The sequence below is a fragment of the Bos indicus x Bos taurus genome, chromosome 26 (genome assembly GCF_003369695.1).
Source record: "Bos indicus x Bos taurus breed Angus x Brahman F1 hybrid chromosome 26, Bos_hybrid_MaternalHap_v2.0, whole genome shotgun sequence".
Classification (NCBI taxonomy): Eukaryota; Metazoa; Chordata; class Mammalia; order Artiodactyla; family Bovidae; genus Bos; species Bos indicus x Bos taurus.
The window spans coordinates 11,059,773-11,203,951 of record NC_040101.1 but is presented as its reverse complement, the minus strand read 5'-3'; the positions used below and the strand labels follow the sequence as shown (position 1 = coordinate 11,203,951).

The window sequence follows — 144,179 nt, the reverse complement described above, 5'->3', positions numbered from 1 at the left end:
GATGAGACCCTGCTTTCCTGGTCACAGATGATGGAGCAGGCGTGGACGCCCGACCCACGCTGGACCACTCAGCTCCTCTCTCTCGAGAACCGAAACCGAGAAATAGCACACATGGGAAAGACAGCTGAGAGATGCGGACAACGAGGCTCCAGCAGGGAAGCCCACGAACTGGGGGCTGAGAGAGTCTTCCTTTTCTCCTCCCTCCTGACCTCTGTGTCGCTTGGCCTCTTCTTTGATTTCAGAGGTTACTACCTCAGTGTCTTCAAGGAAATCCCACCCTGTACTTTAGCTCATTCAAAGTCAGTTTCTGATATTTGCCACCAAGTATCTTAACAAAACTGTGAGAGGCCCAGGAAAATGATAAACACACACTCTCTCCTGATGCTCTTATTTGATAGAGTAAGTTAATTAAGTGCTGGTTGATCCCAGGAAATCAGTTTAAAAAACAAATGATCAATTTATGCAGGTACCCATCATAAGCTGAAATGCTTATTAAAAGGTGATCTCTTTTCTTGAGGTAAAGAGTTTGAAAGCTCTTAAATGCAGCTACTAGAAAATATACTTTTTATGCTTTCAAACAATATACATGTGTGTGTATATACATATGTACATTGGACATGAGTTTGAGCAAACCCTGGGAGATAGTGAAGGACAGGGAAGCCCGGTGTGCTGCAGTCCATGGGGTCACAAAGAGTTAGATACAGCTTAGTAACTGAACAGCAACTGTTGGGACACATACACACAGACCCATTCATTGAATTGTCAATTGTGGAAAAATTGAAGAAATTTTAAAATAAAAGTTTGCATATCAGATCAGATCAGATCAGTCGCTCAGTCGTGTCCGACTCTTTGCGACCCCATGAATCGCAGCACGCCAGGCCTCCCTGTCCATCACCAACTCCTGGAGTTCACTCAGACTCACGTCCATCGAGTCAGTGATGCCATCCAGCCATCTTATCCTCTGTCGTCCCCTTCTCCTCCTGCCCCCAATCCCTCCCAGCATCAGAGTCTTTTCCAGTGAGTCAACTCTTCGCATGAAGTGGCCAAAGTACTGGAGTTTCAGCTTCAGCATCATTCCTTCCAAAGAAATCCCAGGGCTGATCTTCAGAATGGACTGGTTGGATCTCCTTGCAGTCCAAGGGACTTTCAAGAGTCTTCTCCAACACCACAGTTCAAAAGCATCAATTCTTCGGCACTCAGCCTTCTTCACAGTCCAACTCTCACATCAGTACATGACCACTGAAAAAACCATAGCCTTGACTAGATGAACCTTTGTTGGCAAAGTAACGTCTCTGCTTTTGAATATGCTATCTAGGTTGGTCATAACTTTCCTTCCAAGGAGTAAGCATCTTTTAATTTCATGGCTGCAGTCACCATCTGTAGTGATTTTGGAGCCCAGAAAAATAAAGTCTGACACTGTTTCCACTGTTTCCCCATCTATTTCCCATGAAGTGGTGGGACCGGATGCCATGATCTTCATTTTCTGAATGTTGAGCTTTAAGCCAACTTTTTCACTCTCCTCTTTCACTTTCATCAAGAGGCCCTTTAGTTCCTCTTCACTTTCTGCCATAAGGGTGGTGTCATCTGCATATCTGAGGTTATTGATACTTCTGCCGGCAATCTTGATTCCAGCTTGTGTTTCTTCCAGTCCAGCGTTTCTCATGATGTACTCTGCATATAAGTTAAATAAACAGGGTGACAATATACAGCCTTGATAAACTCCTTTTCCTATTTGGAACCAGTCTGTTGTTCCATGTCCAGTTCTAACTGTTGCTTCCTGACCTGCATACAAATTTCTCAAGAGGCAGATCAGGTGTTCTGGTGTTCCCATCTCTTTCAGAATTTCCCACAGTTCATTGCTGTCAATTATGAAATACTATTTAGCAGCCGTAGAACATCTGGAATCGTGTAACAATCATGTGCCAGACATTGTGCCAGAGAATCTTATCTCTTTTTTTTCACATCCTACCCACTCTTTGTAATTATTATTCCTGTTTAAATATGAGAAACTCTGTGTATGTACGTGTGTATATGTGTGTGCGTGTCCAAACCGTTAAACCCAACCAAAGTTTGCAGTGTGGACTAAGCATAAAAAAATGAGGAAAACTGTAATGGTTACTGTAAAGCATTCACAACACTTACAGAGCAAATGCATGCAGGAAAAGGAAAGCTTACTTTGGAGAAATCTATTTAGATTCATGAAGCCAATGTAAACATGAAAAAGATTTTAAACATTTCCGCCATATTTGGCAAAAATGGGTAAAAGAGAGAAAGTCCTTTAATACACTTGCATTATACTTGCTACTCTCTCAGGCAGGCAGGAAGTAACATGGCATCATGGAAAACAAGAATTCTCAGGCAGCTCTGATATGGACGTGATTTGCATTGTTTGAGGAGGTATGCGCTTGTCAACAACTCCCCAGCTGTGCTGTCAACAGGCAGGTCTTTTGTAAAAATATTAAGTGTGTACTTATCTCCCCTAAGACATGATTAGACACTATGTTTTATATGCCCAAATGGAAATGAGTAGGGACAGGCTAGGGGCTCCCTCAGTTATTAAATTGACATTTCTGAGCCACCTTTTAAAATTAAACATTTTTTTATTTCACAAGTAATCCATGTTCATTAGAAAAATGTGAATTTATAACTAACAAAAAATAACAACAAAAATCTTCCATTGATATCTGGATGAATTTTCTTCCATACTTTTCTGCATAGCTATATACACAAATTTAAACATTTTACAAAAATGAGGTTACGCTGTTCTCTGACTTCTTCTTCAACAATATATTGTCAGTGTTTTCATCGCTGGGAAATAACTCCCCATGAATCTCTCACGTTCCTGCTCATCTTGGGAACAGGGGCACTTTGCTCTTTTGTCCCAGATAATTTTTTCAAGGACATTTATACATCAAACAACCTTGGAGGACAGAGATAGTGTCTCTCCTCAGAGCAAAGATCAGGTTTGCTTACAACCTTGGAGGATAGAGGTGGTTCCTCTCCCTGGAGCAAAGAGCAGGGGTTTCCTAAGCTCAGAATTGTCCTCGGAAAATGCAGCCCACCGTTGCTGGCAGTGCAGGCATCACCTCTGCTCTTTATGCCACCCTTTGGGAATTAGGGCTCAGGAAGTTGGCAGGAAAACAAATCCTGATATTCTGGCTATTGCTACTGCTGTGAATAATAAAGTCCCTTGTCTCTGACCCAGGGGTATATATCTTCTGCCTACAACCCTTGAAAGATGGAGACTTGTTAATTTACAAGGGGAGAAAAATCTTGGCTCCTCACAGTTCTTGACAGTCATGTTGCTAAGCCATTGCTCAAGATCATCACATTTGATAGTTGCATTTTAATGGAGGCACACGTTATCTTGGACTTCCTGGTGGCTCAGTGATAAAGAATATACCTGTCAATGCAGGAGATGTGGGTTTGATCCCTGGTCTGAGAAGATCCCCTGGAGAAGGAAATGGCAACCCACTCCAGTATTCTTGCCAGGGAAATCCCATGGATAGAGGAGCTTGATGGGGGACAGTCTATGGGGTCACAAAAGAGTCGGACACGATGACATGATTTAGCAACTAAACAACAATATGGTGTCTTAACCCAGGGGGCGCTAGTGGTAAAGAACCCACCTTCCAATGCAGAAGGTGTAGGAGACGCAGGTTCGATCCCTGGGTCGGGAAGATCCTTCTCCCCTGGAGAAGGGAATGGCAACCCACTCCAGTATTCTTGCTTGGAGAATCCCATGGACAGAGGAGCCTGGCAGGCTACAGTCAATAGGGTTGCAAAGAGTCAGACATGACTGAAGCAACTTAGTACACACACACATCTTAATCTAGCTCCCTATTTTGCTATTCCTCTTCTACAGAGGGCAGCAGAACTTTTCTCTTATGGTTAAGAGTAACTGTCAGTCCCTAACTTCTCCCCAGAACTGTATAGGGCTCATAGGAGTTGGAGGTAGTGGACAATAAACTGGAAATAAACTTCCCAGGTTTGCTGCTATGATGACCCCTTCTTCTCCCACCCACTGCATCACCCCCTGCCACTAGCCGTGCGGCAGCATACCGCACCTGGGGGCTCTGCAGAGACGACGTGGCATAGAGATCTGGCACTCAGGGCTTTGGGTTTGGGCAGATGTGGTTATGAGTCTCAACTGCTCTTCTGCGGCAGCTTTGGTAACCTTGGGCAAGTGACTTTGCCTGTCAGAGCCCCCACGTTCTCAGGAACAAATGGGGATAATAAGGAGGAGTGTACCATCAGCTGATGAGATGAAATTAATGAAGCAGCATATGTAAAGAGCTTATTAACATGTGGCACGTAGCAGGAAATCATTATAGCCACTCTCATTATTGTTATTAAAGCTGTGATCCACAACTACACACAGCTAATACCAGGCAGGCTGTGCTGACTTCTACGATGGAAGTATAAATGCAGCTATTATTATTGGGCAGGCTTCTTGCTTGGGGGCCCCAGCTGGTACTCACATCTCCTCCAGCATTTAGAAGGCAATTGCTGTGACAAAGAGCAGTAATCCTGAGAACCTTATTTTCATGCCCCCAAATCCTCTTAAAAATATACAGTTGTCCTATATCTCTAGCAATAAACCTTAAAGATAAATGAGCTAAAGCTATGGACCAAAGAATGAGAACTCTGTCTCCAAGTGTAACCTGTCCAGGGATGATGCCAGACTCCTGGATCTAAGCCCTAAGCTCACACAGAGATGACTAGTTATTAGGTAATGGCCATGGACAGACCCACTGATGATAACATTCCATAAAGCCACAGTCCTGGTACATTCACGAATCATTTTCCTCTGATCTTCAGAAGCCAGTGCTGCTTCAAATTCAGAGATTGTACTCCAGGCATCATATTGATTTTGCTCCCTTCCACCTCACTCACATACCCTAAAACTGTAAGATTAATTGAACTGCTAAGATGAATAGAGTTATATACACCAGCTAATTTTCCAATGGTCAGCATGACCTTTTGTAAAAATGTCTGTTCAGCATTTCAAAGGGTATGTTTTCCAGCCTCTCACAATGAAATACATATCAGGATGCGAAGCTTTACAACGATTTTCTTTTGTGCTGACAAACTGAGAAGTATGAGACGTTCATTTGCCCCAGAGTCAGAAAAAGTACAGCCGATTACGAAGTCTGAAAATATCAGAATTGACTTATAATGGCAAATGGTCATGCCTTTGTAATTCCACTTAACTGGTTACTCAGCTCTTTTAAAAAGGCATTATTAACTTGTTAGAGAATCTCAAAGGGAATCTCTTTCATTAAGCAACTAAATAGTTAGGCTTTGGAGTATTTAAAAAGATTACAGGCAGATGAAATACAGTGCTACAGAGGGACCCTGAAATGCATCTAGAACTCAATAGAAATAAAGATTTATAAAATTCCTTTCTCATATTGTATTATTTTTCCTAATTGTTATTATTTTTCCAATGTAAGATAGTCACTTCACAAATATATATATATGTAAAATTTTATCTATATCCATATATATGGATTATATATTTTTATAGATTTTAATAGTCACACACAGACACACACACATTATATATAAAACAGATAAGCTTAAAAAAGAAAATGACCCATTTCAATAAATAACCACTATTAATCTTGCCTTAAACTTTCAGGAGGTTTATATATCTATATAGCCTGGTAGCTAAGAGCATAGGGGTCCAGAGTAAGAGCTCATCACTTACAGATTCTGTGATCTGGAGAATTCACTTAAACTTTGATTCAATTTTCTCACCTATATAATTGGGATTAAAAACAGTATCTTCCTTGCAGTATTCTAGGAAGATCAAATGAGATAACATGAGTAAAATCTTAAATTAGTGCCTGGTACCTTGTAAGTGTTCAGTAAATATTAGCTGTTTACATCCTAAACACAATATACAATTAAAGTGAGACTTTGTTTTATATACTGTTTTATAGCCTGCTTTTTATTTAATAGTGTGTTGTACATATTTTTGTGCATAAATGCGTGCATACCACTTCATCTTACTTAATTGCTGTATAATATTCCATCACTGAGTTTTTGATAAATTATTAGGTAGGACTGAGCGTGGTGGCACTACCTGCCAAGCTTCAGGTGAGTCTGAGTGATGTCTTTCTACATCTCTGTGCATTGATGCAATTAATTGTATTTTAAAATTGTTATACAGAAATCAGTGGAAACAATCTAAATGTCTATTGACAGATGAATGGATAAAGAAGATGTGGTACATACATACAAGAAAAACTACTCAACCATAAAAAAGAAAAAGAATGCCATTTGCAGCACAATGGATGGATCTAGAGATTATCATACTAAGGGAAGTAAGTCAAGCAGAGAAAGACAAGTACCATATGATATCGTTTATATGTGGAATCTACAATGCAACACAAATGAACTTACAGACTAAGCAAAAACAGACTCACAGATATAGAGAAGAGACTTGTGGTTGCCCAGGGAAAGAGGGGTTTGGAGACGGATGGATTGGGAGTTTGGGATTAGAAGGTGCAAACTATTACGTATAGGCTGGATAAACAAGGTCCTACTGTACAGCACAGGGAACCATAGTTGGTATGCTGCGATAAACCCTAATGGAAAAGAATGTGAAAAAGAATATATGTATTTATATTTATATATCTTAATCACTTAGCTCTCCAGCAGAAATTAACAAAATATTATAAATCAACCACCTGCCAGGCTCCTCTGTCCATGCGATTCTCCAGGCAAGAATACTGGAGTGGGTTGCCATTTCCTCCTCCAGGGGATCTTCCTGACCCAGGGATTGAACCTGCATCTCTTGAGTCTCCTGCATTGGCGTGGATTCTTTACCACTAGCGCCACCTGGGAAGCTCTATAAATCAACTAAATCTCAATAAAATAAATTTTTGAAAAAATTAGTAGAAATGAAAAACTAAAGGTCTGATTATTAATGGTAAGAATTATTGATCTTATAAGTGTGTTGCACTTGAGACAAAGATAAAGCAATATATATATGATTTTGAAAAGCATGTATAAAATGGAAGAAAAATAATTGCCTATTTTTTTCATGCCCAAAGTGCAGGGCTAAGTAGAAATTTCCTACTTTATCTCTCAGCAAAGAGAAGCCTGCTTCCAAAATATATTATTTATTTTCAGGTCTCACTCATTTGACTAATGGCCAAATGGAAAGTCCTGACTGTAAGCATCTCTTGACAGCTTTAGGAAGAAACATGAGTAAGTGCAGATGGCCAGGCTCATAAGAGACAGATGGAAAGTCAAAGCTGTGTGGAATTCTGCAGACTTTCCTGGCGCCCAGATTCTATAGTTCTGAATATTTCAGTGACCCCCAAATCTCTCTTATTAACAAGCACCAAAGGTCTGCTCCCTGAGCACTGACAGACTGGGCACACAGTAGGGGGCTTGGTGTGCAATCAGGGAAGAGATGCAGACTGAGTTTGGGAAAGACCCCTCATGGAGCCAATAACATGGTCTTGGATGGAAATAGTTTTTGCTTTCATTCTGTGGTGGAGTGCAGGGAGGAAGTGTGAAAAAAGCTCTACAGAACAAGACCGAAAAAAAGAAAAAAAAAAAAAAAAAAAACGAGACCGAAACCCCTACTGTGGGTCTAGCATGCCTAGCACTTAGTGAGTGATATTTGAACATTGGGCTGATGAATGAATGGACTCCATTTTGTCAAGTAAAGGAATCAGAAGAATATCACTTATTGCTTTAATACATCTCTTCTGGTTGTTTAGTTATAAAGTTGCCCTGGCTCTTCTCTATAATCTTTTCACTCAATCTTTACTCTGATTTAGAAGAAAGAAGATGAAGGCAACTAATATTTGGGGGCAAGGCTGTAGCAAATGGTGATGTGAAAACTGTGTAAGTGACACCCTTGGCATTGCACAGTGTACAACCTGTGCAGCTGTACAGAACGGACCTGGCTGTTCAGTGCCTCCTAGGTTTGCAGTATATAGCATTGTATCATCACGTAATATTATAACAAATCTCCTTAAGATCTCTGTGAGGTGAGAATCACCCCTATTTTGCAATTAAAAAATATTGGTTTAGAAAATTTGGAGAGTGTCCCAAGATGGTGCAATTAGATGGAAAGAGGTCATGGGACAAGAACGGGAATTCTAATCTGAGTTTGACTCAGCTCAGCTCCCCACTGAGCTCTTTCAGCCATCCCAAAGAGTTTGGAGATGAATATATTTGAACACAAACTGACCATTCCCTGCCATTACAAAACATATGCAATACACAAGAGTCCTGCATTTCTGCTTTCAATAATGCTTTTTGTGCCTCATTCGAGTGCCAGAGCTGGGCTCTTCTGGAGTTTAGGACAGAATCATGGCTTGGCAGGAGACTGAGTTCTTAAAAAAAAAATTATATCTTTTTGGCTGTGCTGGGTCCTCGCTGCTGCATGCGGGCTTTCTCTAGTTGCAGTGAGCGGGGCTACGCTCTAGTTGCGGTGAATGGGCTTCTCATTGCGGTGGCTTCCCCTCTTGCCTAGCATAGGCTCTAGAGCGTGGGCTCATTAGCTGTGACGCATGCACTCACTTGCCCCACAGCATGTGGGATCTTCCCAGACCAGGGATTGAACTGTGCCTTGCATTGCAAGGTGGATTCTTAACCACTGGACCACCTGGGAAGCCCGAGCCTGAGTTCTTCGATATGGAATTTGTGCACTAAATCATGCGCCCTTGTTTGAATTTCATTTCCTGGGTTAGCTCCAAAATCTTTTCCTTCCTTGCTGGGTCTCTTCATCTTTCAGTGAGAGGCCTGGGAGTCCCTGTATTACTTGGTGCTCAGTGTCCTACACAGTTGGGGCTGAAATTCTAAAACTGAGCTAGTACAGCTTCAGAACAGAAAAGGAGAGTCTGATCAAAGAACAAGACTCCATGAGAATCTTTAAGACATGGTACAGAGCTGGAAGGAATTGGCAGAGGAGCCAGCTGCCAGCCCACCCTGCCCTCTTGCAGAAAGACATGTTCAGGATTGAGAAGGTTGCTCATGGGTGCCATCTGCAAGGTCCAGGCTGGGGCTGGAGCAATGAAGCACCCTCCTTCCAGCCCTGGGCCTTAGAAACCTGAGCTAGGAGACTCAGACCCAGAGAAAGCTTCTCGAGACAGAGGCACAGGAGTGGGTCGTCATTACTTCCGAGGCCCCCTGTTTGTCTCTTTCAAGAATGCCTCTTTTCCCCTTGGAGAGCCCCCACCTCAAGATGTGGTCCTCTGTCTCCTGCCGATCTGCGTGATGGTTTTGTCCTCAGCACCTTCTCTAGCAGGGCACTCCCAAGCTGTTTATAGTCCCTGGGGCTCCAGACTTTCTCTGATGGTGCTTCTAGCATCTCAGCTTGGAGGTTTTATCCTTTCCTGCCTTCTGCATTTCCTGCTCTGGAACTGCTATTCTCCTCGCTGGGGAACCTTCTTACCTCATCTACCGGGAGAAGGCTTAGCACTTAGGGCTGGAGGCCTGGCATGGAATGAGAGGCCGAGCAGTGGAGGTGGGAAGCCCTGGGTGGGCGGTGGGAGGCCCCAGGATGCTTTAGACGAGGAGGAAGAGGAGGAGGGAAGGAGGAGGTGTTGTCCTTCTCAGGAACGACAAGAAAATCACAATGATAATAGTAAAACTTGTATTAGTACTGGATGTAAAAGTTGTTCCATTGGATGTAGAGGAGGTCATCTGTGATGTCCAGGGAGTAATTCAGTAAAGTAATTCAGAAATCCAAGACAGAACAAAAGAAGCTGGGGAGTGAGTGAGTAGTGAAAAGGCAGATGCAGCGGGTATAAATCCCTATTTTCAAACGTTGACCACGCTGCTGAGAATACTAAGATTCTATTCCATCCCCACGGTGTCACTGGTTGCAGCGGGTACTTTCAATTAGTCCCACACTCAGACCTGACACTGGGAAAAAGCTGAAGCTCTTGGACTTTGGCAGTCTGAACAACCCGCAGGTCACTCGGCCTACAGCTGGGATGGATTTTGGAACACCAGCTGGAGCCATTGGAATCACTCTGCTGCACTGTAGTATTTTCAATAAACCTTGGACACCCCCCCCCAAAAAAAACACCTCATTATTCTAAGCTCAGGTGTTTTTGCGTGTGTGCACGTGTGCATGCTAAGTCGCTTCAGTTGAGTCTGATTCTTTGCGACCCTATGGACTATAGCCCATCAGGCTCCTCTGTCCATGGGATTCTCCAGGCAAGAATACTGGAGTGGGCTGCCATGCCCCTCTCCCAAGGATCCTCCCCACCCCTGGATCGAACCCATGTCTCTTATGTCTCCTGCATTGGCAGGAGGGCCCTTTATCACTAGCACCACCTGAGAAGCTCTCAGGTATGGTTTAAAGGGGCTTATTAGGAGTAAGACTCTCCTCTCACCCTTAACACTTAGGAAATCTAAGAATTTTAGCTCTGTGCCAGGAACTGGGCGCAAAGATCAAATTCTTATCCAAGGAACTAAAACACACTTTTTTTGGGGGGGAGGTCAGAAACCAGGTTGAATTAACATGCTTAAGAGAATATATTCTGTGCATAAATTCTCTCCCTACTGTTGTAAAATGAAATGAGGAAATATATCTACCAATGCAAGAGTTAGAGGAGAAAGACTTGGCACATAGTACCTCATCCTTAACCTCTATATTTCCTACACACACACATCTTCTTGCACAAACAATAACTGCTAATATACTCTATTCAAGATGGACCACTTTCTACCTTCTTGTACTGTTTCATACTATCCAAGAGTCTTGACTAGACCTTGACTTGTCTCATCCCATAGTTTTCTATTTTCTTTCCAACATATCTTTTCATTGCTCTGTGTTCAGTAAAACTGACTTGTGGTAGAGTTGGAAAAGAGTTACTCTTGGGATGAAGGTGCTCTAATCACCAGTATCCACAGGACATTTTCCTGAGATCCACAAGCGGGTTGGTGAGACAAAGGCCTGGGGAGGTGAATAGTGTGTGAAGACTCCTGACATGTGTCACTTCGTGGAGGTAAAACTGGCTAAGCTGTTAACACTTGGCAGCTTCTCTGTGATCACAGAAGATGTTCTGTGTCCGCCTCTAGAGTCTTCAGCCTAGAAGTCTCTAGAGTCTTCAACCTCTATACACATCCCAACAACTCACTGCTTGCTGCCCTCTTTTTCCTCTTGTTTCAGCCTCCACCCAAGGCTAATTAATAGCCCAGTGTCCTGTTTTAACCTTACTTGTAACAATCATTAGCGAGGTGTGTTCTGTTACTGTCATTACAAACTACTCTTATGCATTGCTATCAATAGTTATACACATCCCCAAATATTTGCCAACCATCTACTGTGTTCCTGGTATTGGGATGGCCACAGGGACAGAGAAATAAATGAGATCAATAGATTATCCCAGCAATCAGAGAACTATTGATTGATTCTGGAAATGAAACTTAACACATAAGAATAGAAAGACTGCTGAATGCTGCATGTGACTTTGGGGGAAGTTCACACAGGGAGCTATGAGGATGTAGAGAAGAGGGAGCCCTCTGAATACAGGCTTGAGGCAGGAGACCATAAAAGTTAAACTGCTTCCTTAAGGTCATGTGTCAGTGTCCTGGGGTTGCTGTAACAAATCACCACCAACTGCTTGGCTTAATGCAACAAAAATTTATTCTCTGACAGCTGAGGAGGTCAGAAGTTTGAAATCAAGGTGTCAGCAGGGCTGTGCTCCCTCTGAAGCCTCTAGAGAAGGATCCTCCCTGGCCTCTTCATAGCTCTTGGTGATGGCCAGCAATCCTTGGCTTGCATCGCTCCAATCTTTGCCTCCATCATCACATGGCCTTTATCTCTGTGTGTGTCCCTGACTCCAAATCTCCCTCTCCTTATAAGGACACCAGCCTGGATTTAGGGCCAACTTCAATCTTGCATGATCTCATCTTATCTTGATTATATCTGTAAAGACCCTGTTTTCTAATAAATCTGATTCAAAGGTACCAGGGGTTAAGGCATAAACATTATCTTTCCCAGAGGAGGATACAGCTGAACCTGCAAGAGGTCAAAAAGTCAACTAGTGCAGAGCCACAGTTGTTATCAAAGATTTGGGGCTGGACTTGTGGCTCAGACAGTAAAGAATCTGCCTGCAATGCAGGAGACCAGAGTTTGATCCCTGGGTCGGAAAGATTCCCTGGAGAAAGCAATGGCTACCCACTCCAGTATTCTTACCTGAAGAATTCCATGGACAGAGGAGCCTGGTGGGCATAGTCCATGGGGTCACAAAGAGTTGGACACGACTGAGTGACTAACACTTTCATAGTCAGAGTCTTTCACAAGAACAAAAATGGACCACTACCAACAATGTGACTGTTAAAATATTAATCCTGGGACTTCCCTAGTGATCCACTAGTTAAGACTCTGGATTTCCACTGCAGGGGGTGAGTATTCAAACCCTGGTGGGAACTAAGATACTGCAGCTGCACGACATGGCACGCAAAAATTAATCCCATCTCCCTTGCCCCTTAGACTATCGCTCTCCTAGTTTAACATTTTGATGGAGTAAAACTTTACTCAACCGAGCACTTGTAACATGCTTAGTTATAATGCTGTTTAGGCTGATGCGAAGAGCCAACTCATTGGAAAAGCCCCTGCTGATGGGAAAGATTGAGGGTGGGAGGAGAAGGGGGCAGCAGAGGATGACGTGGTTGGATGGCATCACTGACTCAATGGACATGAGTTTGAGCAAACTCTGGTAGAAGGTGAAGGACAGGGAAGCCTGGTGTGTGCAGTCCATGGGGTCGCAGAGAGTCGGACACAACTGGGCGGCTGAACAGCAACCACAAGGGGCTCTAGGCGCATGCGCTGCCCGAGCTGTCACCTTACATCTGGCTAACTAGTCCTCAGTGTCCAAAGGGCAGTGCAGTCACCTCAACCTGGCAAGCCCCTGGCCATTCCTTTTCTTTCCAGGCTCTTTCTTTGTCTCACCACGGTGATCACCTACCATCCTTTCTCACCTAGGTGTCCTGGTTGCAAATCCCAGATGTGTAAGTTGAGTTCTCAGGGTCTGCGCATCACCCAAGGCTCCATTCTGCAGAGGAGGTGGCAGGCACTTAGCAGTGGGAAGCTTAGACTCCTTTTGATTTTTCAGACCAGAGCTTTTAGAGAACAAAGGAGCCGACCTGGTTAATTCTAATGTGCTTTTATGCGGCCCGCCCCACCTCCAGCAAAGCAAGTTTTCCATCTTTTTATTCATCTTGCCAAAGACTCCCAGGCACTCCGTCAGTGGTGATGGAGGTAGGCAGAAACAGGGCAGAGAAGGAAGCTAACCGATCTTGCCACACATTTAAAATTCTTAAGCTTTGGTAGATAATGACCTGGGGCTTCCCAGAAGGTGCAGTGGTAAAGAATCCTTCTGCCAACGCAAGAGATGCAAGAACAAGATTCCCTGGAGAAGGAAATGGCAACCCACTCCAGTCCTCTTGCCTGGAAAATTCCATGGACAGAGGAGCCTGGCAGGGTCCAGGCGGGTTGCAAAGAGTCAGACATGACTGAACACAGCACAGCACAGATAATGAACTAAAGTTATAGAAGTATTTAAACATTCCTCCATCTGAGAGAGAGCTTAAAGAGCCTTATCTGAACTACGCAGAGGGGGGTGAGGAAAAAGATGTTCTGATTTAATTCTTACATTATAATGATAGCAGTATCCTGTGTGTGTCATTATTTTTCCATTACCTTAATGCCTCAGTTAATGAAGACTTTCAAAGCCCACTCACGCCACTACGGGAGCTGAGCAGTTAGATTCCATCTCGGTCCCTGTGGATACAGACGCAGCCTCTCTGCACACGTAGTTGTCTTATGCACACGTAGATGGCCTCATCAGTGCTACCATCCATTGAGCTGCAGAGGCCAGCCTCAGGGTGAAAAGCCACTTCCATTTCACCCACGTGGGCACCTCACCCCCTTTCCTTTCCATTGGTATTATCACTGCAGAGGCAGCCTGTTTGGAAGGTCCCTGCTGTGCTGATGATGGCAGGTTGGCAGCTCCGAGGTACCACAGGCACTCAGGGGCACTGGACAGTTCTTACAGGACACAGACCACGGAGACAATACCTTCCTTTGTGTGAGAGGACACATAAGTTTTAACGTGTGGGGATTTTCAGATTTTATCTTTCTCCTGCCTGCGTGCATGCTCAGCTGCTTCAGTCATGTCTGACTCTGTGACCCCATGGACTGTAGCCTGCCAGGCTCCTCTGTCCCTGGGATTATCCAGGCAGTAATCTAGAGTGGGTTGCCGTGCCCTCCTCCAGGGGATCTTCCAGACCCAGGGATCGAATGTGCATCTCCTGTATTGCAGGCAGATTTTTTTTTTTTTTCACTGCTGAGCCACAAGGGAAGCTCCATCTTTCTCCAGCCTATAACAATTTCAGAATTGCCCATGTGGCTTTGTCTGTCCTCACCCCTCTCGCTGACTTCTAAGAGTAGAAAGGGCAAAATCTATGCAGAGCCTTCTGAGAAAGGAGATCAGACAGGACAGAGCCCTCGGATAGCTTCACGGGAAAGGAAGAGGCGTGACTGGTCAAATGGATCAGGACAGGGGGACAAGCAGGTGGACGTACAGACAGGATGGCATGGATGGGGGCAGGGAAAGGGCTCATTGGCGTAGGAGGGTGAGAAAGCCCTGAGCATTTGGGGGTGGCAGAGGTGAGCAGGAAGCAAGAGCAGTTGGAAAAAGGTGTGGACTTTGCCCTTGGAGCCCCAGGAGTGCTTGTTTTTCATTGCGCTGTGCGCATGCTCAGTTGTGTCCGACTCTGCGACCCCATGGACTGTAACCCCCCAGGCTTTTTGTCCATGGGACTTTCCAGGAAAGAATACTGGAGTGGGTTGCCATTTCCTTCTCCAGGGAATCTTCCCAACCCAGGGATCGAACCTGTGTTTTCTGCAAGTCTCCTGCATTGCAGGTGGACTTTTTACCACTGTGCCACTGGGGAAAGGCCTAAACAAACTCAAATCTCTTCTAAGGTTGCAGTATCTTCCTCTGAAACTGGTCCACATGGGCCCCAGTTTTGTGAGCAGAACATCTTGTTTGCCGAGTGTTCGGTGCTCACCTATCATCCCGCACTGGCACTAATTAGAAGGGGTGAGAACATAAAATTACAGGCTTTCAGAGGATGAAGGCCCATTAGAGATAATCTGGTCTAGCCTCCCACTGAGTTCAGGACACCTCCTACTGCCTCCTCACCTCACCTCTGCTGCAAAGTTTCCAAGAACGAGGACCTCAGGTCTGGTTGAGAACCCCCCTAACAATTGTAAAGGCTATGCCTCGGGGTCCAAAGACATGGCCCCCGAACATTCATTGAGTGTTCAAGTCTTGCTCCCTGAGTCTCAGGTTCCTCTTCTGGAAAAAGGTCACAGCAGTCCCGGGCTCTGAGAGTCTGTGAAAGGACGGAATGACATGACGGAACTGTGTGTGCTTCAGAAGGAACAACGCAGACTCGAGTCATCAGTGCAGACTTGAGACCCCGTGCGCTTGGATTGAGTCGACATGCTGACCGAGGATCCACTCGGTTCAGTGTAGGGGAAAGAGGCCTAGTGTTGAAACACCAATATGATCAGTGATCCCATAGGGTTTGGGTTTTAAAATGAGTCCTGCTGACATGCTAATACCCAACTATGTTAATTGATTTGGGGAAAGCATTTTCAAAAGTCTATGTATACCAGGTGGAGAGAGAACCTTGGGAACCCAACACAATTCCAATCAAAATCATTCCATTTATAGATAATCAACAAGGGCCTACTGGATAGCGCAGGGAACTCGACTCAATATTCTATAATAACCTACATGGGAAAAGAATCTGAAACAGAATGGATATATGTATATGTATAACGGAACCACTTTGCTGCACATCTGAAACTAACACAACCTTGTAAATCAACTATACTCCAACATAAAATAAAAATTAAATTTTAAAAGTCATTCCACTTATAGTACCTTTTAGTAGCTTTACATACTTCACATATTCTTTTATTTAATGATCCTGGCATCTAAATAAGAATATATCATAGAAATTAGAGGTCTTGGAAAACCTGACAGTAAAAATAGAAAAAAAAAAAAAAAAAAAGATTACAAGAAAAACATCCCAAATAATTACTAAGAGTGATATAACTAAAGATGAGTTTATTTTTCTTGTTTCTGCATATTAAAATTTTCCACAGTGAGGTTATAATATATTGGTGATAAACAATTTTGTTTTGAGAATCCTCAGGACAATTTAAGTACTAGATTTGTGTAAGCTTTTATGGTAATTTTTCACCTTCACTGCTTTAGTGTCTTCAGCTTCAAAGCAATGGAATTCAAATATGTGCTATAGAGGACCTTTCTTAGAACAACCCCATTATTCTAGAAAGTGACATTTTCACTTACAAGCCATAGCGTGTCACCCATTCCAAACAGCTTTTACCTTCCCAGCCAGATGACTTTCCATACAAAAATCATATATTTTGTTAACAACTATATGCATCTTGCTTCAGAAATAATAAACAAAAGAGTGACAGCTGGATATTTTGAGTATCGAAAATTTGGGACAAATAGAAGAGCTCTCAAACTGTGACTCTGGCCATGAGCAGGTGGGTATTATTATCCAGTGCATTTATGCCTGGTCTATCAAGTGAAAATTGGCACCTTTCAGATGAGTTAGCATCCTTTGAGCCCATCCCCTTTCTGGTGGGTAATGACGAGTACTTTTCTGTCCCAAGGTAGCTTTGGTGACTTGAGCCTGACTGAACAGTCCAGTAAGCCATTATGCAGACTGAGATGTAGATTCCATGCCCTGAAATGCCTTGTCATTCGCATACTTCAGAAATATCAAGCATCTCACATGCAAAAATGAAAAAATAAAAATAATGGTGGATGTTACTGGGTCTAATTTTCAAATATAATTTATATAAAATAGAACATTCACTATACACTTCAGAAACTTAAAGAAAATCTCTATTAATTCTTAAGGTGTTGAGTTTTTGTTGGGTTTTCTTTCAAACATATTTTCTTTCAAACATCTTCTGACCCGTGTGATATTAACTCTTCTCCACGTTAAGCTGGATTCCTTGCCTAATGGCAAAAGGAACTGGAAAGAGATGCTAGGGTTTCTCATCACTGTGGTTACCAATTTGCCAAAGTATTTAAATTAGTAGCAGATCCCAGGTCCAAATCCTCTGATTCAACAAAAGGATAAAAGTATTTATATTCTACCACTAGTTATGGATGCTATTTTGTTGCTTCCTTGAAACTGAGGCTAATTCTTGTACATATATATATAAAGCACATCTGACATGGAATTTTCATACCTGTGCACACAGAGATGTACTGCATGATTTAATACATATTGTCCCTAATGAGAGGATAGGAGGAAAGATAGGTAGGCATTTGCAAGCACTTTCTTCTTAGATCATATTGAGGCCAAGGGGCAAAAATATGATGCCATCACTCAGACCTCACCAATGACAGTGTCCAGTCCATTGCTGTTTGTCACTTCTACAGGCACCACCCCCTACTGTATTTCCTTTCTGGTGGGGGCTGGATCAATGATAAATTGACACTAATATGTCAGAAAGTCACTTTTAAGCCGCTCTTGATCTGCTGGCAGTCATAGAACCTAATTTGGTCTAGAGACTTTCTTGTCATTGCTGTTCAGTTGCTTAGTCCTGTCTGACTCTTTACCACCCCATGGACTGCAGCATGCCTGCCTTCCCTGTCCGTCACCACCTCCTGGAGCTTGCTCAAACTCATGTCCATTGAGTCAGTGATGCCATCCAACCATCTCATCCTCTGTCTCCCCCTTCTTCTCCTGCCCTCAGTCTTTCTCAGCATCAGGGTCTTTTCCAATAAGTCAGCTCTTCACATCAGGTGGCCAAAGAGTTAGAGCTTCAGCTTCAGTCCTTCCAATAAATATTCAGGATTGATTTCCTTTAGGATTGACTGGTTTGATCTCCATGCAGTCTAAGGGACTCTCAAGAGTCTTCTACAACAACAAGGTTCAAAAGCATCAATTTTTTTGGCACTCAGCCTTCTTTTTGGTCCAAATCTCATCCTTGTGGCTCAGCTGGTAAAGAATCCGCCTGCAATGTGGGAGACCTGGGTTTGTTCCCTGGGTTGGGAAGATCCCCTGGAGAAGGTTACCCACTCCATTATTCTGGCCTGGAGAATTCCATGGACTGTATACTCCATGGGGTCGCAATGAATTGGGCATGACTGAGCGACTTTGAGTTTCACTCACATCCATACATGACTACTGGAAAAACCACAGCTTTGACTATATGGACCTTTGCTGGCAAGGTAATGTCTCTACTTTTTAATGTGCTGTCTAGGTTGGACATAGTTTTTCCTCCAAGGAGCAAGTGTCTTTTCATTTCATGGCTGCAGTCACCATCTGCAGGGATTTTGGAGCCCAAGAAGATAAAATCTCTCACTGTTTCCAGTTTCCCCATCTATTTGCCATGAAGTGATGGGATCAGATGGTATCTGCCTTACGGCAGAAAGTGGAGAAGAACTAAAGAACCTCTTGATGAAAGTGAAAGAAGAGAGTGAAAAAGTTGGCTTAAAGTGCAACATTCAGAAAACTAAGATCATGGCGTCCAGTCCCATCACTTCATGGGAAATAGATGGGGAAACAGTGGAAAAAGTGGCTGACTTTATTTTTCTGGGCTCCAAAATCACTGCAGATGGTGATTGCAGCCATGAAATTAAAAGACGCTTGCTCCTTGGAAGGAAAATTATGACCAAACTAGACAGCATATTAAAAAGCAGAGATATTACTTTGCAAACAAAGGTCCATCTAGTCAAGGCTATGGTTTTTCCAGTGGTCATGTATGGATGTGAGAGTTGGACTATAAAGAAAGCTGAGCGCCAAAGAATTGATGCTTTTGAACTGTGGTGTTGGAGAAGACTCTTGAGAGTCCCTTGGACTGCAAGGAGATCCAACCAGTCCATCCTAAAGGAGATCAGTCCTAGGTGTTCATTGGAGGGAATGATGTTGAAGCTGAAACTCCAATACTTTGGCCACCTGATGCAAAGAGCTGACTCATTTGAAAAGACCCTGATGCTGGGAAATATTGAGGGCAGGAGGAGACGTGGACGACAGAGGATGAGATGGTTGGATGGCATCACTGACACAATGGACATGGGTTTGGGTGGACTCCAGGAGTTGGTAATGGACAGGGAGGCCTGGCATACTGTGGTTCATGGGGTCGCAAAGAGTCGAACACAATTGAGCGACTGAGCTGAACTGAACTGATGGGATTTGATGCCATGATCTTTGTTTTTTGAAAATTAAGTTTTAAGCCAGCTTTTTCACTCTCCTCTTTCGCCTTCATCAAGAGGCTTTTTAGTTCCTCTTTGCTTTCTGCCATAAGGGTAGTGTCATCTGCATATCTGAGGTTACTGATATTTCCCCCAGCAATCTTGATTGCAGCTTGAGCTTCATCCAGCCTGGCATTTTGTATGATGTACTCTGCATATAAGTTAAATAAGCAGGGTGACAATATACAGCCTTGGCATACTACTTTCCCAATTTTGAACCAGTCTGTTGTTGAACCAGTCCAGAGACTTTAGAGGAAATATACTGAGAGTCTCTTTAGAAAGATTTCCCTCCCTGAGAGATATAGGATGAAGCTTCACCCTACTCTTACTTTTGGACTTAGAAAAGAACAGGGACACCAACTAAGTGTCCAGATACCACTGAGTTGCTGGGCCAGCCTCCCAACTCCCACAGATCAGCTCCTTCTGGATTTCTTATTATGGGAGGAAAAAAACCTTTACTATATAAACTGTGTCTAGTCTGTTTTCAGGAGGTCTATTCCTTGCAATCAAAAGCATCATCCTAGGGACCCTCCCAGCTCCCTCTCTCGCTCTGGTCTTCCTGTTTCTCACCCTCGGTCCTAATGTAATCTCCAGCACACACAAACAGACTGCCAAAAAAAAAGATAAAAAGTTGACTTGTTCTCCATCTCCTCAAATTCACTGCTCCCAGTGACCTGTCAAAGTACATGAGGGCCAGAATTCAAATTCCCTTAGGAGCCCCCAGGGGTGGGGTAAGGGGATGAACAGAGAAAGGATGTCTTAACCACATCAGTGAGGCTTCAGGGCAGAGCTAGAAGAACTGGCAGGAAGAGCTGTGTTGACGACTCTGCATTGCTGCCTAGGAGGCTGTACCTGGTCCCTTGAAGGAGCTGTAAGGCTCCAGAGCTACCCCCGGACCCTCAGCAGGACATGTGTCGTGAGCTGGGAACTGCAGCCCCTCTAGCCGCAGAGGTGGCCTCTGCGGAGTATGGCTGAGTTGTCTGAACCCTGAGACTTGGTAGCAGAGAGAAGTGCCAACTGCTGTTCACAGAGGTCTTCCTGGGATGGTGGGGGCCACTGTGGGGAGCGAGCCACGCAGCGGGGAGAAGGAGGTCTGCAGTCTTTGCTTTGATAAATGATGCCCTGTGGGGCCCCGCTGTAACACTGCACAGGCTCCACGCAGGACCCAGCAAAGAAGAACTGCTGAGTTGCCAGCTGGAGAACCCCATGGCTTTAATGTCCCCAGCTCTCCACACTCCCCTTTCATGATTCGTCCCAACATCGACATCTGTGCATAAGAAAAGGAATGTGTTTCTCTGCTTTATTCACCCCTTACTGTGGAAGCAAAATAGCTTTCTCTCACTGGGGGACCAGGAGAGAGTGAAGCCCTAAAAATCTAGAGCTGGTCCAAATGTAAAGGACCACGATTCCCATCCAGCCTTCAGATTGGCAAGCAGCTCAGGCTGCCCGGGCAAAGCTGTTTCCCCTGCATTGATCAGCGGGTGGACATTGGTCCTGCAAATCACCAACTGGCTTCTATTGCCCAGAAGTAAAACTCTTCAGATCATGGGCATCAGAGCAGGATGCTTAATTTGTGAATATTGGAAATCATTAAGTTTTCTGAAAGGCTTGGAACAGCTTGTGGACATTAGCGAATTATAGCATCTCTAATTCTTTTTGCTTAAGTGTATCTACCTGGCATGGAATGAAGTGGAAATTTGGCAAGAGATAATCACATTGATTATCCTCAGTGATAAATGCAAAGAAATAGAGGAAAACAACAGACTGGGAAAGACTAGAGATATCTTCAAGAAAATTAGAGATACCAAGGGAACATTTCATGCAAAGATGGGCTCGATAAAGGACAGAAATGGTATGGACCTAACAGAAGCAGAAGATATCAAGAAGATGTGGCAAGAATACACAGAAAAACTGTACAAAAAAGATCTTCATGACCCAGATAATCACGATGGTGTGATCACTCACCTAGAGCCAGACATCCTGGAATGTGAAGTCAAGTGGGCCTTAGAAAGCATCACTACGAACAAAGCTAGTGGAGGTGATGGAATTCCAGTTGAGCTATTTCAAACCCTGAAAGATGATGCTGTGAAAGTGCTGCACTCAATATGCCAGCAAATTTGGAAAACTCAGCAGTGGCCACAGGACTGGAAAAGGTCAGTTTTCATTCCAATCCCAAAGAAAGGCGATGCCAAAGAATGCTCAAACTACAGCACAATTGCACTCATCTCACACGCTAGTAAAGTCATGCTCAAAATTCTCCAAGCCAGGCTTCAGCAATATGTGAACGTGAACTTCCTGATGTTCAAACTGGTTTTAAAAAAGGCAGAGGAACTAGAGATCAAAATGCCAACATCCACTGGATCATGGAAAAAGCAAGAGAGTTCCAGAAAAACATCTATTTCTGCTTTATTGACTATGCCAAAGCCTTTGACTGTGTGGATCACAAGAAACTGTGGAAAATTCTGAAAGAGATGGGAATACCAGACCACCTGATCTGCCTTTTGAGAATTCTTTATGCAGGTCAGGAAGCAACAGTTAGAACTGGACATGGAACAAAAGACTGGTTCCAAATAGGAAAAGGAGTATGTCAAGGCTGTATATTGTCACCCTGTTTATTTAACTTATATGCAGAGTACATCATGAGAAACACTGGACTGGAAGAAACACAAGCTGGAATCAAGATTGCCGGGAGAAATCTCAATAACGTCAGATATGCAGATGACACCACCCTTATGGCAGAAAGTGAAGAGGAACTCAAAAGCCTCTTGATGAAAGTGAAAGTGGAGAGTGAAAAAGTTGGCTTAAAGCTCAGCACTCAGAAAACGAAGATCATGGCATCTGGTCCCACCACTTCATGGGAAATAGATGGGGAAACAGTGGAAACAGTGTCAGACTTTATTTTTCTGGGCTCCAAAATCACTGCAGATGGTGACTGCAGCCATAAAATTAAAAGACGCTTACTCCTTGGAAGAAAAGTTATGTCCAACCTAGATAGCATATTCAAAAGCAGAGACATTACTTTGCCAACAAAGATCTGTCTAGTCAAGGCTATGGTTTTTCCTGTGGTCATGTATGGATGTGAGAGTTGGACTGTGAAGAAGGCTGAGCGCCGAAGAATTGATGCTTTTGAACTGTGGTGTTAGAGACGACTCTTGAGAGTCCCTTGGACTGCAAGGAGATCCAACCAGTCCATTCTGAAGAAGATCAGCCCTGGGATTTCTTTGGAAGGAATGATGCTAAAGCTGAAACTCCAGTACTTTGGCCACCTCATGTGAAGAGTTGACTCATTGGAAAAGAGTCTGATGCTGGGAGGGATTGGGGGCAGGAGGAGAAGGGGACGACAGAGGATGAGATGGCTGGATGGCATCACTGACTCGATGGACATGAGTCTGAGTGAACTCCGGGAGTTGGTGATGGACAGGGAGGCCTGGCGTGTTGAGATTCATGGGGTCGCAAAGAGTCAGACACGACTGAGCGACTGAACTGAACTGAATCACGTTGATCACAAACTGGTTGATTTCACTGCCTTGTCTATTGATGTTGCTAACATCAAATGATGGCTAAGTTTCCACAGAGCAGTGCCCTTCGAAAGAGCACAGTACTAAAGCCACATCACTGAGTGTACCAGACACTAATATGGTGGCATTTAACCCTCATTACTTCATGCAGCAGATATTTATTATCTGTGTGGCTTTGGATGAGTTTCTTAATCCCTCCAAAGTGGTCCTAGTCCAGAGGCGTGGGTTTGAGATCACCATTCTGTTCTGTTATTCTTGAACCTGCCTTGGGAAACTCTATCTTTCACCTACCCATCCCTACACAATCCCTCCCAAAACATGTGACCTTTATGGAAGTGGCTGATTGATAAACTCATTTTTTTTCCTGGGGACTTGAGAGGACAAGTGCAAACAGATTAAAAGTCAGGAAGTTCATGGAAGCTGGAGATCCTGAAAGGGCACCAGAAAGGATGCAATATCAAAGCATCCACCTAGCTCAGCCCCAGGGCCCAACACCCAGACTGTGGTTCCCACCACTCCCCCCGCCTCGCTACTGCAAGTCAGACTGAATTATGTTTGCCAAGAAAGGGAGTTCCTGATTAAATATCCCAACATTTTAGTGTGTGTGTATTCAGTGATGCTATGGCATAAAATAATTTATATAATATAAATGAGAAGAAAGGGAATATCATTACTTTTATGAACACAGCAATTCTTTATGGCTATCCTATTACTGGGCAGATTTATGCTTTAAGGTCTAATCTGTACTTTATAACTCAATAAAGTCATGTAAATTAAGCCTATATCACAAAGATGTTTTTGCTGATACCAATTCTCAAGGCTGGCCATAAATCAGATTCTAGTTAATGGGACACTTAAAATCTATGTCAGAGACATTCCCAGAAAGGAAAACTGATAGAAGAATAAAATAATCAATGGTGAATACTTTTCATAGGTAAATCAAAATATCCAAAGACCTAAGGTTCACCATTTGGCCCTCACTGGGGCAACCTTTTCAAGCTACCAAAGAACTTGACAGCATTTTCAAAATAATCTTGGAATCAAATCTCACTTTCTGGGTTTTCTAAGCTCTTAAGAGTGTCTGTGTGTGTGTGTGTGTCTGTGTGTACATGTGTGTTGGTGAAGATAAAGCGAACAGGCTATTATGGCAGAAAATTATTTTTAATGAATTTAATTTTCATTCTTGTGCTGCCTTGAAGAAAATAGTCATGTAAATTAAACATTCTGAAAGCCCAAGTACCTTAAAAACAAAGCAAAGCAAAAAAAAGAAAAAGAAAAAAACCTCTAAAAGATCCTGCAAGACTAAATTTTGTGTGTGTTAGTTGCTCAGCTGCGTCCGACTCTTTGCGACCCCATGGACTATAGCCCACCAGGCTCCTCTGTCCATGGAATTCTCCAGGCAAGAATACTAAAGTGGGTTGCCGTTCCCTTCTCCAGGGGATCTTCCCGATCCAGGGATCAAACCCGGTCTCCCGCATTGCAAATAGATCCTTTACTGTCTGAGCCACCAGGGAAGGCTAAATTTTAGTAACTCAATAATTTTGCACAGCTCTTCTGCATTTGAACACCACAAGTGAATGATTCATTATAAGATTTCCCAGGTTGTCAGCAATGTAAAAGTTGAAAGAACGTGTTCAAAACGCACATGTGCACCCCAAACCTTTTTTTTTAAAGGTCACTTTATTCTGCCTTTCTTTTTGGTTGAATATCATCAGAATGATTTTCTTTTATTTAATTTAAGATAAAAGACTTGAAAATTCCATGTACTAAGCAGGGGAATGATCTGCCTTAAATCATTAGTAATTACAAAGAGTACAAATATTTCATTATGCAAGATTGGCTATAAATTCATTTTTTAGCCCATCCATTAATGAGATATATTGGCTGCAGATAATAGCGGCTGTGTTCAACAAATGATTCATATTTAAAAACTCATTTTCGCTTCTCAGAAGCACTTTAGTACTGAGTGGTTTGTTTATGCTGGAAATAGTTGCTGGTTTGTTTCTATGAATGCTTCAGACAGACTCACTAGGCTGAGCAGGCATATTGAACCATGTGTTATGTGCACTTAAAGGAGTCCAGATTTTCCTGCCAAGGCAATAAATTAAAAAAAGTCACTGGAACCTCTTTTTGCTCTGTATCAATAGAAGCAGAATGGAAAACAGAACTCAGTAATTATGAGCTGACTGTATATACCCACCCACCCTCCAATTCATTTGCTGAAGCCCTAACTTCCAGGACCTCAGCACTGTATTGGGAGATAGGGTCCTTAAAGAAGTTATTAAACTAAAATGAGGCCATTACCATGGGCTCTGGTCCAATCCTACTGATGTTTTTATGAGAAGAGATTAGGATATGGACATACACATACACAAGAAAGACCACAGTGAGAAGGCAGCCATACACAAGTCAGAGAGACCTCAGGAGAAATAAACCTGCCAACATCTTGATCTTAAATTTCCAGCCTCCAGAACTATGAGAAAATAAATTTCTGTGGTTTAGGTCACCCAGTTTGTGGTATTTTATTCTTCTTCTTGGCAAACTAAGACATCAAATAGATCTAGAGTTAAGCTGATGACCCTCAAAACATGGCAAAAATGTCAGTGTCAGCTAAGTCCCCATCCCCCTAATGGAGAGCCATCTTCTGTGAGTAATGATTTCACCAAGAACATTCCTTAATGTTTTTGAGAGATGATATGGGACCCATATGTAACATATTAAGCACTTGATGAATAATGATGGCAGTAGTCATCACCAGCCCTTATTGGGAGTTTATTATGGCCCACACTCTGTACTGCACGCCCCATATGCCATCACCACAATCATACTAGGGCTTCCCTGGTGGCTCAGATGGTAAAGAAACCACCTGCACGGATTCATATTGATATATGGCAAAACCAATACAATATTGTAAAGTTAAAAAATAAAATAAAATAAAAATAAATATACACTTGAAATTAAAAAAAAAAAGAAACCACCTGCAATGCAGAAGAGCTGGGTTCAGTTCCTGGGTTGGAAAGATCCCCTGGAGAAGGGCATGTCAACCCACTTCAGTATTCTTGCCTGGAGAATTCCATAAACAGAGAAGCCTGGCAGGCTACACCCCATGGGGTCACAAAGAGTCAGACACGATTACATTAATCAGATTTTGTTGTTATTGTGATTCCAGTTTTATAGACAAAGACTCTGTCTTACTCATGGTTCCACAACCAGAAGCCCAGACTTAGACCTAGGTAGTTCATCTCAGGAGTTTATGTTCTTAGTTTCTAAGTTATAGTCACTGGTAATGTCAGTGACCTTAAAATATAAGAGTCTGAAAATGAAGTGACACCCACATTTTTTCCTCCAAATGAGTTTCTGTAATGATGGGAAAACCCATTCTCTTCTGAGCAGGACCTTACTTCTCCTATCCATACCACCTCTTCCAGGAAGACTTCTAAGCCCACCCCAGCCCTAAGGAATCCATTGTGCTTCATTTCTATATTGTTTATTGTCTATCTCACCATTTTGGTTATATTTTCATGAGCACTTGTCATATTTTACTGACTTTTATTCAAGACACATGTGTGACACATTTTGGCTATTAGGCTATTAGGTAACAGGCACCCACAGTGACCTTTAGTTCTTCCTACAAGACAGTGTGGAGTGACAAGTTCATTTGTCTGAGAATGACCACAGTAGCTCACTTGGAGTTGGCTAGATAAAGAGCCAGAGAAGGCAATGGCACCCCACTCCAGTACTCTTGCCTGGAAAATCCCATGGACAGAGGAGCCTGGTAGGCTGCAGTCCATGGGGTTGCTGAGAGTCAGACATGACTGAGTGACTTCCCTTTCACTTTTCACTTTCATGCATTGGAGAAGGAAATGGCAACCCACTCCAGTGTTCTTGCCTGGAGAATCCCAGGGATGGGGGAGCCTGGTGGGCTGTTGTCTACAGGGTCGCACAGAGTCGGACACGACTGAAGCTACTTAGCAGGAGCAGCAGCAGATAAAGAGCCAGCTGGACCCAGAACTTCCTCCCCACTTTTCTGAGGGAAGGATTCTGGGCAGCCTACAAAGAGCTGGTATCTCAAAACAGGGTGCCTGGTCCTCACCCATGAGCTTGTCCTTCACTGGCAAGGCTGCTCTCATATGGTTCTATTCGAAGGGAGCCACCTTGCATGTCAGTTGGGCAAATCACTTATCTTGTGTATGTCAATTAGGTTGGCTGCCTATAGTTTTGCACCGAGAAACTTAAAAGCCTAACCTGGAATCTATGGATAAAAAGTATCCAGAATCACATGGAAGCACTTTTTAGGCCTTCATTCCAGATTGATTGAAAAATAACTCTTGGGGGATGAGATGCTGGAATTGTTGTTTTAAAAGCTGCCCAGTGATTCTAACATATAGGCAGGAGACTAGCTGAAGAACAGGAGAGAAGCACACCCACTCCCCTCCCCATGGGGGTAACACCTGGGTGAATCCATTGATTCTGTGAATCACTGGGCCTTAGAGTGTTTGTCAACAATGTCAGTTACCATCCCCCTTCTTTCAACACCCCGCTCAATGCTCTACTAGACTTGAAAGAGGGCTCAGCAAATCATGACATGACACTTGGAACATGTCAGCCCAAGTGAAAGGTAAGGACTCCACCACCAGGGACCAACAGAGGGTCCCCTGGAGTAGACTGGCCAACTTGCCCTAGTTTTAAAACTGAAAGTGAAACCGAATCTGACCTCTGTACCCTGACACAGAAATTAAATCTTGGGTGTAGTAGAAGAGAATAGCTTTATTGCTTTGCCACACAGAGGGGGCCACAGTGGACTAATGCCCCCAAAACCATGTGTCCCAACCTGGAGTGGGTAGTGAAGAGTTTTGAAGAGGGTGTGATCAGCTCAATGACGTTCTTCTCATTGGTGGTGAGATAGGTAAGAGTCAGCATCATCAACCTTCTGGTTCCCTCTGGTCTGGAGAACCAGGCATTGCTTGTGGGCAGCTCACAGTTAACGTCTCCCACCTGTTGGGGGTTTCAGTATCTGTAAATCAGCTCAAAGATATTGTTATGTGTGTCCCTCGAGGGCCAACGAGGACCCTGCCCTGAGGCTGCACTATTGTCTCTTGACTGCTCCTCCCTCGTCTTAGCTCCCTTGGTTCTTGTTGTTGTTCAGTCGTTCGATCATGTCTGACTCTCTGCAACCCCATGGACTGCAGCATGTCAGTCTTGCCTGTCCTTTGCCACCTCCCAGAGCTTGCTCAAACTCATGTCCATTGAGTCAGTGATGCCATCCAGCCATCTCGTCCTCTGTTGTCCACTTCTCCTCCTGCCTTCAGTCTTTCCCAGCATCAGGGTCTTTCCTAACATCAGAACCTTTTCTAGCATCCCTTCCCTTCCAGAATTAGCAACTGTTTGAACCTGCCCTTTGGATCCCAGGGAAGGTCATGGAGGCTGAATGAAGCCTATTTCCTGTAACTAAGAAATGGGGGGCGAACAGAAAGGCTTTTGTGCCCAGAAGTCCCAAAGGGGCCCGCTTGGTTTTAAAAGTCCCATGTCCATTCAACCTCAGGGACACCAGATGCTGGTCACTCTGCTGGTGGGGTGGTTGTGGTGGGTAGGGTGGACAGACGAGGTTTTGCAGAATCTATACCTGCCTACCTAGAGCACTGAGATTCAATTTGAACTTCTCCCTGCAGGCAGTCAGAGCTGGGAGGGGGCTGTTCCCTTTCTAGTTGACACCTCACTGTGACCTTGAGTGTCCACCAGAGGGGAAGATGCCTCATGCTTCCAGCAGCCGGAGTGGTTAGACATTTCAGCACCAGTTACAACAGGTAACAAGCCCAGGGAAAACCCTACTGAGTTCAGAATACTAAATTTAACTTGTACATGACACTGCCCAATTACAGGTGCATCTCCCATCTGGCCACGAGGTCTGGTTTTGCTGTGTTTCAACGAGCTGCTTTCATCGGGGTCACCCAAGCCTCTTCTGACCTCCCCCTTCATGGGGGCATGCCTCTAAATGCCAGTTTTCAGACAAGATCAGCTGTTTTTCCCCACAGGCAAGAATTTCAAAAGAGAATTTGACCAACTATAGAAAGACATAGCTGGGATAACTTGGGAAATTTGAATATATAGACAGACTATAAGTTGACATTCACTTTGTTAGCTTTGATTATGGTGGTATGGTTAGATAGGAAAGTGTCCTTATTTTTAGAGGTATATACTGAAGTATTTAAGGGTAATACATCATATTGTCTGTAGTGCATTTCACAATAATTCAGCAAAAATTGATAAAGAAAATATAAAGGCAAAAGTATTCCAAATCATAGCAACTGGGGCCTTGTGTATAGAAGAAATGGCTGCCTATGAGCTGAGATGATGATTAATAATCTTGGATCATGAAGAAATGGTTCATGTTTGCCCTACTTACTATTGCAGGATAGGAAAGTGTGTGATTTTTAATTTTTCAAATCTTCTGTTCAAAAATGGGCTTAAACATCAAAGATCTTACAATTTTCAAAATCCAAAGATAGAGAAAGCCTGGCATATTGCACAGTATACATTTGAGGGAACAAGCCATCAGGCAGGGAGCTGGGACCCTAACACCACCTTTCACTAGCTGCGTGACCTTGAACAGATCATAGAAACACGTGGAGACTCAGGCTTCTCCTCCACGAAATGGGGCTAATAATGCTTTCCTCACAAGGCTGTGATGGGGAGCATACCCAATACTAGGGATAAAGAGCTTGCCTGGTTCACGTTAGACAATCAACAAATAGTCTCTTATGGGGAAGGAGGAAGGATATTTAATTCATTTTTCAGCATACAAAAAAAAAAATCTTAAAAAAGAGTCCCCCAGAGAGATCTGATTACCAAGTTTAGTACTAAACTTTCCTGCCAATGGATGAATGCACTGATACATTGGACTAATAGTTATGGAAACCCAAAGTCGTCCTGGGAACTGTGTCTTAAGAAATAGCCCTAAGACATTATTTTATAAAAGTGATTTTTAAAGGAAAATGGATATAAGCAGGTTTGCATTTTTAGTTAGTCCAACCTGTATTTACATACAAAGGAAATTAACATTGAAATTCATGGTTCTCCCATCCCTAATCCTTAGCTTAATAAAATGGCTCCATTTTTCAAATGGAAACTATGGGCCAAGCATCAGTAGATGTGATTCATTTTCATCTTCAGCACAACCTAATGAAATAGATATTATTGTCAAATTATTTCCCCATGTAACAGAAGTAATGGATGTCAGAGGTGAAGTCTCATGCCAGGAGGTTGTAGCTGGAAAGATAATACAGCCTTGACAAGAGAGTCAGACACGACTGAGCAACTGGACTGAACTGAACTGCAACCTTGCCATGACCTAACTCGAGCACCATCCTGGCTCCATTGCCTACAAGCCGTAGAACAGAAAGATGGACTAAGTGCTCCTGGTCCAGTGTCTTCCAGATAACATGAGCATGATGATGCGGACAAGTCCATCGGATCCTCAGGATTAAATGAGGTAATGTGCAAAGCATTTAGAACAGCTTGGGCACATAATCAATGCTGTGTGACATAGGTTAGCTTATGTAATAGGTTCAGGCTAGCTGGCTGGTCTTTTATACTGCCTCACTAGTAGATAAACTCGGCTGGTGTCATCTATCATCGCTCACCCGATGACACTATCAAGAGAGGGTGGAGATGGGCTTCTGGCCCCAAAGACCATTTCTCAGCCCCAGCACACCCTCAGACTGACTTCACTGAAGCCTTCTCTGCATACCAGGTGGTCAAGACCCATTGTGTTCTTTCTGTTGTCCTTTAGAAGTGCTGTCTATGGCTATAAGGATATCAAATCCATAAAGCTGGTCAGGGAAGGCATTCAAAATGGCTGTGTATAACGAGGGAATTTCTGTGGATGAGAATATCTTGAAAGATAGAGTTCTAGTCAGAAACTCCTGAGGAAAAGTTTAGTTTAGTTCCATCGCTCAGTCATGTCTGACTCTTTGCAAACCCATGGACTGCAGCATGTCAGGCCTCCCTGTCCATCATCAACTCCCAGAGCTTACTCAAACTCATGTCCATTGAGTCAGTGATGCCATCCAACCATCTCATCCTCTGTCATCCCCTTCTCCTCCCGCCTTCTATCTTTCCCAACATCAGGGTCTTTTCTAATGAGGATAAAGCAAGTTATAAACCTCTCACATCATAGATGCATAAATAAATATCAATTCCCTCCCACAGACCTTCAAACCATGCCACGATGGGTGGACTTCAGTTGTTCTAGGGTTGGAGTGTTTTTTAAAAAATGTTTTTGCACTTGTCCCCAGCACAAGGATTTCAGACAGGGTTTGAATGTGGGGTGTGAGGGCGGTTGTGCATTGCAATGTCACAAAACACAGAGGAAATGACTCAAAGAACAACAAAAAAGAATGGTTCCTAAAGTCAAAAAAGCAGTTTCTACAAACCACAAGTGTAAGAACAAAGAGTGTGTTCATTTATTCATTCGCTTGTTCACCTGTTCATTCAATAAAGGCTCATGGGCTTCTACGTTGCACCAAACTGTGAGCAGGGTTGGAAAGTAGATGGATGAGCAAGATTGGGCCCTTGCCCTTGGGGAAGTGATGGGGTGGACCAGTGATCATGCTTGCCCTTGAGTGGGCACCACCTCCGTTTCCTGGACCTGCTTGCAGTCCCAGGTGGGCGCAGGCATCCCACCCGCAAGCTGGCAGTTTTATCCTCCTTGGAGTTGGGGAGCCAGTGTGAGACCTTCCTAACTGTAGAGACTGTCACCCCACTTACACCCTCCCTCTTGATTCTCTACAGCACTCCCCCTAGGTTCCTTCTTGATGGAAAGCACTCTGGGGAATTGCAAAGCTGGCCACTCCTAGCAATTATCACTTGTATTTTCTCTCTCCCTCCTTTTCTCCCTCTAAAGAATGAATTATATGTCTATGTAAAAGTGAAGTTGCTCAGTCGTGTCCGACTCTTTGCAACCCTGTGGACTGTAGTGTACCAGGCTCCTCCGTCCATGGGATTCTCTAGGCAAGAATAGAGGCTGTTGCTGCTGCTAAGTCGCTTCAGTCGTGCCCGACCCTGTGCAACTAGTGGAGTGGGTTACAATTTCCTTCTCCAGGGGATCTTCCTGACCCAGGGATCAAACCCGATCTCCCACATTGCAGGCAGACATTTTAACCTCTGAGCCACCAGGGAAACCCCATATATGTCCATGAAATGAAGTGAAGTCACTCAGTCATGTCTGACTCTTTGCGACCCCATGGACTGTAGCCTGCCAGGCTCCTCTGTCCATGGGATTTTCCAGGCAAGAATACTGGAGTGGGTTTCCCTTTCTTCTCCAGGGGATCTTCCCAACCCAGGGATCGAACCCGGGTCTCCCACATTGTAGGCAGATGCTTTTACTGTCTGAGCCACCAGGGAAGTCTCTATATGTCCATCAGTTCAGTTCAGTTCAGTTCAGTTCAATTCAGTCACTCAGTCGTGTCCTACTCTTTGCGACCCCACGAATCACAGCATGCCAGGCCTCCAGACACATATAATTAAAGAAAGAAAATTAAATCTAATGTATCCTCAACCCATCATGTTCATGCTTATTTACTCTCTGGACTCATCCCTTGCTGTTAATAAATACTCTTATTGATTGTATCTTATAACATGAAGGAGAGGGTAAGAAATACTAGTTGCAATTGGTAAGAGAAAGAGGTACCCTTTTACCGAGCTTGAAATGCAATCACCTGATAAGCATTCATTGTGCACCTGCTGTGTGCCCTGACTTGGTGCTGGAAAAGACCTGGATCAGAGAGAGGAAGTCCTCTTGTCCTGCTGGCCAAGTGTCTGGTCAGCAGCCCCAGAGAAAAGGATGTATTAGCACTGAATCCAAACAAGCCCCCAGCGCTCACCCTCTTCATCTTTCCTGAACCGAATCAGCCCCTTGATCCATCCCACCTCCTGCTTTCTAATCAGTCCCTGATCCAAAGCAGAACATTGTGACACAACTGTGTCAACATGGCTGGGTTTTTGTTTGTTTGTTTGTTTTGGGGGAGGGGATGTTTTGAGACACAGTTACATCAGTGATCCTGGCCAAGTGTAAAATCAGCATTTTGCACAGTAAACGTTTCCAAACTTTGTGTCTTCTCCATTCCTCCATCCTCAGCCCCTTTCATTAGGGCATAGTTTATTCTTTCTTTTTTCTCTCCTGAATTGTCTAAACTGGAGCCTGTTACCTTATCTAGGAGTGGTGTTTTCTAAAACTCTATTCGAATGGAATTAGTCTCCATGGATATGTTCCCTGCCTTGGAGAGTCATTATAAAGTAAGTTAATGCTATTAAAAATAATTTATGTATGTTTCTCTGTCCTGATAGGATGGTTGGAAATTTGTTTGAGGTTTCCTTCTGGAATTTGGAGAGTCAGCTCATTTTGAAGACACTGAAGGGTGAGTTGTGTGCTGAGATGGGGTGAGGGTCGAGTCTGGCTATTCCTGTCTGGTTGGAGGGGTAGGTCAGGATGATTTTTACTTTAGGAATTCTGAATTTGTAGGAATGGTGGAAATCTCTGGCACTTCCTGAGATGTGGCCCTGTTCAAGTCCTTAGCTTCTCAGTTTTCTTATCTGTGAAACGGTCATGACAGTACCTTCATGAAGATGAAGCCCAAGATTTCTAAACACTAATGAAGGGTCTAAAAAGAAACTGGACTGAACTTAGCTCAGTCTTGCCTCACCTGGGTTACGAGGTATCCCATCGGTGAGATCACATGAGGCGACACAACTTAGAAACAGAATGTCCGTGGTATAGGGAAATTTCAAGGGTCCGTTGTGCAGGCCAGAGAGTTCATCTGCAGCCCTGCAGGTGGGATCGAGGTTCCCACTGTCAGTCACTTTATGAAGAAGTTGGTCCAGGAAATGAACACTCAGGAGAGGAGACTTAGATACTACTGAAAAAGGGAAATGAAAACCAGCTTTTCCTCTCTGTCAATCCAGGGAGCATCAGGTGTGTCCACGTGGTCAGGGGGCCAGAAAATGTCCTGCAGTAGCAGGCTGGGTGACGAGTCATTCTCTGTGTTACATTTCTCTTTCATGTCCCTCCAGCCTTCAGTGAGGTCTCCTGTCCCGTTTAATGGGAGAGTCTAGTTGTGACGGAGAACAGGAAACAGTTTTCCACAATAACAAAGCTGGAACAGAATAGAAAAAAATAAATACAAAGTATAATTATCATCATACAGTCCATTCTGAAGGAGATCAGCCCTGGGATTTCTTTGGAAGGAATGATACTAAAGCTGAAACTCCAGTACTTTGGCCACCTCATGCGAAGAGTTGACTCATTGGAAAAGAGTCTGATGCTGGGAGGGATTGGGGGCAGGAGGAAGAGGGGACGACAGAGGATGAGATGGCTGGATGGCATCACTGACTCAATGGACATGAGTCTCAGTGAACTCTGGGAGTTGGTGATAGACAGGGAGGCCTGGCGTGCTGCAATTCATGGGGTCGCAAAGAGTCGGACACGACTGAGCAACTGAACTGAACTGAACTGAATGACTAAGAATATTTATATAAAATTAATATATTAATTTTTGTATTTTTCTAATTCTGTGTAGAGAAAAATTTTAATTCAGTGGAGCAGCTTGAAAAATTAGCACACATTGGTGACAGATAAGAATGAGTGCAGGTCCATAAGGTCATTTAACTGTTAACGATTGTTTAATTTCAAGGCACTTATTGTTGAGTGGAATAATTGCTTTGTTCTCCATTCTTTGTCTTTTCGTCTCAATTCTCATGACAAGTGCTTCCATGAGCATCATCAAACTCTGTCGGCAGAGCCTCTGGGATGTTACAAGATGACGGTGTTTGTTCAGAGAGCACTAAACAGTTATGATCCTCTCATTTCATTCAAATTATGCCATTATTGCGAGATGGAGCACCAGCAACCCAAACTGTCTCTGCAGTCTCATATTTCCACTGTTTAAGAAACAGCTGTCAAAGGGATATGGGTGAACTGAGCAACTGCCAAATTAGGGGGTAATTATAATTTTAATCAAGCATTTGCCTAAATTCATGAAAGCTAATATTTGGCTTATCATTATCCAGACATAATACCAGGGCTTCCCTGGTAGTTCAGCTGGTAAAGAATCTGCCTGCAACGCAGGAGAGCTCTCCCCATTCGATTCCTGGGTCAGGAAGATCTCCTGGAGAAGGGATAGGTACAAAACATTCCAGTATTCTTCGGCTTCCCTGGTGGCTCAGATGGCCTGCAATTCAGGAGACCTGGGTTTGATCCCTGGGTTGGGAAGATCCTCTGGAGTAGGGAATGGCTACCCACCCCAGTACTCTTGCCTGGAGAATCCCGTGGACAGAGGAGCCTGGTGGGCTACTCCACTGTCTCCCAGAGTATGCTCAAACTCATGCCCATTGAGTTGGTGATGCTATCTAACCATCTCATCCTCTGCCACCCTCTTCCCCCACTTGCCTTCAATCTTTCCCAACATCAGGGTTTTTTTTTCCAATGAACTGGTTCATTGAATTGGTTCACCAATGTGTGCATCACGTGGCCAAAGTATTGGGGCTTCAGCTTCAGCATCAGTCCTTCCAATGAATATTTAGTTCTGATTTCCTTTAGGATTGACTGGTTTGGTTTCCTTGCTGTTCAAGGGACTCTCAAGAGTCTTCTCCAGCACCACAGTCCAAAGGCATCAATTCTTCAGCTCTCAGCCTTTTTTATAGTCCAACTCTCACATCCATACATGACTACTAGAAAAACCATAGCTTTGATTATACAGATCTTTGTTGGTGAAGTAATATCTCTGCTTTTTAATACACTGTCTAGGTTTGTCATAGCAAGCGTCTTTTAATTTCATATCTGCAGTCACCATCTGCAGTGATTTGGGAACCCAAGAAAATAAAATCTATCACTCTTTCCGCTTTTTTCCCTTCTATTTGCCATGAAGTGATGGGACTGGATACCATGATCTTCATTTTTTGAATGTTGAGTTTTAAGCCAGCTTTTTCACTCTCCTCTTTCACCTTCATCAAGAGGCTAGTTAGTTCCTCTTCACTTTCTGCTATTATAGTGTTATCATCTACATACCTGTGGTTGTTATTTCTCCCACCAATCTTAAGATGAGTCAAAGTAAATTTCAAGGCAAAGACTGTAAGCAGAGATACAGAGAGCATTTTGTAGTAATAAAAAAGGTCAATTCATCAAGATATATAACAGTATAAAATGTATATGGTCTTTGAAATCAGCGCAAATATATACGGACTTCAAAATTTATGAGGGTCAAAAAGTAGCAGTGTTAAAGAGAGAAATAGATACAGTTGGAGATTTTAACATCTCTCTTGCAGTAGCTGACAAGGTAGTCCAAAAAATTCAGTGAGGATATGGAAGATTTTACTAACACTATCAACAAACTTGACTTAATTGGCATTTACTGAGCAATGGAAGAATACACATTCGTTTTTCAAGAACACGTGGAACACATACTAAGAGAGACCATATCCTCAGGCACAATGTATGTCTCAATACATTTCAAAATATCGAAGTCTTTAAAAACCACATTTTAAAATCCCAACAGAATTAAATTAGAAATATCTAGATATCTAGAAAGTCTCCAAATACTTGGAGATTAAACCACACACCTCTAAATGACATATAGGTCAAAGAAGAAGCATAAGCAATAAGAAAACATTTGCACTGAAAGTTGATTATAAAAATGCAACATATCAAAAATTCAACAATTCCACTAAAGTGTTGACTTTAAATGCATAGCTTTTAATCTCAGATCATTGATTTGAAATCTTTCTTATTTCTGAACTTAAGTTTCCAGATGTCTTGGAAACATTTTCCAGGACTAGAAAAATGTGGGTGAATTAAACCCAGATACATAGAAAGGAGGAAAGAAATAAAGATAAGAGCAGAAATTGAAGAAATTTTTTAAAAATAGACAAATGATACAAAAATTAACAAGGAAAATAGTCGATTATTTGGAAAACATTGGTAACATTATCATTTAGTTAAACTTAGTAACATTATCACTGGTCTTATCAGCTGAGGGTTAATCAGAGAATCTGAGCCAATCTTTAATCATATAGAATATGGGATGTAGGAATTTGACCTTATGCAACTGGAAGAACTGGCTAAACCATCCTTGAGGAGCAATGTTTCAGTGACTGAAGACTACAGGGACTTCCATCAGCAATGAAAAGAAGACATGAAGTAAAAGAACCCAGAACTAACAAGGAGGCTCGTCTAGAACGCAGGAGCACCACCTGCATTCGTCTTCACTGTTGCTGAGCATCCAACTTCAGTGTCTCAAGTGACCAACCGCTGCTGCGCTTGCCTTGGAGCTGCGTAAGTACCTGGACCAGGATTCAATGATGCTGAAGTGGAGATGCAGCAGGAGCCGAAGGACCAGTGGGCTGCTGTCCTTACTCCAGGTGAGCTGGCCGAGAAGCAACAAGGAGCAGGAGCTGAGCAGTGCCTGCCTGCCCGTGAACTGGGTGCTGTTTCCTTATGCCTTCCAACTATATGAATTTCTCTTGGGCACAGCCATGACCCAGGAAAAAAAACTGGGAAACATCGTTTTGCCTGAACAGCCTGGCACAGTCCATACCCTCACCGATTGAGAAAACAAAGAGAGAAAACACAAATTGCGGATATCAACACTGAGAGAGGGGACATGTAAATTTTATAGACACTTATAAAAAGAAGCTCAGCCTTATTTGTTGTTTACCCTCAGCGTTTCCTAGTTGTGTGTGCTCCCTGGATAAAGGTTTACATCAAAAAAGAAAATCACATCAAATTATCTTATTCATTTTCTTGGTGAATAAAACAGTTCAATGCATTAAAGCAAAAACATATACAACAGATGAATGAGAGGATCAGGATTTATTTTGCATAAGAATTCTTCAGGGTGCAGATTATGGACCTGTTTTGTGGAAGATCATTGTTTCATTGACAAGCTCAGGGACAAGAACAATGAAAGTTAAAACCATTAACTGCTGCTTATTAAAGATCTGTGAGAGTGTAGATAGCATTTCTGAAATGAAAACTGATATGTCCTTAATACCTTCAAGAATTGCATGCAGTCTTTGTTGTCGTTTAGTCGCTAAGCTGTGTCCAGCTTTATTGCGACCCCATGGACTCTAGACCACCAGGCTCCTCTGTCCATGGGATTTCCCAAGCAAGAATACTGGAGTGTGTTGCCAGTCCCTTTTCCAGAGAATCTCCCCAACCCAGAGATTAAACCCACGTTTCCTGCATTGGTAGGTGGGTTCTTTACCACCAGGCCACCAGAGAAGTCAGCATACAAACTTAGGATCCATTTATTGCCCCAAATGATCATCTCTGTACATGCCCCAGCTTCTTTGTTTCCTTATAATACAGGTTGCTTCCCTTTCCTAGTCAGGAATACATTACTTAACATTTTTCACTATGTAGAAGTTTTTGTGAATAGTAATCATGAGAAAGAAGCTCATGATTTAAGTTTCTGCTTTCTCTGTGCATCCCGAGAGAACAAAGGCTACAGAGAATGGCTTTCCCAGAAATATAGTGGGTCATCTTTAGAATATTATTTGTTGTACAACTTAGCATGTGCTGGAAGGTCATAATGAGAAGGGTAACCAAGACTTGGTCAATGAACTGCCACTCTAAACTCCCGTTTGCCTCTATCTCTACAGCCAGAGTGGAAATGTATCTGATCAATTAATTCATGCTGGGATATGGAGGTGCCTTCTCAGAGTCTTTACCTTTTTCAAAAATTACCTGGAAAAATCAACTGTGATACCAGTTTGGGATGGAAAGATTTCAAGCACTGGGGAGGCTGGGTTGGGAGAGATTTCGGGGCTGTGGGGAGAATTTTCAGACTTGAATCCTTACTGTTTCCCTCCAGACTTCCTTCACCGTTTAGTGAGTCTCTTGAGCATCAACTCTCTCTCACTGCTGCTGCTGCTGCTAAGTCGCTTTAGTCATGTCCAACTCTGTGCAATCCCATAGACGGCAGCCCACCAGGCTCCGCCGTCCCTGGGATTCTCCAGGCAAGAACACTGGAGTGGGTTGCCATTTCCTTCTCCAATGCATGAAAGAGAAAAAGTGAAAGTGAAGTCGCTCAGTCGTGTCCGACTCTTAGCGACTCCATGGACTGCAGCCTACCAGGCTCCTCCATCCATGGGATTTTCCAGGCAAGAGTGCTGGTGTGGGGTGCCATCACCTTCTCCAAACTCTCTCATAGGCCAGGGTTAATGTCAGACTTGACTGGAAATTTGATATCATTGGCTCTCTGATTAACTGTTTTTTTTTTGGGGGGGGGGGCGGCAAAGGGCATAATTTCTAACAAAACCCTTGTTTCTGACCTCAGGTAGACCTGGAATGCTAGTTACTAGCGTGATGGTGTTGGCTGCCACCTTCCACATCTTCTGGAAGTGGCCAGAAGAACTTAGAATGTGGCTTTGTTCATACAGGAAGTACCCAAAACATCTCCAGAGGAAAGAGCTTCCCTGTAGTCACTGAGGTGTCCAGTCATCATCCAGAGAAGAATGTTTATCACAGATCAGAAGATGCCTGAAAGGACCTTAAAGAAAAATGTTTGCGCAAACACTCTATTGAGTATGCAGCCAGAATGATTTGATGAGATTTCTCTTCCTCCTAGAATTAATTACAATTTTAAAGGCTGGCAGCTGGATTTTATATTGCAACTTTCTTCAATTAAATCTACATTTTTTTTGGTCTTACTTCATGTCATCCCACTAATTGGTTTCAACATCTACGTGTGCCACCACGATCGTGTCTTTAAAAAAATTAAAAAGCTATTCTGCTAAAAGAAAATTAAAAATGCAAATGGATCTTATTTCATATTGTCTCCTCATTTTCTCTGGAGATGAGTACCAGAAGGGGCGGGGGGGGGGGGGGGGGCCGGGCGGGGGGAATCATTAGTCAGCAAAATCCAGCAATGCCCACAACAGAATTAGATTTTAGCAGTGTGATGGAGAGCATTATCAAGCTGGGATGCTTCCAGTGCCCTGGCTTCCTTTTTATTCAGCCAGTGCATGTTGAGCACCAGACTCTGTTCTAGACACTTCTAAATCTAAGCAGGGTCAGTACAGTGTCCGTAAGAGCAGTTCCCAACTTCCCAAAGATGGAAGAACCACTATTCACATTCAAGACTCTGTACTTCTGCTGACTTTTCCCAGACAGTTAAAATCATGGCAACATCAAGTGAGCAACCATTTACTCTACCACCTTCTTTATGTTTTGAAAATAATAGTAAGTCAGGGAAAAGCATCGGAAGCAACATAAACAAAGCGTGCTCTTACTAAGCATCATTACAAAAAACTCTCTGGGATAAGAACAGACTGGGTTAGGTGGCTCTGAAGACCAAGTTGGCACGGAAGTGCCTTGGATTTTTCTCTCTCTCTCTCTTTTTTTTTTTTTTTTTTGCCAATTGCTGATATTATAAAGGCTTATAAGCCCACTGTGTACAGAAGAATGCAGTCAATGGCTTTTAAACAAGAAAGGGATCTGAAATGGCTGAGTCCAGCTGGTTGTCCCTGGTGGCTCAGACAGCAAAGAATCTACCTGTAATGCAAGAGACATGGGCTCGATACCTGAGTCAGGAAACTCCTCTGGAGAAGAGAATGGCTACCCACTCAAGCATCCTTGCCTAGAGAATTTCATGGACAGAGGAGCCTGGAGGGCTACAGTCCACCGGGTCCTGAAGAGTCAGTTACCACTGAATCTCTTACACTTTCACTTCAGAGGCTCGAAGGGGATGCCTCTAGGCCACTAGGGGGAGCAGTGAAGGTGGTTCCGGAGGCGGAGACACTGCAAAGTACCCGCTCAAACTCCCGCCTCAACCAGTGGGGTCTCCTTTCATTTGTCTTATGGGTCACTCTCCTCTGGGAGATGCTATACATGGAGAAGATGACCTAACTTTGAAAATAATTGAAAACCAGCAGCCTGCTGCCTGCTCCAGCATGCTAGAGAGTCTTGCCGATGAAGTATTCTCTTTGGGACCAAAATACTTTGAAATAGCAAACATTTTGATGAATGACAAAGTTAAGGCCCAGATTGTGGTCGACACTGTCGGATTGGTTTCTTGTGTTCCAGGTCTGGCATCCTTTCTTAGCTCTGGAGGGTTAGTGCAGAGGCAAAGTTCCCCAGCGGTAGAAGGACACTCTCTCCTTGCCAGTGGTTCTTCAACCCCCTCTCATGTGAGGAAGCCAAGCTGGCATAACGCACCCTGAGATGCTTCCAGACACTCAAGTCCACATTTCCACGCAGCTCTGCATAATGTAAGCTAAGCTTAGCTTACTTAAAAATAGACACTCTATGGTTGGATAACATGCTGCTTTTATTGCCGCCATAAACCAGGATTCAGTGGATGGAGCGCTTAACTGTTATTCTTCTTGCTCGTTCTTTTTCTCAAACCATGAAACAGTCAAGGCTGCTTTCAGGGAAGTTAATAACAATGTGTATCTAATGGGTATTGCAAAATGTTTGCTTTATGGTGATGGATAAAGCCATTTTGAAACAATTCCTGCATAACCACGATTCTTGGTATCTTCCCGGGTGGAGCCTAGAAGTGAAATGAAGCCACCCAGCCCTCCAACAGAAGCATGAGCTACACAGAAATTAGAAACCAAGCTGCCCTTTATTGACTATCTAGCCTAAGTCAGAACTTCTGTAAATGGCATCTGCTATGCTCATTTTACAGATGGGAAACTGAGGCTCAGTCAAGTTATATATAAGGTGCTGAACGTTCAAATCAAGAATGGCCTGACCTAATCTCTTCCCGAGCTACAACTCAGTTTGCACACTTCCAGTGATAGGGAACTCACTGCCTTGCCTGCAATGTAGCCCATGTGCTGAACAGAACAGACAAATAAGAAGCACTTTCTGTTGAAATGAACTGCTTTATTCTCCCTTTCCTATTTATGCCTTTTTACCCAGAGACTTCTCTTCATTTTTCCTAATAGTAAGTGACGGTTCCATTTCAAATTATAAAGGAGAATCAGTAGAATGATCAAAGTTGCAGAGCAATCCTATTGATGTGAATCAAACACTTTGATTATGCAACCGAAGTGCCATCCCTAGCTTGTTTTCTCAATTCCTGGTCCTAAGATCTCTAACAGGAACATCACTGGAAGAAAACATGGTCTATAGCTAAGATGGATGAAACTGCAATTTGTATTGATTTTGGTAAGACAACCAGTTAGTTATGTCTTTAATTACCTGGTCCCAAGGGTTATGCTTGAATTAACTAGATTTTGGGTTTTCTCTCCTCTGAGATACTCTCTCAACTGATTTCTATTGATTTTACAAGGATCAATAGATAAATGTGCATCTATAAGTAATTAATAATGCTTCTTTAGGTTAGAAGATTCAATAATTTAAGAGAATAAGGCATTTTCACTGCCAGTATCATTGACAGCAGTGGTCCTCAACTAAGGATGACTTTGTCCCAGGGAATATTTGGCAATGCCTAGAAACATTTTGGGGGCTTCCCAGGTGGCTCAGTGGATAACAAATATGCCTGCAATGCATGAGACGAAGGAGATGTGGCTTCAACCCCTGGGTCTGGAAAATCAGAGGAAGGCATGGCAGCCCACTCCAATATTCTTGCCTGAAGAATCCCCAAGGACAGAGGAGTCTGGTAGGCTACAGTCCATAGGGTCAAAAAGAATCGGACAAGACTACAGCAACTGAGCACACACACCACAGAAACATTTTTGCTTGTCACAACTTGGGTGGGGGAGGGGCGGTGCTATTGGCATCTCTGGGTAGAGACCAGGGATGCTGTTAAACATCCTACAGTGCTCAGGACAGCCTCCCCCTGTCCCCCACAGGAAGATTTACCTCTACACAGAAACCCCAATCTACAAAAATACCCAAAGAATTCAAATAATAAAGGGGGAAATGGTTATTGATGCCACAGTAGAGAAAATAACTTAGAATTATAACTTAACATTGTGCGTGTGTGTGTGTGCTCAGTCATGTCCAACTTTTTGCAAACCCCATGGACTCAAGCCCAGCAGACTCCTCTGTCCATGGAATTCTCCAGGCAAGAATACCAGAGTGGGTTGCTATGTCTTCCTCCAGGAGATCTTCCTGACCCAGGGATTAAACCCCAGTCTCCAGCATCTCCTGCATTGGCAGGTGGATTCTTTACCACTGCGCTGCCTGGGAAACCCATAACTTAACATTGGTGCACGCTATAATATCAAGAATCAATTGAAATGAATGATAATGCATCATGATTTAAAGATCGCAACTTGAACAGAGTTATCAGTATCCAATACAATCATTCCTTGCCCTCCTTTTTCAATTTTAGAAATTATTGAACAACCAATCACACCATATTTCTGGTAGGCAGACAGCTTAATCATCAGATGTCATGAAGATAAATGAAAAAACAAGTTTAGGGATAAGATAGAGTCTTGGAATTCACATGACAACAATAAAAAGAACCTTGACTTGTAAACCTGAAGACAAGTGAAGGAGCCACCCACTACCGATGCACTTTGGCAGGTCATTTAAGCCTCAGGCTTCTGTTTCCCCAACCTGAAAATGAAAATAATGAAAGAACATCGGAAATAAGACATTAAAGTGTTTATATCAAATAGAACAGGCCAGTCCCCGAGAAGTATAAAATGCTATCTGTGGAAGGTTTTACAAGGAGATTTATTATTATAAGTGAAAACAGACATTTCAAACAGTTGAAAGCAATTGCCCAATAATGTTTAAATTCTTAATAACAAGCCCTAAAATAGTTATGTCTCAGTCAATTCAATCCAAGATTTAGTCATTTTTTTCAAATCAAACACAATTATGTGAATTAAATGCTTTTAATAATGTCCTAAAATGAGGTTCAGCGTTGCACCTGGAGCTTTCTCTATTACCAACAGAATAGCATCGCTTTGAGAAGCAGAAATGGTTGAATGAGTTCTGAAATGAGACTAGAAAGAATGAAAATAGTCATGAGGGGACTAGAAAAACATAAGAAACAGTCTTTCAATTAAGTAAAACCAAACAGAAGAAAAGAATCATATAGGTCAAAATCTAGGGTAGAGAGTACTCTTTCTTTATGGTTTCCTGACATTGGACATTTTTATGTTTCAAAGGGACAGCAACATGCCTTTACTAGATTGAAGCCTGCATTGAATACTTAGAGTAGACACGGAAGGACAGTTAAAAAATAAAAGACAAGCACAATGTCCTAAAGAATACCTTTGATAAATAATTTGATTTGTTTTTTTTTTTTTTGAATTGTATGGAAACAAGATCACCTAGAACTTTACATCCCTCTGTAAAACTATGTTAAAAAAATTATGTGTGTGTGTGTGTGTGTGTATGTTTTAAGAGCAAAGGACCTCTATGAATTTGTAAGGAGATGCACTTGAAGAATTGAATACAGTGCTGGTCCAAGGTTGATTTTTTTTTTTATATTGAATAAAATGAAATTCAGGGGGAAATGACACCAAAGTAATCTCAAAGCACAAATTAGATTTACTCACTTCCCTCATTACAACAAGCTCAAAAGCCAGCACAGGCTCCCCTCAAAGCAAAAGTCCATCCCTTGCCCACCCCAGCCTAACCCCACTCACTACCTGTTTTCCAATGCTCTAGAGCTGCTCTTATACAAAACTCCTTCATGTGGTCCTGTGGTTTTCTCCCTCTTGATGGCTGCCCTGTATCTTTCCTCTACATGCCCAGCAAGGCCTGTTGCTGTAAGCATCTCGAAACACCACTTGTTGAAGCCACTGGCTGAACCCCAGGCTGGACAACAGCCAACTGCCCCAGCCGCCAACCCGCCTGAGTCCCCTCTCAGACATGGACTCACTCACAGGAAGCCCAGGCTCTGGGCCACCCACATGCTGCCATGCAGTGTCTTCCACCAAAGCTAAACATAACACTTTACCATATATGTTTGGCCTCCAAACTCTCTCAGAAACAAAACATGGCAGACACAGCTAAATCTCAGCTGCACCGCTCATTCCACAACAGCCCCCTGCCATGATTCCTTAAAGATACCCACCATTCTAAAGCTGATACAAATCATTGCCATTAACAAATTTCACCATTCCTGCAATAGCATATACACATCTATTTTTCATGTTTTTAAGCATTTAGACAAATACTTAGTACAACACTGTTCCTTCAGTGCTATTTGCTTTTTTTTTCATTCAACATCATGTCAGAAATGCACCCACTTTGATTCCATGTCTTAACAGATCTAGCTCAAGCTTCCATTTAACCAACAGACCTTCTTTATCAGTTCCTCTACTGTTGGGTGACTTCCACTTATATCCTATGAAATAACAGAGCTGCGGTGACCACCATGTACACATCAGTCGTGTGCACATGTGAGTTTCTCTTGAGGAGAATGTATGAGAGGTGCCATATTGTTCTCTGGAGTGGTCACTTCACCAGTCAGCATGCCCACTAGCTTTGGGACAGAGCCCCCATTTCTGCACGCCTTTGCCAACACTTGGTTGGAACAGGCTTATTAATTATCCTAAACTGATGTGTGTCACAGTATCGCCTTGCTGTTTCATGTGTAAATTTGATCACTCATGTGAGAGAGTGAGAATATATTTTTGTATATTTATTGACCATGAAGGTTTCCTCCTTCGGGAAAACTTGTCTTTTCGTGTTATTTTTCCCATATTCCTACTGGGTTTGTCTTTTTAAATAAAAATTCTTTATGTATTCAAAACTGACATTTTGTCATTACTTGGATTGCAAAATTCATTCTTATTTTTACATGATTTTTCCTGCCTCTTGGCATGAGAGTTAATTTTTTTAATTAGACAATTTGATCAAACTTTTTCTTTGTGACTTATGCTTTTTCTATCATTAAAAAAATCAGTCCCTTCTCCACTGTCAAAGCAATACTTGGCTGTGCTTTCTTCCCTGATGAAGAATGGTAAAGAACCTGCCTTCAATGTAGGAGACCTTGGTTTGATTCCTGGATTGGGAAGATCCCCTGGAGAAGGGATAGGCTACCCATTCCAGTATTCTTGGGTTTCCTTTGTGGCTCAGCTGGTAAAGAATCCGCCTGCAACTTTGGAAATTTGGGTTCCATCCCTGGGTTGGGAAGATCCCCTGGAGAAGGGATAGGCTACCCACTCTAGTATTCTGGCCTGGAGAATTCCATGGACTCTGAGCGACTTTCATTTTCTCCCAAAAGTTTTATAGTTTTGTTTTTGACTTGAATATCTTTTACACAATGGAATTTAACTTTAATATGGTAAGAAATAATGAATTGATGTTATTACTCATGGTGGTTTAGTCGCTAAGTCATGTCCAACTCTTGCAACCCCATAGGTTGTAGCCTGCCACGCTCCTCTGTCCATGGGACTATCCAGGCAAGAATACTGGAGTGGGTTACCATTTCTTTCTCCAGAGGATCTTCCTGACCCAGAGATCAAACCCAGGTCTCCTGCATTGCACACAGATTCTTTATTGACTTAACTATGATGGAAGCTCAATGTTGTTACTATCTTCTTCCAAAATAAAGACTTCACATTATTCCAGAATCACTGTGTATGGCTCTCAGCATAACCAACACTATCTTGGGCCATTAGAGTTTCTCCTGTCCTTCAACTGACCCTACCCAGGATTTTACTGTGAATTAAATCACTTCTCTATCATCAAGGCTTTGTAGTTAATAGATACTGTTTAATAATCATTGGGACCAGGTTGCCTTTATGCTCTGTTAGTCCCCAAACAATGATGAAAACTTTCGCTGATCTATTCCAGGCAACCATGAGACTAGTTACCGTTTATAAATCTTAGGAATGCACTTCCTGTTTCTGAGCCCCTACTACCATAGCCGAGGATAATGGTAAAAATTATCCCAGTGATTCCTCAGCAGTTCAGAGTGCAGCTGTTAGTGATTCCAAACAGCCAACTACCCCATCCCACCCTGTAAGGTGCCCTCTAAAAAACTGACCCATTGACTATGGAGCTGCCTGCCTTGCTTTTCAGTCTCAAGATGCTGTCTCAGTTCAGTGGACGCTTTTCCTCCGTCTGTCGTCCAACACACTAGCTGTTTGGGCTACTCTGTCCCTACCAATTTTAAAGCCACTGTGTCATATACCAGGTCAAACCCATATGCAGTTCTGTTTCCAGGCTGCTCACAGGTTCACTGGCCTTTGTATACACCCCCAGTCCAATGCTGTGCCCTTTTATTCACTGAGCCTGCTTTCCTATCAAATAAGACAAGATATATTCCCCCGACTTTCTTCTTTACCACACACATGGCCACATTCTTCAAATTTGTCTTTAGCACTTTATCAAATTCTGTGAAAATCCATGTTAAGACTTTTAATAGATAAGCAATGAAATAATAAAAGTAATAAGCCTTCTTTATAATATCAAATCTTCCCACCTACAAACTGGATATTTAGATTTTCTATAACTTTCAAGGAAGATTTTTTTGTTTCCTTTTTTCCTTTTATCTGAAAGTCTTGTTACAAATATGAAGTTTAGTCTTTTTAAAAAAAACTACATTCTACTTAACAGTTTCTGGGATATGAGGATGGTATTGATTTTTGTATTACTCTTCTGTCTAGCAATCATATAGAACTGACTTATTGGTTCTTGTAGCTTCTCTGCAGCTCCAGAGAAGCTAATAATAATGCAAATGATGGCAATTTTGTTTCTGCCTTCGTAATTCTTACACATTTTGTTTTTCTTATTTTATTATACTGACTTAAAGCTAATGCATAGTAGAATAGTAACAGTAGTTGAAACAATGAAGTTTTGGGTTTAGAGGGAATATGTATCATGTTCTCCTCTTTAGGTATAAACTTCCCTGGTGGCTCAGAGTTTAAAGCATCTGCCCACAATGTGGGAGACCTGGGTTCGATCCCTGGGTCGGGAAGATCCCCTGGAGAAGGAAATGGCAATCCACTCCAGTATTCTTGCCTGGAGAATCCCATGGATGGAAGAGCCTGGTGGGCTACAGTCCATGGGGTCGCAAAGAATCGGACATGACTGAGCGACTTCACTTCACTTGTATATTTCAGGTAAACTCTTCATCAAGTAATAATGTTCCCTTTTATTCTGAAATTTTATTTTTTACAAATTTCATTTTTTTTTTTTTTTTTACATTTGAGAAGCAGGGCAGTCACATATTAGAGAACAGACCCTGGAGTCAATATCAAATATAATAAACATTGGATGACAAGTTCTTTTCAAGGTCACATGGTTCTCAATCTTGCTGGTGTCAGCATCTCTTTGCACTCTTTTTTAAAAAATATTTATTTATTTTTGGCTATGCTGGGACTTCATTGTTGCACAGGGTTTTCTCTAGTTGTGGAGAGTTGGGGTGGCTCTTCATTGGGTGCACAGCCTTCTCACTGCAGTGGCTTCTCTTGTTGCGGAGCATGGGTTCTAGGGCACGAGGGCTTCGGTAGTTGCAACGCATGAGGTCGTAGTTGGGACTCACAGCCTCTAGAGTACAAGCTCAGTAGCCGGGGTGCACAGGCTTAGTCGCTCTGTGGCGTGTGGGATCTTCCTGGATCAGGGATCAAACCTATGTCTCCTTCATCGGCAGGCTGATTCTTTAGCACTGAGCCATGAGGGAAGCCCCTCTTTGCACTCTTAAAAAGCTTGAAGACTGCAAAGAGCTTTTGTTTTTGTGGGTTATGTATCAATACTTATCATCTTAGGAATTAAAACTAGGCAGTTTTAAAAATCTTCCCTGATTCATTTTAAAACAAGCCCAAGTGAAAGTGAAAGTGTTAGTCACTCAGTCATGTCCGACTTTTTGCAGCCCCACAGACAGCAGCCTTCCAGGTTCCTCTGAATTTTAAAACAACAATAATAAGCCTGATCCATGTTAAGTAATATAATTTTTTATTAAAAAACAACATAGTCTCCAAAATAAAACCAAGGTGAATAGGTGTATGTACTATAATTATTAAACTTATCCCAGTCTATTTTCAAGGACTAGTACAGCTCTGCCTGTCTTCTGTAGAGCCTTGCCTGTGGCATCTCCCAGCCTACATGCTATTGTGGTCATACATTTCACTTCAACGTATGTTATAAACTGGGCTTTCCTGGTGGCTCAGATGGTAAAGAATCTGCCTGCAATGCAGGAGACATGTTCGATCCCTGAGTCAGGAAGATCCCCTGGAGAAGGGAACGGTTACCCACTCCAGTATTTTTGCCTGGAAAATCCCATGGACAGAGGAGCCTGGCGGGCTACAGTTCATGGGATTACAAAGAGTTGGACACAACTGAACAACTAACACACGCACAAATGTTATAAGCTACACAATGTATTATTATTTTTGCTGTAAACAGCTCATTTTATTTAAAGAAAAATTGAAAATAACAGCAACAAAAAAGTCTGTTAAATTGACCCACACTTACCCAACCCTGGGATCTGATGACACGCTTTGGTTTCCTAAGCAACTTTTTCAACTGCGTGTGCCTCAGTTCTGATGGCTGCATCGTGCAAGAATCTACACAAAAATAACATGCTAAATGCTGAAAGGTCTGGGAGGATGTTGTGCATTGGACCATACACACTTCATGTTTTAGTTATTCTGATTTAGTGGAAGCAGAGAAGAAAACATCCTGTAGTATTTTCTTAATTTTCTTCCAGTTGCTTCCTTGATCTGCCTTTTGAAATGTGGTTAAATAGGGGAAAGAGTTTCCTTGCTTGGGCAGTGGGTCTCAGCCACCACTTCTACAATGGCCACAGGACACCTAGCTCTGCCTGACTTCCTGCTATTACCCAAATTCTCTCCCTACCCCATGTCCTGCACCCCAGGCCTGGCCTAAAATACAAGCAGTTTGATGAAAGGAGAGATAAGACAGTCAGAAGCATCACAGAGGTGCCCTGTCACAACCTTTCCACCATGTCCCTCCCCTGAATGAGGGGCTCTTCCAGAGACCTATGCCTTTCCAGAGTCCTCTCCTCAGTCATCAGAACTATCAGTGGATCAGACCTTCTCGGAGGAAACACTATGCTTTGTCTTCATCTTTCCCCTCTCCTCCCTTCCTTCCTCCTTTTCTCTCTCTTGTGAACATACATTGAGTGCCGTGGAAGATTGAATAATGGCCCCTGAGATGTCCACGCCCTAATACCAGGAACAGTGACCAAGTGACCTTCCATGACAACAGGGGCCTCTGCAGATGTGATTAAGGGGGACACAGGAAGAGTCATAGTCAGAGAAGAAGGTCATGTGACAACAAAGCAGAGAGATATTGGAAGATGCTGCCCCGCAGGCTGTGAAGGTAGAGAAAGGGGCCAGGAGCCAACAGATGCAAGGAACGCAGCTCTAGAAACTGCAGGAGGCAAGGAAGGGGATTCTCCTCTCAAGCCTCTGGAGAGAGTGAAGCCCTCTCAATGCCTTTCAGTCCAATGGCATGATTTTGAACTTCTGACTCCCGGAACTTTTAGACAATAAATTCTTGTTGCTGTAGACCACCAAGTTTGTGGTTATTTGTTACAGCAAGAGGAAATTAATTCAAGCACCCATCAGTGTATCTGGTGAAACCAAGCTCAGAAGGAGGGACTGGGCTCAGAGGGACCAGTGGTGCAGTCACGGCCACGAGGGATGCTCAAAGCCACAGAAATGGATGGAGTGGATGACAGGGAAGAAGGCTGTGACACACTGATGCCCAGAGCAGAGCTGAACCCCAGACAGCACCATGGGTGCAGGCAGTGGATACAAAAGAAAGACATGAATCGCTAGCGAAGAGAAGAGTGGGGTGTTGCTACTTTCAGAAGTCAAGAAGAAAGGTCATGAAAAATGGCCTTCCATCTTTTATTGTGGACCTTAATTTTTCCCTTTCTTGGCTGTTAATGGGCAGGTGCCAAGGACCCTGTCAGCAGGACTTTAATAACAAAATGCTCAAATCCATGGAGATAGAAGGTAGGTTGATGGCTGCCAGGGATTGGGGGGAAGCTAGTGCAGAGTGACTGCTATTGGGTATGGAGTTTTTCTTTTGGGTGATCAAAGTATTCTGGAATTAGTGGTGGTAGTTGCACGACTCTGTGAATATGCTAAAACCCACTGAATTGTATCCGCCTGCCTGGAAAATCCCATGGACGGAGGAGCCTGGTGAGCTGCAGTCCATGGAGTCGCTAAGAGTCAGACACATGACTGAGTGACTTCACTTTCACTTTCCACTTTCATGCACTGGAAGGAAATGACAACCCACTCCAGTGTTCTTGCCTGGAGAATCCCAGGGATGGGGGAGCCTGGTGGGTTGCTTTCTATGGGGTCACACAGAGTCGGACATGACTGAAGCGACTTAGCAGCAGTAATGCAGGAGACCTGGGTTCAATCCCTGGGTTGGGAAGATCTCCTGAGAAGGGAAAGGCTATCCACTCCAGTACTCTGGCCTGGAGAATTCCATGGTGTCGCAAAGAGTCAGACACAACTTAGCAACTTTCACTTTCACAGCTCAATAAAAATAGATGAGAGATAGACAGATGAAAGACAAATATATAAAACCCAGTGCCCAAGCGCCCTTCATTTGATGCGGCAAAAGCCAAGAGAAATCTGACGCCTCTAAGCTGCACATGTACCTTCCCACAGGGCAGCTCTTGGTCGTCCCTGTTCCTCACCTTTCTCAGGGTTCCCCCTGTGATCGTTTCCTGCATGGAGGAGAGACCAGGGAAGGGTAGGCAGGGTGAGATTGTTGCCTGGAGAACTCTTCCCATGCTGGAGGTGTTTCTGTCAGGCCAGGTGACAGATTGGCCACAGAACAGCAGCCAGAGCCTTTGGGTTGACTTCCAACAGCAGGTGGCGGTTGCTAATCAGAAAGGGGAGCGTGCTGCGCTGACCCCAAAACTAATGAACAGATGGCATGGGGTGAACCCCTCTAAAACCAAGACCCACAGACACTGTCCAGTCAGACACCCCTCTCAACATCAGTGGGGTGTAGAGTCCCCAGAACTCTGAGGCTCAGTTTAGAGATGACTCTCTTTCTGTCGATTTTCTCATCATATTTGTATAAGGCACAATGTACCTCAGTGTTTCCATCTGTAAAATAGGTTTCTGGGTTGCCCCAGAGCAATTTTGAAGATATTTTCATTAAACCAGGGAGACTGTCTTTTAGGACTGAGTCATTAATAATGTGGATAGTGGCATAAATTTCTGATAATGTAGGGAAACTCTATTCCAGGCCAAATATTTGAAATCCTTAAAATTTTTGCTCTGTACCTAATAGTTGTTTGATTATAGTAGTATTGATTGGCTATAAATAAGAACATATCCTTCTCTAATCAACTGTGCCTCTCTTGAGCTATGACTTATTTTTGGTCTTATGAAAGGAGAATGATTATCTAACAAGAGCAGTTGCTGATTTGTCAAAATCATACCTTTTTCTGAAATTATGTGCTCAGGACACTTTTGCATATCCATGATAGTGGTTTTTACAAAAGAGAGTTTATTTTGATTTCTCTATAAGCTGGATCAGTAATCAGAAAACTTATTTTGTGGGGATTATTTCAATATCACATCAAATAACACATAGATCCTTTGGGAGGTATTTGCATAAGCTTCCTAAAACCTAACTTGTAAACAGCAGCAACAGCCGACCACTGTGGGAGCAGGCTGGGGGCGGGGGATCCTCCTTTTACCATGATGCAGTTTCTGCTCTTCTAAAGTGGGTTTCCTGGGGGACTTCCCTGGTGGTCCAGTGGTTAAGAATCTGCCTGTCAATGTGGGGGATGTAGATGTGGTCCCTGGTCCGAGAACAAAGATCCCACCTGCCACGGGGCAACTGCTTGATGCCACAAGCGAAGCCCACGTACCACAGCTAGAGAAGGCCTGTGCAATGCAATGTAGACCCAATGCAGCCAAAATAAATAAATAAAAATTAAAAAATAAGATGGATTTCCTCCTCAAAGTTGAATTCTCCTTCTTCTCTGTAATCAGTCCTGGATGGTTACTTGCAAACCATAGATGTGTTCTAAGCATGACCAGAACCTTCTAAGAGGTGACCCTCATCACCTTCAATTTATGGGAGAATTAAAGAGTTGTCCCCACTCCTCTGCAGCAACTAGGAAACATGGTGGAGATTAGAGCCACTGGATACTGGGCTTCCTTGGCAAGATGGCCCACTCTCAACAAGGCGAGGGGGCGGGCTCAGGTGCACACGCCCCACAGGCCCTCCTCTCTGCACCCTAGCAACTCAAACAGACACCTCAACTATCCAGACTCTTCTTCTACAAGAATACTCTCCCCACCATCCTTCAGCTTCCACCCACTCCTTGTTCACACTCATTTGGCCATTGGCCCAGCTCTCTCTGCACCTCTCCTTAATGCTTCATCAACACTTAGTCAATATTTGCTATATGTCAAGAGTTAAAGAAGTGACAGTCATCCAGGGAATCTAGGACTATCCAAATTTATCTGCTGCTAGCTGGTCTTTGCTTTGCGGCTTCCAAGAAATAGATTCCAGGCAATGATCAAATGTTGGACACTTTTTGTTACTAATTTGGCATTGGCCCTAAATCAGGGGACCAGATCTTCTGATTTGCCTGGGACTGAGGAAGTTTCCAGGACTGGGAACTGTATTCTTTTTTTATAATTTATTTCTTGATTTTATTTTTGGTCTCACTGGGCCTTCATTGCTGTGCACAGGCTTTCTCTAGTTGAGGAGACTGGGGGCTACTCTCTAGCTGCCGTGTGTGGGTTTCTCATGCTGTGGCTTATCTTGTTGTGGAGCACAGGCTCTAGGGTACCTGGGCTCATGAGTTGTAATGCACGGGCTTAGTTGCTCCATGGCATGTGATATTCCCAGACCAGGGATTGGACCCCTGTCTCCTCCACTGGTCGGCAGATTCTTATTCACTGTACCACCAGAGAAGTCCAGCTTGGAACTTTAAAAGCAGGGCAATCTCAGGAAAACTGAGGCAAACTAGTCACTCTTATGGGTTCACTTCTGTACCCCCAAAATTCATATGTTGAAACACTAATTCCCTGTATCTCAGAACGTGACCTTTTAAGAAATAGGGTCATTGCAGTTGTAATCAGTTAATAGGAATTAGAAAAGTTCATCCTTGAGTAGTGCCCCTAATCCAATATGGCTAGTGTTGTTATAAAAGGGGGAAATTTGGAGACAAGGAAGCCCACAGAGAACCATGTGAAGATGAAGGCTGAGAAGGCTGGCATCAGCAGTTGTCAAGACAGTCAAAGCTAGCTAGTTATCCATTGAAAGCTGGGAGAGGGGCCTGGAGCAGATTCTCTATTCCAGCCCTCAGAAGAAATCAAACCTGATGGCAACTTGGTCTTTGGCAAAAGTCTGGGCTCATGTTGCAGTCATGGTGGATGGTTGGAGACAAGGGAAGGGATGGGGTAGAATTTGAGGACTCAGAATGGTGAAGACACAGAGAGGGAACAAGATCACTTAGAGCTTCCTTAGGCTCTGAGAGGAGGTGGGGCTTTGGAGGACTGAATGGGCAGTTGGAGCCTGAGTCCTGTTCCCATATAGGACATTGGTATTGGGGCTGTGGGTGGGGCTTAGGCAGGACGTCCCATGGGAATGAAAAAAGAAATGAGCTTCCTGGTCCCAGCAACGTTCTCTGCGCTAAGCTCCACAAGGAAGCGCTGTCTTCAAGGGCACCTCAGTGCACCCCTTAAATAAGGAATGTAATTCAAAGGCCAAAGACACCTCCAGTGAATGTTCTGGACTCTGCCATGTCTTCCGAGCCTGGGTACAACTCAGAGGAGGGAAGTAAGGAACCCTGTCCCATGACCAAGACTGAATTTCCTGCCAATGGTTGGCAGGAGCTCAGAGCCAATTAAAGTCGATTTAGGAGAACACACTGTAACATTTCTTATGTGCATGGATATAGCTACTACTACTACTACTACTAAGTCACTTTAGTCGTGTCCGACTCTGTGCGACCCCACAGACAGCGGCCCACCAGGCTCCCCCATCCCTGTGATTCTCCAGGCAAGAACACTGGAGTGGGTTGCCATTTCCTTCTCCAATGCGTGAAAGTGAAAAGTGAAAGTGAAGTTGCTCAGTCTTGTCCGACTCTTAGTGACCTCATGGACTGCAGCCCACGAGGCTCCGCCGTCCATGGGATTTTTCCAGGCAAGAGTACTGGAGTGGTTGCCATTGCCTTCTCCTGCATGGATATAGGGTAACATTCAAACCCACTGCTCATTCACCGATGCAAACAAGTTGTGCTTTCAGCTCTTGCACATGGAGGTCCAACAAGCTGAAGTTCCCAGGCGCATTCTTCTCCCAGCTACCTTGCCTCTGCTGACTCTGCGGGTTCTATGGAAAGACACACTTCTTCCCATAAACCCCAAAAAGAAGTTAATTTAGGTGATTCTTGAAGTGCTACAGCTCTGCTCTGAATCACTGGGACAGAATAGCCTGGGGAGGGCAGATGGGAGATGAAAAAGAAGCCCCCCAAAAATGGAAGACAAGAAGAAAGCTGATTTGCCAAGCCACCCTCCAGTCTCCAGGGCCTCTCTAGCACTCCAGGAGGCCATCTCAACTCCATGGTCTGTTACCGCCCTATTTCTGGCTTCCCCTCACAGACCTGGGTGCCTGTCAGACTGGATGATGGCCCACAGCTCACTGCACTGTCACATTTGCCATCTGTAAACAGAAGGGACTGTATTTCAGCTGGGGACAGGGAGAACTCAGGATGTGTGGCAAGGAAAAATGGAATGCAGTGGAGGAGAAAACTCCATTACGACCTCTCCAAGGAGCTGGGGTCATCCATCTTCCTCTTCTGGTTGTCAGTGGGCACCTCTGCCCCTAGCTTCCATCGTGTCTCTGAAAGAGAAAGAAACACAGCACACATATCTCCCTCTTTTAATTGCAGAATTAAAAGGATGTGTGATAAAGCCCTACATGAATCTCACAACCTAATTTTTTTACCTCATCAATATCATGTCCTATCCATTGGGGTGGGGGAGTCCACTTCTTTTCATAAGACCTCACCTCGAATTGTAGCTTCTTTACCTTTCATGGCTGTGTTCTATCCATTAAGAGTCTTAACACAGACACTTTATGCCTCAAATTATCTACTGTTATCTTCCCCCTAAACCCACAAGCTTTAACCAGGGGATTTGATCTTGGATTCAAAAGATAAATCAAGACGAAATGGTTCTAAGATAAGAACTCAACTAATGACAGCATTTTACTTTATTGCTTACTTCTTAAATTCACTTCCCCAGAGATGGAGCGCAGTGGAAGAGAGGCCCAAGCTGGAGCACAGAGCTCAGTGTGCCAGTGAGGCATGGCTGACCATGAGATGGGTTACAGGCAATTCCTGTGACAAATTAAAGCTTGTGACTAAATCTTTTTTCTAACAAACAGAATGCAGTCAAGGTTATCCTTCCAAAGAAATTGCTTTCACTCATATTTCTGATATGTGCTCCTGAGTGGAAGGGAAAAGAGTCAAGGGCCCTTCCATCATCTCCCCTCTTCCTTGGCTCAAAATATGCCTTTACTGACACCTGTCAACAAAGATGGTAGTTAGATAGGGTTGTCATAAAAAAGCTTTTTAGGTTTTTCTTGGAATCCAGGTAAACCCAGAGGGGTGCATTTAGAATATGATGCCATCTGTCTCCTGTCTTATGACAGAGTTACTGGACTGGGACTTGCTTTGCTCCCCAGAGCCACCAACCTCTCTGTGTCTCACTTTACACTTCTTAAAGGTGACCATATCACATGACCTCCCTCACAGGGTGCTCACCAAAAGAAAATGACCTGTAGAAGATACACAATTGGCAAAGTTCAAGTGATGGGCTTTCTAAACTAGCAAGAAAACTGGCTGCAGAGCAAAAGCTTTTGAGTGGTGTCTGAAAAAACAATGGATGGTGCTGAATGCCACTTGTATGGGTGACAGAGGGACACAGAATGGCCTCTGGCCGTCTAAAGGGTTCTGGAGATCTTGGAGGAAAATGCATCTTTAAGTTGGGAGGCAAAGGTTTGAAGTTATTGCCAAGACATATGAGGCAGCATTTCATCTTTACTGCTGCACTGACTTCTGCCACAAGCATGTTTTAATAGTGAACTCAATAGTAAGGGAGCCATTTGTCCAGGTATACACCTGATATCATGGAGTAACTGTAAATAGGATCTTCTTTCATAGTCAGTGTCCTGATTAGCAGGATAACATATCTGGTCATCCTATCCAGTGGGACGCTTGAAAAACCATCAATTTAAGAGTCATATCTGACGGATGCTTTGAAGACTGTACTTTGCACTCTTGGCAAATGACACACTGTATTAAGAGGGACAAAATAGGACGATTTGTGTATTTTAGAGTCAAGTGCTACTTTATGTAGAAGCGCGGGAGTTCTCAGCCTCAGCACTGTTGACATTTGGAGCTGGATAAAAATTCTTTGCTGTGGGGTCTGTCTTGTGCACTGTAGATATTAAGCTGCATCCCTGGTCTCTTCTTGTTAGATATCAGTACCACTCTCCTCCCCTGCTCCATTTGTGACAGCCAAGAATATCTCCAGACATTGTCAAAGGCACCGGGGAGCTAAAGTCACCCCCATTTGAAAACCATTGACGTGAAGATTCCTACAAGATTTCATGTACAAATGTGAGTAGATTCAAGCCTCAGATAGTCATGACTATCTGAAATAGCACCTGACTTTAGGGGATGAAGGGACTGACTTCAGAGGGGCTTCCCAGGTGGCGCTAGTGGTAAAGAATCTACCTGCCACTGCAGGAGATGCAAGAAACTCAGGTTTGATCCCTGGGTCAGGAAGATACCATACAGAAGGAAATGGCAACCCACTCCAGTATTCTTGCCTGGGAAATCTCATGGACAGAAGAGCCTGGCGGGCTACAGTCCATGGGGCCACAAGGGTTGGACACCACCTAGCACACAAACAGGGGATGAGAAACACTTACCTTTAGGGTTTAGAAGAATCTTGAGCTCAAGATTCAGAATCAGACAGAGTTGGATTTGATGTGACTCGTGTAAATTACTTGTGTAAATTTAATTTTACAATCTCACAATCTTAATTTTACAATCTTTCTCCAGGCAAGAATACGGGAGTGGGTTGCCATTCCCTTCTCCAGGGGATCTTTCCAACCTAGTGATCAAACCCAGGTCTCCTGCATTGCAGGCAGATTCTTTACTGTCTGAGCCACAAGGGAAGATCTCCTTAGCAAGTTTTAATTTCTCTTAAAGTCAAAACTTAAAAAAAAATACAACTAAAATTACATTTTTCTTATGCCAATGTAGTTATAAATATCTGTGCTCAGTCATGTTGTGCTCCTTGCAACCCTTGGGACTGTAGCCTTCTAGGCCCTTCTGTCCACAGATTTCTCCAGGCAAGAACACTGGAGTGAGCTGCTGTTTCTTTCTCCAGGGGATCTTTCTGACCCAGGGAGTGAACTTGCATCTCCTGTGTCTCTTGCATTGCAGGCAGATTCTTTGCCTCTGGGCAATCAGGAAAATCCCAGTCATAAATATAATTACACATATACAAATATATATAAATACAAACATATATGAAGATAGATAAATGAATGAGGTGGCACATGAAAGTAAAAGTGCTGAGGGCCCACTGAAGTCATGTCCCTGCCTCACAGCTGAGCGTTCAGTTGGTCTCAGGAAGACTTATGATTGGCTTGAGGGCTTGATGTTTATTTGGGAGTTATTTGTGGGGCCCCAAAATCACTTTCCTTATTTCTCTCTCAACATATCCTAAAGTTGATTCTACCAGTAAATTTTGTGCAAGTGGAGCTTAAGTGAAAAACAAACTGAACAAGAGCCAAGTTCCAGCTTGGCACAAGTGATGCCAAGTCAGCAACACAGTCTAAAAGGAGGATCTGGCACCAGGGTGGCAGCCTGGAGACCCTGCACCATCAGCGACTCGAGGTAATGGTTGGAAGGCTCTAAATTGGGGGATTCAGTGACTGTCTTATCCAAACAACAAGGGGTGGCGTGGTCCTACCCAGCATCAGAGTCACATGTCACAAACACCCTATCCCCCTTCTTCTCTGCTTGTCACCTTCACAGTGGATTCTCTACTTCCTAATGTGTTTATGTATAACAGAGAAGGCATCCCTGGTGTGAATTATCCCCAGCAGACATCCTCAATGATCCTCATGAAGACCAACGCTCTCCTTGGGCTGGGACGGAAGCCAGAGAGAGGAAGTCCTGAAGCCCAAGTGAGCAATGGTTCTAACCTGCAAACTGCATGAGAACTGGAGCAGATTCATGACTGCAAAAGGCTGCTGGGGGCGGGTGGGCAGTGACCGCTAAAGAGTTTCTTTTAGGACTGATGAAACTTTTGGAGTTAGATAGTGATGATGGTTGCACAATCTTGCAAATATTAAAAAAAAAAAAAAAACCCTCTGAATTTAAAAAAAAAAAAAAAAAAAGGAAAGGTGGGACAAGCCCAGTGCAGACTCTAGAAATGGCAGGATGCGTGGGGCCTCCACAGTATCCGTAAGCCCCATCACTTTCCTTCTGTAGGTCTGCTCTGCTTTGGGTGAGTGGTTCCACAATTAGAAAGATGGCCTCTCACTGGGCGGGGGGTCAGGGTGGGGAGGGGTGCAGTGCGATTCCTGCAGCCCCAGGCTTACACATCCTCCCTGCTCTGTGCTCTGCCTCAAGCTCGAAGATGGGTTCTCTTAACATTGCAGAGAAGTTTTCAGGGCTTAACTGTTTCCATGGCTCTCTTCCCTGAATCAGACATTGTGCCCGGAAGTAGAATTTGCTGATTGCCTGAGTCACATACCCACCCATCCCACTCACTGAGGGGTGGGGAGGGGAGGGCGAGACTGGGAGTGGGCAGAGGGAGTCAACCTCAAGCAAACCACAGGCAGTGAGAGTAGGGGATGGGTGGGTGGCTCCTCAAGGGTAAATGGAGTATTGTTACCAAAAGCAGCAATGGAGATTAACTAAGCAAAAACAGAAGAAATTGAATAAGCACCTGGGTGACCCTGAATTAGTCTCTATGCCTTAGTTTCCCCATACCTGCCCCCTGCAGGAAGTGATAAGGATCACACTAGTTAAATGATAGAGCATAGCAAGCACAGTGCTGTGTTATTATCATCCGCACATATCATCTGTTCTTAAATTTCTATAATGAGTGCCAGCTACTTACTTCCTCACCAGAGTGGATCTTTCCTTAGTTGTCAGCAACTTTTGAATGCTTTTCAGCAAGAGCCCGTCCCCTCTTGATTTTTGGCATAAAATGATTACAAAGCATGTTGCCAATTTCTACATGAGACTGAAGTGACCACCACAGCCTCAATAACTGCTGTAAGAGTAATAATTGCTAGGATGGAGCTATATTCCTGGCCAGCCTTTCTCCTAGGTCGAAATTCCAGGCATTTCTGGGACTTCACCACCCGGTGGTTCAGGGGTTGAGAAGATACCTTGCAAGATTTGCAAGCTACCTTGCAGGGTTTGATTCCTGATGGGGGAAATAAGGTCCCACTTTTCTAGGCTACTCTTGCAGGCCCCTGGAGGTTCACTGTTTCTCCAAGGAAAAAGCGGCCTTTTGTGATTCTCACTGATACTAGGGCCTTTCTTCCCCCCACTGGCGGCTCAAGCCAGAGCGGGAAAAAAAGAGGCAGAACTCTGGGTCTATACACATCACATTGCATTAGTGCTTATTTCTAGAGACAAATGGCTCCATTAAACACTGGGAAAGCCTTCTCATACCTGGACAGCCAGCTGAAAATATTTAAATTGAATTTCACTCTCACAGCAGAAATCCATCTCTATAATACAGTCCCCAAAACTACTGCAAAGGGTTTTGTGTGCACAGTTTCTGAGATTCGATGATAAGAAATGATTGCTTTTGGGAGGGGGGCAGTGGAGAAGATTATTTCGTTAGCTTTGTCGGCCTTGGCATGAGGTGACATTATGAAAGGAATTAGCAGCCCCGTGGACTATTCAGGGTATAAATAAATATTTTAATATAATTTGGAAGACACTGCAATAAGGTCCAGCCTGGATAATCTGCTCCTTTCATTAAGATGTGCTTATGGTTGAAATTCAAATCTCTGAAAAATCAATGAAATAGTCCTACTCATTTTAAGAGAGAAAATATACATGACAATTTCCAAACAAGGATTTATACAGGTGCAGCTGACCTCAAGGCCCAGGCAGTGTGGGGGGCTGGGTTAGAGCCCTCTCAGGCAGATTCTGGGGCCTGGTGCTGGAGGTGGCTTCTAGTTACCCGGACAACAAAGTGGGAAGCAGGAGCATTTATGCTCCATCCAGACCTGACCCAGTGGGCAAGGGAAGACAGGGGGCAAGTAATCCCTAAGCTCTAAAAATCCCCCAGAAATTCATTGAGAATCCTTTGCAGGGCTTCCTTGGGAGCTCAGTGGTAAAGAATCCACCTGCCAATGCAGGAGACACAGGTTCGATCCCTGGTCCAGGAAGACCCCACATATTGTGGAGTACCTAAGTCCATGTACCACAAATACTGAGCCTGAGCTCTCAAACCCGGGAGCCACAACCACTGAAGCCCCGCCATGCTTTGCAACAAAGAGTACGTACTCCGTGCTCACTGCAACTAGAGAAAAGCTCGAGCAGCAATGAAGACCCAGCACAGCCAAAATGAAAAAATCCTAATAACTACCTAACTAAATAAAAAAATTTAAAGAATGTATACAAGTTATTAAAAAAATTTTTTAATGTTTTTATTTTTTTTAAACACCAAAACCATTTTGTATTGGGGTATAGCCAATTAACAAGGTTGTGATAGTCTCAGCCACAGCAGACAAAGTATTATTAAAAAAAAAAAAAGAAGAATCCTTTGTGAGCATGGATGAAAGAAGTATATTTTCACCATAACAGGGCTGAGCAGATTCTAAGCCAGCTACCACCATCCTCATCCCTTCTCACCAGGGTGATCCATGGAGAGTGTCTCTAACCTGCTTCCTGCCAGCAAATTCCATCCCTTTCTTACTAGGAGATCTTAGGTAAGTTCTCTTGTTCCATTGAGCCTCAGTTTCCTCGTCTGTAAAATGCAGATGCTTCCTCAGGATGTGCTCTGAGGATTGAACGAAATGAGAAACGTGAAGCACTGAATACAGCAACGCAGCGTCTGGCTCCTGCAGGTTGTCCCCACCCCTTTCTTCTTTTCTAACACAGAGGAAGGAAAGGATTCTTAATTCCTCTTTAAATAGCAAAACGGGTTACACTTTCCTGTTTGTTGTAGGGTTCTAAGAAGCTGAGAAGTATGATCTTCCCAGGAGAATTAGACTCAATTTTTTTTCTTACCTTTCATTTTCTGTGTGATCCTTGATAAGCCCCTGGGGCAAGCTGGTTCCTGGTTACTCCGACCAGCTGGTCCCCAGACTGCCTGCCAGCTCTTTCATTTGCTGCCTTCATAGCCGAGGCTCTGTAGAGTGAAACTTCCAGGGATCATTTGCATGAAACTTCTCCTTTTTTCCAGAAACATCTCCCCCAAGCACACAACTATATGGGGTCCCTTACATTATTACACAGCCTGGCTTCCCCTGGCCAGTGGGGATTCTTCCAAGTACCTGACCCAAACAGGTGAATCAAAGTCCATCTCCAATCAGAACAAAAGAAAAAAGAAAAAGCAAAACAAAGTTCATCTCCATCAGCTGTTCTGGAATTGAAAAAGAGCCTCAGGAAGAAATGAAACTTAGCTCAAAGCTGCTGACAGCCATCTTGCCAGCAATCTGGTAGGAAAAGGGGCTGCAGCGAGAGAAAGAAAAAAGCCAACAGAGAGAGAAACAGAGAGCAAAGGTGCAGGGAGGGTGCTGAGTCTAGCCAGTACTTGACTTTCTAATTCAGTTCCACCAGATGCCTGCCTGCATCACTCTCCTCCTTATAGTTTGGGTATTTCCTTCCTTTGGATTTTATGAGTCAAAGAATTTTCTTTTGGCCAAAGTTAGTTTGAGTTGAATTTCTGTCCCTTGCAACCAAAATTCCTGATTTGGAGCACCATTTTTATTTGATCTAAACATCCCTTGTGTTTATTTGGGATGGCATGGGGTTGTTTCTCTGTATGGGTTTTCATGTTTACATTTTATTTTATTATGATAAGGACATTTAAAATAATATATAACTCTTAACAAATATCTAAGTATACAACATGGGTTTCCCTGGTGGCTAAGTGGTAAAAAAAAAAAAAAAAAACTCGCCTATCAATGTAGGAGATGAGAGTTCGATCCCTGGGTCGGGAAGATCCCCTGGAGGAGGAAATGGCAACCTGCTCCAGTATTCTTCTCTGGAGAATTCCATGGACAGAGGAGCCTGTACCTGGGGTGGCAAAGAGTTAGCAATCAATGCAAAGAAATAGAGGAAAACAACAGACTGGGAAAGACTAGAGATATCTTCAAGAAAATTAGAGATACCAAGGGAACACTTCATGCAAAGATGGGCTCGATAAAGGACAGAAATGGTATGGACCTAACAGAAGCAGAAGATATTAAGAAGAGGTGGCAAGAATACACTGAAGAACTGTACAAAAAAGAGCTTCACGACCCAGATAATCACGATGGTGTGATCACTCACCTAGAGCCAGACATCCTGGAATGTGAAGTCAAGTGGGCCTTAGAAAACATCACTACGAACAAAGCTAGTGGAGGTGATGGAATTCCAGTTGAGCTATTTCAAATCCTGAAATATGATGCTGTGAAAGTGCTGTACTCAATATGCCAGCAAATTTGGAAAACTCAGCAGTGGCCACAGGACTGGAAAAGGTCAGTTTTCATTCCAATCCCAAAGAAAGGCAATGCCAAAGAATGCTCAAACTACTGCACAACTGCACTCATCTCACATGCTAATAAAGTAATGCTCAAAATTCTCCAAGCCAGGCTTCAGCAGTATGTGAACTGTGAACTTCCAGATGTTCAAGCTGGTTTTAAAAAAGGCAGAGGAAGCAGAGATCAAATTGCCAATATCTGCTGGATCATGGAAAAAGCAAGAGAGTTCCAGAAAAACATCTATTTCTGCTTTATTGACTATGCCAAAGCCTTTGACTGTGTGGATCACAAGAAACTGTGGAAAATTCTTCAAGAGATGGGAATACCAGACCACCTGACCTGCCTCTTGAGAAACCTATATGCAGGTCAGGAAGCAACAATTAAAACTGGACGTGGAACAACAGACCAGTTCCAAATAGGAAAAGGAGCACGTCAAGGCTGTATATTGTCACCCTGTTTATTTAACTTATATGCAGAGTACATCATGAGAAATGCTGGGCTGGAAGAAGCACAAGCTGGAATCAAGACTGCAGGGAGAAATATTAATAACCTCAGATATGCAGATGACACCACCCTTATGGCAGAAAGTGAAGAGGACCTAAAAAGCCTCTTGACGAAAGTGAAAGAGGAGAGTGAAAAAGTTGGCTTAAAGCTCAACATTCAGAAAACGAAGATCATGGCATCTGGTCCCATCACTTCATGGGAAATAGATGGGAAACAGTGGAAACAGTGTCAGACTTTATTTTTTGGGGCTCCAAAATCACTGCAGATGGTGACTGCAGCCATGAAATTAAAAGACGCTTACTCCTTGGAAGGAAAATTATGACCAACCAACACAGCATATTGAAAAGAAGAGATATTACTTTGCCAACAAAGTTCCGTCTAGTCAAGGCTATGGTTTTGCCAATGGTCATGTCTGGATGTGAGAGTTGGACTGTGAAGAAAGCTGAGTGCTGAAGAATTGAGGCTTTTGAACTGTGGTGTTGGAGAAGACTCTTGAAAGTCCCTTGGACTGCAAGGAGATCCAATCAGTCCATCCTGAAGGAGATCAGTCCTGGTTGTTCATTGGAAGGACTGATGCTGAAGCTGAAACTCCAATACTTTGGCCACCTCATGCGAAGAATTGACTCATTGGAAAAGACCCTGACACTGGGAGGGATTGGGGGCAGGAGGAGAAGGGGATGACAGAGGATGAGATAGCTGGATGGCATCACCAACTCAGTGGACATGAGTTTGAGTAAACTCTGGGAACTGGTGATGGACAGGGAGGCCTGGTGTGCTGTGATTCATGGGGTCGCAGAGAGTTGGACACAACTGAGCAACTGAAATGAAGTGAACTGAACTGAAGTGACTAACAATTTCACTTTCACAATGTATTATCAACTGATCTTTGAAAGGAGTGTCAAGAATACACAATGGAGAAAGGATAGTCTCTTCAATAAATAATTTTGGGAATACTGTATATCCCTTTGCAAAATAATGAAATTGAACCTTATATCTTATTCCATCAAAAAAAATAGAATTCAAAATGAATAAAGACTTAAAGATAAGACCTGAAATTGTGAAACTCCTAGAAGAAAACAGGGGAAAACCTTCTTGACATTGATCTGGATACTAGTTTCTTGGATACGACATCAAAAACACAGATAACAAAAGCAAAAATATAGTGGAACTATATCAAACTAAAAAGATTCTACACAGCAAAGGGAACAGTCAATAGAGTGGAAAAGGTCACCTTTGGAATGGAATAAAATAGTTGCAAACCGTATATCTGATAATGACTTCATCTCTAAAATATATAAGGAACTTCTATAACTCAAGAAAAAAAAAAACCTTAATAAATTGATTTTAAAAATGGACAAGAGTTGAATAGACATTTCTCCAAAAAAAGACATACACATAGCCAAGTATATGGGGAATTCCCTGGCGGTCCAGGGGTTGACTCCGCCTTGCAGTGGATGGGTGTTTGATCCCTGGTTTTGCAACTGAGATCTCACTTTCCATGGAGCAACTAAGCCCATGCACCACACAGGGAGGCTGGCGCTGAAACAAACGATCTGCATGACATAATGAAGATCCTGCGTGCGGCAACTCAGACCTGATGCAGGTTTTTATTTGTAAATAAATACGTAAAATTTTAAAATGGCCAAATACATGAAAAGATGCTTAATGTCACTAATATTCATTATCAGGGAGCTGCACTTCAAAACCAGAGTGAGATATCATCTCACACTTACTAGGATTAGTTCAATGCAGTTCAGTCACTCAGTCATGTCTGACTCTTTGTGACCCCATGGACTGCAGCATGCCAGGCTTCCCTGTCCATCACCAACTCCTGGAACTTGCTCAAACTCATGTCCATCGAGTCAATGATGCCATCCAACCATGTCATCCTCTGTCATCCCCTTCTCCTCCTGCCTTCAATCTTTCCCAGCAACAGGGTCTTTTCCAATAAATTAGTTCTTTGCATCAGGTTGCCAAAGTGTTGGAGTTTCAGTATCAGCATCAGTCCTTCCAATGAATATTCAGGACTGATTTGCTTTAGGATTCACTGGTTTGATCTCTTTACAGTCCATGGGACTCTCAAGAGTCTTCTCCAACACCACAGCTCAAAAGCATCAATTTTTCAGCACTCAGCTTTCTTTATGGTCCAACTCTCACATCTCACAGCTCTTACTAGGATGGCTATTGATTAAAAAAAAAAAAAAAAAAGACAGCAAATGTTGGCAATAATGTGGAGAAATTGGAACCCTAGTACACCTTGGTGGGATGGCATGGTTTTTAATATTTTGTTAAATCTGCTAGCATGCTACCCGTGAATTTCAGCTTCTGTTGCAACATGCTATTTCCTCCAGGGAAAACTGGGAATTCCTCAGGGGTGTATAATACTCCATCCCCAGGGCTAAAAGCTATCTTCACCATGAGTGTCTGACAAAGAACTCGCCACCACCAGCCTAGCAGGTAGAATACAGATCAGTATGGAGTGGCTCTGAATGTGTTATCTTCAGTTATGCCTGTAGGATGTGAACTTTATTACAGAGTAGATTTAATTTTCTGAGTAGGAAGTACAAAGTGCTCCTCCAGGAGATTTGAACATATTTTGTTGTTATTGTTCAGTTGCTAAGTCATGTGTGACTCTTTGAAACCACATGAACTGCAGCATGCCAGGCTTCCCTGTCCTTCACTATCTCCCTGAGTTTGCTCAAACTCATGTCCATTGAGTCAGTGATCGCACATTTAGGCAGAGTAAAAAGTCAACCATGACTTCAGGCTCTGGAGTTCTTCATTCTAAAATGGATCGGCAGGGTTACCTTGGTGGCTCAGCTCTTAGAGGAAGTTGAGTATTTCGTGAAGCATCAAGGACCCCACGTTTCTCAAAAAATTCGAGGAAGAATCTTGTTTCCCAGGCAACAGCATTTTTATTGCTGACTCTTGGCTGGCTCCCCACAAATTAATCATGAATATAAATGAAAATGCTTCTCTGGGTAAGTGATTGCTGCCCTCCTGGGCCTGTTAGGTTAGTAGTGGAGAAATGGAGAGCTGAAAAGGTCTTAAGAAAATCAATGGCACAACTCAAGGCTAAGTGTCCAGATAATAGTGGAGGGGCTGAAATGTTGGTCAAAACAGGGTCTGCCAGACTCAGATGCTACAGAGCAGGAATTGCTTTCACAGGAGCTTGATGTTTCCTGATAGGAGGCTGTGTGTACCTTCTGCATTTAATGACATCCCTGATGGGGAGTGTGGACTGCTCATCGGCCCTTGGCAAAGAATGCTTTCAGACACCGCTTGCACCAATATTTTATTGCTATGATTTAAGTTTTAGAGTATATATTATTTCCAGTGTCAAAAGATGTCATCCTTTAGGTATTTTAGGCTTCAGTAACAGAAAACCAACTCACTCTGAATTCAACTGAAAATCCACTTACACAAGAGAAAGTCTGAAGATAGGGTGAGCCTTAGGGTACCTGACATCGGGCTCAGGATATAACTGGACCCAAAGCTCTTTCCACGACTCTCCTCTGATGTCCAGAGTCAATTGCATCCTAAATTGGGTTTTCCTCCTGCTCATAGGGTGGCTTTAGCAATAACTAGGACTAATTCTCCCTTGTTCATATCCAAGAGAAGAAATGGTGAGTTGTTTCTCAAAGTCTCTCAGAGGACCAAGGAAGAATGTTCTCAGAAATCTCCAGCAAAACACTTCTCATATTTTACTGGCCAGAAGTGTACATGTGTGTGTGTGCTCAGTTGTTCAGTCATGTTTGACTCTTTGTGATCCCATAGACTGTAGCCTGCCAGGCTCCTCTATCCATGGAATTTTCCAGGCAAGAATACTAGAGTGGCTTACCATTTCCTCCTCTAGGGGATCTTTCTGACCCAGGGATCAAACCTGCATATCTTGTGTCTCCTGCATTGGCAAGCACGTTTTTTACCACTGAGTCACCTGGAAAGCCCAGGCAGAAGCATATTTCATGTCAATTCCTGAAACACCCACTGATAAAAAGGAAGAGGACTCACTTGAACCGATCAGGCCCAAGCTTACAGCCAAGGGTAGTGAAACCAGTGTCTCCTGGGGTTTATGGATTATTTGGGAAGGGGTACACAGGCTTCCCTTGTAGCTCAGTCGGTAAAGAATATGTCTTGCAGTGCAGGAATCCTGGGTTCAATCCCTGGGTCGGGAAGATCCTCTGGAGAAGGAAATGGCAACCCACTCCCGTATTCTTGCCTGGGAAATCTCATGGACAGAAGAGCCTGGTGGGCTGCAGTCCATGGGGTAGCAAAGAGTTGGGCACGACTAGGTGACTAACACTTACTTACACTAACACAGCTGAATCAGGTCTGAGTCCTGTTAGATGGGACTCAAAGGAATTACATGACAGGCAGCCAGCCGTGTATTTAGCTAGTGCTAACTAGCTAAAAGTTTGAACAGCCCCCTTTCCTTTCCAGGCCTCACTGTCAACACAAATACTCTTTCTAGTTTAATTCTTACTTCCACTTCTCTGTTATGGATGGAATGCTTGCATCCACTCGAAGTTCATATGTAGAAATCTTCACTCCCAATGTGATGGGGCCTGTGGAAGGGACCCCTAGTCATTTTGGCTGCCCAGGTTGGGCCTCATATAGGAGCAGGAGAGGAAGGGCAGCAGTTAGGGGAGAGCATGGTTTCCCAAGAGGATAGATCTGATTCATGGGGGCCACTGGGAAGGCTTGTGCAGTTTTCAGAGCATAAAGGAAATTTTTACTGCACTCAACACACTCCATTTTAGAGGAATAGGTACTGTTCAGGGATGGACAATTTCCCCTTAATTTAAAAACTGATGTGTTATTATTGCTTCCTTGAATCACTTAAGTTCATATTAAAGTACTTCCTACCTCCTGTTGTAGATTAATGAGCCCTAATGCAAATCCTGCAGTATAGCCCTGATGTGAATATATTACCATAGAAAGACTCTTCTTATGAGCTGAATAAAGCAGAGAGTCAATGGATTCCTCAATCACAGACACCATAAATGTCTTCAATAATGGCTGCTCTATTGGCCCTTTCTGTTTTGGCCTCAGGAGTAACTCACATCTTCTGCTTCCCAAGCCCACAGAGAGTGCTCAGCTAGGACAGGCAAGACTCAGTAGGAGAACATTTTAATATCACGGCCATTTTACTACATTCTTTCCTGGTAGCTCAGATGGTACAGAACCTGCCTGCAATGTGGGAGACCTGGGTTCGATCTCTGGGTCAAGAAGATTCCCCTGGAGAAAGGAATGGCAACCCACTCCAGTATTCTTGCCTGGAGAATTCCATGGACACAGGAGCCTGGTGGGCTACAGTCCATGGGGTCACAAAGAGTCAGACATGACTGAGCAACTAACACTTACCCTCTGGTGGCTCAGGCTGTAAAAAATCTGCCTGCAATGCCAGAGACCAGGGTTCAATCCCTGGGTCAGGAAAGTTCCTCAGAGAAGGGAATGGCAACCCACTCCAATATTCTTGCCAGGAGAACTCTATGGATAGACAAGCCAGGTGAGCTACAGTCCATGGGGTCACAAAGAGTTGGACACTACTGAGTAACTTTGAGAGAATATTTGTATTTGTAACTATGTACATATACCTAGTAAGAAATACAAATTTTTAGTGGACTGCTTCTCAATAAACAGCATTGTTACTCAGTTCATCAAGATTTATAAAATGTCCCTTTGTACAATTATACAAGAATCCTAGTGGTTTTCCCTTTTAAATACCTTAAATGAAATTTAAACCTCTATCCTACAGAGAATTAACTTTCATGACCACTGCATTCTGCCACGAAGAAGATTTATGACTTTTCCTTCTCTTTATTGAAACCCTTTGTGCAAACGAGACAGACATGAGAGACATAGCCCACAAAAAAGTCAGGTGTCACTTTCCTAGTGAATTTGCCTGGAAACCCCTAGACATTAACTTCACCCTCAAAACAGCATCCTTCAAAGGAAGGCGCTGAATTCTCAATAATCAGCTTGTTTGGTGACCACCTGGTGGGTCTGTCTTGAGGCAGACTCATGGGTCTCACAGCCGCCTCCTGCCATCTGGACCAGACTCCCAGGTGTTGAGCTCAGTGACACCCAAGGGACCAGCAAAGACCAGAAAAGACAGGGAATCCCAGGCTCCCCGTGGGGACTATGTAGATAGTGAGTGCAGATTCTGGGAGACAGCTCCTGCTGCACCAGTGTCCCCATGGGAAAAACAGCAGGCCAGTGAGAGGAGCAGGATAAGCAGGAAGGAGGAACGACACCGCCAGTCCTGGCACCTGGCTCTGCTCCAGACTTGGAAGCACCTGGGGACTTCAGAAAGGGCTCCTCGTCTTCAGTTTCCTTGATCGACACCAGGCCTAGAGTCGGGTGTGTCATGACAAACACAGAACACTGCACTGTCAAATGGTAGTCTGGTGGTTAAGCAATGAAAGACCTGCTTTTGTTGTATGAAAAGGGCATACAATGGGCGATGCACTTGATTACCGTAGAAGATGTTAAATTTCTGTATTTCCCCAAATTCACCAAATAAAGGGCAAATTAAATTAGGGAAATATTTGCAAATGACTATATCTCAGTACTGAGTGGAAAAGAGAGTAAAATTAGTTCTTAGACGATGACCTGAATTTTATAAAAAAATATGCATTTTTTAAAGGAAGAAATATTTAGCCATTTCCTTCTCCAATGCATGAAAGTGAAAAGTGAAAGTGAAGTCACTCAGTCGTGTCCAACCCTCAGCGACCCCATGGACTGCAGTCTTCCAGGCTCCTCCATCCATGGGATTTTCCAAGCAAGAGTACTGGAGTGGGGTGCCATTGCCTTCTCCGTAGTCACTTAAAAGAAGCCTTAAAAGAATATTACCAGTAATCATATAATAATATTTTTTTATATTTATGCTCTTCTGGAACTCCCATATTTTCTACAATAAGCACTTACTTATTTTGTAATTTAGAAAATTTTTAATACTAAAATAAAACACAATTATACTCATTCCTGTGGATTATTTTAGGGAAATAACAGAATTAAAACCAACTCTAAGCATGAAGATCTTCACTGTAGCTTTATCTTTTTTATTAAAATGGAAATAATTTAAATATCAGCAGATAGTGAAATCGCTAAATAAATCATTGTTTATCTATTCTATGAAATACTGTGAATTAATTTGAATAATAATTATGATGACTATATAAGTATTATAAGTATACTTATGATGTGAAAGTGTTAGTTGCTCAGCATGTCTGACTCTTTGCGACCGAAAGGATTGTAGCACAACAGGCTCCTCTGTCCATTGAATTCTCCAGGCAAGTGTACTGGAGTGGGTTGCCATTTCCTTCTCTAGGAGATATTTCTGACTCAGGGATCAACCTGGGTCTTCCACATTGCAGGCACATTCTTTATGGTCTGAGCCACTAGGGAACCCCATACTTATGATAGAAGGGTCAAAAAAAGATTAATAAAACGTATGTGCATTATGAAAGTATGAAATATATCTTTATTTGAACAGGATTGCAAGAAAAATGTAAAATAAATGCAAAAAGGCAAAATGGTTGTCTGAAGAGTCCTTACAAATAGATGAGAAAAGGAGAGAAGCTAAGGGCAAAGGAGAAAAGGAAAGATATACCCATTTGAATGCAGAGTTCCAAAGAATAGCAAAGAGAGATAAGAAAGCCTTTCTCAGCAATCAATGCAAAGAAATAGAGGAAAACAATAGAATGGGAAAGACTAGAGATATCTTCAAGAAAATTAGAGATACCAAGGGAACATTTCATGCAGAGATGGGTGCAATAAAGGATAGAAAAGGTATGGACCTAACAGAAGCTGAAGAGATTAAGAAGAGGTGGCAAGAATACACAGAAGAACTATACAAAAAAGATCTTCATGACCCAGATAACCACGATGGTGTGATCACTCACCTAGAGCCAGACATCCTGGAATGTGAAGTCAAATGGGCCTTAGGAAGCATCACTATGAACAAAGCTAGAGGAGGTGATGGAATTCCAGCTGAGCTATTTCAAGTCCTAAAAGATGATGCTGTGAAAGTGCTGCACTCAATATGCCAGCAAATTTGGAAAACTCAGCAGTGGCCACAGGACTGGAAAAGGTCAGTTTTCATTCCAATCCCAAAGAAAGGCAATGCCAAAGAACGTCAAAACTACTGCACAATTGCACTCATGTCACACGCTGGCAAAGTAAAGCTCAAAATTCTCCAAGTGAGGCTTCAACGGTATGTGAACCGAGAACTTCCAGCTGTTCAAGCTGGATTTAGAAAAGGCAGAGGAACTAGAGATCAAATTGCCCACATCCATTGGATCATAGAAAAAGCAAGAGAATTCCACAAAAACATCTACTTCTGCTTCCTTGACTATTCCAACGTCTTTGACTGTGTGGATCACAACAAACTGTGGAAAATTCTGAAAGAGACAGGAATACCAGACCACTTGACCTGCCTCCTGAGAAATCTGTATGCGGGCCAAGAAGAAACAATTAGAACCAGACATGAAACAACAGACTGGTTCCAAATAGGAAAAGGAGCACGTCAAGGCTGTATATTGTCACCTTGCTTATTTAACTTACGTGCAGAGTACATCATGAGAAATGCTGGGCTGGAAGAAGCACAAGCTGGAATCAAGATTGCAGGGAGAAATATCAATAACCTCAGATATGCAGATGACACCACCCTTATGGCAGAAAGTGAAGAGGAACTGAAGAGCATCTTGATGAAAGTGAAAGAGGAGAGTGAAAAAGGTGGCTTAAAACAACTTTCAAAAAACAAAGATCATGGCATCTGGTCCCATCACTTCATGGTAAATAGATGGGGAAACAATGGAAACAGTGACAGACTTTATTTTCTTGGACTCCAAAATCACTGCAGATGGTGACTGCAGCCATGAAATTAAAAGTTGCTTGCTCCTTGGAAGAAAAGCTATGACCAACCTAGACAGCGTATTAAAAAGCAGAGATAATACTTTGCTGACAAGGGTCTGTCTTGTCAAAGCTATGGTTTTTCTAGTAGTCATGTATGGATGTGAGAAATGGATCATAAAGAAAGCTGAGTGCTGAAGAATTGATGTTTCTGAACTGTGGTGTTGGATAAGACTCTTGAGAGTCCCTTGGACTGCAAGGAGATCCAGCCAGTCCATCCTAAAGGAAATCAGTCCTGAATATTCATTGGATGGAATGATGCTGAAGCTGAAACTTCAATACTTTGGTCACCTGATGGGAAGAACTGACTCATTGGAAAAGACCCTGATACTGGGAAAGACTGAAGGCAGGAGGAGAAGGGGATAATAGAGGATGAGATGGTTGGATGGCATCACTGACTCAATGGATTTTAATTTGAGTAAACTCTGGGAGTTGGTGATGGATGGGGAGGCCTGGCGTGCTGCAGTCCAGGGGGTCGCAAAGAGTTGGACATGACTGAGTGACTGAACTGAACTGAATATAAAATTCACATTAGCAAGTAAAGATTATGGACACATTTTTCTCTTTTTAAAAACTGTGATATTGTTCTTAATATTTCAAGAGAGTAAAACTAGATGCTCTTAAATAAACACTTTCAGGAAATGTCAGGGGGCTTACAAGTTCACTTTTTTATCGTATGCTGGCTTCTAGGACTCTGGATTTAGTCTGTCTACACTCAAAACTAGGGCAGACTTTGAATTACAAGCCAGCCATATACCCTGGGTAGGAACACAAATATGACACTTAGAAGTGTCAAAATGGCATTTGTTTTTAGTTGCAACAACTGGAAGATTCTGTGAAAGACCAGAAACCCTTAAGCCTGTTAGAGTGTCTCACAGTCTATTTCTACCCAGATTCAAGCTTGTTAAGAATGTGTAATCAATAGAATTACTTCTTCTCAAGAAAGCATGCTTGTGCACCAGCTACAAGTTTGTAAAGTTAATCTAATTTATGAAACGCTATTCCATGAGCTCAATATTAAGATATTGTTTATTTGGACTAATAAAAGTCTGATGAATGAATCAAATAAGGATGTCCTCTAGCTTATTCTTCCATTAAAAACAGCCAGTAACTGGATAAACACACACTGACAGAGCCCCAGTGATCCTGCTGCTGCTGCGACCCCATAGACAGCAGCCCACCAGGCTCCCCCGTCCCTGGGATTCTCCAGGCAAGAACACTGGAGTGGGTTGCCATTTCCTTCTCCAATGCATGAAAGTAAAAAGTGAAAGTGAAGTCACTCAGTCATGTCCGACTCTTAGCGACCCCATGGACTACAGCCTACCAGGCTCCTCCGTCCATGGGATTTTCCAGGCAAGAGTACTGGAGTGGGGTGCCATCGCTTTCTCCACCAGTGATCCCAGGAATTAGTTTTGCCTGCAGGTCAATTATGTGGACCAGCTGGAAAGAGAGAGGGGGCCCGAATGGGTGCACACCTGGCTCCTTGCCCTTAATAGCCAGGACAACCATCACACTGGAGAATCTTGCATACCATATTTCAAACCCTAAATTTGCCCTAAGTCACAGAGCTAGGAGGTGGCCGGACCAGAACAGGATTCCCACCTGTCTGTCTGTCTGTCTAACCACAAAGCTCTTGCCCTTTCCAGCAACACCTGACTGCCTCTCCTTGTGCTCAGGATGTAAGAAAAACACATCCCTCACACAGCTTCCTCAGGAGAAATCCATTTCACCATGACTGCTTTTCTCAGAAACCTCCTTCAGTCTAATAAACCTCAATTGCCAAGTCATAAAGTGCAGTGACTGATCCATTATACTGTAATAATTACCTATAATATGTGCAGACACAAAAAGAGATCAATAATAAGAGTAGTCAGACAATAAATCGGACTGATGATCATCCACAAGGAAGTAAAGGGTGGGTGGAAGGTATTTAAGGAAAAACCCAAGAAAGATAAATAGATGCCAATCTAGGCTGTCAGTCTAGTACCCCCTCCTGTTCATCCAGTCCCCCGCTCAGCTGCCGACTGTGCCTCCCATGTTCCTGGGTGCCTTTCCTTTAAAATGCATTGACTGCACAAAGTGCGGACACTTGGCCCCAGTTTCATCCCTGGCGACAATGCACAACCATACCTAAACCTCATATGAGAGCAGTTCTGTATCCTGGACTGAGCCCTGAGTGTATGGAAGTTCACCTCTTTCACTGACCAGAAATGTGATCTTGGGTAAATCCCCCCTCCTTTCGGAGGCTGAGTTTCTTTATCTAGAACTTGGAGTTGGAAATACCTACCACTGATGAAACAGGGTTGGTTTGCAGTTCAAATGCTTTCATTTAAAATAAGACAGGATTGACCAATTTAAAATAGCAGTGTTATAAGAAAAATAATCTAACTAATGTAGTAAATGTCATGGCCCATATTGATGCTAGAGGCAGTGGGAAGCTAAGTGACCAACTGTCAGCAAAGGGGTTTGAGTAAAGACACAGCCTGAGAAGGGAAGGAGATCCAAGTCTGGAAAAGAAGGGGACATCGTTATCCTGAAAGATATATAAGTTGTAGTCTTTTAAAGCTAACTCCTGAGGCTACAGACTTGAGCTCCAGACTGCATCATAAGCACGATATGACTGCAAGGTGGTCAGAGGAACACCAGTTAGGGCTTGCCTGGCAGCTCAAACAGCCTATGTCTTTGGCTATGAGTATGGACAGCCTGGCTTTTTAGAAAGAGCTGAGTTAGCCCCTTCAGAGCCAAGGTCATCATGGTCCATCCAGAACTGCGATTCCCCAAACCCTGTCTGATACATTCACTGTTGTGATCCCTTAAAGCCCTGGTCTTAAAGCAAATCACTGTGGTTTTGGTATCCCCATGAGTGACTCAGCAAATCCAACTCCACTTTTAGCCAAATTCTCATTACTTCTTCTCTTGCAGGATACACCTTAGAGAGGGAAGATCTTTCTACAAATTTAAGGGAGCTTAGAGGGACTTGGGCACCCCATGAGTGGTGCCAAGGAATGGGTCTCCAAGACTCTAAGAGTCTTGGAGAAGACTCTTGAGGGTCCCTGGGACTGCAAGGAGATAAAACAAGTCTATCCTAAAGGAAATCAGTTCTGAATATTCATTGGAAGGACTGATGCTGAAACTAAAACTCCACTACTTTGGTCACCTGATGTGAAAGAGTAAACTCATTGGAAAAGACCTTGATGCTGGGAAAGATGGAAGGCAGGAGGAGAAGGGGACAAAAGAGGATGATATAGTTGGATGGCATCATGGACTCGATGAACACGAGTTAGAAAGCTTCAGGACTTGGTGATGGACAGGGAAGCCTGGTGTGCTGTAGTCCATGGGGTCACAAAGGGCTGGACACGACTGAGTGACTGAACAGACTGAGCTTAGTTGTGGGTGGGGACTTCCCTGGTAGCTTAGCTGGTAAAGAATCCACCTGCAATGAAGGAGACTCCTGTTCGATTCCTGGGTTGGATCCCTTGGAGGGGGGCATGGCAACCCCCTCCAGTATTCTTGCCTGGAGAATCCCCATGGACAGAGGAGCCAGGAGCCCAGCAGGCTACAGTCCTCAGGGTGGAAAAGTGTTGGACACGACTGAGTGACTAAACACAGCACAGCTTAGAGGGCCAGTGCTATCCCACCCCCTACCCCTAAAAAAGGACCTATATTTATATTCCAGCTCTGTCAGTAAATTATAAGGCACTTAGGAATATAAGTGCTGTGTTAGGTTCTTTAATATATTATCTAACATTATGCTTTTAATGATCTAAGGATAATTAACCCCTCCCTCTAATAATAGAAGAAAAGGAGGCTTAATGAATTCAAATGATCTGCCCAAAGTCACAATAAATGCCCTTCTATTACTGACACTAACCTTTCAAGACACCTAGGACCAAAAGAAGGAAATCCGGTGTGAGGATCAAAGAAAAGGCTTAGCTAACTTGGAGAAGGCAATGGCACCCCACTCCAGTACTCCTGCCTGGAGAATCCCATGGATGGAGGAGCCTGGAAGGCTGCAGTCCATGGGGTCGCTGAGGGTCGGACACGACTGAGTGACTTCACTTTCACTTTTCACTTTCATGCATTGGAGAAGGAAATGGCAACCCACTCCAGTGTTGTTGCCTGGAGAATCCCAGGGATGGGGGAGCCTAGTGGGCTTCGGTCTATGGGGTCACACAGAGTCGGACATGACTGAAGTGACTTAGCAGCAGCAGCAACATGGAAAGTCCTTAGTTTACTGCCTAGCATGTGGTAATTCCCAATAAATGATATCTGGTATTAGTAATAGCAGTTCATTACAGGAACCATTAACGGATCACATACAGTGCATGGTTGCCATTGAAAAATTTTCGAATTCTGGCTATTCATCTCATTCACTCTCTCCATTCATCCAGTAAATCCTATACATTCTCTTACTCTTTTTTTGCAGATCATGGAAACTTATTCTTAAATCCACAATCTCATTTATTCTATAAACTCCATAGGGCAGAGACTTTGTATCCTCTTCCTCACTATATCCCCAACACCTACAACAGTGCCTGGCATTGGTTCGGTTCAGTTCAGTTCAGTTCAGTTGCTCAGTCGTGTCCAGCTCTTTGCGTTCAATCGTGTCTGACTCTTTGCGACTCCATGGACTGCAGCACGCCAGGCCTCCCTGTCCATCACCAATTTCCAGAGCTTACTCAAACTCATGTCCATTGTGTCCGTGATACCATCCAACCATCTCATCCTCTGTTGTCCCCTTTTCCTCCTGCCTTCAGTCTTTTCCAGCATCAAGGTCGTTTCAGATGAGTCAGCTCTTCACATCAGGTGGCCCAAGTATTGAAGTTTCAGCTTCAACATCAGTCCTTCCAATGAACATTCAGGACTGGCTGGATCTCCTTGCAGTCCAAGGGACTCTCAAGAGCCTTCTCCAACACCACAGTTCAAAAGCATCAATTCTTCGGCGCTCAGCTTTCTTTACAGTCCAACTCTCTCATCCGTACATGACTACTGGAAAAACCACAGCCTTGACTAGACATTGGTAGTTTTTCTAGGTTAACTGATTGAAGGCAAAAGGCTAATTGGGACTTTTAGCTCTTGCTTTTCACTATTGTCATCAGGACACATAGGCTTACATTTTCATCAGGGCACATAGGCTTACGCAGTCCCAGTCTTAAGAAAACAGATGTGACCCCAGGCAACACCTTTTCCTTCAAGGCACAACCAGATACTATACAGAGCCTCGGAACCCCAAGGTGGCGGAACCCTGAAGCAGGCGGAACATAGGAGTGACGGAAACTGAAGGCAACGGAATCGGAAGCGGTGGAACCTCGGATTTAGCGGAACCAAAGCGCGGCGCCCAAGGAGTCACCCGGACTCTGTTTGGAACGGAAGCCCAGTGGCCGGCAGCTTCCTGGTTGCGCGGCGGCTCTGAGGGCCCAGTTTAGCCGTGGCGATGTTGCCCTACACCGTGAATTTTAAGGTGTCGGCGCGCACCCTCACCGGGGCTCTCAATGCCCACAACAAGGCGGCGGTGGACTGGTGAGGGCGCCGGGTTCCGAGGCCGCCAGGCTCGGCCAGGAGTCTCTGAGGGGAAGGGGGAAAGAACAAGCGGTTTCATCCGCCTGCTTAGTTTCTCTTCCAAGACTGGACGCTGCCTTCACACTTTAGAGATTTTCATTTTTAAATGCCGGCTTTCTGTTGTTACTATAAAAGCTGTAAAAACTCCCATATGGGAACTTACCCTGGGTGGATATACTTGCCCTCGTTCTCTCATCTCTTGTTTCTCTTCGCTCGTTCCCCTCACCTTCCTCATCGTCCCCATTCCCCACTCTTACCCTCTCCTCCCAAGTCTCCGGGCTTCTCGCCCCCATGTCAATTCCGTTCTTCCCCAGTTCTGTCTTCTTTTTCTCTCATCCCCGTTTCTTAACCTGTATCCATTCAACAGTGTGCTGGACGCTGTGCCAGGACCCTGGGCTCTCGCCAACTCTTCATTTCACCTTTATCTTTTTACTATAAAATGACAACGATAATTAATAACCAGGCAAATATAAAGCAGACTGCTTGTAGCTGTGGCTCCTGGGAAGGTTGGCAAGAGTACAGAAACTTCCTGTTGAGTGTTCATCTTTTTATCTGGTTGGAGGGACCAGGGCTCATCACAGAGCGTGGAGTGTGATCCCACGCACTCTGTGGATGCTTGGCATTCAGAGTTGAGTAAGACGAGGGATAAGCTCTCGAAGACAAATAGACGACCCGAGTCGCTTTATATGTCTTTACACCTCTACAGGCATATCTCTCAGAACTTAATTTTTTTATCCGGGAAAAAAAAAAAAATTTCAACAAGTTTTGTTTTTTAAAGCTTAGCTAGACCTTTTCTATTTAAATGGTAAAATGTAATGTGCTAGCCTTTGGGCTTACATAATAATTTTATTAATGGCGGTGCCTATTGGTTAGATTTATCTGTTGTTTAGGATGCCTTTTGGCAAGAGAGAAGTTGTTTTGCTTTGCTCTTAACTTAAATGTTAACACTTTTTGTTAGGGGCTGGCAAGGTTTAATTGCTTATGGATGTCATTCGCTTGTGGTAGTGATTGATTCCAATACTGCTCAAACGCTTCAAGTTTTAGAAAAGCATAAAGCTGATGTTGTCAAGGTAAGTCAGATCCTACTTCCACCCTATCATAAATTGTCTGTTCTAAAGTTTTAAATATCGCTGGAATCTCATTAAAGTCATATGTAGAAATGTTGAGTAGGTTTTACATGTGATACTCTTTATTTGGGGTAGCCTAATATTTCCATATCGGGTTTTCCGAATGGCTCAGTGGTAAAGAACCCACCTGCCAATGCAGGAGTCTCAGGTTTGATCCCTGGGTCAGGAAGATCCCCTGGAAGAGGAAGTGGAACACACTCCAGTATTCTTGCCTAAAGAAATCCATGGACGGAGGAGCCTGGCCCGCCACAGTCCATGGGGTCACAAAGAGTTGAACAAGACTCATCACACATGCGCATGCAGTATTTCCATGTATAATGTCGCATCAGTATTGAACTATTAAATGCTAGTTCTTAGGTCATTTTAATGCTAGTGGAAAACACTAATTTTGTCCTGTACTGCACCACTCATTTCACTCATTAGTTTTGAGCATCTAGTATGTGCTAAGAGTATAGAGATGAGAAAGCCCTCAAGCAATTCATTGTCTAGCGAGGAAGAGTGAGAAGAAAACTTACAAATACAGTGTGGTAAGTGAGACCTGTTTCATATGCTATGGGAAGACGAAGGGACTACAGGTCACCTGGTTATAGGGATCAGAGGAGGGCTCAGAATTCTTTTCATTTTAGGGACTAGTAAACAGTAGCTGGCTGAGTGAAAAATTAGGAAGTGCACTGCAGGAGAAAAGGAGAATAGACTCAAAAGGAAGCAGTGTGTGTAAAGGATGGCCAAAAGATGGAATACACATGTAATCAGTAGGAGTGATGAAAGAAGGCAGCCGGAGAAAGTCACCTACCCTGAAAGGTTTATAAGATTATGATGGACTTTGGATTTTTAAGTAGGAGATTGACTTGATCATATTTTCATTTTAGAAAAACTCACTCTGGCAGTAGTGGAAGATCTGTTGGAAAAAGGCAAGACAATGCAATGGGATCATTTAGGAGAGTTGTAGTAATTTTGGCAGGAAATCCTTAGGGCCTAAAATAAAGAGGAGACATAAAGGAGTCAGATTTAGGAGCTCTCTAAGAGGTGAACTTGATAATGTTTATAGTAAACAGTCTTAATCAACAGAATGACCCCAATGCAGGAACCCCCGGTTTGATGCCTGGGTCAGGAAGATCCACTGCAGAAGGGATAGGCTACCCACTCCAGTATTTCTGGGCTTCCCTGGTGGTTCAGAAGGTAAAGAATCCTCCTGTAGTGTGGGAGACCTGGGTTCATCCCTGGGTTGGGAAGATTCCCCTGGAGAAGGGAATAGCTACCCATTCCAGTATTCTGGTCTGGTGAATTCCATGGACAGAGAAGCCTGGCAGACAACAGTTCATAGGTTCTCAGAGTTGGACGTGACTGAGCAACTTTCACTTTAGAGGTGAACTTTACAGTGAACAGTCTTAAGGGAGAATCAGAATGACTCGAGGTTTCTGTATGAGTAGCTGAATGGTAGTATTGTTTTGATGATGTGACTGTGTGAAGTCAGTGTTTAAGGTGCAAAGTCTGAGACGCCTGGGGCAATTGAATTATACTGATCTGAAATTTTAGGAAAGATGTTATTATTGGAGATGGAGATCTGGGGTCTTTTATTGGTTGTTAACTGTTTTATTGAGATACTCATACCATAAAATTCATGCATTTAAAGCATACAGTTCCATGGTTTTCAGTATATCCAGAGTTGTGTAGCCATCACCACTATCAATTTCATAACCCTGCAAAGAAACCATGTATGCCTTAGCAGTTGCCACCTACCCCCTTTCCCTTCATCCCTGGGCAGCCACTAATCTGCTTTCTGTTCTGTAGATTTGTCTGTTCTAGACATTTGAAATGAATGAGATGGTGCAGTGTGTGCTTGGCATCTTTCGCCTAGCATAATGTTTTTCAAGATTCATCCATGTCACATGGCTTGTGTCAGAACTCTGTTCCTTTTTATCGCTAAATAATATTCCACTGATACAACATTTATTTATTGATGGATATTTGGCATATCTCACTTTTTAGGTATTAGGAACAATGCTGCCATGAACATTTGTGTACAGTTTGTTTGTGTGAACCCGTGTTTTCATTTCTCTTGAGTATATAGCCTCAAAGTAGAATAGCTGACTCACATGGTAACTTTATATTTAACTTTTGAGGAACTGCCAGACTGTTTTTTCTCAAAGAGGCTTCAATATTTTACATGCCCATAGCAGTGTATGAGGGCTCTAATTTCTCCTCAAACTCAACATCTGTCCTTTTGATTATAGCCCTCCTAGGGGGTATGAAGTGGTTCTCATTGTGGTTTTGGTTTGTGTTTCCTTAATGGCTAATAGTGTTTAGCATCTTTTCATGTGCTTAGTGGCCATTTGTAGATATTCTTTGAAAAATGTCTATTCATTCCTTTGCCCATTTTAAAATTGTATTTTTTAAAACTTTGGAGTTGAAAGAATTCTGTATGGTTCTAGATACAAGCCCCTTATCAGATGCATGCCTTGGCAGATGTTCTCTCTCATTCTGTGATAGTGCCCTCTGAAGCACAGAAGTTTTAGATTTTGATGTAGGCTGTAACAAAGAACCATTGCTTTTCCCAGTGTCAAGAAGATTTATATCTTTGTTTTTGTCTAAGGATATTATGATTTTAGCTCTTATATTTGGGTTTTAGATCCATTTTGAGTTAATTTTTGTATGTAATGTGCAAAAGGGAAATATACAGGGGATTTTTTTTTTTAATATCTACATGTATCCTCTGATCTTGCTAAACTCATTAGATTTAGTAACTTGAGTGTTATTGTTTTGTTTTTCTTACGTAGACAGTAATGTTATCTGCAGATAATGACAGCTTGGATTTTTCACTAGTAATCTGGTGTCTTTTCTTTCTTTTCCTTGTCCTCTTGTGTTGATTGGGACCTCTACTACAGTGCTTAGGACTGAGGGAGAATGCCTTTGTCTTACCCTGAACCTAGGAAAAAAGCATTCAGTCTTTCACCATCAAGTCTAATGTTGAATATAGGTTTTGTTTTTTAATTTTTTTGTTTTTGGGGAAGAAATATTATATCTCCCCCCATTTCTGTCTTTTTTGCAGTTCTGGAGTTTTCATTTCTTAGTATAGATGTGTGTTTCAGTCTGGTGTCATATTCCTTTTGGCTAAAGAATTTCCTTCAAGTCCTTGAGGCATGTATCTGATATTGGTTGATCCTTTCTGATTTTATTTGTCTGAGAAACTGTTTCACCAGTACTTTTTTTTTTTCCTTGTAGTGCTTTAAAGATCACTCAATTATCTCCCAGAGTAATTTTTGTTGGGAAATTTTTGTCTTTGTTTCTCTGTATGCAGTGTATCTTTTCTCAGCTCCTTATCTTGATTTTCAGCAGTTTGATTATGATGTGTTTAGGTGATTTTTAAAAAATATATATACAGAGATGGAATTCAAGTACTACACACATACACACACACACACACACACACCCCCCCTACAATAATCTTATCTGTGGTAGTTTTATTCTGTAAAGTTGTTGGAAACACTGAATTAGCAAATACTGAAACACTGATTGCTCCTGAGGGAAATAATGCAATTTGGTTCCTAGTGACCCTCTAGTTGCAATATTTTCATCAACTGATTGATATATAACCTTGTTTTATATGTGTTTCTGTTAAAAGACATCTTATTTATTATATACTGTTGATTTATTATCATTGAACTCATGGCTGACAGCACCATAACTCATGCCTGGACAGAGCTTATTTCGTGTGTTTTTTCTGTAATGCATGGCACAGCTTCTTGTGCTTAGGAGCTCTAGACAGCACTTGAGCACTGTGCCGGGGACCGTTTTAAACAGTGAAGTCACAACCGGAAGCCCAGAAATGCAAAACACAGTAGTAAGTAGGCCTCAGAACAGACAGTGGTTACACCCTGAGAACTGCCGCAAGAGCGCCTTGTCAACCGCAGCTGGGGTGCTCTTGGGTGTTGAGTGACTCAGGTTTGTTACCGCTCTGCGTGTGTCCGTTAATGACGGTGAAAGCACTGCAGATACTGATTTTACAAATAAAATTACAAATGCGTTCTAGCAAGTAGGCAAATTCACAAATACAGTTTCTGTAAATAACGAGGAGGGAGAGTATACATACCTTCACACGTGTATAAAGTAAACATATACATATATACACATTCAAACATATATACATGCGTATGTGCAGACACACATTCTCATTTAAAAAAAATTCTTGCCTGAGGAAAAGATGTGTCTCGTTAACACTGAAGTTCGGAACACTTTTGGCCATCTTTTTCATGAATGCTATTGGAATTGATTAGCATGCCTCCCTACCTAAGCATTTTCTCTGAGTGTGTTTACTTTTATGTGTACATACATGTGTGTGTCTGTGTACATAGGTATATCCCTATATATTCAAATATAGGTATATATTTGAAGAGTCAGCGGTGTTCAGTTTGTTTACTAAACACATACTTGAATGTCAGCTGCAGGCACTGTGTTAGGGTCTGGGAATAGAAATGTGAGCAAGGCCCCATGATCCTGCCATGTGGAGCAGGACTGGTGATAGGTCAAAACAGAGTAAATAAAATAACTCCAGAGTATTATGTGGGAAATGATCCAAAGTAAACAAGTAGGAGCTAAAGAAGGGAGGTTGTAGCCAGGGAAGACCTTGGCTCAGAGGAAGGACTGTTTTATTCCTTATTCTGTCAGTGCTCAGTACTCAGGAATTAACCTGATTTGTGCTGGGATTCTTGTATTTTTTATTTAAAAAACTATTAATGTTATTATAAAAGTATGATGCATAAATTTATTTTTTTAGAGAAAAAACTGCTGCAATTTTTTTCCGATTTATGAGTGTTTACCCAGATTTTTTGTTTGCTTTTGTGTTTTCCTTTTGCAAGATTTTGGTAGCTCAAAGTTGTCTCCTTTTAATTAGAAGAATAGAGTGCAAGAGAAGATTCTTCTTATCAGTTTAGGATTTTACGTGTTCTGTCAGAATTAGATTTTATGGTCTTTACTGTGATTAGATGATATACCAGTGATCATACCATTTTAAGAGATAGTGTTCTGGAATTTTTGCCTGAATTCTCTAGATTATTAAGCCTGTGTCTCATTTCTGATATTTTAAAGGCAAGAAAGTTGTGATGTTTTCAAAACTATTTTAGTTGTGGCTTTAAAAAAATCATAATAAAAATGTCTGACTTTTGAGGAAGCTAATTTCCTATTTTTGTAATATAAGTGTAGAATGTAGCTTGAGTTCTGGTCAGTGTTTTATGAAAATTATGTATGGTTTACATCCAGTGCACATATTTACTTGATTTGGTTTCTTCTTGATACTAGGTTAAATGGGCCAGGGAAAATTATCATCATAACATTGGCTCGCCATATTCCTTGCGCTTAGCTTCTGCTGATGTCAATGGAAAGATCATCGTTTGGGATGTAGCAGCAGGAGTAGCACAGTGTGAGATCCAAGAGCATGCCAAGCCTATTCAGGGTGAGGAAAGTCCTTGCTCCACCGAGCGTCTGTGTTAATACACTTACTGTTAGAGCGGTTGGTTTTTGTCCCTTTCATTTACTTTCATCACTTCTCAGTTAACTCTTGATTGTGTGTAGCCAGTTCTGTGGATCCGAATCTAGCTTTCTTTTCCCTATCAATATGCTCCTGGGCTTATTTCCTCAGATCTCAGTTGATTTGTGCTTTGGTAAAATGCATTAATTTCAGTTGAGCATGATGAGAAAACTTAAGCTCCTTATAAATGGTCTTGTAGATCTAAGCTATAAATAAACTCCCCAGAACTGCACCTTTGAATTAGCTCTCAATGCTTACTTTCTGCTAATAGAGATAAAATGCTATTCTCATTTTCATATATCAGTAGATCATTTGCTTGCTTATGTTACTGACCTAATCAATACAGCATTCCTGGCTTTGACTGCGTGGCTCTCTTGACTGGGTGAATCTTTTAAATGACTGTTAAAAAAACACTTATTGAGTACTTACTGTACCTACTGAACTAGATCTTTATCTTCTTTATTGTCTTGAAAAAACGTGCAATTCTGTAAAGTCCCATTAAGTAACTCCACAAAAACATTAGGAGAGTCTGACATTGATCCTGGCTAGGACAAGTCTTTGACATAAAGTTTTAACTAATGAATAGTGTAAATTGCCTTGTATTTTCTTTGAAGCAATATTTCAGATTACTTGGAAATGTTGACCTCTAGATTCTAATGTTCAGGCAGCTCATTTTTATGTAAAATTAGTTTTCCCTGTCAATCTTGACACATAAACTTAGATGCAACATTGAAGAGGAGGGGGGAAGTTAAGATTTTAAGGATTATGAAAACACATACACACAACTAGATATAAAGGATGCATTAACCAAGTGTTTTAAAGTGGGTGATTTCTGAATTTTGTCTTTATTTATCTGGTCTTTGCAGATGTTCAGTGGTTATGGAATCAAGATGCTTCCCGGGATTTATTGCTTGCTATCCATCCGCCGAATTACATTGTGCTCTGGAATGCAGATACTGGCACCAAACTCTGGAAGAAGAGCTATGCTGATAACATTCTTTCTTTTTCTTTTGATCCTTTTGATCCCTCACATTTAACTTGTGAGTACTAGTTTTCTTGTGGAAAATGAATTGAGGTATTTGTAATATATATGGTTAACGCTATATACATAAGATACACATACACGTACACCCATCATACATCTTAAAATCAGACGCACATCTAGTTCCTATCTTTTCAGTTCCTAGTAAAGATACTAAATCATAACCCATATTTTTTTCAAGTATTCTGATGATTAGAAATTTAAATCAGCAAGCTAGACCTTCAGTGTATGGAATTTGTGGTCAGAATTAGATTAGTCAGAGAACGAGAGAGTTGCTGTGTTATTCTAATTCAGACTTAATTAAATTTTTTTTCTAGGAACATCAAAAGAACCTGAGTCAAGGGTTTCATTTAGTCTGTGGCCGAATTCATTTCTTCCTTTTCAAAATATTGTTCTAATTCATTCCAAGCCTTTTGAGTGCCATAAACAGATGCATGTCAGGAACAGACTAAGCCCAAGGGAGTTTTTTCTTGTAGAGACTGTTTTTGCCAATATACTTTAATGTTTTACTGAGCCACTGATCTAAAAATTAGATTCTAGACAGATATTTTTGTGACTAAATATTTTTTATTCAGTTATCCAACAAATATTTCTTGAGCTTTTACTTGCTATATGCGTGGAGTGTTCTGGGAGCCTGGAATATATCAGTGAATCAAGACAAGGATTCTTGCCTTCATAAAGTTTGCATTCTAGTGAGGAAGAATTAGGTGGTAACCTATGAGCATAATGAATTAGTACACTACAATGTATTATGAGTGGTATAAAAAATAAAACAAGATAAAGGGAGTGGGAGTGGGCTTGTTGTAATAGATAAAGTGGTCAAGGTAGACTTCATTTTGATATTTGATGAACAACTTCAAAGAGATGAGGACATCTACTATGGTAAAGAATGTTTTCCCTGGATTTGAATGACTCAACATTCCAATTTGTATCCTCCAATATTTATTGAGGGGTATATGAGTTGATGGAGGGACAGAAGGTCAGACAAGTAGAAATCAAAATGGGAAACATAGCTGTATAAATAACTGCAATACGGTGTGTTTAGGGTTTGTGCGTGTAAATGTGTATATGTGAACGTATGTGTGCACTCACTAGGTTGCTGTGGAGGGCAGTGCTGTGGGAGCCCTGAGGAGAGCAGGCTTAGCTGACAGAGTCAGGGAGTGAGGACATCACAAAAGGAGGGGACAGACTTCGACCTTGAAGGATGCCTTCTATAATCTGAAATGGAGACAAAGCTTCAGGTTAATTTACTGCATCTCTGTAATTTAGTTGATGAAAGCACGAGATTTCAAAGCATCAGTTGACCTAACATCTTTGATTTGCTCATTGAATGTGCTGGGGTTGTCATAATTCTTGAATGCTTTGTTCCCTGCCTTTAAAACAGCCTCACTCATTGCCAGGAGCCAGGGTAGATAAGATTTTTATGATCAGATAGATGTTAGTCCAGAGAAGACGATGACACCCCACTCCAGTACTCTTGCCTGGTAAATCCCATGGATGGAGGAGCCTGGTAGGCTGCAGTCCATGGGGTTGCTAGGAGTTGGACACAACTGAGCGACTTCACTTTCACTTTTCACTTTCATGCATTGGAGAAGGAAATGGAAACCCACTCCAGTGTTCTTGCCTGGAGAATCCCAGGGACGGGGGAGCCTGGTCGGCTGCCGTCTATGGGGTCGCACAGAGTCAGACACAACTGAAGCGACTTAGCAGCAGCAGCAGCAGGTGTTAGTCGGCCCCAGTTGTGAGGGGGATTATTTTTTCAATCATAAAAAGGCATAAAATATTTCTGTTTCCTGTACACTTAGCCACTGTTGGCACTTTTACTCTAGATATTAAGTGAAACACTCTTTGCATATCCCAAGCTTCAGTTTGACACTCAAGAAGAAAAAGGAAGTAAATTTAGACAGAGCAACTCATGATAATGATAAAAAATTAGTATCAACAAGTTAAATATTTGAATTTGCCAAATGTGGTATGCAGAACCTCATATATAGGTTTTTTTTCCTCTTCTGTGAATTTTATATTCTGAAAGTCTTTAGATTTTGAAGTTATGAGATATAATGAGGAAAGGTTTCTAATGAAAGTCCGTACACTGAATTTATTTGGAAGAACAAGCATTTGCTTTTTCTGCCAGTAACCTTCTGGTATCTTTTTAATTTAAGATATTAATTTAGAGTGCTGAGCTTGGAGGCCTCTGATGAATTGTAATGGACCACCTGTTTCTGTTTAACTTGGAGAACATTCCCATTATGTCTGCATAACACTGCCAGTTCCTTATTATTAAAATTATCATTACCTTGCTCTTAAAAATGTATTGGAATAAAACTCTGTGCTAAACTTGATTAAACTTTAATCAGAGTTTCACTTCTCTCAGTACAGTACTCACCAGCGAGGGCATTGTATTCATCTCAGATTTCTCTCCATCCAAGCCTCCCTCAGGACCTGGGAAAAAAGTTTACATATCCAGTCCACACTCCAGCCCAGCTCATAACAAGCTGGCTGCAGCCACAGGGGCCAAGAAGGCTCTTAATAAAGTGAAAATCTTAATCACTCAAGAGAAACCTAGGTAAGTTGCAAGTATAAAACTAGCAGCAACATTCATGTAACTCAGTGTTTATCTGTTTATTGAAAATATCATTTTTGGAGATGTATTAAGATTGATTTTCTTCTTTGTGTTACCCTTTCTTATTTCTAATTTTGAATTTATAAAAGGAAAAATATTTTTTGTTTCCTCCTCTAAGAAGAGATTTAGCACTTAGCATGGTTCCTTTGTTTCCAGTAATGCAGTAAACAACCCCCACTAATTTTCAGTGAACATCTTTGACTTCTGAAAATGAGAGAGAAAGATTGTAAGATGGGGGCCACTGAACACATTACAAATTGGGGGGCAAAAACTGGATTATGATTTTAAATACATTTTCCTGACTTAAATACTGTGTAATGTCATTAGCCAGTAAAATATGCATGTTTTTCTTCTGCATGTAAAGGTGGTTTCCCATAGTGGTTAAGGGCCAAGATTCTAGGGGAACTATAGCTCTGTGACTTGGAGTATACTTTAGTCTTTCTCAGATTTCACTCTTCCAATATCCAAGATATGGTGTTTTAAAGGGTTTCATAGGCCTGTTACAAAGATTAATAGATACAGAAACTTAAGTCCTTATCATAGTATCTGATACTTAATAAGCATTCTTTTGGTAAATGCTATATTTTTGTTTATTTCAGAAATTTCAACTGAATAAAATTTTATTTTGAAGAACTAATTTTATGCATTAAAAATAGATTTCTGTTTTTTTCCTAGTGCTGTGGTTCTTATATTTTTATTGCTTTGGTAGTTTTTTGGCATTCATTTTAAAAATGCTTTTATTTTTAATATACTAAGATTATTCTATCTAGACTTTGTGGGTAATTACCTGAAAAACGTGGTAAAATACAAATTGCTCTACAAATTCTGAATTGATATGTAAATATCAGTTTTATATATTAAACCATAGGCTGGTTAAATGTATCCCTAGTTTATCCCCCACCCTATGCTGAAATGATTGAAGATTACTCCTTAAGTATCTTGAGAACTTATTTCTTTTGCAGTAATTCTGTATCATAAATAATTATTTTTAACCTGCATAGTTTTATAACTTATGACCTACATACTGTATTTTCTCTCATGTGAATCATATGTTCATCTGTGTGAGGAAATTGAGTCTTACATTGTTTTAAATTTGTTATTTAAGCTTGCCCAACTGGGAAGTGCACAGCCAGAATTTTAATGCAGTCCACATCCCTCTCCATGGTCCTCTGATCTAACTTTACTTTAAATTTCAAAACCTTAATAAAATTATTATGTAAAAAGAAGATGGTACATAATTATATGCCCATTCCTATTGAAATAAGTATGTAAATTTATTATAAATACAAAGTTGTGATTAAGTATATACAACAATCACAAATTACTGAAATGATTTTTGAGACTCTTCAACAATCTTTACAATCCTCATATTGTTTCATCTCTTTTATTTACACAGAAGAAAATTCTGTGGCAAGTGAATAAAATACCCAACTTTGTTCCAAAAAATCTTTAAAACAGCTGAAGAGTGAAGGAAGGCAGAGTAGAGGGAGTGACTTGCTCAAGGCCAAACAGATAGTCCACTGACTCCTGATCCAGTTCTCTAGCCCTAATTACTCTAAATGTTGTGTTTTAATCCCACGGCTTCTTTTCAGCCCTCCATCTAGTACTTCTGACTACAAAATAAGAATGACAGTACTGCCTTATGAGTGCTGGGTAGTATTGTCACTTACCATCTCATATCATAGACTTACTGGTGTACTTTAAACTTGCAATGATTTGGAAACATCTCTCCAGCCTGTCTAGTGTTATTGTCATAATTTGGATTTTGGCACAAAGGAGAGATCTAATATTTAGATGCTAGCTCATGTTGGTTATTTCGGGAGACAGTTGTACATTCTCATTGATGGTTATTATATGGAAAGTACAAAATTCAATCCTTTTTTAGCTTTTTCTGATATGAATAAAGTCTGATTCATCTTTTAAAAATTGAAGTATAGTTGATTTACAATGCTGTGTAAGTTCCTGATATACAGCAAAATGATTCACTTATGCATATTATATTATATGGAGCCTCCCTAGTGGCTCAGACAGTAAAGAATCTGCCTGCAATGTAAGAGATGTGGGTTCTATCCCTGGGTTGGGAAGATCCCCTGAGAAGGGAATGGCAACCCACTCTAGTATTCTTGCCTGGAGAACCCCATGAACTGTAGCCTGCCAGGCTCCTCTGTCCACGGGACTGCAAAGAGTCAGACACGACTGAGTGAGTGACGCAGTGCGTGTGCGCACACATGCACACACACACACAGCAAAGTGCTTCAGTTATACATATTACTGTTCTTTTTCATATTCTTTTCCATTGTAGTTTACTATAGGATATTGAATCTAGTTCCTTGTGCCATATAGTAGGACCTTGTTTATTTTATATAGAGTAGTTTGTATCTGCTAATCCCAAACTCTTAATTTATCCCTCCCTCGTGGCCACCCCACCTTTGGTACCCATAAGTTTGTTTTCTTGTCTGTGGATCCATATCTGTTTTGTACATACGTTCATGTGTGAGTCTGACTCATTTCTTGATGCCTGAAGTAAATGTTTACTTTTTCCAGTGCAGAATTCATAACTCTCAATGATTGCCTTCAGTTGGCATACCTGCCTTCCAAAAGGAATCACATGTTGCTGCTCTATCCTCGTGAGATTTTAATCCTTGATCTTGAGGTGAATCAGACAGTGGGTGTGATTGCAATAGAGCGAACAGGAGTTCCTTTTCTGCAGGTATCTACAGCTTACAAATTACATCAGCAAAAGTTGATTATGAATTATATAGAGAAAAATAATCTATACCTTTGCATAGTCTTGCAAAAGTCCTTAGTTTCCCCTTTTTTCTATTTATTTAAAGATTGACAATGTTATTTTACATTCCTTATTTTTCTGGACTTCTGATTGGTTTGATTTAACCCTAGAAATTATTCTGACAGATCTGGAGATGGATACTGAACTATTTAAGTTACACGAATAAAGACAAATTTTTTAGGATTGATGGATTAGGGGATTATATGTGTGCTTTTGTGTTTTTGTTTTACTTTTTGCCCGTATTCTGTAAATATGAGTTAATGAGTCTCACTGTATATATAATTTTAAAATCTGTGGTTTTGAAAAATAAATATATCATCTATTTAAAGGTAATTCCCTGCTTTCAACGTGATGGTTTATTTTGCCTACATGAAAATGGTTGTATAACCTTACGTGTTCGAAGATCTTACAGTAGTATTTTCACTTCAAATGAGGAACCGGGTAAGTTTATATCTCACAATAATGTTCACTTATTTTTTTTTTCAGAATTATTTTTTAAAGCTTTATGTGGCAAATACTAGCCAAAGCATGGAGTTAATGATAATCCCTGCCTTAAAATAATAGAATATGGTTATAGTATGAGACACAAGAAAGCACAGACCCAAGATAATCTCTGGGTATTATAACAGTGCACCTCCTGGATGCAGCAACAATAGTAGTATTTTGTAATCCCTTTTTGACTGTATCCGTGAGCCAAGCACATGTTATCTTTTGTGACCATTTCTTTTACACAATCCAACCTTGTGTATACCTTTATTATTACACCCCTTTGACTTTTCTTCTGCTTTAGCAAGGAATGTCTTAAGCCTGTGTCGCTTCCATGGTAAAGTGACATAGGTTAGGAAGTCTTCAGGGCATTCAGTTGTCTTTTCCAGTCTCATCCTGGAGAATAAAACTGATGTCTTTATGGAATGATGTGCTATGTAAAGGTGAAAGTGACTTTCACATCCTTCGTAAAATACAATTATTTTCAGGCTTACTCTTCAGTTTGGTCACTCAGTCATGTCTGACTCTGCAGCCCCATGGACTGCAGCGTGCCAGGCTTCCCTGTCCATCACCAACTCCTGGAGCTTGCTCAGACTCATGTCCATAGAGTCGGTGATGCCATCCAGCCATCTCATCCTCTGTTGTCCTCTTCTCCTCCCGCCTTCAATCTTTCCCAGCATCAGGGTCTTCTCCAGTGAGTCAGTTCTTTGCATCAGGCGGCCAAAGTATTGGAGCTTTGGTGTCAGCATCAGTCCTTCCAATGAATATTCAGTACTGATTTCCCTTAGCATTGACTGGTTTGATCTCCCTGCTGTCCAAAGGACTCTCAAGAGTCTTCTCCAACACTACAGTTCAAAAACATTAATTCTTCAGCGTTAAGCCTTCTTTATGGTCCAACTCTCATATCCATATGTGACTACTGGAAAAACCATAGCTTTGACTAGATGGACCTTTTCGGTAAAGTAATATCTCTGCTTTTTAATACGCTGTCTAGGTTGGTCATAACTTTCCTTCCAAGGAGTAAGCATCTTTTAATTTCATGGCTGCAGTTACCATCTGCAGTGATTGTGGAGCCCGAGAAAATAAAGTCTGTCAGTGTTTCCATTGTTTCCCCATCTATTTGCCATGAAGCGATGGGACTAGGTGCCATGATCTTCATTTTTTAGATGTTGAGTTTTAAGCCATCTTTTTCACTCTCCTCTTTCACTTTTATCAAGAGGCTCTTTAATTCCTCTTCGCTTTCTGCCATAAGGATGGTGTCATTTGCATATCTGAGGTTATTGATACTTCTCCTGCCAGTCTTGATTCCAGCTTATGCTTCATCCAGCCCAACATTTCACATGATGTATTCTGTGTATAAGTTAAATAAGCAGGGTGACAATATACAGCCTTGACGTATTCCTTTCCCAATTTGGGACCAGTCTCTTGTTTCATGTCTGGTTCTAACTGTTGCTTCTTGGCCTGCATACAGATTTCTTAGGAGGCAGGTAAGGTGGTCTGGTATTCCCATCTCTAAGACTTTTCCACAATTTGTTGTAATCCACACAGTCAAAGGCTTTGGCATAGTCAGTGAAGTAGAAGTATGTGTTTTTCTGGAACTCTCTTGCTTTTTCTATGATTCAGTGGATGTTGGCAATTTGATCTCTGGTTACTCTGCCTTTTCTAAATCCAGCTTGAACATCTGGAAGTTCTCGGTTCACGTACTATTGAAGCCTGGCCTGGGGAGTTTTGAGCATTACTTTGCTAGTGTGTGAGATGAGTACAATTGTGTGGTAGTTTGAACATTCTTTGGTGTTGCCTTTCTTTGGGATTGGAATGAAAACTGATCTTTTCCAGTCCTGTGGCCACTGCTTTTTCCAAATTTGCTGGCATATTGAGTGCAGCACTTTCACAGCATCATCTTTTAGAATTTGAAATAGCTCAGCTGAAATTCTATCACCTCCACTAGATATGTTCATAGCGATCCTTCCTAAGGCCCACTTGACTTTGCATTCTAGGATGTCTGGCTCTAGGTGAGTGATCACACCATCGTGATGTAGAGCAAGTAAATTATGATGGGCTACAGGTGTACTGTTCATTATTTAATCATATATCTGTTGATCTTTTTTTGAAAGATTGTCTTCGTTTAAAAAATATTAAATAAGCTATTTTGATAATTGCTCTTTGGACATTAAACTTGGTGTGGACAGTCACTAAGCTAATTGTCTTATATCCTGAAGAAATTAGTAATTGTAAACACAGGGAAACCATTTTTGACAAACTTTGCTTTAGTTGAAGGGATGATGTTCTATTTGGTTGAGGTATTATTTACATTGAAACAAGTAGCAGTGACATTAATATGATTGCTTTCTAATATTTAAAGAAAACAATACTCTTGTTAAGATCCAGATCCTGTCCAGGAGCTTACCTATGACCTACGAAGCCAGTGTGATGCAATCAGGGTGACAAAAACTGTCCGTCCCTTCAGTATGGTGTGTTGTCCCGTCAATGAGAATGCAGCTGCCCTCATTGTGAGTGATGGCAGGGTCATGATATGGGAACTGAAGTCTGCTGTTTGTAATCGGAATTCACGGAGCAGGTAAATGAACCAATAGGATCTCTTTTTTGTTTTGCTTTGCTTCCCCCCCTTTTTTAAGACTGCCAGAATCATATAAAAATAGCAAGGCCTTTTTCTGTAAAAAATATATAGACATTAGATTATAAGGGGATTATGTAAACCTGCTAGAGATATTTCACCTGTGGTTTAGATTAATGACTAGTGTAAAAACTGGATGGAGTACTATGATCTAAAGTTAGTAATTTGAGTCACTAACATATGATGCAGACTTTAAATATGTAAGAACTGTCTAATTATTATATCTTTGCAGTAGTTCTGGCGTGTCACCTTTATATTCACCAGTGTCTTTCTGTGGAATTCCTGTAGGAGTCCTACAGAATAAACTCCCAGACCTCTCCTTAGATAATATGATTGGTAAGCCACTTTTTTTTTCCCTTCTGACTTTCATGTTAGGTATACTTTTTGAAGGGCAAAATTAATAGTCAGTGATTGTTGTTACTATTAAATCAAAGTTAATACTTCAGAAAACTAAAATGTAGATTTGTTCTTTTCTGAATAAACCAGAGGGGTATAAAATAAGTAAAATTTATGTGGTCCCTAATACTTATCTGCCGATTGTCATTGTGATTTTACTTGTCTGTTTCTTCCCGTAGGTTATACGCACCACAAGGGTGGGACAGAGCTTAATTCAGCCTTGCATCCCCAGCACTCAGCACAGGGTATAGCCCATTCTAGATGTACAATAAATAGTTATTGAAGAAATAATTAACTGAGCAATATTAGAAAAAAATCATCTTCTTGACTTACATTTTCTTATTTTTATGTTGGGAATTCTTACTTTCACCAAATATTTATTTGCAAATAAAATATTATTTCAAACTTATCTAGTTATTATAGAGCCAGAATATAGTCAAGGAAGAATGAGGGTTGGTGATTTCAAATATTATACAGCTAGGAATTATAAATATGCCAAGCAGAGTTAACGTGTAATTCACTTAAAATTGTGGCCAGTGGTTTATAAAGGATTTTCTTTACCATTATTTGTTATTCTATAATGTAATTAAACATGGACATTATTTACTAGGTTTCTTTTTGTTTGTTTAAATGCTATAAAAATAAATGATATACTAGAAAGAAGAGCATTAGCTTATTGATGTTAATCAGAGATAACATTTATTGAGGGCTTAGTACTATATTAAATGCTGTGCCAAATTCTCTACTTAATACCTTGACAACCCTGTGGACTAGGTACTATTATTATTATTTCCATTTTATATATGTGGGAACTAAGACCTGGAGAGATTAAAACACTTGCCCCAAAGTACACAGCCAGTTAGTGGAAATGTGGTCATAATCATCCCAGTCTGGAGTCTGCTTCTTGGCCATGGCCTCTAGTCCTGGCTGCTTCGCTGTGACCAAAGCAAGGCTTGACCTCTCCATACCCTGGTATTCTCATATTTCCTGCCAGTTTTGGACTCTTTGTGCTCACTGATGCTAACTTACATACTTCAAATTTTTTCTTTTCATCTTTCACACATAAATAAATCCCTATGAAGAAGTTCAGACACATAATTGTTTTGCAAAATTTATTTTATCAGTAACATAATTTTCCGAGTTAATTGACCCTGTCTGCACTTAATAAAACTATTAAAGTGAAAAGAATTATGAACACACATGTACAGAACTAATCAGTAATATGAAGCCCATAGGAGTTTGAAATTTTATGCTGTTTAGGTATCTAAGTGATATAAATTACATTTTTGGGGGGACAAAATGATACAGATTGTATAGCAGTTCTTGACAATGTTGTTGATTTGACAGTATTAATTAAATCTTTGTTACTTGAAAACATTTTAATTAAAACTTCTAATTAAACTTTTAATTTGAAATTCAGTATGTACTTAGTGATAATTGAAAGCAATTCAGTTAAGTACAGAGGTCTGATTTATATTCATTGAGTAAAGGCTGTTGCTTATTAAGGCCTAATCTGCCCTACTTTGTGAATCACTTCACATGGAAAATGCTGGAAGAGAAATATGCAGTTTCCTGGAATCAACTCCAAGCTGGCAAAAGTTGGTAAACATGGCACCTACTTGTTGCCATTGCTTTAGACCCCATCTTTGTTACTAAAAATGAGTATCAGTTGTATGGCTTATCCTAAGGGATCATTTATTCAGATTGATCCTTTTTTTGTGTGTATATCTTACCGATTTTATAATAACATTTTACTAAAACGACTTGAGTTTAAGAGGTTTATTTAGAATCCCATCACCCACTCTGAGTAATTATTTACATTTTTCCCTTTCACAAGATGTGTATATGTGTGAGCACCTAGGGTGTTCACACGTGCACTAATGTGTGCTTGTGCTCATTCGTGTCCAGCTCTTTGTCACTGTATGGACTGGAGCCAGCCAGGCTCTTCTGCCCATGGAATTTTCAAGGCAAGAATACTGGAGTGGGATGCCATTTGCTACTCCAGGGAATCTTTCTGACCCAGGGGATTGAACCTGCATCTCTTGTGTCTTCTGCATGGACAGGTGGATTGTTTACCAGTAGCACCACCTGTGATAAACACACAAGCATATACACTCACACATATTCTTGTGTGATAACTTTATCCCAGGCTTTGGTGGTGCTGGTGGTAAAGAACCTGTCTGCAGGAGACATAAGGGACACAGGTTCGATCCCTGGGTGGGAAGATCCCCTGGAGAAGGATATGGCAACCCACTGCAGTGTTCTTGCCTGGAGAATCCCATGGACAGAGGAGCCTGGTGGGCTATAGTCCATAGCGTCAGAAAGAGTTGGACATGACTGAAGCAACTTAACACACACAAAGGAAGAAAAATTTTAAACCCTTATTAGTAAGCTAAAGTTTCAACTTTGCTGCAATCTTTGTAGTGCAACATTTTGTTATTGTTGTTGTTCAGTTGCAAAGTCGTGTCCGACTCTTTGTGACCCCATGGACTGCAAAAAGCCAGGCTTCCCTGTCCTTCACTATCTCCCTGAGTTTACTCAAACTCATGTCCATTGAGTTGGTGATTCCATCCAGGCTTCTCATCCTCTGTCGTCCCCTTCTCCTCCTGCCCTCAATCTTACCCAGCATCAGGGTCTTTTCCAATGAGTCAACTCTTTGCAACGGGTAGCCAGCGTTTTGGAGCTTAAGCTTCAGCATCAGTCTTTGCAGTGAATATTCAGAGTTGATTTCCTTTCGGTTTGACTGGTTTGAGCTCTTTGAACCTATTTGTGATTACCAATTTTATGTGCACTTTAAAGTGCATCAGATCAAAACATAACACTTAAGGAAGGCAGTGAGACAGGAATATGCTATAATCTGTCATGTACAGAAACTCTTCTCTAACCCTAGTCCTTCTCGATTTGCCTTTGATACCCTGAAGCCAGCAACTTTGGCTAAAACAGTGTTTCTTAGAAGACAAAGCCCCCCCGAATTATGGATAGCAATACTCTGGAGTAATCTAACCTTTGAAATATTAGATGATGCAAATTAAGTCCCGTAGCTAAATAAGACCCAGTGTATAGCTAAGCCCCCAGAGTGCTACGTGACACCTTCTAGATCTGAAGAGTACTTCCACTGTAAAGTTCCTTTAGAGTTTTAAGATTAGCATATGTTGCAATTAATGTATTTTTGTTTGTTTGTTTTATTACAAACCAGGGCAAAGTGCAGTTGCTGGGGAAGAACATCCCAAAGGCTCCATTCTGCAGGAAGTGCAACTCAAGTTCCTGCTAACAGGTCTGCTTTCAGGACTGCCCTCCCCACAGTTCGCTATCCGTATGTGCCCCCCATTGACCACAAAAAACATCAAGATGTATCAGCCATTGCTTGCTGTTGGTGAGTTCTTGTTTTAACTCTTAATGTCTATTTTACATTTTTAAGACATTAAAGTTTCCTGATTATTAGAAAATCCTTTATTCTCCTTTAGAATGCTTTAAGAGGAGGAAGAGGCTCCATGAAATTGTATAAATACTCATCTTGAAATGCTTTTTCCCCTCTCCTGTTAATCTTTTTAAATCACAACAATAACTCACTCACCAATGGCAGATGACAGAGATTCCAACACCATGGATGTGTTTCTGAAAGGTCAGGCGGGTAGTCCTGTGTGATGCCGAAACCAGACTGCTTGTCTTTTCGTGGACCATCTCAAGCTCTCCTGTACATGTCATTTTGTTTTGAGTTTTTGTTAACAATGTGGTCAAAGTTAATATTTAGTAACAGCAAGAATCTATATTTGCTAAGAATTGTATGTTAAACCTGGTTTTATTTTATTCAAAGTGGCTCTTGTCTTTGTAAACTAAAGATTTGCCTTCTGGGTTGAAATTGCAATTTTTATGTTTTAGATTAAAAAAAAAATTGGTCTGGGTTTCAGCTTGCTGTCACAGTAATTTCATGGTAATGTGTTTAACCTGGTTTCTTTTACAGATAAAACAGAATTTTAATTTGCTTTTAAGTATATAAGGTTAAAAATTCATTTCTCTAAAATTTTGAAAAATAGAATATTTGTTTGAAATTGTCATTTTCTTAAGATGCTATTGGTTTGACTTCTGGTTTTTTCCCAGTTCTCTAAACATGTGATTCGTGATTCTTTTTTTTTCCTAAAAATAAAATCTCATCACATGTATCTTGTAGCCCTTGTGTCTTAGCTCAGTGGCTGGCTTGTGATTCCTAGTGGCTCATTTGAGTATTACTGTTTGGTGGTACTGTTATTTCCCCATTTTTTTCCATTATCATCTTTTGAAAGTGATTTGAATTTTAAGATTCAGTGATCTGTGCTTATAGGTTTCCAGATTTATATAAATACAGATAGATGTTTAATTTTTGCTCTAGAAACTATTGGTTCATATTAAACCTCTTATTGAAATTTCAGTTGGAATTTGTCAATGTACATAGAATGTATGTCTCTGAATGTCAGTATATCTAATTTGTCAATTAGGATTTTATTAATTTCTTGGTGAAAATTATGTCTTGAGATAGTTAGATAATAAGAGTTGATCAGAATCTGAGATTTCCATTGTAGAATAAGCTATATTATAGTGGCATATAGTGAATAGCAAGTCATTTATTAAATTTAGTATAATAGCAAAGTAAAAGCAAAAAATATATGTGCCTGAAGTCTTGCAGAGTCATTAGGAAACACAAGCAGAGCTCAGCTGGATTCACTTCTCCTTCTAGGGCCTGTAGATCATAGTTTCAACATCAAAATGTGCAGAATATAGAAATCTTACAATAATTTTGAACATTTGCTAATTGAAAAGTTTGAGTAATTTAGATATTTTCTCAGTACTAGAACTAGAAGATATTGTGGCATAGGTAATAAATATAAAGTTATAATACCATATTTCTCTAGAATAGTTTTGCAAGAAATTTCTGAAGCTTTATTCAGCAAGTTAGCCAAGATTGGAATTTGCCTAGAATTTTTGTTTTTACTATTACTATATGATCCCTGGGTTGGGAAGATCCCCTGGAGAAGGGAAAGGCTACCCACTCCAGTATTCTGGCCTGGAGAATTCCATGGACTATATAGTCCATGGGGTCGCAAAGAGTCAGACACGACTGAGTGACTTTCTCTTTCTGAGTGACTTTCACATTATTATATTATTATTTCTACAGTCTGTTGCTTCGTATGAATCCATTAATTCTTTCAGTCATGTGTAATGAGAAAGTGATTGTGCAACCGTTAACATTGTTCACTTTTCTTGCTTCATTTATAAAAACATATTAAGGGCTGAAACATTAATTTCTGAAGAAAGTATTACTTTCTCAAATGGCCATGTCCCTTCTAATTAAATTTTAGACTGATTACCTGAGACTGTGAAAAGCTTTAGGTATAATAATCACTACAAATCATAATACAGTGATAACAGTAATAATAATCATCACATCCTTACATGGTGCTGAGTGTTGTACTAAGTGTCTTACACACATGTTTCTCATTTAATCTCCAATGAATAAATAGATTTTCAATGCAAGCAAGAAAACTGCAAGAGTATAGGGCAGAGCCAGAGCTTAAACTTAGGCTTCTTTAACTGTAAAATCCACAGTTAGCCACTGTACTTTACCATCTCTTTATGATGTATTTAATGTTAAAGACAGAGCAAAAAATCTTTGTAAAGAAAACCAGAAAAATCTGGTTAATGAGTTCTGCTAGGCTGTGTTTTTGAGTCCCAGTTATAATAATAAACATTCAAAAAGCTTAAGAAAGTGCATCGTCAAATTTTGTGTGTATTGAATTAGATTTTGAAGTCTTTCTTTGAAAATCTGTTTCTGGGTTTAGGTAAGATTACAGAGTCCATGGAACTTCCCTGGTAGCTCAGCTGGTAAAGAATCTGCCTGCAATGCAGGAGACCCTGGTTCGATTCCTAGGTTCAGAAGATACCCTGGAAAAGAGATAGGCCACCTACTTCAGTATTCTTGGGGTTCCCTGGTGGCTCAGATGGTAAAGAATCCGCCTGCAATGTGGGAGACCTGGGTTTGATCCGTTGGATGAGAAGACTCTCTGGAGGAGGGCTTGGCAACTCACTCCAGTATTCTTGCCTGGAAAATCCCATGGAAGAAGAGCCTAGAGAGCTCTAGTCCATGGGGTCGCAAGGAGTTGGACACGACTGAGTGACTAAGCACAACACAGCCCAGAGTCCGTGAGATTAGACCCATTTTTGAAAAGAGGGAAGGCAGAGAAATATACTCTTCCTTCACACCTAGCTTAGGTTCCTTTTATTAAAGATAGATGTTTTAAAATGAAATCTTGAGAGAAGACTTGTTAGATATGAAACTTCTACTAGATTAAATCTCCTCTATCATGTCATTTTGATAGGTACAAGCAATGGTTCCGTCCTGGTGTACCATCTCACCAGTGGGCTGCTGCACAAGGAGTTAAGCATCCATTCATGTGAAGTCAAGTGAGTCTGTCATTGGGATATTGAGCTCATAAACATATGTAATATCAAAAAGCTCTTTTGGACTTTTCTACATGGAATACTCTGCAGTGATTATTTGACTGAAAGCTTTGAATAATAGATATTCTTGTCCAACTAGTAGCTGTGTTCATCAAGGATAAGTACTAATTGTTTACTTCGTGGAGGACGTTAATTCAGTGAAGAATTTTTTCTCACTTTATTTCTGCATCTTATTTATTTCTTCTAAGGTCTAGGATATTTTCTTATTGGATATAACTCTCTTTCCTTGCTCCAGTTTATATAGTTTTTTTCCATTTCTGCAAAGATCTTATAGTAGGACTTGTGATGAAAAATTTGAGTATAGTCACTTTAATTTTTAATCTCATTTATTCTTTCATTTGACATATGACCTGTTTCATGAGTTCTTTGAATGTAGAGGTATCTGAGGGAAGGCTAACAGGACAGAAGGAAGCCTCTTGCTTTATGTTTTAAAGTATTATATACCACTCCAGTAAAAATAAAAAGTATATACCTACCTGCTCCGTAGCATTATTTTTCTGATCACATGACTATATTATTTTCTTTGTCCTGGTAATGACAGATTATAAAGTTACACGTGTAAAATATAAATATATTAATCTTCGGTTATTTTTGGATGATTTTGGAACAGATGTATCAGGCTATTTTCTTACTTCTGTACATTATATAAATTATAGGCCTCATGTATATGTTAAAATTCTTAGTGAACCCTTAGCGTACACATTATTCTGAATAAATGCATTTTCTAAATGGGAAGGGTCAGTGCTTGAAGTATCACAACTTCTGATTGTGATGGAAGTTTCTGAGAGTTCAGTTCAGTTCAATCATTCAGTCGTGTCCCACTCTTTGCGACCCCATGAATTGTAGCACACCAGACCTCCCTGTCCATCACCAACTCCCGGAGTTTACCCAAACTGATGTGCATCGAGTGGGTGATGTCATCCAGCCATCTCATCCTCTGTCGTCCCCTTTTCCTCCTGCCCCCAATCCCTCCCAGCATCAGGGTCTTTTCCAATGAGTAAACTCTTCGCATGAGATGGCCAAAGTATTGGAGTTTCAGCCTCAGCATCAGTCCTTCCAATGAACACCCAAGACTAGTCTCCTTTAGGATGGACTGGTTGGATCTCCTTGCAGTCCAAGGGACTCTCAAGAGTCTTCTCCAACACCACAGTTCAAAAGCATCAATTCTTCAGCACTCAGCTTTCTTCACAGTCCAACTCTCACATCCATACGTGACCACAGGAAAAACCATAGCCTTGACTAGACGGACCTTTGTTGGCAAAGTAATACCTCTGCTTTTGAATATGCTGTCTAGTTTGGTCATAATTTTCCTTCCAAGGAGTAAGCGTTTTTTAATTTCATGGCTGCAGTCACCATCTGCAGTGATTTTGGAGCCCAGAAAAATAAAGTCTGACACTGTTTCCACTGTTTCCCCATCTATTTCCCATGAAGTGATGGGACCAGATGCCGTGATCTTCATTTTCTGAATGTTGAGCTTTAAGCCAACTTTTTCACTCTCCTCTTTCACTTTCATCAAGAGGATTTTTAGTTCCTCTTCACTTTCTGAGAGTTAATGTTGCCTTAATCTTTTAAATTCATGATCTTTTGGTACAGCCTAAGTGACTGTTTATCGCCACTTTATGCTATTTCCCCCCACCGCCCCCCAGTATCTCCCTAAATACACCTACATGGAAGAATAATGTCTTCAAAAGCATTAGGTGTCTGTTTGGATCCTTTCAGACTGTTGGTCATCTTTTTCTCTCCTTTCAGTAGTCCCTGCTGCCACTGATACCTTCTCTCTCCCTTTCTTTCCCATGTGTATTGACATTTCCTCTCTCCCTTGGATTTTGTGTGCAGTGTTCCCTTTTATGGCAAACAGCAATGAGTCAGAACTCATCATTTAATCAATACTTGTTCTGAGGATTATGTTAAATATTAATACTTTGCTTTCATTGTTTCATTGATTGCTCACTACAATTCTATGCAGTAGGCACTATTATTATTCCCAATTTACAGAAGAAGAAACAGAGTATTGTGGAGTCATCTGTGAAAAGGTATATGGAATTCAGTCTAGGGCTTTTAAAAGGCTTCAGAACTGAGCTCGTAGCATCCTTGTGCTGGGTCTTCAGATAAAAAAATTCACATAGATTAATTGGAAACAGTTTGGCAGTAAGATAAAAATGTTGACTAAGCCAAGATTAATAGCAAGAATTTGGCACATGCTTCTGGGAAATCAAGCACATTTTCATCTTTTTCTGAACACTGAAATCTTATTTATTTATTTATATTGAGGTGCAGTAATATATATTAGTTTCAGATGTACAGTGTAATAATACTTGTATGTGTGGTGAAATGATCACCACAATATGAAGCCTCTAATAAAGACACAGTAGCTAGTTAATCAGTGAGCTATTTGCTATAAGTAAGATGTTATTCTGGATTGCTCAGGTCATAGATGTCACTAAGAACATGATTTACACATTATGATAGTATTTGTTATTGACACAAAAACTATAAAGTGTTGCTTGGGGTACCAGATAACTCTGAAGTGTATGCTACTCAGTCAGGCTAGTATTGTGAATGATCTCGTAAATATGCCCATTTTTTAAATATAAATTTTCCCTCTTAATTGCTATTTTAAAGATAATTCACATTTTACATCCAGAGATGGTGCTCAAGAGGATGCTAAAATACTGCTGTCTTTGTGTTTCAATTAATGCAATTATAGTATTATAATTAAAAACCATTATGAAAGTTTCACAGATGTGTTATAAAAATTGCTGAACTTATTAGCAGTAAACCCAGTTCATTCTAGATACTCATATGCAAATTAAAGGCCAACTTTTATTTATTTTTTAATTTAATTTTTTAACTTTACAATATTGCATTGGTTTTGCCATATATCAACATGCATCTGCCACAGGTATACACGTGTTCCCCATCCTGAACCCTCCTCCCTCCTCCCTCCTCGTACCATCCCTCTGGGTCTTCCCAGTGCACCAGCCCCAAGCATCCAGTATCATGCATCGAACCTGGACTGGTGACTCGTTTCATATATGATATTATACATGTTTCAATGCCGTTCTCCCAGCTCATCCCACCCTCTCCCTCTCCCACAGAGTCCAAAAGACTGTTCTATACATCAGTGTCTCTTTTGCTATCTCGTATACCGGGTTATTGTTACCATCTTTCTAAATTCCATATATATGCGTTAGTATACTGTATTGGTGTTTTTCTTTCTGGCTTACTTCACTCTGTATAATAGGCTCCAGTTTCATCTACCTCATTAGAACTGATTCAAATGTATTTTTTAATGGCTGAGTAATACTCCATTGTGTATATATACCACAGCTTTCTTATCCATTCATCTGCTGATGGACATCTAGGTTGCTGTTTATAATAGCCAGGACATGGAAAGGCCAACTTTTAAAAGGTGGTTTTTCTACCTTGTACTAAAAGTGTTTTTTAAAACCACTTAATCTTAAGTACTTCAGTCTTATCATACACATGGCCTGGGACTACCTAACTATAGATAGTTTATATCTGTGTGTTTTTCAAAACCATGATGTTTTAACCAGTTACACTTTATAAATATGAAATATGTATTGAATCTCTTCTCTATGCCTGTAAACAGACAAAATCTTGGAGGCTTATGATCCAGTGGAAGATACCTAGAAGTAAACAATGTGGAGTGGTACAGACAGGTTTTCTTAGATTATTAGAGTTCTTATATTATTAGTTGGTATCTTTGTCCTATAGACTGAAATTACAATAATATAGCCCAATACCATGTTCATTGTCAAAAATTGTTAAAATGTATATGGGTATCAGAACACTGATGGATTCAGTATTGCTTTGAGTACATTGAATTATTTGTGGAAAGTAAAATGATCTCCATTTTGTTCATCTGTAAACTTGCAGACATTAGTTTCATATCATGGTAGAACTTCAAGGCTTTTCAGAAAGCGTGTGCTCCCCGCGGACTACCTGGTCTTGAGAGGTAGCCAGTGTCGCATCCCCAGTGCACGCGAACAAGGAAGACTTGGGCATCTGTAGGAGTCAGAGCCGCAACACCTGTTGGTAGATTTTAAGGTTACCGTTGTTCAATAGTGAGGAATGCTACAAAACCAACTTAGATTATCTGAGTCAGAACATGAGCTACAGTTCTTACAAGTTTTTTTTTTAATAGAGCTCAGTGTATGGTTAAACCTAGATGGATAGTGGTTTTCTAATCCAGGGAGCAGTGTTGTGCTCAGCTTAACAAGAGTTTTCATTCTTTTCTTTTGAGAAATAATCTCCTTATCTCATACACTTTGAAGTCCAACGTGATTTTTATTTTTTTTTAATCAATCAGTAGGAGTCAGATACACAAGCTGCTGCTGGAATCTGTTCACAAACAATATACTTATGGTGCTCAATTATAAATAAGCAGCCACCCATGTTTTGTTATATCCTCAACACTGGGGCTGGATGGTATCACTGACTCAATAGACGTGAGTCTGAGTGAACTCCGGGAGTTGGTGATGGACAGGGAGGCCTGGCATGCTGCGATTCATGGGGTCGCAAAGAGTCGGACACGACTGAGCGACTGAACTGAACTGAACAACACTGGGGCAGCCTGTAAACAGTGGGGAAAGCCCTTCTCTGGATAATGAACAGCACTTAGAAACATAAGGAGGCGTGGTAGGCTTTTTTGGACATCATTCTTTTAATCTAACAGAATTTGCTGAGTAATTATCATGTGTTTGGATTGCCAGGGCAGGTACCTCCCTCCTAAGAGAGTGCAGTCTAGGGCAGTGCTTCTCCATCAATTGTACTGTTTCCTCAGCTTTTCAGGCTCTCAGGCAAAACCCTATTTGCCCTTTGTCTCAGCTTTAATGTTTCTCCAGGAAGCCCTACGTGGCCCGTGACACCACATTTCTTTGTGACTCTTGCAAACTCCTGTCGAACTTGGCAGTGCTCCCTTTTGTGATAGATAACTCCAGATGCACTTGTACAATGTCTCTTTCCTGCTAGATCACAGGGCTCTTGAAGGATAGCAGTTAAGTCCGCCTCATTTGCAGCTGTATTCCTTAGCCTGGCAAGTTGCTCACATGTCCTGGGTACTTAATAGCACTGGCAACAGCATTTATGGGGTACTTAACAGATGTATCCTTAAAGTAATAATTGAACAGTGAGAGGACTGAAATTTTTCCTATCTAAAGATAGCAGCATTACTATACCAGAGTATCAGATTTCCATCAACAAGACTTGAAAAGTATATCTTAAGGTTTCTGTGGGTAAACAGATCTGATTGTAGCTACCAGACTTACGTAGAGAGCAGAAGTCCAAAATGCTGCTTCTCTCATTGTACTCACTCTAAATAGAAAAATTAATGAGTACTCCATGTTAGGGGAAAGAAAGAGAAACAAGAGACAAAGGGACTCTTCCAGTGAATAATTAACCAACTTATAGTATAGTCACTATGGCTGTGGTTTGAGTGTAGTTCATGGAGAGGCTTAATGAAAAAAACACAGCTTGAGTTAGAGATCTCGAAATAAAGAGTAATTGATGGTGATGATGAGTCCGTACAGTGCAGACTCTGTGCGAGGCCTTCTTTATGTGCCCAGTGTTGTGACCCCTGCACAGCAGAGGAGGGAGTTGAGGTATAGAGGAGCAGAGAGCCAGTAAGTGCTGGAGCTGGGACTTGAACTAGGTAGTGGTCAAGGAGAGGAGGAGAAGCGGCCACTCCAGGCATGAAAATTCTGAAGAATACTCAGTTTTCAGCAATCTAATCTGATTGTTTCAACACAAGTTTACATTTCAGTTCAGTTCAGTCTCTCAGTCATGTCCAACTCTTTGCGACCCCATGAATTGCAGCACGCCAGACCTCTCTGTCCATCACCAACCCCCGGAGTTCATTCAAACTCATGTCCATCGAGTCGGTGATGCCATCCAGCCATCTCATCCTCTGTCGTCCCCTTCTCCTCCTGCCCCCAATCCCTCCCAGCATCAGGGTCTTTTCCAGTGAGTCAGCTCTTCGCATGAGGTGGCCAAAGTACTGGAGTTTCAGCTTTAGCATCATTCCTTCCAATGAACACCCAGGACTAATCTTTAGAACGGTTGGATCTCCTTTCAGTCCAAGGGACTCTCAAGAGTCTTCTCCAACACCATAGTTCAAAAGCATCAATTCTTCAGTGCTCAGCTTTCTTCACAGTCCAACTCTCACATCCTTACATGACTACTGGAAAAACCGTAGCCTTGACTAGATGGGCCTTTGTTGGCAAAGTAATGTCTCTGCTTTTGAATATGCTATCTGGTTTGGTCATAACTTTCCTTCCAAGGAGTAAGCGTTTTTTAATTTCATGGCTGCAGTCACCGTCTGCAGTGATCTTGGAGCCCAGAAAAATAAAGTCTGACACTGTTTCCACTGTTTCCCCATCTATTTCCCATGAAGTGATGGGACCAGATGCCATGATCTTCGTTTTCTGAATGTTGAGCTTTAAGCCAACTTTTTCACTCTCCTCTTTCATTTTCATCAAGAGGCTCTTTAGTTCCTCTTCACTTTCTGCCATAAGGGTGGTGTCATCTGCATATCTGAGGTTATTGATATTTCTCCCTGCAATCTTGATTCCAGCCTGTGCTTCTTCCAGCCCAGCATTTCTCATGATGTACTCTGCATATAAGTTAAATAAGCAGGGTGACAATATACAGCCTTGACGTACTCCTTTTCCTATTTGCAACCAGTCCGTTGTTCCATGTCCAGTTCTAACTGTTGCTTCCTGACCTGCAAATAGGTTTCTCAAGAGGCAGGTCAGGTGGTCTGGTATTCCCATCTCTTTCAGGATTTTCCACAGTTTATTGTGATCCACACAGTCAAAGGCAGTTTACATTTAAAGAGGTATAAATTGATAACAACAGGTATTCCCAGCTCTTGCAAATGTTATTTTCAGTTCTCTTGGGATTATCTTTGCTCCTCTGAGAAAAGACAAGTAGACAGATACACAAGGGGTCAGTAAGGAAAAGTTACTCTTATTGAAATAGCAGACAGGTTCAGATGATTGAGAGGTACCTGTGTTGCTGGGTAGCTTTGACCGTCACAGAGAGCAGCATGGATGTGATGCAGGAGCCATCACACCTTTGCTTGGGCAGGTGAGAGAGGTGGTCAGAGCAGTCATGCTCACTTGAGCAATAGCATTCAGATTAGAATAGGCATGGAAAAATTAGATCAGTCAGCAGGCATTTCCCATAAAGGACAGAAGGCAAATATTTTAAGCTTTGTAGGCCATAAACTGAGAAGGCAATGGCACCCCACTCCAGTACTCTTGCCTGGAAAATCCCATGGACAGAGGAGCCTGGTGGGCTGCAGTCTGTGGGGTCGCTAACAGTTGGACACAACTGAGCGACTTCACTTTCACTTTTCACTTTCATGCATTGGAGAAGGAAATGGCACCCCACTCCAGTGTTCTTGCCTGGAGAATCCCAGGGACGGGGGAGCCTGGTGGGCTGCTGTCTATGGGGTCGCACAGAGTCGGACACAACTGAAGCGACTTAGTAGTAGTAGTAGTAGTAGTAGGCCATAAAATTTCTGGCACTTACTCAACCCTGCCATTGTATTGTGAAAGCAGCCATTGATATTATATTGTTGTCTTGTAAGTGCTGATGAGCAATTGCATATAGAACAGAGGTTTAAACTTGTCGCCCAGCCAGCTCTGTTACCTTGTGTAGTAGAGACTCTTCGTGACCCCATGAACTGTAGCCTGCCAGGCCCCTCTGTCCATGGAATTTCCCAGGTAAGAGTATTAGAATGAGTTGTCATTTCCTTCTCCGGGGGTTCATCCCAAGGCAGGGATCAAACCTGCGTCTCCTGTATTAGCAGGCGGGTTCCTTACCGCTGAGCCACCAGGGGAACCCATTACCTTGTAAGCAGTGCAGGGTAGTAATAGTGTTTCTCATTTCTTTTTGTGACTACTGTGATGAATTCACATGTCCTGAGTCCCCTCATTTTCCTTTGATGGTTAAGCCAGTTATGTCAGTGGGAAAAAAACATGGACTCACCCATTGCCAGTCCCAAGGAAATGGGACTCACAGGGCATTAGGTTGATAGGTTTAGTGTCTTGTCATACAGGTTTATTTTTTTCTTTTGTGCTGTTATTTAATTGATACACTATTTGGTGCTTTCATCTACTTCCAATCTAACAGTTCAGTCTGTATTTCTTCAGGAATTTTGGCTTCCTAACCAGCTAGGAATGTTGATAAAATTTGATAAAGTTCCTTCATGTACTCAACTTTAAGCAGTCGGCTCAGAATATTTCTATACCACTTGTTTCAAACAGTGGAGTTCTTGGCAATGATTCGGTGCTCTTCTTTGCCAGATTTTAATAGTCATTTTAATGCCATGATTTCTGATAACTGAGCTGTCTTTGGAAATAAAGTTTTAATTAAAAATAATTTTTTATATGTTGGAAATATATAATTTATTCTCAAATGTTGTATTAATATTATTCTTTAACTTGTATAATAAAATTTAGGACATAGAAAAAACTTAATTTTCAAATAATTTTTCAAACAAAGAATTTTAATCTTTGTTTAATTTCTCTGTATAGGGGTATTGAATGGACAAGTTTAACTGGTTTTCTTTCTTTCGCTACCTCAACACCAAACAACATGGGATTAGTGAGAAATGAACTTCAACTGGTTGATCTTCCAACAGGTTTGTGTTTTTAGACTATTAAAATATTTAAAATGGTACCATCATGTTAATCAAAGATGCCGCTATTTAGAAGATGTGTTCAAAGTTCTTTCACCTTGGAATTTTATTTATGTATTCATTTTTATATGTTTATGTATTCATTTTTTGGTTGCTCTATAATAATTGCCCTAGAAAAGACTCATCATTGTTTGTATGCAAATTGTGTTAGCACAAGTCCATGGAGTACCATTAGCCCAAATGGACAGATTCATAAATGGGATATCAGTTCTACTTCCAAGTACATTGTTCCAGATAACCAGAGGTACAGTTTTGAAATAAATCTTTGTAGTTACACTTTTTTAGAATCTTTTAAAAAAATTTTGGCCTTTTCAGGAAGCTCTTAAAAATCTTACAAGGATTGTTGTAAAATGCTCAGCTTTGAAACTTTTGATATTTTCTGGCTGACTAGTAGGAAAACTTAATTTAGGAGTTTAAAGGCATTACAATAGGAAATATTCCAGTAAAGTAACTTGTTCACAATTGTTAAAAACCTGCAACCCTTTCAAAATAAGAACTTAAAAGCAGAGTAAGGTGAAGGTTTTTTATTATTTTTTATATAGCACATGGAATGATTTCAAGTATTTTTTTTTAACAAAATTATGAGGAGTTTTTTTTAATGGCTTAGCAATATAAATGTATGTAGTTTCAACCAATAAGTTATATATGTGTGTAGTAAATCATGTTTATGGTTGCTTCCTTGTATTGTCAATACATATTTCCAGTTTATAGTTCTTACTTATCAGATTGTGTTACTAAGCCTCAAAGAATTAGCTCCTATTAGTCCAGTGTTGCTCTAGTTTAATTGGAAATGACCTGCCTGGTGACCCATATCCCTGCATTCCTGATTTGTCGGTAAACTGACACTGATCACTGCAGTCACATGATAGCCCAGGGATGAACTGCTGTCCTGTAGTATCATTCACTAAAAACATGCCTGTGCATTTGTCCCATCAGCTCAGGTTCAGAACTCTTCACTTCAGTTCAGTTGCTCAGTCATGTCCGACTCTGCGACCCCATGAATCACAGCACACCAGGCCTCCCTGTCCATCACTAACTCCTGGAGTTTACCCAAACTCATGTCCATCGAGTCAGTGATGCCATCCAGCCATCTCATCCCCTGTCGTCCCCTTCTCCTCCTGCCCACAATCCCTCCCAGCATCAGGGTCTTTTCCAGTGAGTCAGCTCTTTGCATCAGGTGGCCAAAGTATTGGAGTTTCAGCTTCAGCATCAGTCCTTCCAATGAACAACCAGGACTGATCTCCTTTAGGATGGACTGGTTGGATCTCCTTGCAGTCCAAGGGACTCTCAAGAGTCTTCTCCAACAAACATCACAGTTCAAAAGCATCAATTCTTCAGCGTTCAGCTTTCTTCACAGTCCAACTCTCACATCCAGACATGACCATTGGCAAAACCATAGCCTTGACTAGACGGACCTTTGTTGGCAAAGTATCAGAACTCTTAGATAACTCAAAATCTGTCTTTCACATATTTCTTGTTGAAGAACAGATTTCTAAGTAAAAGATACTGACTTTTTTTGGATAGGACATTTAGGTTCATAAAATTATAGATTTTTACAGCCTTGTCTTCTAAGGAGACCAGCAGACTAGCAGAGCCAGGAAAGGGTGTAGGGTATTTGGCGAATAATAATAGTGAAATTCAGTGTGATGGCCTTGAAGAGCAGGGAGACATGTAGGTATCCATTTGTCTTTGAATTGAGTCTCTTCTCCCTTTTGTTTAATGTAAATAGAAATCTAGGAGATGCTATTAAAATATTTTTTCAAACATAAGGTAGAACTTTTTTTTTTTTTTTTTAGTTATAGAAAACTGTTTAACTTCTTTGGATGTTAACTCATTCTTAATATTCCTCAATTTCAGTTTATAGAGACTTGGAGGAACATGTCAAAATATTGTAGCTGAGTATTTTGCACATGGGACAAGAAATCTTAAATACCTATTCAAAGAGTGTTTTCCCCATTAGTTAATATTTGTAAACATGGAAATGTTTATAATACTTTGAATGTACCAGTAGTTTTTATAGTAGATAATTGCTTTACTATAGATGCATTAAAACTTTAGAAATTGATGTTTCTAAATTTCTAAAATTGAATTATTTGAAAGGTACCGTAGAAGGGCGTTAAGAAATTCTATAAAAAATGAAAATATCTTTTTATAGATATTTGAATGTAAGTAATACAGTGTTGGTCTTATACTACTTTTGATTTAGTTTTGAATTTAGATGATTAGAAACAGCTTAAAGCAAATGGAAGAGTGAGAAGGAGACTAGAAGGTACCACTGATCAAATTACACTGGTACAGCTTTTAGTTTCTTACGCGTTTCATGTGTTGTTTTTACATTTTGTTTAATATTTACAATTAAAGGCAGGAGCATTGCTTTCCGTGGTGAACGAGGTAATGATGAGTCGCCCATCGAAATGATTAAAGTATCTCATTTGAAGTAAGTGTCAACCTAAAAAAAAAATCTGGTGTTATCACTAGGGAATCTCAAGCATTTTTTTTTTTTTTTATCTTTAAGGAAATGAGAACATGCATGCATGTGCATAGAATTTCTTAGTGGTAGGAAATTGTGATGTGCAGCTGTATCACAGAAAATAGATTAATTGCAAAACTAAGTTGCTGTTACTTTTAATTCTCCATTCAGATAAGTCACCATAAGACAAGGTAACTTATCTGAATCTTAACATTTCATCAGATTGGTAAAATGGGTGACCCCATTTTGTTCAACTATAGCTATATTGATAGAAGTACCTGTTACTCACTAAGAAATGTTAGTTATTTGTTGAAGTTCTTTGTTCAGCTTTTACCTCAGTATGTGCTTATTGAATGAAAGAATTCATTTTCCTTATTTATAACTTAGATCTAATTGTAGTAAGTTTTTTGTTCCAAGGAAAAATATATGTAAAGCAGAATCATTGACAACAGAGATTGACTGAAAACTAATCAAAAGAACAAAGAAAGAAGGAGTAAGCACAATGAAATTGTTTTTGACATTCCTTTAGCTTTTTGAGGATCTCTGCATTTCCATATAAATTTTAAAATCAACTTAACCAGTTTTATGATAAAAGGTTACTGGGATTTTGATTGTGATTACATTGAATCCGTGGATCAACATGGGGAAGAACTGACATCTTACCAAGTTTTGTGATTCATGAGCATGGTATATCTCTCTGCTTATTTAGTTTTTCTTTAATTTCTTTCGATAATATTGTGTAGTTTCCAGTACACAGGTCCTGTGCATCATTTGTGATTTATTTTTTGCTTTTTCTTTGATGCTTTTATAAATTATATTTTTTCTTCTGTTAATTTCAGTTTTCAATTATTCATATACTGAAATAGTTTGACATAATATTTATTTATAACATTATATAAGCTTGAGTGTACAACACTATGTTTCTACTTCTGTTGTATATACTTCACAACATGCTCACCAGCCAGATTTTATTTTGTCACCAGACAGTTGGTCTCCTTTACGCATTTTACCCTCTCCCCTGCGTCTTTCCCAGCGGTAATCACTACTTTGTTCTCTGTATATCAGTAAATTATGTCAATCAATCTTATTAATTGTTTCAAAGAAAATCCTTTGGACTTCTTTCATTTTTCTTTGTGGTTTTCTATTTTCTGTTCCACTGACTGCCATGCTTATATCTTGTTGAGTTACTGACTTCTTTATCACTGAAATTACCTGTTTGTCTTTTCTCAGAAGTTTAAATCTGATTTGTCTGATGAGTATAGACACTCTAGCTTTCTTTTGATTAGTATTTGCATGGTATATCTTTTTCCTTCTCCCTATTTGTAACTTATCTCTGTCTTTGTATATAAAGGTGATTTCTGAAAGAGAGCATATAATGGGACTTATTTTACTATTTGATCTGATAATCTCTGCTTCTAATTGCAGTGTTTAAGTTATTCATATTTAATGCAGTTATCAACATGGTTTATGTTTTCACCTGCCATTTTGGTAGTTATTTTCTCTTTTCTCATTTTAAGTAAATTAATATAGTTTATAATTATGTTACATTTAATTTCTCCTAGGCAAACTATCAGTAAAACCCACATAAACAAAAGTTCTTTGGGGGAGATCCTCAGTAATTTTTTCAAATGTAAGGGAGTCCTTCCACGAAAAAGTCCAATAATTGCTCAAAATATTTGGAAGCCAGATTTTTCTATTTCTTGTCAGTCTTGACTCTATACAAGCCTACTAAATTAATACATCTTAAACCTCTGGTCACATTATGACCACTGCCTCAAAACTCAAGGATCCCCTGTTCTCTACAGAATGAATCTCTATTCATGATAGCACTGCATTTTAGGATATCTTAGGGCTTTTAATGTGAATCCAAATTCACATGTTAATCTTCTTTCTCACGATGATTGTTCTCATCTCACATACTCTGCATTTCAAGTAGCATATCTCCCCCACACAGCCTGTCTCCTTTTCTGTCTTTTGCCATTTATCACACTTGTAACTCTGCCTAGAATGCCATTTCCCTATTGTCAAAGTTAATATCAGCTTTCATAGTGAATCTTTATAGCATTTACCAGGTTCTCTTTTATTTATATTAGTTATTTACATACATGTCTCTACTTGTTTTTATATTAGATATAATAAAAGTGTAACATGTTTCATTTACATAATCCATTGTGATTTGTAAAATCCGTTCATGTGTGCTGTCCCTTTTTCTTTATCCATGTAGTATTTAGTGAGGTTGATGAGGCAGGTATTATTAACTCCATTTTAAAGCTAAGTAGACTAAAACTCAAAAGGTCACATGCTTTTAGGTCATATAACTATCACGTGGGAGAATCTTAAGTCCTGTGATACACTGAGCTACAAGTCACATTTCCTACTCTTTGTCACAGTTCCTCACAGTCGGCATGATAGAAACTTTACTTACTTTTTCATTTAGTTTTTCCCATAACCTGCATACCAGTCAGCCCATTGATGCAAGTAGTGGTATTTTCATGTCTCAATGAGAAAATTGAGTCTCAGGAAGGTTATTTTAAGATTTGGATGTGAACTCATGCATTTTCTCATTCTTCATTCTGAGCTAGGCTCCTTGCCCGGATGGTGTGTGTGACTCTCACAGGTCATCTTAGAGCTTTACCTTCTTAGGACTACTACTAATCAGGAGGGCTAAAAGTTAGTTTAAATTCTCTTCGTTTAAAATGTGTCATCTGAGCTTTATGAACTTTTTATTTGTACTACTTACAGTGAAAATACTGCAAAAAGAGCTTCATTCAGTAATTTTGTTTATTTTAGGCAGTATTTGGCAGTTGTATTCAAAGATAAACCCCTGGAGTTATGGGATGTTAGGACTTGTACCATTCTTAGAGAAATGTCCAAAAACTTCCCTGCAATAACTGCTTTGGTAAGTTATAATTTTAAAGAAGTAAACAGTTTATTTGGGTATGTATATACATGGTGAATATTTTTCTTTAGCTCAAATTAAAATCATTACTGCTGTATGTTTTATTGCAAAAAATGTATATTCAGAGAAGATGATCTAAACAAATGGAGATAATTCTTATTTTCTTGGATGGGTTAAGCTAATATTATGTTAAAGTCCAATTAAAATTTAATTTAGATATTTTGAGGAGCATGATAAACATATTCTAAAATATTTATGGAAAAATAAAAGTCCTAGTAGCTAAGTTAACCTTGGAAAAAAGAGAGTAATATAGGTGGTATGGGTGGAGGTAGGCCCCATCCTGCTCTATACAGGACATATAAAACCATAGAAATAAAGTAATGTTCAAGCTGGTTTAGAAAAGGCAAAGGAACTAGAGATCAAATTGCCAACATCCGCTGGATCATGGAAAAAGCAAGAGAGCTCCAGAAAAACATCTATTTCTGCTTTACTGACTATGCCAAAGCCTTTGACTGTGTGGATCACAATCAACTGGAAAATTCTGAAAGAGATGGGAATACCAGACCACCTGGTATTCTGCCTCTTGAGAAATTTGTATGCAGGTCAGGAAGCAACAGTTAGAACTGGACATGGAACAACACACTGGTTCCAAATAGGAAAAGGAGTACGTCAAGGCTGTATGTTGTCACCCTGCTTATTTAACTCATATGCAGAGTACATCATGAGAAATGCTGGACTGGACGAAGGACAAGCTGGAATCAAGATTGCAGGGAGAAATATCAATAACCTCAGATATGCAGATGACACCAGCCTTATGGCAGAAAGTGAAGAGGAACTCAAAAGCCTCTTGATGAAAGTGAAAGTGGAGAGTGAAAAAGTGGGCTTAAAGCTCAACATTCAGAAAACGAAGATCATGGCATCCGGTCCCATCACTTCATGGGAAATAGATGGGGAAGCAGTGGAAACAGTGTCAGACTTTATTTTTCTGGGCTCCAAAATCACTGCAGATGGTGACTGCAGCCATGAAATTAAAAGACGCTTACTCCTTGGAAGGAAAGTTATGACCAACCTAGATAGCGTATTCAAAAGCAGAGACATTACTTTGCCAACAGAGGTTTGTCTAGTCAAGGCTATGGTTTTTCCTGTGGTCATGTATGGATGTGAGAGTTGGACTGTGAAGAAGGCTGAGCGCCGAAGAATTGATGCTTTTGAACTGTGGTGTTGGAGAAGACTCTTGAGAGTCCCTGGGACTGCAAGGAGATCCATCCAGTCCATTCTAAAGGAGATCAGCCCTGGGATTTCTTTGGAAGGAATGATGCTAAAGCTGAAACTCCAGTACTTCGGTCACCTCATGCCAAGAGTTGACTCATTGGAAAAGACTCTGATCCTGGGAGGGATTGAGGGCAGGAGGAGAAGGGGACGACAGAGGATGAGATGGCTGGATGGCATCACTGACTTGATGGACGTGAGTCTGAGTGAACTCCGGGAGTTGGTGATGGACAGGGAGGCCTGGTGTGCTGTGATTCATGGGGTCCCAAAGAGTTGGACACGACTGAACAACTGAATTGAACTGAACTGAATGTCATATTGGCCCAAGTAAGAGAAATGGATCAGTATAATAAAGAGCTCATTAATAGGCCCATAAATATTTGGTAACTTAATGTGCAGCAAAGTAACTTACAAACCCAAGGGGAGGAACAGCTTGTTTAGTAAAAAGTATTGGGGAACCTCTCACTTAATAGAGAGGAATACTGGATTTATGCATAATAACCATATTCAGAGGTGGGCTCCACAGGATTAATGACCTAAATGTGAAAATAACTACAGCTATAAAATTAATATAATCAAATATAGAAGAATATTTTTCTGTTCTGGGGCAAAAGAGGATATCGGAAGCTCAAACCAAAAGGCAGAAAGGTAATTAATGAATTTGATTACATCAAGATTGGTGCTTTCTATTCAACGAATCATACCACTGTCAAAGTTAAATATGGAAGACAACTTTAAAAAAAATTGTCCAGTGTCTTAAGATGGACAGAGGACTAACTAATCCTCTAAGGGGTTAATACTGTGGAAACTCCTGCAATGAAGCAGTGGTAGCCCCAGTGGAAAGATGTGACTAGTTAATGAATGTTAGAGAGACCTAAAAGGCCAAGAAGCATGTGAAAAATACTCAGAATCCTGGGTTTTGAGATGTGCAAAGTAAAATGACCATGATAAACCTTTTAGACAAACAAAAACTGGAATGCCAGTAGCATCCCATGTGGGTGAGGTATGGGCTGTAAGAATTCTTAGGCACTGCTGGTAGGGATGTAGACCAGTGAAGCCATTCTGCAGAGCAGGCTGGCAGCACTTAGTCGAACACAGACATCCTCTTTGCCCCAGCTGGTCAGCTTCTGGTCATACAGGAACTTCTGTGTGGACATTGAAATTTCAGTGCAGTGTAATTTCCCATGATGAGAGTATAGAGACAATCTGGGTGTCCTTTCCTGGGAAAACTAAACTAAAAACTAGACTAAAAATTGGCAGATGTACCCATGAAGTACTATGTAACATACAGAAACAACAGAAGTGGGACTTGAATACATTGTGCCGAGTAAAAAGAGCAATGGGATGAGATACATGATCTACTACTGTTCATGCAGACCACAAATACCTTCATGTAAAATAACTACATGTTTAGAATTTATACATATGAGAGGGTATTAGATTAAATGCTTTAGAATAAACAGGAGTAAATAAATAAAAGGAGAGGTTTGGGGTGGGCCTATAGGTGATAATGGGCAATGACTGGAGGAGTGTGTGATCAGTTCATCTAAGGGGGAGGTGGGGACGTAAGGAGTGGGAGGTACCATAACTAAATGTATTATTTTGATTTCAAAAAATGGAAGGCATCAAAAGTTAAAGCCTTTTGGAGTTTGCCATTAAACTCTTTTCCCTTAAGTTCTAATTGAAGATTCAAGGTAGAAGGAAATAGAGATGGATTATTGAAACCTTCTATCATAAGCTTTAATAAAAATGCATGCCTTCAGCCTTTCTAAAAATTAAAGTAAAACCTAAGAACAAATTGTGAGTTCATGTGTAGTAATAAGAAGTGATGCTGGGCAGTGGTGAGTATGACCCGCTCTTCTGGAAGAAAGAGGGACTGAGCACTTGTGGGTGTCTCTCTTTGATTCACAGGAATGGTCACCTTCTCACAACTTGAAGAGCTTGAGGAAGAAACAGCTGGCCACCCGAGAGGCCATGGCCCGCCAGACCGTGGTCTCAGATACAGAGCTGAGTGTTGTTGAGTCATCTGTGATCAGGTGCCCTGCTTCTCCCGCTGTCATTTGTAATAACCTGGTTATTACAGATAACCAGGAATTTATTATTTCCTGGTTGGGAAATTTGTTAAGTCCTCGTTGGGAATTTGACGGGTGGCATCCTAAGGCATCTCTAGTCCGCTTTGGAACAGACTTTGATGGCTGTGTACACGCTCACATGACTAAAGAGTTAGTTAGTAATTGCATTGCTCAGAGCAGCGTGCAGTTTACATGTCCGCGCCTGTTAGTGAGCATGATTGATTCTCAGTGCCCTTCGGCTCCATAGACTTCAGCTTCTGATTCAAATGAACGTAGCGTGAACACCCAGGTGGACCCTACTGTCATCTGTGTTCACCACAGAAAATGTATTAGGAATTCTAACTTTTGTACTGCCCCGTCCCCACCAGATTTACAAATAAAAAACTTGAGAGAATGATGCGCCAAGGTAAGGCCTCTGTTTTGCAGCAGAAACAGCAGAGAGTCTTCTTTCCCATGTGAAGTCTAGATCACTCCATTCTTCTGTACAGGGTAAACATTCAGTCATGGTATGAAGAGTAATTTGTGTTTTCCTCTTATTGCCGGGCAAAGATTAGTTTCAGCCTTTTATTTTTAAATGATTTGACCTCCTGTTAATCCATCTGTATTTTGAGTGAGTTAATTCATTATGTCACTCTAGGGGAAAAAAAAATCTTCATCTTCTTTTCCTTTATCCCAAAGCTTGTTGCAGGAGGCTGAAAGTAAATCTGAACTCAGTCAGAACATCTCTGCCCGGGAACATTTTGTGTTCACTGATAATGACGGCCAAGTTTATCATCTCACTGTTGAAGGAAACTCAGTGAAAGACAGTGCTCGGATCCCACCAGACGTGAGTCCAAACTGTGGTTAAACCTGCATGAAGATTTCTTACCATAGACCTCATAAGTTCTATAGCCAGTGAAGCCACAGTTAAGGTGGAAAACTTTCAGAAAAGTTTAATCCAAATAAGCTTTATTAAGGAGATATTACCACTGATTAAATTTGTCGCATACTTTTAGAGAATAGCATTGTAACTATTTTGATGACATACCATGTGCTGCTCATTTTTGTCATTATAATAATTCATGAGGAACTATTTCCATTTTATCTGTGATAGGATTGAGGGAGAATGAGTAACTTTCCCCAGGTTGCCCGGCCTCGTGACATGCCAGAGCAGCGTTTACACCCAGGTCTATGTGTCTGAGTCTAGTCTCTCCTCTTTCCATTTCAAGTATTACCCTGAAGGATTTTATTTAAAAAAGGTTGTAGGTGTAAAGGTATTAATCGTTACAAACATATATATCCCCCATGGCCTTGTGGAATTCTCTAAGGATTTATAGTTAATTATTTGTGTCAGCATATATCTCATGGGTTTTTTTTTACTGAGTGGATGAAGAAAATGTTTTTGCTAATATTACTATAATTGTTAAGTAGAGGATGAGATTATATATATATATGTGTGTGTGTGTGTGTGTGTGTGTGTGTATATAACTTATATATAACCAGCATGTGAACGGAGAAGGCAATGGCACCCTACTCCAGTACTTTTGCCTGGAAAATCCCATGGACAGAGGAGCCTGGTGAGCTGCAGTCCATGGGGTCGCTAGAGTCGGACACGACTGAGCGACTTCCCTTTCACTTTTCACTTTCATGCATTGGAGAAGGCAATGGCAACCCACTCCAGTGTTCTTGCCTGGAGAATCTCAGGGATGGGGGAGCCTGGTGGGCTGCCATCTATGGGGTCGCACAGAGTTGGACACGACTGAAGCGACTTAGCAGCAGCAGCAGCATGTGAAAGTGCTTTTCAAGCTGTAATTCCAGTTTTACTGTTACATAGAATGAGTCATATCTGAGATTTAGTGATGTCTGTTTTAAACTCTTAATAGTGCCAAAAGTTTTCAATAGTTTGAAAGGATAAAAATAATGCAAATGTGAAAGATTAATACTTGGCATTATAATAGGAGCAGTAACCTAAATTTAAGTGCATAGAAAGAAAAACTGCAGTTCAAGAACATGGCCTTTAAGAGTTGCAGTGTAAAGAGCTCTATTCCGGAAAATCAGTTTCCTTTCAGAGCTCCTCCTTTAGACCTCAGAGAAGGCCCCACCTTAGCTTCTCTAGTGCCACTTGCAAATAGCTCATTCTCTTTGTTTTTTGATTACATCACCTTTGAGATTAGAATAGAAATAATCCAATAATTTCTGAGATTCTAGGTTCCTCCACTCTAAAAAAAGTTGAAAACTTTTGAACACTAGACACATGAATTTTCCTTTTAGTAAGGAAGACAGGGAGAAAGAAAAGTCCTGCTGCTTTCAGGATTTTTGCACAACACAGCTTTTAAGATTCTGCCTCTTCTTATGGAGGTCTGGTTAGGATATAGCAAGTCTTAATTCTGCCTGCCAGATCCTTTTATTCCACAGCTCGAAGCAGTTTCTTCGAAGAATGACCAGCCTAATAAGGATCCAGCCTCCAGTGAAATTAGTGCATATTTTAGAGCAGATTATTTTAGGAAAAGAGAGTTATGTATCTACTGTATAAAACATGAATGATTGATTTGGGTTCATTATTTTTATTTTCAGCAATCAAAATATTTTTCAATGACCAGTGTGTAGAATTGAGGCAGAGGTTTTGTTTATTTTAATCTAATATTTTTCTTTACCTTCCTTCCAAATATAAAGTACTAAGCCACTAAGCCATTTATTTTGAGTTGGAACTTTACCTTTAAATTTTGGCCCCATAACTATAGAGCATATAAAAATGGTAAAAAGAAGAAGCCTGATATATTTTAAATTACATTCCCATGGAGAGTTTATAGTTGACTGACTGCCTTTATTCAGAAAACTGTGGGAGAGAATGATTATCCGTTTGCTGCCAGCTTTACTTCGATCCTTTGAACATCGTGTTTTACATGTAGGAAACATATCAGTGCCAACTAATAATACTCTACTGAGTTTTAAATCTTTCATTGGTTCTCTTGGGATTATTTGGAGTCAGAAAGCGAGTTTGTCCCACTTTTCTCCGAAAGCACCTTAGAATCTTCATATGGCTTGTATTCCATCAACAAGCTCTTAGGTAGAAAGTTCTAATACATCACTTGTAATTCTAAGCTGGTGATAGATTTCTGGACTGAAGTTTTAATATTCTAATTTTTAGAAGTTAGAAAGTAATGTAAAAATGTTAAACAAAAATTCTCAGGACTAAAAAAGTTAAATTTAAAGGCAAACTCTTAAATATTCTATTATGTTAATATGGTCAGAAGAATAGAAATAAGATCTTGGACTATTGCTGTATACTGTACTGAATTCTATTTATTTAACATAGATTTCTAAGTTTTTTACTAATAGAATCACTAACATAATTATTTTTAATCCAGTTGTATCTTTGTTTCTTGACTGCCACTAGGATTTATGCAGTATTTGGTATATGTGCAAGTCTTTTAACAGCCAGTTTAGCAAAACTCTGGAGCATTCCTACTTCTTACTAGCAATACTGTGAGAACCAAACATGAATTTTTAATATTGTTCTATAAATGATGAAACAAGATTTCTTTGAATATAAGAATATAAGTAGAAAAGTAATTGAGCAATATTATTGAATAGCTAGCATTATATTGACTCTGTGGCAAACATCGTCATAAGGCCTTTATCTATAAAAATTTATTAACGCTAATAGGAACTCCTCAAATTTTATGAGCTTGCCCTACTTTATCGACGATAAATCCAGACATATAAAAATTAAGTAAGCATGCCCCACATCATGCAGCACATTCAGTGATGCAGCTGGGATTCAGGTCCACACGGCTTTTCTGAGAGCCCCAACTCCACGTCTCTCCGTCACAGTACCTCTGTGCTTGTATTAGAGCTGCACGCTCCTTCCAGCCCACTTTGGTTTATTACAGAAGTGTCTCATTCTTGTATTTGCGTTTCCCTGTGTGACTTCTCTGCAGAACCTTCTGTGAATTCAGATTTTACAGATGCCTTCAGTGTATAGTATCTCTTCTCCTTCATTATTCATGAAGGTATCAGCAAAGCTGTGAATCTTTTTTCTTTTTTAATTGAAATATAGTCGATATACAGAATCATGTTACTTTCAGGTGTACTGCATAGTGATGGATCCTCAGTAGAAGAACTGCTGAACAGTTAGTTGTGAGACAGCTCTGAGTTTCCCCAGAATAAATGTGTTCATCCTTTAGCAGTGAGGGATAACTTGGAGACAGGAGTGCCTGAAAGGATGTCCTTTCCTTCTCTTTTTTCTTCTTTTAATTTTCTTTTTTTCTGAAGTAGGTCTTCCTCAAAAGAACTTCTCTATAAATCTAGTTCAGATAATAATGTCCATTGAATTGAAATCTTCTGTTTCTTCTTAGTTGAAATTGAAATGCTAGGTAGCCCTCTTAGTGACTAAACTCTGTTAGTGTTTGATGATGTTCATACTATAATTAGGTTTTATTAAGATATCTTTGGGGCTTCCCTGGCGGCTCAGTCTGTAGAAAATCTGCCTGCAATGCAGGAGACCCAAGTTCGATCCCTGGGTTGGGAAGATCCCCTGGAGAAGGAGATAACACCCACTGCAATATTCTTGCTTGGGAGATCCCATGGACAGAGGAGACTGGTGGGCTACAGTCTATGGGGTTGTAAAGAGTCGGGCACAACTTAGCAACTAAACCACCAGCAAGATATCTTTATTATTTTATCACAGTTGTTAAATAAAAGTATTTCTCTGTTGTGACTGCTTATAAGTGGTGAAATTGATGTGTGTTTGTTGCTGTTCTTTTCTAGGGGAGCATGGGTAGCATTACTTGCATTGCTTGGAAAGGTGATACGTTAGTTCTTGGAGATATGGATGGAAATTTAAATTTTTGGGATTTGAAAGGCAGAGTATCCAGGTATGTTTCAAGAACTCAAGTGTATTATTTGGCTGAAACAAAAAATCTCGATATAGTTCCATTGGAGGCCTGTCACTTGGCAATAGTGTCATTAAATATAGTCATGTGCAAGTTGGACCCTTGGGTCTCTTGTTGTAGAACTTGGGAGGAACTGCCTTGAGCTAAACTCTGGGATATTCATAAATGACCCTTACCTGCAGGTGGCCCACACGAAGTGCTGGGGCACTATTCCAACTGTTGTTAAAGAGCAGACCACGTCTGTCATATGCAATCCCTGTCCCAGAAAGCAGAGTGGTTGTCCTGTCATGTCACTAGACCTTATCAAAAGCAGAAATAGAAAGAGACATTGGACATCTCTCTCAATGACGAGACACTACTCTACTTCATATTGGTGTTTTGGTTTCTGTTTGTCCTCAGAGGAATACCTACACACCGAAGTTGGGTGAAGAAGATTCGTTTCGCCCCTGGTAAAGGAAACCAAAAATTAATAGCAATGTACAATGATGGAGCTGAAGTATGGGATTCTAAAGAGGTAAGCCCAGCTGCACGCGGGCTCACCGCAAATGCAGCTGCTGGTCACAGGAACTATGTCCTTCTTTTCCTTCCTTCTGATTTATAAATGGGTTTGTCAAGCTTCTTAGAGCAGTTTTCTTCCTTTAAAAATTTTTTCTTTTGTAGTATTTCTGTTCTAAAGGTGACAGCTCAACAGATTGTTAATGTTACCACCATCTCTGGGACCTTCAAAATGCAGTCTGCATGTGGAAGATAGATTGCCCACGACTGCTCAGTTTTAAACATGAACTGGACCTTCGCCACAGGCACTGCCTTTCTTGCTCGTTTAGTCTGGAATGATAAACATCTTCCTTTTCTTTCTGAAAGTGACAATCAAATTCACTCTTGAAGGTTCAGATGGTGAGCAGTTTAAGAAGTGGAAGAAATGTAACCTTTCGGATATTGGACGTGGACTGGTGCACGTCGGATAAAGTGATCCTGGCTTCCGATGACGGGTGTATCAGGGTCCTGGAGATGTCCATGAAGTCCACGTGCTTTAGGATGGACGAGCAGGAGCTGACTGGTACGGAGTTCTAAGGGAAGGATGCTTGGAAGTGTCTTTATTTTGCACCAGCTGTTCTTTTCATGGGAGAGAGCTGCTTCTGTTCCATTTCATTCTTTCTAGGAATCTGTGTTTAAGAATGCATATTAACTTAAAGCTTGAGTGTTGATACTACTGAGATGCTAGACTCTGTAATTAGATGTCAGTCATTCCCCAATGCTGGTTTACTCAGCACCCTTTCCTTGACCCCTTTCTGAGTGCTCTGTCAAAAGATGAAAGATGTTTACATGAATAAAAATGACTTCCTCAGACTTTAGGAGAGGTCATCAGAGGACACGAATCTAGTGGTAAAGTACTGCTGGTTTTTTAATAGTGAGTCTTGTGTCTTTTGCAACCATATATCATGGAAAAGTAACTTTGGAAAGTATCATGAATTGTGTTGCCTGTCTTATGACTCGTTAAAGGGCCAGTCAAAACAGAATTAGATGATTGCACTACCTTTCCCTTTTTTGTATGGTGGTTTTGAGATTTTTTTTCTGAGAATGAAAGCTATTTTAGTAAAAAGTAGCTATGAATGAGAAGTTTGTGAGTGCACTCATCAATTTGAAAATGAGATGTCCCTACATTAAATTTTCTCCAGGCATAACTTTGGTGTATACACTGGGCTATCTAATATGTAAAAAAATATAAGAGAATTGTTTAGTCATTTACAGAGTTTCATCATAGAAACTGTTGGCTCTGGGAATTGTCTGTGCCTTCAGAGTCAGTCTTTGGCATATTCAGAGACAGTAGGGTTTTAAAACATGACCCTTCATTGTTAAGTTTGTGCTTGAGGCACTACCGAGTTGCTGTGTATGCTGACTGGGCTGCCTTTAACTTGGATTAAATGTGCTTTTGTTTGTGACACTGCCCCACCCCTGCCACTGTGTTTGGGAACCATAACTTCTTACTCTGTAACCGTGACTGTCCTCTGGTGAGCTGCAGTTGAGCACTGCATTGCCACATCTGTCCTCAAGATCCCTGCCAGCTCTGCAGAAGTAGCAGGACCTCCTTCTAGGGAAGGACAAGCATAGATACTAACTTGAAACATAAAGTTATTGAAGAAATTAAGGGAATTTCAAGAATGATTTTTTTCTTTTAACTTAGTCATTAGTTCTAGGTAAAAGGTAAGATAAGTCACTTCAGTCGTGTCCGACTCTGTGCAGCCCCATAGATGGCAGCCCACCAGGCTCCCCCGTCCCTGGGATTCTCCAGGCAAGAACACTGGAGTGGGTTTCCATTTCCTTCTCCAGTGCATGAAAGTGAAAAGTGAAAGTGAAGTCGCTCAGTCGTGTCTGACTCTTAGTGACCCCATGGACTGCAGCCCACCAGGCTCCTCCATCCATGGGATTTTCCAGGCAAGAGTACTGGAGTGGGATGCCATTGCCTTCTCCAATTCTAGGTAAAGAAGTATGCAAATATAATCTAGATGTTTGAGAAGCTATTCTTTGACCTTTATCTTAAAATTTGAGTCTGCTGCTAAGTCACTTCAGTCATGTCCGACTCTGTGTGACCCCATAGACAGCAGCCAAAGCCAAGGTATTTGTTTTTAAATTAATCTGTTTATATAATTAATGAGAACCCATTGTTAGCTTAATGGGCTACCATGTTTAATACCATGACTGTTTAATACCATGAATGAACAGGTGACTCTCAACCAGATTTTAGGTTACATTTTCCTTTTAAAATTTTCCTAAAAAAATGCTATTGATTCTCTAATGGTGCAACCTCAGCCAAAAAGGGCAAGTTTTAAAATAATAATGGGGAAAGTCAATGAAATTATGCATATATTCCCCTAAATTGAGCTTTAAACTCAGAACAACACTCAGTAAATGTTAAAGAATAAAGACTGGTGAGAGTGTAAACATGGAGTTTGGAAAAAGATTTCTGTGTGTTTGCTGCCAGATATGTGCTGATTTGAGCTTGGAAAAATATGTTTGATGTAATATATTTCTATTCTGAGGAATTAGAAATGTATTTTGGACCTTATTGATGTAAGATAATAAAATCATTTGAGGTCATATGCATTGATATAATATTTAGTATATTTGCTTCATTTCTCCTTTATGACAAATAGAGAAGATCGTAATATGTTGATTCAAATTTGTTTTCTTAGGATAGCTTGGTCTTCTTCCTCCACCCCCGCCCCTTATTTACATTTTTCTGACACTGCTTCTTCTCCCAGTAAAAGGGGAAGTCAGACAAATGTAGAAAATTGGAATCCCTGTTTTTAAGTTGGAGAATCCTTCTTATCTGCTGCCTAGATGAGGGGCATAAAATGGCATAAAACAATATTATTTTTAGCAGTGTCTAAAAGGAATCCAGAACTATAAGACTTGTTTAGTAACATTTTGTATGATGCTGTTTCCAAGAACTTTCAGTACTATCTCTGTGGGGTCAGAGACTCTTCAGTCTAACTTTCTGCCCGACACTGAGCCCTTGTGTCTTAAGCAGTGATTACACTCATACACTCTCTGAGTTGCCACCACCAGACTTATACATTGTTCTCTGCTGACTTCTCTGTGAACTGTCTACAGCAGAAGCTTTATAGTTGTATATGATTCTACTTGTTAAAAGCGAAATCTGTGTTTTTGTCTAGAGCCTGTGTGGTGCCCATATCTCCTTGTTCCCAGGGCTGCTCTCGCCTTGAAAGCTTTCTTATTACATCAGCCTTGGAATGGACAGTATTCTTTGGACATTTCTCATGTGTAAGTTTTTTTGCATTTTTTTTTTTTTTTCTTAATTGATTTAAGATTGAAGGACATCCCATAAAAATTAGCAGTGGCTGGTCTCCAGGGCTTACAGGCATTGGAACCTTAAAACTGAGTTAAGGCAGTGATGGCAGAGACCCTGAAAGAGTCACTGATCTGCCTCTTGTCTTTCCCACTCTGGGGACCTGGGCACAGCTGTGAATACACGTGGGTGTCTCAGGTGGCTGTGTGCTCGGTCATCTTACAGTCTGAACCTGGGCATGGCGTACTGAGTGTGAAGAGGGCCAGTTGAGGCCAAGAGGAATTTGGGGACAAGATTCAGTTCAGTTTAGTCACTCCAGCCATGTCTGACTCTTTGCGACCCCATGAGATTGCAGCACACCAGGCCTCCCTGTCCTTCACCAACTCCCGGAGCTTAATCAAACTCATGTCCATTGAGTTAGTGATACCATCCAACCATCTCATCCTCTGTCATCCCCTTCTCCTCCTGCCTTCAAGCTTTCCCAGCATCAGGGTCAGGGGACAAGATTAAATCTTTTTAAAAGCAGCATAAAGGAATCTACTTCAGAAGTGTTTTCTGTTTTACAGCCTGCCTCCTTGCAAAAAATAGTCACAGAAACCATTATTGGCGGTGGTTAGTTAAACTACCACAAGCGCTACGGGACCTTTGCTGTGTGGATGCACAGATGGGCGTGGGCTGTGTGTGTGCTCAGTCATTGAGTCGTGTCTGGCTCTTTGTGACCCCGTGGACTGTAGCCCCCACGCTCCTCTGTCTGTGGAATTTTCTAGGCAAGAATACTGAAGTGGGTTGCCATTTCCTTCTCCAGTGGATCTTCCCGACCCAGGGATCAAACCCACATCTCCTGCATTGGCAGGGGGGTTCTTTACCACTGAGCCACCAGTGAAGCCCTGGGTTAGGAGAATTAAAAAAATAAATGTGATGAGATGTTCTTTCTCCAAGAAGTATCTACTCAGAGAAATGAATGTTAATTTTGCAGAGCAGAACTAGCAGATTCGTGTAGTCCTTGCTAAGTTCCTTATTAACGTGACTATAAACCTGATAGTTTTAGAGCTCACTAATAAATTTTCAGGTTTCTTGAAAGCCAGGGAAACTTTCTGTGCTCATTTCTGTTTTGACTCAATAAGATAAAAGCAGGCGTTAAAGGTGATTGGTAGGTTCCTGAGTAGGCTGTTGCTTTTCGGTCTACACGCAGGTTTTTAACCAAGGACTACAAAGAAGTTATTTCTGTATTAACACACCTTTTTTCCTGGTGAAGAAATAAATGGTGGTAAATAAAGAGAAAACTAACTCATTTAAAATCTTTTCTTGGTACAGTGATTATCCAGAAAATGAAGAAATAAAGAATCTCCTTCAAGAGCAGTTGAACTCATTGTCTAAGTAAGCACTCTGACTATGTTTTATTAGAGAATAAGACTATGAAAAAGAAAAACATAATGATTTATACTTTTTAAAATTAAAATAAGCTTTGTTTTGGAAAATATTAGTGGCCCACGGAGAGACCCCTCTCTTCACCTCGGTTTGTTTCCCTTTAGAGTCTTTGTTTTGTGGAAGTAAGTTTCAGATTGCTGTGGTCTCATGTCAGGGCAGGAGAAGAAGCAGTGGGGTAAGCCGCCTTGTAGCTAACCTGCCTCCAGCACAGATGCCCTGCAGAGCCTCACGTTAGAGGATGGGTGTACACAGGGCAATTCTTGTGTGTCAGCTTCTCTCTGCTAAGATAAGTTCTCTGTGTCAGGTGCTGTGTTTGTACAATTCTGTCTAAGAAATTAATATGCCCCCTAGAGTCAAGAACATTTACAAATAGGTACTGTGTATAACACTGGAAAGGAAGAAGGAAAATTTGACTCCACAAGGAGTTCTTGGGAAAACATATCTTGGCAATCTAAAATCCATAACATATATTTTAATACTTAATAAATTAATGCTAAAGGAATATTATATTGATATCGAATTCAAAGTAATTACTTTTTTCTCTTCTGTGTCCCAAGGTTAGCATTTATGTTTAAATGGAAAAGAATAGATTTAAAGACTATCTCCCCTCCTTCCTTATTTATAAATAGTCTATAATGGGCTATTGTAGAAATATCAATTTATGAAACACTTATATATTTTAATTTTTGAGTACTTTGAAGAATAAATTCTGAATGCATCTTCTCTGAAGTATAGAGTACTCCTGATGATCATTTAGTAAAATCATTTTATCAACAATGACCTTCTTATTCCTGTAGTTAGGTAGCTGTTCATATTTTTTAGAATGGGAGTTGAGCTGCTTCAAGAAGGTAAATCAGCATTAGAGCCTTAAGCTGTGGTGGTTGATGGGTTCCACTTCTCCAAGCCTAGATACTGTCTAAGCCCTGTAAGCTCTTGCAGTTTCAGGGCCGTGGCAAAGTGACTTCTTTTGTAGGTTCTTATCATATCTTTTGGGTAGAATTTTCCATTTTAAGAGTGTATTGATTTATCTCCTTTATTGTTGGATTCAAAAATTTTGTCTTGCCTTTGTCTGGATTCCTGCCTGCAGTGACATAAAGAAACTCTTGCTCGATCCGGAGTTTACTCTCCTGCAGAGATGCCTGCTTGTTTCAAGGTAACACTATTTGAAGTGTTCTGGGTAAGAGACAGGGAATTTCAGGTTAACTCACTCCTTTCATCAAGAGTTGTTAGTTAAAACCAAACTCTTTGGAATTTTAGAAAATATATCAGTTCATCCTTTATAGTTGGCTTACAGATCGTTTTGAAAGTAGTATTACAAATAGGAAAAAGAAAAAGACATGAGATCTAGGCCTTCTCTATTGAAAAGACTCCATTCTACAGATCGCTTTTTAAAATATCAGCTACAAGGGGCATGTCCTAAGTATACCCATAAGTTACATTTAGATTCTATTTAGAATAACCTATATATTCTTACTTAGAGTAGAGCCATCCCTTATAAGAAAGACATTGCCCTCCACTCCCCAGAGAATAAAGAGTATATTATTTCCACACCTTATCTAGTCAGTGATCCCAGAGGAACTTCTTCCTTAACTGGTACAGATTGAAAGATGTGCTGATGGCAAACCGGGTAAATAATAGCACAGGGTACAGCACCTCGGTGTTGCTCTTAACATAGATCAAAGGGAGGCTTGGGTCGGAAGGGGCCCCATGCAGTCAGGGTCCTGTGCTGTTTGAGACCCAGTAACAGGGCTGGAGACTTGAAGCTTCAGCTCTTCACCAGCCAGCATGTTGGTCTTTCATGGGCCAGCACCATGCTCCCAGCACTTCAGGCTGCCGTGGGGAGACCCCGTCCAGGCCCCACGCTGCTGCCTGAGGTCAGTGGAGACTGTGATCTCACCCTGGCCAGGCTTTACGGTGATGAATCGGAGCTGCACTTCTGGACTGTCGCCGCCCACTATCTGCACAGCCTGTCCCAGGAAAAGGCCTCGAGCACACCAGTGGCTAAAGAAGCTGCTCCTCAGGACAGAGTGAACAACCCGCTAGATATATGTTACGACATCCTCTGTGAAAATGCCTATTTTCAGGTATTATGTTTCATATATTAAAAACCTTTAAAGCTACATCTTTCTTTGTAAGTATCTTAAAGTTGGGAAACTTTGTACTAAGTAAAGGTCCACATAACAGAAATGAGTCCCTTGGCACAGTCACATTAAAAAGGCCTGATTCAGGACTTGAAAAGCTCATAAACGCTTACTGAGTTTTTAGTAGACATTAAAATTTTATTATTAACAGCCTTTTAATTTTGGGGGGCCTTAAAAATTTTTAACTTGGTTCATTTTAATTTTCTCATGTTATTAATTTCCTATAAATAACAAATACTTAATTTACTTGGTTTGAATTTGCTGTTCTATATATATAAAGGTAGTTTCATAATTTGTTTAACCTCCAGTAGAGTACTGAATTACACATAGGGATTTTTCTTCCAGCTCTACTAAAGTGCCAGTTTCTGTAAGCAGGCAGACTTACGCACAGATTATAGTACATTTCAACATTTTTTTCTTCTCAAATTCTTATTAAATTGTTGGACTTCTTCTTTGACTCAGAAGTCTAAGTAATGTTTACTAATAGTTAAATAAAAGTTTTAAAATCCAGGCTCAATTTTCTCTGTTTTTTTTTTTTTTTTTTTCTGCTCTAGAAATTTCAGTTGGAAAGGGTTAATCTCCAGGAAGTAAAACGGTCAACTTATGATCATACAAGGAAATGTACAGACCAGCTGCTTCTCTTGGGTCAAGTATGTCAGTTTTTACAACTCTTTTCATGTTTCAGGGAGTTGCTAGTTGATTGGTATTTTACGGCATCATTTATATCACACACAAACACTGTGCACACACACTATAGCATTTCCCTGAAAGTATAAGTGTAAATATATGCTTTCTCTCAAAATAGGACCAACAGACATTCTGAGAAAGCAAAAATGTATGGTAAACCAACTTGTAGTTTTGGCTTCCATAATGTCACATGACAGATAGGGAGGCCTGGCGTGCTGTGATTCATGGGGTCGCAAAGAGTTGGACACGACTGAGCGACTGAACTGAGGTGAACTGAATGCCACATGAGGCCTGCCTAGTTTTGTTTTGTTTTGGTTTTGTCTCTGACTAGTACAGAGCTTAAATAAGTACCTGTGTAAACCTGTGTACCTGTGGTTTTACATTTGTCCTAAAGAAGCAGTGTTGCACTTTTGTTCAACTTGTATACATGTAAGCAACGTGTTTATGGATAATTTTTGACAATGAAAATCTTCTTTAAACTGAAAACTTCAGTGTTCCAAATTATGAATCTTGAAAGGTTATGTTGGAGGAAAATGGCCTCATAACTAGAAGAACCGTTTCCCTTATTAGACAGACAGAGCCGTGCAGTTGCTTTTGGAAACCAGCGCAGACAACCAGCATTATTACTGTGATTCACTGAAAGCCTGTCTGGTCACCACTGTCACCTCGTCAGGCCCCTCCCAGAGCACCATCAAGCTCGTGGCAACTAATATGATCGCCAACGGAAAACTGGCAGGTGAGGCATGCTTTAGGGGTATATTTGTCAGTACTCTGAAAAATCAGACCCATTCCTAGGAAAGTATTTGGTTATTAGGAATATTTCTTTTTGATATACCCTGGAGAAAAATAAATTATTGCTAGCAGTTTATATTATGAAAGTGTTAGTCGCACAATTGTGTCCAGTTCTTCGTTACCCCATGGACTGTAGCCTGCCAGGCTCCTCTGTCCATGGAATTGTCCAGGCAAGGATACTGGAGTGGGTTGCCATTCCCTTCTCTAGGGGATCTTCCTGATCCAGGGATTGAACCTGGATCCCCTGCATTGCAGGCAGATTCTTTACCATCTGAGCCACCAGGGAAGCCCTCATATTAAAAGATGACCATATAATTTAGTCATCTAGACCAGTGCATTTTTAAAGAGTAAAAGGGGTGTTATTAATAATGGCCGAAATAATAGACATAAATTGGACAAACGTGGACACCTTAAACGTTAAAACCAGTGAGTGAGATAGTCTTGACTTGTTTGTTTTCTGGACTGTATTTGTACTGCCAACCCAAGTTACTTGAGTGATAACATTGTAAAACTCTATTTTAATGCTTCATTTTAAAATTTAAGTCAGTCGTGTCTCCAGTAGGTATAAAATGTTCAAGACCAGGTGAAGTCAAATGGTGGTTTTTACCCTTCAGTGACTTGCCAGAGAGACAGCTCCAGCGTCACTCACGGGGCTGTTGTCTTGTCTTCCAGAGGGCGTCCAGCTGCTCTGCCTGATAGACAAAGCTGCGGACGCCTGCCGCTACCTGCAGACCTATGGCGAGTGGAACCGGGCAGCGTGGCTTGCCAAAGTAGGTGATTCTAGTAGGTGCCTGGAACTTCGGGCGAGAAAGTTCAATCTTGAATTTTTGACTCATGATTTGGAGGTGTTTTTGGGGGCTGCAAGGCGGCTTTACAAATATTTTCTTAGCAGCTTTCATCTTCTTCTTTGCATATAAGTTACATTTCTTCTTACTGCAAAGTGGAGGTTGCATTGGTAGCAGTTAAGTGAAGGCAGCTGCCTCCTGTCCCTTCTGGGGTGTGGGCCCAGACTACACCCAGCCCAGAGGTGTCCCAGGCCCGCTGATCCTGAGCTGTGGATCCCTGTCGCCTCTGGTCACGGCGCTGCAGCAGCAGGGGCTGTGTGGTAAAGCAGAGATGAGCTCTGTTTCATGGTAATAGATCCCATTTCATCTGAATTCTTTTTTCCTTGTGTATAGTGCAGGGTGTCCTTTTTAACGTGGGCATCTTCCTCAGGTCCGCTTAAATTCTGAAGAGTGCGCTGACGTTTTGAAACGGTGGGTCGACCACCTTTGCTCCCCTCAAGTGAACCAGAAGTCCAAGGCCCTCCTGGTTCTCCTTTCCCTGGGCTGCTTTTCCAGCGTGGCTGAGACGCTTCACAGGTACACCCACTGTCAGTGGCTGGTCAGAACCACCCAGGATTTACCACTGCTCATGAGGCTCTGCCAGGAGGCTGGTAGTCCTTGATGTTGGGAGTGAAGGGAGAAGCATATACTTCAGGTTTATTTTTTAGAAAAAACCTAAAGGGAGTGGAGCAATCCATGCTTGTTCATTCTTCTTTTGGTCTAGGAACTTTGCTACTTCTCTGCCAATGTTAGTTAAACCTAATAGTTACCTGTTTAAAAAGAAGTTTTAAAAAGAATTGAGGTCAATTTAGCTTTGAGTAGAACAACTGAGACAAAGGCAGAAAAGCAGGAGGAAGGGGGAAGAAAGTGTGGCAATTTGGAGGTGTCCCCTCTGAGAACCTTGAAGGGTAATTAATGCTTATCACTTACCATAGGACATTTTATTTATTTAAAACTAAGGGAAGTAGGTTGAGGCAGATATGACAGAAAGTTACTTGTGAAATCTGGACCTGGGTATGTGGATTTTTGTCCTGTCTCTGTAGATTTCTTGTCCTGTCTATTTCAGTGATTTCACAAAATTTTTATAAGAGTTAATAGAAAAGAGCAAAGGGTTGGGGCCTGAGAATTCCCCTTTCCTCTAAGCTGGGGCAGAGAACAGTGCTGGTGTGCCTCATGCAGCCCTCGGGCTTCTGTGGAGAGTCCTTGTATGGAAACACTCCCTGGGATGGTCCTACCCCCAAATGATGAAAGTCACAGCTCCTGATGTGCTTTGTGTTCTGTTGAGCAGCATGAGGTACTTCGACAGAGCGGCCTTGTTTGTGGAAGCTTGTCTCAAGTACGGAGCCATCGAAGTCAGCGAGGACACAGATATCCTTTGCTGGGATGTGTTTGCTGATGGGGAACCAGATGCCGTGAGTGGGTTTTAAGCATCCCCATTGGCTGTGCTGCCTGGGAGGAAACTATTGTATGGAGAAAGATCTGTGTTCTGACTGCCCAGAGCCAGGAAAAGGATAAACTGGAGGGGACAAATCAGAAAGAAGGTTGTTGCCCCACCAGCATCAGCGTGAGATCAATGGAGAGCCTAGAAGGGCTGTGAAGTGGAGGGAGCCCAGATTTTGTAATGTTTTGTTTGAACTTGCAAAGAAAATAGAAGATCTAGTATAGGAAACAGAGGAGGCAATGGCACCCCACTCCAGTACTCTTGCCTGGAAAATCCCATGGACAGAGGAGCCTGGTAGGCTGCAGTCCATGGGGTTGCTAGGAGTTGGACACAACTGAGCGACTTCACTTTCACTTTTCACTTTCATGCATTGGAGAAGGAAATGGAAACCCACTCCAGTGTTCTTGCCTGGAGAATCCCAGGGACGGGGGAGCCTGGTGGGCTGCCGTCTATGGGGTCGCGCAGAGTCGGATATGACTGAAGCGACTTAGCAGCAGCAGCAGTATAGGAAAGGTATAGGAGGCTCTGCTGGAATAAATGCGTACCAGAATGGATTAAAAAGAACAACTGGCTGTTACCCACAGGGACGGGCTAACGTGGAACAAGACACAGCGGCACTTCAGAGAGACGTGTCATGTAGGCAGGTCATGTGTGACCGGGAGCATTTCAGTTCTGCCACCCGTCACTTGAGTGACATGTTTCTCTTTGAAAAGAAGGAGCTTGAGAATCCTACTCTCAGGTCCTTGTGTTTGCAGAGGCTTTGTTGTTCTCATTGCACTCTTTCTTGAATTGTTACATTGTGGCCTCATATCTACATGTCATGTTTTTTATTTTTCTGTATATATTTTTTAACAGAAAATTGAACTCAGTGTCATATACCTTGGCACTGGTTAAGCTGGCTCTGATTCAGTGGCGCTGTTTTGGATATCAGAACACAGTGGAACAGGGCTGTCTAACATTCCCAAAGCGAAAGTGAAAGTCACTCGGTCGTGTCTGACTCTTTGCGACCCCATGGACTGTAGCCTGCCAGGCTCCTCTGTCCATGGAATTCTCCAGGCAAGATACTGGAGTGGGTTGCTATGCCCTCCTCTAGGGGATCTTCCCAACCCAGGGATCAAACCCAGGTCTTCCGCATGACAGGTGGATTCTTTACCGTCTGAGCCACTCAGTGAGGCTGGATCTGCCCCTTAAACGCCAACCTCTCAGATTTGCAAACAGCTCAAGGGTTTGCGCATGTATTTCTCTTCTGTCATCCTTCACTCTCCACTCCTTAAGTGCATTTAGACCTTGAAGCATCTGAGGGGATGTTAGTTGGGTCTTGTAGGAGTCGGGCTTTGGGCTCAGCTGGTGCCAGTGCAGGGACACTGCACACTGAAACCTCGCCTTCCCGCCCCCACTCAACCCCAGCAGGTGCCCTCCCTGAGAAGAGCCCCCTGTGCTCCTCCTGCGCTACCCTCCCCTGGACATTCTCCAGAGCTGGTCCTTGTTTCTGGCCTGTGGGAACCTGCTGGAGCCCTGTCTGCCCTTCTCTTCCTTAACTGCAGTTTACAGAAGCTCATCTCTGCTATATATGCAGATTATGCCCGAAGTTTAAAGAACCTTGGTTTTAAACAGGGAGCGGTTCTTTTTGCTTCAAAGGCTGGAGCAGCTGGCAGAGATTTATTGAATGAACTGGAATCCCCCAAGCAAGAACTGACTGACTGAAGAGTGACCAGTCTCCGTGCCCCAGGGCACCCGGCCTCAAGAGCAGCGGCCGGGGTGTTGGTCTGGCTGTGGACAGTCACAGCCCAGACCCACGAGGGTGCCATCCTCTCCAGGGCGCTCGTAAGCTGTTTCGCCATGTATGCCCAACACTGTGTGAGCATTTACGCTGTGAGAAGCCAGTCCTAGGACCCGTATTCATCTCAGAGAAAGACAGGAACACTTCAGATATTGAAAGTATAACATTTTATACTTTGGAGACAGCTTTAAGAGTCCCTAGAAATGCTTTTCATTTTTTTAAAACTTAAGATCCAAGCAATTGAATTGCTTTTCTCATGGACTAGATTTAAATCTGTAGTAAAAGCAGTCTGTGAGAGCTGTACTGAAATATGTGCTGTGCCTGTGTGTATATACAGTCATTCCAGGTATAAACAGAGCAGAAGCATTTAAACAGTAAAGGTGACTTACCACAGCATTCCTTGTTTTCTTACCTTGAAAACAGAGCTGTTCATTTCTTGGTTTAGGCAGTTGCTGAATTTTGTAATTTCAAGTGCATAGGCTCTTAGAGAAATTGTAAGCTTTAGGTTTTGTCTGTGGAGTCTTGGATATTTGAGATTTTAGCTCCTGCTGTGATGTGTTACAGTAACCTCCTCTTTGAAGGCTCAGTGCTCTCATTTCTGTCTTTGTGTTCTTCCAATGACTGAACTATATGAAATGTGACTTATAAATTATTGCTAAAAATTTTAATGTGTATAACGTACAGAAACGATAAATAAAAAGGGAATTCATCCCAGCCAGGCCTTTGTGTCCTCTGAGCTGCTGCGCACCACGTCGGGTGCTGTGCTGGCGCCTCAGGAGTTGGTCCAGCTACCCACCCTCCAGCACTGCTTTGCTGAATCCGGAACCTGGCTGCAGGAACTCGGGGCCGCAGCACAGAACAGGGTGGAACACCTGCCGCCGGGGTTCCTGCGTGGGTAGGGCTCAGCTTGTGGCTCTGAGAGGTGAGGAAATGGCCTTCCTGTCTTTCCCCTGGACGTCCATGGTGGCATATGTACTAACACCCACTGAGAGGTGTTTTTAGATGGAATCGTAGTCTCTGCCCTTAGATATCAACCCCCCTCGAACAAGGAACTGAGGTCCATGGAGAGGAAGGGCCTGTCCCAGGAATGCTTGTTCCCAGCCCAGTGCTTTTGCTACATGTCCTAAAAGAAACCCAGAATCCGTTCATTGGTCCTGTAACTGGTCACCTCCTTGCCCTTTCTTTGCCTGGGTAGGTTCCACCAAATTTTTAAAGGCCACAGGCAAACCCAGCTCTCTTTATATTGTTTAGTAGTTAAATGATTGTCAGGATGGACTTTATTAATCTAGCCATCAACTAGCTAAGGGAGAAAAGAATGCTGGCTTTAGTAAGCAAAGAGAAAGAAGTAGAAATTCCAGCAGAGGGCATTTGAAAGTTCCGTGTGCTCGGGATTGGAGGCCAACAGATAGTCGGTGATCCTTTGCTGGATTGTGGGAGTGCGGAGAGGACCAGGCAGAGCAGCTCACCAGAGAGTCACTCACTACCTTTCCCTGTTCTGTTGCTGATTGTTTTGCAGATGGTGACCAGCCCTGGGCCTCCCTGCACTCTGGCTTTAGGTCTTTACATTGCTTTGAAAGTGGGAGCAGGACATTTTGTTCTCCCAAAACCAATAATGGAGCAATGTCAATACCAGCCTCATGTCCCTCCCAGATGCGCCAGATCAAAAGTTCTCTACAGAGTAGCCCTCACCTCAATAAAACGGTGCCTCTCTCGGCTCTTGATTGCCTGGAGATTCCGTCTTGCCTGAGGACAGTCTTAGGTGTCTATGATTCCTGAGCTTGTGATCACCCAAAGTATTTCATTCTCCTCAGCAGCACTTTGCGATTTAAGTAAAGTATTCAGGTACACACTGGCAGTTATTCCATCTAGAATAAAAGATTTCTGCAAGGCAGAAATAAATGACAGACAAGTGAAAATATTCTCTGAGCCAATAGGGCTTTATTTCTTTGGGATCTTGCTTACAATTGATATGACTGACTCAAAATGACTCATTCTCATTTTGTGAATGAAAGAAGTCCCTCAATTAAAACATAAAGGCATTTTAAAGGCTCTGCTGCTGCTGCTGCTAAGTCGCTTCAGTCATGTCCGACTCTGTTCGACCCCATAGACAACAGCCCACCAGGCTCCCCCGTCCCTGGGATTCTCCAGGCAAGAACACTGGAGTGGGGTGCCATTTCCTTCTCCAATGCATGAAAGTGAAAAGTGAAAGTGCAGTCGCGTCCAACTCTTTGCAACCCCATGGACTGCAGCCTACCAGTCATCCGTGGGATTTTCCAGTACTGGAGTGGGGTGCCATTGCCTTCTCTGTTAAATTGGCTCTATCAATACTTGAATGTGCTGGTGTTTTTAAAAGAGGAAAAGCAAAGGAGCTAGGCTTTAGGAATGCAGTTCTCCTGAGAACTGCTAGAATCCAATTAGATGGGCAGGTCCAGTGGGCACTTGGATGAGCATATTGCCCCGCTGTCTTTCCTGTCCTTAAAGGCTCCTTGTGTTTGCTCCATCAGCCATGTTAAGACCCACACAAAATAACACCATGAAAGTCCCACCTCTCTCCCACTGAGATTTTCTGTGCCTGTGGCTCTCAGATGAGTCTCTGCGGACATCGTACTTCAATATTTGGCTCTTTTACCTAAAAAGGCCGACTAACACTACTGACCCTCCTGATTCTTTTTCCGGGACACTGAGAAACATGACTTAGTCAAGGTGAAAGTAACTGTTCCAAGTACAAGAGAAGGAAAGATATTCTAGGTTCCATAGGTGATTGGGGTTTTAGCAAAGCCAGGTGCAGTTAGGCAAGAAGGCTGTTAAAAACCCTGTGATGTACAGCTTCAGAAGGACTGAACAAATAGTTACGAATTTAAGATCAGATAAAAGAACATTCTCCAGTCACTGCCTTAAAAACGTAGCTTGGACCAGTTTTCCCTTGTGTTTATGGCCTTTTTGAAACTGAAGTAGGGTGGGCTGGTGTGGGCGGATGGTGGGGGGCTGCACAGGAAGAGACCTCTCATCAAGACCCACAAGGTGAAGAACTGCAAAATGCAACCTGCAGAGCTGAGCCCCCTCCTTGCCTGTTTCGTAAATAAAAGTTTTACTGGAAAAACCACGCCCATTTGTTCCTTGTCCAAGGCTGCTTTCCTTTGACAGATTTGAGTACTTGGGACAGAGACTGTGTGTCCTAAAAAGCCTAAAATATTGTACTCTCTGGCCTCTTATAGGAAAAATTCACCCACTGCTACTCTGGGTCCATAATGCCAACTTGAGATGGAGCTTCAGCAGCACCCAGTTGTCCTTGGGGGTGCAGACCAGTGGTCCTCCTCTGACGAGGTGTGAAAGTGTTAGTCACTCAGTCGTGTCCAGCTCTTTGCGATCTCACTGACTGTAGCCTCTGTCCACAGAATTCTCCAGGCAAGAATACTGGAGTGGGTAGCTATTCCCTTCTCCAGGGGATCTTCCCAACCCAGGGATTGAACCTAGGTCTCCCACACTGCAAGCAGATTCTTTATAGACTGAGCCACCAGGGAAGCCCTGATGCACTATAACTTAGCTTTTTTCAGGAAGATGTTATTAGCATCATCCCAGAGCTTCCCTGATAACTCAGTTGGTTAAGAATCCACCTACAATGCAGGAGATCCTGGTTTGATTCCTGGGTCGGGAAGATCCCCCGGAGAAAGGATTGGCTACCCACTCCAATGTGCTTGGGCTTCCCTTGTGGTTCAGCTGGTAAAGAGTCCGCCTGCAATGCGGGAGACCTGGGTTCAGTCCCTGGGTTGGGAAAATCCCCTGGAGAAGGGAAAGGATATCCACTCCAGTATTCTGGACTGGAGAATTCCGTTAACTGTGTAGTCCTTGGAGTTGCAAAGAGCCAGACACAACTGAGTGACTTTCACTTTCATCTGACTCATGGACTCCAGTTCCCATGGCAGTGGGTCTGGGAAACTACATAGAACATGCATCACTCATGCTGACCTAGTCTTATTTTTGACAGTTCTGGGCAAACAGATGGTAGCTGATGATAGCTGACATCAACAGGTGATAGAAAATTTTAAATCCAAGAGCGGTTTCATTATCAGCATTTTAAAATAAATCTGTTATACTCCAGGCACCTCCTAATGTGTTCTGCTATAGTAAGAGCTCACTTTATTCCAATATTTTGACGTTCTACCATCTAGAGCCTTAGTGCTTCAGGCAGGGTGAAAGTGAGTGTTAGTTACCCAATCATGTCCGACTCTTTGTGAGCCCAGGGACTGTAGCCCTCCAGGCTCCTCTGTCATGGGATTCTCCAGACAAGGATACTGGAGTGGGTTGCCATTTCCTTCTCTAGGAGATCTTCCTGACCCAGGAATTGAAGCCAGGTCTCCTGATTTGGAGGGAAATCACTCAGATTGTTTTCTTAAAGAACCAGCTGTCCAAGGACAAAATATAGTTCTACAGATTAAGTTCACTGCCCCGTGGTCTAGAGCTCACATCAGCTGGGAATGTAATTGAACAGTAGGCCCTTGCTAAAGTTGCTAATGTTTGGCAAGAATAGGCCAAGGAAAATAGACTGTGTCCCATGAAGCAGCTTGACAGCTGTCCTGGAGGATAGCATTCTAGCAAAAGTGTAATGGTAGTTAATTCAGGATTTTTTTTTTTTATTTTATTTAACTTTACAATATTGTACTGGTTTTGCCATATATCAAAATGAATCTACCACAGGTATGCGTGTGTTCCCCATCCTGAACCCTCCTCCCTCCTCATACCATCCCTCTGGGTCGTCCCAGTGCACCAGCCCCAAGCATCCAGTATCGTGCATTGAACCTGGACTGGTGACTCATTTCATATATGATATTATACATATTTCAATGCCATTCTCCCAAATCATCCCACCCTCTCCCTCTCCCACAGAGTCCAAAGACTCTGATCTGTTTGTGTTCTTGGAAATGCCGTGGCACATTGCAGAGGGCCGACTGGAGCCACCCGCTGGCCAGCAGAGTAACTGTCAGTCAAGCCCTGGGTTTTGCTTTTTGTCTGTGCAAGCTTGCTCAACCGTGCTTCTGAACACCAGTGCCCACAGTGTGGAACAAAGAGGAAAGCGTGGCCTGGGGAGGGCGTGTCCCTGCCATCTAAATGACTGACCTTGACCTTGACAAGCTGTCAACTGAGCCTCGTTTGTAAGAGGGGGATGATACTGCCTGCCTCCAAGATGGTTGAGCGAAGATGACAGGTGACAGATGAGAGGGCTCACCAGTCTAGAGGCTGCTCAAGTCTTTAGAAGTCCTTCAGGAACGTGTGTGGTCTGCCCGCGTCACTGTTTGTGAGAAGACGGATGACACTGTCAGCTCGCACTCAGGACTGAGAGTCGTTGCTTGTGTGACACAGACCAGGAGCAGAAATCAGAATGGGACAGGGAGGAAGGGAGAGAGAAAAGAAGGGAAGTGACTCTGGGCATCCCTAACATCACCCACTGGCATTGTGGAAAACTTGTTTGGAGCAGAAAGGACTTGGTCTGGAGCCAGGGTGGACCTCCTTCTCTCCGTGAGGCATCTCCAGAGACCTGCTCCATCTGCTTCCAGCGGTTCCTTTCTGACCGTCTCCTGGACACTCAGCGAGCCTCCTCCTGCCTGAGACTCACCTCCCCTTCCTGCACCCCAGCCCTTTGATGCCTCCCCATCCCTACCCATGGGAACCACCAAATTCCAAGTACCCACTGAGCCACCACCTTCTGCCAGCGACTCGACACACCTGGTCAGGGGATGAGGGCACTTCCCTCAAATTGGGGGAGGCTGGGATGGAGCAGGGAGGTGAAGAGCAACCCCAGGCCCAAGAGGGAAGGACACACCCAACCAGAGAAGGACAGGACAGAGTCCACTGGGAGTGGCCTTGAAAGGACACAGCAAACAGTGGACACCAGAGCCGGGGAGGCCCACAGCAGCTGCACTGGGGTTCAGAGAGGACGGGGAGTGGGTGACTCCCCGGGGGCTCCCAGGGAGGGGTGTCAGCATAGCCTTGACAGATGAGCACGGATGAGCCCAGGGCCTCCAGGCAGATAAGTGCAAGGAAAGATGTGGTCAGGACAGCAGGCTTACAACCAACACAAGCAAATGGTTCCATTTTTCAGGAATGTGGGACTTCTCCCCCAGGGCTGGGTGGGAGGAATGTGTGGACCAGCTGCTTGGACGCCCATGAGGGCCCAGCTGGGGGCCAGCTCACCAGAGAGCCGGGCAGCTGCTCCAGGTGGCAGCTGACATCTGCTGCTCTGACAGGGGGTGAAAGAGCAGAAGCTCCTGACCTGCTGGCCAGTGAGCCTGCGGGTCTGACCACTGTGGCGAGGCCAGCCTATTGCCCCTGAGAGGGGAGCTCAGAACTGGTAGAGAGAACAGCAGCTTAGCCATCTCCCTGCTTCCATGTTAGTCTGGGAGTCTAGTCACAGAGCGTGTGTGCGTGCATGCTAAGTCGCTTCAGTCATGTCCAACTCTTTGTGACCCTATGGACTGTAGCCTGCCAGGCTCCTCTGTCCATGGGGTTCTCCAGGCAAAAATACTGGAGTGGGTTGTCTTTCTCCAGGGGATCTTCCCAACCTAGGAATTGAGCCTGTGTCTCTTATGTCTCCTGCACTGGCAGGAAGGTTCTTTACCACTGGTGCCACCCAGGAAGCCCTGAAAGCAGCCAGAGTGATGTTTGGACACAAGATTCTCATCAAATGCTGCCCTGGCCACATCTCTCCAGTGGCTCCCACCACACGCTTGTCTGTAAGGGAGGCCCTGCATTATCTAAGTGCTTCCCCGGTGGTGCAATGGTCAAGAATCCGCCTGCCAATGTAGGAGACAAGAGATGCACGTTTGATCCCTGGGTCAGGAAGATGCCCTGGAAGAGGGCACAGCAACCCACTCCAGTATTCTTGCCTGAAGAGTCCCATGGACAGAGGAGCCTGGTGGGGTATAGCCCATAGGGTCACAAACGAGTCAGGACATAACTGAGTGACTGAGCAGTAGCAACAGCTGTGTTGTCTAGCCCTGCCCACCTACCTCTGACCTTGAATGTAATCCATTCCGCTTCAGCACCTTTGCACTCGCTGTGCCCTTTGCCCGGAGCTCTCTTCCCCTGCCGCTCACGGGGCTCACTGTTACCTCCCCAAGACCTCGGCTCAGATGTCACCTCACCCTCAGCTGGGCCGCACTGCTCTCTTACAAGCAGGGTCCCAAACTCCACTAGCCCTGATCCTGCTTGCCTTTTTCCAGAACCCCTGGCTTCCTCATGAGATTGTAGGCTCCACGAGGGCAGGTCTATCTTGTGCTTTCCTGAGCCCTCAGATCCTAGCAGAGGGTCGAGCACACAGAAAGCCCTTGATGAATAAATGTGAAGTGAAAGGCTGCATGAAGAAATGGGCTGGGGGAGCTGGAAGAGAAGCAGAGGGTTGGGCTGTCCCGGTGA

The 144,179-nt window shown here is 41.8% G+C and overlaps 1 protein-coding gene across 3 annotated transcripts; it reads left to right on the top strand.

Moving 5' to 3' along the window:
• Positions 1-78,241: 78,241 nt before the first annotated feature.
• On the top strand, positions 78,242-138,482 carry WDR11 (WD repeat domain 11). 3 transcript variants are annotated; one of them, XM_027528423.1, is made up of 29 exons: positions 78,242-78,404; positions 79,402-79,513; positions 84,866-85,019; positions 85,961-86,134; positions 88,516-88,702; positions 91,304-91,469; positions 91,877-91,988; positions 94,416-94,611; positions 94,901-95,004; positions 98,261-98,437; positions 101,415-101,499; positions 110,121-110,227; positions 112,646-112,721; positions 115,545-115,653; positions 118,834-118,958; positions 119,673-119,820; positions 123,744-123,850; positions 124,268-124,382; positions 124,754-124,925; positions 127,543-127,651; positions 128,991-129,053; positions 130,192-130,257; positions 131,011-131,188; positions 131,800-131,895; positions 132,503-132,668; positions 133,397-133,494; positions 133,940-134,085; positions 134,837-134,916; positions 136,539-138,482. In XM_027528423.1, exons 1-29 carry the CDS (start codon positions 78,319-78,321, stop codon positions 136,691-136,693), a joined length of 3,669 nt encoding a protein of 1,222 aa, XP_027384224.1. In that variant the 5' UTR covers positions 78,242-78,318; the 3' UTR covers positions 136,694-138,482. The 3 variants fall into 3 exon arrangements, with proteins under 3 accessions (XP_027384224.1, XP_027384225.1, XP_027384226.1); XM_027528424.1 differs by having other exon boundaries at positions 78,245-78,404; positions 94,904-95,004; XM_027528425.1 differs by lacking the exons at positions 79,402-79,513; positions 84,866-85,019 and having other exon boundaries at positions 78,282-78,404.
• Positions 138,483-144,179: the final 5,697 nt, after the last annotated feature.

Coding starts and splice junctions, on each gene's coding strand:
- WDR11 (XM_027528423.1), top strand. CDS start 78,319: ATGTTGCCCTACACCGTGAATTTTAAGGTGTCGGCGCGCACCCTCACC. Junction 91,989..94,415: donor CACTTCAAATGAGGAACCGG/GTAAGTTTATAT, acceptor ACTCTTGTTAAG/ATCCAGATCCTGTCCAGGAG. Junction 134,086..134,836: donor GTGGCTGAGACGCTTCACAG/GTACACCCACTG, acceptor TCTGTTGAGCAG/CATGAGGTACTTCGACAGAG.